Consider the following 144,179-nt stretch of genomic DNA (forward strand, 5'->3'; position numbering starts at 1 on the left):
CTGACTCTGTTCTTTTGTTCCTGGGGCTGGCGCCATCATTTCTGGGGACTTGAAACTGGCCTGGGTCTATCTATATTGAGTTATCTTTGTTTAAGGCCCCCTTTTTGAGACAATAGAGTGAGGGTCTTGTTGTGCCTAGATCATGTCCCCAAAGCCATCACTGGAGACTTTAGGTACAGAATGTAAAAGTAAGGTGTTTTCTAAGTTTACAAGCCTCCAGGGAGGCTCTTCCAAATCTCTCACTCACAGCAGGGAGGTTGGTAGGAGTGCTCCCCTTTCTTTGTGAGGCTAGTTCTTAAAGGCACAGACCATATAATTTATTTTAACCTGCCTCCCTTTTTAGTCTTTTGGTCGAATATCCTGACTGTGTTTTCCAAAGTCCCTGTAGCAGATACAGCCACCTGGGGAAAAGGGGTCTAAGTTCTTATCTACACTTAGGAATCCTGGTTTAAGCTTCTCTTTGTCTGTAGGGGATAGAGTGGGGGGTTTTACTGAGGTATCACACCCTCCATCTCTCCCCCCCCCCTTCCTGCCACCTCTCTCCATTCTCCACTACAGACTTTTAGTGTGAAGAAAAACTTCGAGGCAGCAGATTGGGAGGTGGGTGTCTGCCAACGGCAGATTTCATCTGCGAGGAAGAGGTCTGAACACTCCCCGGTTAATCATTCCTATCCTTTCCCATCCTTCCTTAATTAAGTGCTAACTGAATAGCAGAAGAGTAGGTGCCATGGGAATCCTGAGAGGAAATATCAGTGGAACTGAAAATGCTTGGTGACCTGTGTTAGCTCTACTTCAATCAAAAATTTTCCCAGCTAGTAAAACTAAGGGCCGCTTTAGGGGTCCTATGGAAACCTAGTACTGTAGGAGCTTCCTAAAATACACACATATATGAAGGTGATCTGAAGGAAATCACCAAAGGACAGAGGAGAAAGAGTACCAACTGGACAACTCTCAACAAATGAAGCTTCCAGTACCAGGAATGAGTTACATCTCTCTGAGTTGCTGCTGGCCAAAAAGGCCTCACAGGAGCCCCCAAACAACCCAGGCTACTGCCAAGGCTATTGGTTGCTTTCCACAAACCTGATGGTAAGCCCCAATTGCTGAAGAAAACACATATACAACTCAGTGAATATGGAGACGTCAACACCTGCAGACTGATGTTCATAGGACTGGAAGGTACTCTGTAGGCTACCAAAGACCAAAGATAAACAACAGCCTGTGGTGAGCCACAAGACTATGTCATAAGGAGTCCAGCTGTGTATGAAAGCTATACCTTGACCAGGCCAAGGGTCAGTCAACTGGGAAGCCATCTAGCATGGACTAATTGGTGTTACACAGCTTAATATTCACCTGTGCCTTGTTGTGAATTTCTTGTGCTCACAATTCCCATAGAATGTGTATGTGAACTTCCTGCTCTGGCCAGTACTTGGATAAGGTCATGTAGGCAAAGCCAAGCAAGTGGTAGATGTATATAACTTAGTTTCTTGTGCAAATGAAGCTCGGACCATGCCCTTGCCTTGAGGCCTAGTGGCTCTCCAGAGCAATTGACTGAGAACAAAAGAGGTTTTTACATATCAAGGTGGAAGGTAGGGTGGAGCAACATTCCTGAGGAGGCAGTGGAGGGGAAGAAAGAACAGGCATTTTCTGTAGAGGAGACAGAACCACATGACCAGGGAGAAGGGAAGAACACAGAGGCTTTGTAGATGGTAAGGCAGAACTCTTGTGGAGTTCATCAGAGCCAAGAGTAGAGAGCAAGTAGAAATGGAGGGCGAAGAAACAGAGGACAGGGATGAGGCTGGAAGCAGAAGAGCTTAGTTGTTAGCAGGACTACGAGAAGGCAGTAAATGAGGGGACAAAGAGGAACTGAGTGTCAGGATGGAACTGAAGCTGTGGAAACAGGATTTCATTCCAGAAAAGTGAAGTAGATGGATAAAGAGCTTGGTGTATCTAGATTTATTCCTGCCCTGAAAGCCTGATGGAGCTGTAGCTGTAAAGATAGAATTTTGTCTTAGAGGAATAAAGTTAACAGACATAAGAGCATACTGTACGTAGTTTTTTTGTTTGTTTGTTTGTTTGTTTGTTTTCCCTCAGATATCCCATGCCAGACGGACATAGTGTCTTCCCCGGACTCTGGGCAATCCATACCAACACAACTATAAACACTTCAGTCCACAGTGGTGACCTACCTGCCTGCAAGATATGCAATATCTTGTGCCTGTGCCATAGTGGCACAAAGTTTGAGTCACCAACCAATACCTGATTTTACTTAAGGCCTACTCCAGGAGATGGAACCCATACCTATCAGGTGTCCAAGATAGGTGTCTGTCTAGTCTCAGATAGGCCATGGACTTGAGAAAAAAAACCAAATACTATTGCTCTGCTAAAGGAACATGGCAAAAATAGTCTTCTAATGACATTCTGCTATACTCACAGATCAGTGTCTTGCTCAGCCATCATCAGAGACACTTCCTGTTAGTTATTTAGCTGCATTGTGTTCTTACCCTGAAAGGAAGTGTCACGAAACACGACAGAATCCGCTTATAAGAGTTTATTAGAGATAAAGGGATAGAGAGTGCGCAGGCCTGTGGGAGAGACACGTGCGTGGAGAAGAGGAAGAAGAGAAGAGAGAACCGGGAACATGGTGCTCTGCTTGAAAACCGGCTGGGGGCGTGGCCAGGTCACGTCACTACTCCACAAGTGTGCGTAGATCACATGGTCATGTTGCACGCTTACGTGGCCATGTAATGTCACAGATCCTGGTTACGCAAGACGCCTTGGCCTGGAAATGGCTATCTTGACCTGGAACTGGCTAGGCGGAGGTGTCCGGGTCCGCTGGGTATCCTGGTTACGAGAGACGCCCTGACCCGGAAATGCCTATCCTGACTGGAATTGGCTAGGCGGAAGTGTCCACCTGGTATATGTGACCGTGGGGGCGTGTTGTGAACCCTTCACTTCCTCCTGCAGCAGATTGGGAACAAACAAAACAAATAAACAAGAAAAGGAGCCAAAGAGACAGCACAAGACACATATATAGATGTAGAGACACACAGTGTCGCATACACAGGAATCCCATAAAAACACAAAACCAGAAGCCATAATATATTCACAAAAAAACCAAAAGCCCTGACAAAGCATTATGGAGAACCTCCAAAGAAGACATTGAATTTGTTTTGTGTCAACCATCTACTACTGGTTTGTATCCCCATTAGACTTCATTGGAGAAAGCTACTTTTTTTTTTTTTTTTTTTTTTTTTTTTTTTTTTTTTTTTATTTAAGAATGGCTATCAAGTGGAAACAGTTTTTAGGTAAGGAGTAGGGGCTTGTGTCCACATCTCCTCTCAGCTCTGGGACCCCATCTGGTCTGGTGCAGACCCATGCAGGCCCTGTGCATGCTGCCACAGTCTGTGAATTCCTGTGTGTGTTGGCCTGCTGTGTTTAGAAGGCCTTGTTTCTTTGGTGTCTTCCATTCCCTCTGGTTCTTACACTCTTTCTGCCTCCTCTTCCACAGAGCTCCCTAATCCCTGAGGGGAGGGATCTGACAAAGACCCATCCAGGACTGAATGTTCCAAGTTGTCTCACTCTCTATACATTGTCTGGCTGTATTAGTTCCCATCTACTAGACAGACATCTGTCTTGGATGCCCGAACAGTGTCAGGTGTTAGGATCCTGCTCTCACTCTGGCACATGTGCAGCTTGGGGGTCCTGGTTCTTGCATCTTACATCATCAACAGGAGCTGGCGACTAGTACCTGCCTTAAAATACCGGATGCGGATCCTTACCCTCTCTCTCTGCTCTCTTTCTGTTCCCTCTCAGCTCCCTGCTCTCTGCTCTGCTCCCTGCTTCCTTCCCCTGCCAGGTCTGGCTCCCCTCCCTCTCCCCTATGCCTTTTCCCTCTTAATGAAGATATAAAAACTACCACTGGGTTCTGTCATGACTGTGACCTTTTCTGTCAGTAACCAGCGCCATTTACCTATCATCATCAGGTATGGGTTCCATCTCCTGGAGTAGGCCTTAAGTAAAACCAGATATCGGTTGGCTACTTCCTGTCTGGGTCAGGGTCAAAGAACTAGCAAAATGACAGAGCTAGAGCAGCCTAGTCTTCTGAGCCCTTACCTCCAATGTCCTAGTTGGGGTTTCTATTAAAACACCATGACCATAATAAGCAAATTAGGAAGGAAAGGATTTATTTGGCTTACACATCCACATCACAGTCTATTATCAAAGGAAGTCAAGAACTCAAGTGAGGAACTGAATCAGAAAGCCATGCTTTCTGGCTTACTCAGCTTACTTTCTTATACCATCTAGGCCTACCTGCCCCAAAGTGACACCTTCTCCAATGAGCTGGGCCCACGCACATCCATCTCCAGTCAAGAAAATGCACATCAGATTTGCCTAAAGGCAAATCTTATAGAGGCAGTTTCTCAATTAAGAGTCTCTCTTCCCAAGCCAGGCAGTGGTAGCACATGCCTTTAATCCCAGCACCCGGGAGGCAGAGGCAGGCGGATCTCTGTGAGTTCGAGGCCAGCCTGGGCAACAGAGTGAGTTGCAGGGAAGGCGCAAAGCTACAAATGACTCTAGCTTGTGTCAAGTTGACATAAAATTAACCAATACATTCAGCTCTGAGGACTCATTGCTTTTAGATATGGCTTCCTCTATACCACCAACCTAGTTTTGATTCATGCACTAGAAAAAATGTTCATTAAGCACCAACCCCGTGACTTCAGCAGCAGTAAAGGGTGTCAAGGATGTCTTTCCTCAAAGGGACCAGATACTAGGAAACTGGCTTTCAATCACTTATATACTGGTGCCCTCAAGTCACCCATTTGGCTTCTGTCTCAATGATACTAAGGGTCTTTGTAAATAGATTCTTTTTTTTTTTTTAACCAAAAGCAAGAAAAGCTAAGTTGTGGGTGTAGAGATGACTCAGCTGGCAAAGTAGTTGGTACATATGCTTGAGGACCCGAATTCACCCCGCAGCACCTACCTAAAGAGCCACAGCATCATGATGTGAACTTGTAACCCCTGTGCTGGAGAAGAGAGATGGATCCCTAAGGCTCTCTAGCCAGCCAACACAGCCTAAATAGCAAGTGCTAGGTCCCAGCTGTGGCAAGCCAAAAGCAAATGATGTAGGAAGTCCAGCTGTACATAATAAGCTATACTTCAACCCACCAAGGGGCCGTCAAATGGGAAGCCATTTATCATGGAATATTTAGAGTTACACGGCTTTAATACTAAGCTGCTTTTCACTATGAATTTCTTGTGCTCGTAATTCCCATAGAATGTATATGTGTGAGCATCCTGCTTGGACCAGTACTTGGATAAGGTCACTAGGCAGGATCTTCTGCCTCTGAGCTCACTGCTCCCTTTCAGTATTTGAATTGGATTGTAAATCTGCCTTTTGCAAATATTCCCTTTTAGCTACATCCAAAGATAGGACCAGCTCCTGACAAAGCATTGAAGGACAAGTGAGGATCAGAATAGCTACCAGAACACCTGCTAGGCCCTAGAAGTCCCTGAACTAAGGTAAAATGTCCTGTCCTGTCCTGTCCTTTTGGAGGCAACTTGGCTCCTAGATGCATAGCTTTGTTTTTTGTGCAGATGAAGCTCAGACCATCCCCTTCCTTCAGGCCTAGGGGGCATGGCAGAGAGATTGACTAAGAACAAAGGAAGTTTTTGCATATCCAGGTGGTATGAAAGGTGGACTGGGGTTCCTGAGACACTGTGACTGTGGGAGAGAAGAGAGGAAGACAGAGATTCTGTAGAGGGTAAGGTAAATTTCTGAGAGTCAGGGGTAAGGAGCCAGGAAGGAGAAATAGAGGACGACAGAACAGAGGATGAAGATGAGGTCAAAAACTATAACTATGAGGACAGGAAAAGTGGGCACAGAGAGGAGCTAAATGTGAGGATGGAGCTGAAGCTGTATAGACAGAATTTTGTCATAGAGGAATAAAGTAAACAGACAAAAGAACTTGGTGTATCTAGATTCATTCCCATGCCAATGGTAGCATCTCTCCTGGGCCGCCTGGGAAAGAAATTAAGAGGCTGGACCTCAAAATTTCTGTAACCCAGCAAGAAACCCCATCTTAAGAAACAAGATGGACAACTCCAGGAGAATGGCACTCAAGCTTGAGCTCCTGCCTCCATGTGCACACATGTGCACACCTCTACACATGAACATACACATTGTAAACACACACACACACACACACATACACAAAAAGCAGGAAATGGGGCCTTGTAGAACTTTACACAATAACTCTGGTGCAGAAGCATCCAATGAGCAATGCTCATACTGGCTGCTCTCCTAAAGACTTACAGGAAAAAATAATCCTAGTGGCTCCAACAGCCAGCTGCAGCCCAGACTTATGAATACCTATTCTTTTATTGAGCCACTTAGAAAGCTCAGGGAGTTTTAATAGAGAGAGCAAGACATTTCTGCACGGAGAAGCTCACTCCAGGGCATCTAATGAAGAGTGGACCGCTTTAAATATTTAGAGCTGAGCTAAGACACAAAACCCACAACAAGGGGTCTGTCAGATGCATCTTCATTTGTCTGTGGTGAGAAACAGCAGAGAACAGGAAGTAGTTTTCAATTAGCCAATGGCATAAGACATGCCTGAGCCCTCGGCAACCATCACACAGAAGTAAATAAGATTTGCATTAATGGCAAGATATCCATAAAGCCTGTTTGGAACCAAAGCTACTAGATATTGATGAAGCCACGTTCGCGTGGGTGAAGCATGAAAGTGTCTGCATTGATTTGAATGAGAATACACCCCCTTTAGGCTCATATATTTGCATGCAGGATTAGGAGGTACAGCCTTGGTGGTGGAGGTATGCCACTGGGAGTTGGCTTTGAGGTTTCAAAAACCCATACCAGGTCCAGTCTCTGCCTCTGTCTCTCTCTGTCTTTGTCTCTCTCTGCCTCTGTCTCTCTCTGTGTGTGTTTCTGGTTCTCTCTGTCTCTCTCTCTCTGCCTGCAGACCTGGATTTAAGGTGTAAGACTGTATGAGCACCATGCCTGCCTGCATGCCACCGTGCTCCTCACTGTGATGATAAAGGACTAACCCTCTGAAACTGTAAGCAAGCCCCCAATGAAATGCATTCTTTTATGTATTGCTCTGGTCATGGTGCTTCCTCACAGCAACTGAATACTGACTAAGACAGTGTCCTTCTCCCACCCTGGGCTGGTGATACCAGGACCCACAGAGTCTGAGTTGCAAAGAACAGCGACTGTGAGCACTTGTTGGAAGCAAACACCATGCTGGGGTGGAGAAGGGGCAAATGCTGTGGGATGTTCTGTATGTCCTTTGGGAGCCCGTTCTTGGGTTCCTCGTGGCTTTACCCAGCAGGACTGCATAGAGGATGATTAGGACCACAAGCCTGAGTGCAGGTGTCTGAGATAGTCAGCACTTGGCTGTGCTGGGGGATGGTCTGTATGTCAAGTTGCTCTGATTGGTCAATAAATAAAACCTGATTGGCCATGGCTAGGCAGAAAGTATAGGCAGGACTAACAGAGAGGAGAAATAAAAGAACAGGAAGGCAGAAGGAGTCACTGCCAGCCACCACCATGACAAGCCACATGTGAAGATGCCGGTAAGCCATGAGCCACATGGCAAGGTATAGATTTGTGGAAATGGATTAATTTAAGCTATGGGAACAGTTAGCAAGAAGCCTGCTACGGCCATACAGTTTGTAAGCAATATAAGTCTCTGTGTTTACTTGGTTGGGTTTGAGCAGCTGTGGGACTGGCAGGTGACAGAGATTTGTCCTGACTGTGGGCTAGGCAGGAAAACTCTAGCTACAGGCAAAGGGGAGTCAGAGAGAGTTAGACAAAGAATCCAATGACCCCACGGAAGCCTTCCTCATTCCACAGGTAACATTCACTAGTGGGTTAACAGAGACAGAGAAGTAATGCAGAATACCAAATATCAACACCACACTGCCGCTGAGCCCTCCTGGCTTCAATCCCCCGAGCAGGGAAAGCCTTCCAATCCGTTCTCCATCTACCTTTACTCGCTGAGCTAACAGGAGTGTGTCCAATCATGATTCTCTTTCTAAAAGCATAGAGACACATAAACTTCTTCAAGTGTTGTCATAACACAACCGGCTTTTTTCCATAATAAACATGGCCCCATCGCCTCTGCAGATTTTCCATGGGCAGGTCACTTTGCACCAAGGACTACCCTGTGGCCAGTTAATGGCTCCTTTCGGGATCTTCTGTTCACAACTGATTTCTGATTTTTGCTGGAGAGAGAGAGAGAGAGAGCATGGACCCCCCTAGAAGAAATGACTCTCTAGAAGCCTAGTAAGAATAACTGAGGGAGAAGTCACTCATTTTTGGTGGCAGCGTCACAGAGCTAGTGACGGTCTTTTCATCTCAGGCCTTCACAATAAAATCCTGGGGCAGGGGTTCTCAGTTTTGGAATGTTTAGAGGTACAATAAGAAAATTAAAGCAAATGAAGAAACTCAGTCCTCTGCCTGCCAGAGACCTCCACTTTCTGTTCTGAGCCATCTAGTGTATTCTAGTCATGCTCACTATATCCTGATTATTGTGCTATTTAGATGTTATCTGCTAGTTTATCCCCAATAAAAATAGAGAGACCAGCACCAGGTGTGTGTACACACATTGTCCAGTTTTTTTCAAATACACATTGTCACATTTCCAATTAAGTCATCCTTCAGTGTTCACATTCTAAGAAATATAAGGATGCTATTCACAAATGAGATAAGGAGGGCACTATGACCCCCGACTCCTTTTCCTGAGAAATCTACAGAATTCCTGAAACAGAATAATTACTTTAGGTTTTCTAAATGTGTCTATCTTGGTTTTCCCCATATGCCTCAACCATGAGGAAATATTCTTCTCAATATCAGATGCACTAAGTAATCTATATTTTCTTTTCATGTATGCTGTACAGTAGTTTAAACAGAAAGCAGGCCCCCCAAAAAGGTACTAGGTGTTTAAAACTTGGTTCCCAGGCTGAGTTACTATTGGGAGGTCATCATCATAAAGGTGATGATCTTATCAATGTCTTAATCTGTTGGTGAGTTTATAGTTGAATGGGCTACTGGGGTGGGACCTAGTTAGAGGAAGCAGGTCACCTGGATGCTTGCCATTGACAGCAATCCCTCGGACCCTTTCTAGCCTTTCTTGTTCTTGATCTGCTACCCTGCCACCATGAAGTAAGCAGCTAGCTTCCTCACCCTCCCAGCCATGATGCTCTGTTTCACCACAGGCCTAACGGCTGCAGAGGTAACCATTACGGACTAAAACTTCTAAACCAAAGAGCTAAACAAACCTTGCTTTATGTTGATTTTCTTAGGTATGTTGGCAGAGTGCTAAAGATGCTGGCAAATACACATGTGAATATTTGCACATTCCTTGCACACTCCTTGGCGTCACCTCTGAGGTGCCTGTTTCTTGCTCCATCCTGGCTTGGCTACCCTCTTGCCCACTACCTGAGTCGCATGCTCAGCTTTCCCTAGCAAACCATTACTGGAACCACCCTCCATGCTCCTCCTGTACAATTCTGGTTCCTGTATCTCACTTATTTCTCTCTTCCTTGTGATTTATGCGTTCATCTTTATGGGGTCTATCTTTTCAAAGTTCCCCACGAAAAGGATACACTAAAAATAGAATTTATTTTGGACTTTAAATTTGCCTTTATTGTATGTTTGTGATTTACTGACATTTTGGCTGGTTGTACAATTGTGGAATAGAAATCACTTTTTCTCAAAAACGTTCAAGTTACCCAACATCACCTTCTGATTTCCCACTAATACTGAAAAAGTAAGTTTTAGGCTTAGGAAGATGGCTTGGTCTGCAAAATGATTGTCCTTGAAAGTGTGAAGACCTGAGTTTGGGTCTCAGTGTGTGTGTAAATGCTGGATGAGTGTAATTCCCACCGTCAAGAAGCAAAGAAAGGAAGCTTAAACCAACCAGATCAGCAAGCTCTGGGTTCAAGTGGGAGACCCCCTCTCAATACGGTGTGGAGGGACCCAGAAAACACCTGATGCCAAGCTCTGTCTTGCACACAGGTATACATACACACGTAAAAAATGCTTTAATTCTTGTTCCTTTTTTACGTAAACTGCTCTTCTCTTTGGGGAGAAATTCACAATTCCCTGAGATAGTGTTTCACCTCTGAAAATGTATGTCTTTAAAATTCATCAGACTGAGCTAGAGCTCTTTAAATATTTGGTTCTTCATTTCTAATGAGTTTTCCTGAATTTTCTTTTCTTTCTTTTTTCTTTTTTTTTTTTTTTTTTTTTTTTTTCTTTTTTGCTTGGTTGGTTGGTTCGGGGGTTTTTTGTTGTTGTTTGTTTGTTTGTTTATTTTAGCATGTTGTGATTTCTCCTCTCTTCTTTCCTTGTGCCTGATGTCAGAGGTCTTACACTGTCTCATACCTTTTATTTTTTTAACTGTTTCCAACCTTCTGATCCAGTTCCCAAGGCATTTAATTCAGTTAATCTTCTAAACCTTCAAGTGAATAAAACTATGGTGGGCAAATTCTTATTTCTTCATCAGGAGATGGTAAATTAAAAGGAAATAAAAGAAGAGAGGGGAAATAGGAGAAGCGGGGGAGAGGAGGAAGAGGAACTTCACAACCTTCTGTCCCACTTCCCAAGGCTCCTACTGCCTGCAGTGATGGAGAGTGACATCTTAGGATAAGACACTTAGTTGGGCCAAGCCCCATAGTATAAGCCATAAAGCATTGGAAATGTCCATGTCATCATGTGATTTTCTTTAGTGGTTTGGGAGATGCCTCAGTGAGTAAAATACTACCACACAAAAGGGATGTCTGAACGTAATACATCATAGCAATAACACAACATAATGGGAGCATGGGGAGAGGAATAAAGGGAGGGATGGAAAAAGAGAGGGAGAGGAGGTAGGGAGAGATAGAGGAAAGACTGTACGAAGCAAGAAGCCAGAATTGGGGGGAAGGGCGAGTATTGCTCTATTGACTTCTAAAAACTAATTTAGAGTCTCATGAGAACTACCTTCCCCTCTACCAAGGGCATGCTCACAATGATCTAAATACCATATATTCATTATACATGGTGATGGATTTTCTGGAGATATTTTCATACTTGAATAGGTAATTTGACCATGTTCCCATGCGCACTCCCTTTACTCAGTCATTCCCCCAGATTCCTGCTTCTACGTTCATGTTCTCCATATCGTGTACGATTGCATGTATCTATATATTTTAAAAAACTCAGATCCCAAGACAGACCATGTCATATTTGTCTTTCTGAGTCTCAATTTTCTTAATATAATCATCTCTAGCTGTACCTATTTTCCTGCAGACAACATAATTTCATTCTTTATCATAGCTAAATAAAATTCCATTATGGAGTGAAGCCAAATTTTTTTCTCCATTCATTCATTAATGTACACCTAGGCTGATTCCATAACTTGGTTATTGTGAACAGAATAGCAATAAACACAAGTGGACAAGCAACTCTGCTCTACATTAGTTAAGAGCCTTTTGGGTACACACCTACTGTGCTGGCTACTTTATCTATCTATCTATCTATCTATCTATCTATTTATTGAAACAAGGTTTCTCTGTGTAGCCTTGGTGCCTTTCCTGGAACTCACTCTGTAGCCCAGGCTGCCCTCAAACTCACAGAGATCCACCTGGCTCTGCCTCCTGAGTGCTGGGATTAAAAGCCTGCGCCATCACTGCCTGCTGCTGGCTATTTTTATGTCAACACAAGCTAGAGTCACCAGAGAGGAGGGATGCTCCATTGAGAAAATGCCTCCACAAGACTGGGCTGTAGGCAAGCCTATAGGGGATTTTGTTAGTAATTGATATGGAAGGGTCCAGCCCATTGTGGGTGGGGCCATCCTTGGGCTGGTGGTCCTGCAGTCATATAAGGAAGCAGACTGAGCAACCCTTGGAGAGCAAGCTAATAAACAGCATTCCTCCATAGTCTCTACATCAGCTCTCGCTGCCAGGCTCCAGCCCTGATTGAGGTCCTACCCTGACTTCCTGCAGTGATGGACTATGATGTAGAAGTGTAAGCCAAATAAACCCCTTCCTCCCCAACTTGCTTTAGTCCTGGTGTTTCATCATAGCTATAGTAGTATCCCTAACTATGACACCCAGGAACAGTATCACTAGTTCATATCATAATTCTAGCTTCAGATTTTTGCAAGCCTTTCATACTAATTGACATTCCTCACTAACATCAGTGTATAAGGTTTCCTTTGCCCTCGTATCCTTGCCAACATATATTGATACCTCTCAACATTGCCACCTGGAAGATCAAGCTTTCAAGCATGAGTCCTTGGGACACCCACTATCCTATAGTGATAGATAAGAAACAAGATCAGGAAGTGAGACAAGGCCCTGAAGCTCAGGGTCCCCTCAAGCCAGACTTGAACCATCCCACCCTCTTCAGTACCAGCAGCTGGTATTGCTGACTGGCAGTATAGGTCATCTGCATGTCTGTGTGGATCAGGATGACTCGGGGAAGTTGAAATGTTTTTAAATGCACATCCCTCTCCACATCCAATCTGGAGTGGCCACTGCATCCTTTTATTGTCTCAGTGTGGAGCATGCGAGGAATGGCAATTATGAGATTTTGAAAGATCCATTGGCACCATTAGAATGAAATTCATCTTCCGAACAAAGAAGACTCGCTTGCTTTTGCATACAAATAAAACCCGCACAAAAGCCTGGGCTAGCTCCCATTTTTCTTCTTGGTAGAGTTTCTGTCTTCTAGAAGTGAAATTTATTTCAAGAGATAGCATGCCTGGAAACTTTGTTCTTTGTTGGAAATACCCTGAGCTCTGTGAAGGAGCAGATAGGGTGATGTGAGGTTGAGAATTAGTCATGCCTGTCAGAATAATTACAACCATTTACTCGGTGCCTACTGTGTGCTGGGTGCATTTTCTACATGATATCTTTCAATCCTCCTATAATTCTCTGAGATAGGTATTGCCATCCCCACTTCATTAAAAAAAAATCACAGAAGCATGAAGAGGTGAATTCATTTGCTCAAGGAATACGATGATGACGAAGAACTCCTAGGCTGCTCTGATCCCAAGCTGTGCTTCCTCACCTCCCCCACCAAACACACGGGACCTTCTCCTAGCAAGAAAGGGGAGAAGCCTTGGTGACATGCCCCACTCTAGTGTGCTAGGCCATGGGTGTCTAAAGTTCACAGATGGTAAAGCCGGACTTGCTTTGGGGCTCCCTGTATGGACCAACTGATAAAAGCTAGCAAACGAGGCATCTTTCAGAATGACTTCCTTACAAAGGAAAGCGATCCCAGCAGACTTCAGCTAAGTGGCAACGTTGAACACGTTCTTCTTTCTCTGGTAAGTGGTAAGCTTAGGAAAAATGTCCCCAGACTTGAAGGCAGGCAGACAGACCCCCAGCTCCACTGTCCATTGGCCATTCGACCTTGGGCAAGGCATGTAGCTTTCTCCAGTCTTAGTGGGGTTGTGGGAACAATCAACTAATCAACCCAGCTAACATATTGTCTGGCTCCAAAAGGGGTCGAGGAAAAAGAGAGCTTGTGGGAGTATACCCACGCCACAGGGAAGAACGTCTTAACCGAGCCCACCCATGTCTTAGCTGACTCTCAGAAGCTAGCAGCAAGGGCACAGCATGAACATAAGGACTCTCCCCAGTTAAAAGAGTCCCCAGACACTCATTAATTCATTCTGTCACCACAGGATAAGGGATTTAATATTTTGGTGAGTTATCACTGAAATCCAAAGCCCAGCACTGGCAAAATAATTCAGGATGGCAAATAAAAGGCAACTCATCTGTCTTTTCCATTAAAGTCGAAATTAGGAAGGATAAAAATGTGAGGAAACACCTAAGTCACCCTGACTAAGGACACTCTGACCCATCTATCAACCACACACATTTAAAACTAGGAGCATTGCATTTTGAGCAAATCATTTGGGAGGAAGAAAAAAAAACATTCTTCAACTTAAGTATTTCCTAGTTTTTTTCCTATTAGCTGTAGGACTGCAAATACCACATCCGAGAGGGGTTGCATATTGTTTTTGATGGTTCAGGGCATATGAATATATGACACAAATAACAAAGGACAGGAACTCTTTCATGCACCCCAGATGAGAGTTTAGGGCAACAGAGCTGCTTCCAAGCACATCCATCATAGATGTCATTGTGAACCTTAGACAGCAGCTATCTGGGCAGGTTTGGGCTGCAATACGCTATAGCCGCTTAAAGCTTCATCGACGCTGTGGCTAATACCTGCCTGCCTCTCCACTCTCCCATTGAGGAGATGCCCTGTCTTAGTGTTTCCACTACTGCAGTGAAACACCATGACCAAAAAGCAAGTTGGGGAGGGAAGGGTTTATTTGGCTTACACTTCAACATTGCTGTTCATCACCAAAGGAAGTCAGAACAGGAGCTCAAACATGGCAAGATCCCAGAGGCAGGAGCTAAAGCAGAGGCCATGGAGGGGTGCTGCTTACTGGTTTGTTTCCCCTGGCTTGTTCAGCCCACCTTCTTATAGAACCCAGGAACAATCGCCCAGGTTGGCACCATCGACCATGGACTGGGTCCTCCCCCACTGATCACTAAATGAGAAAATGCCTTACAGCTGGATCTCAAGGAGGCATCTCCTCAGCTGAGGCTCCTTCCTCTGATGACTCTAGCTTGTGTCGAGCTGACACACAAAACCAGCCAGTACACTTCCCAAACTCCAGTCCCTGGTCAGCTTCTCCCCTCCCTCCAAGATGCGCTGGACCCAACTAAATGGAATTGGGGTGGCAGTTCCATTCATGGTTGTCCCAGCACTGACCATGATCATATCGCACATCAGATGAGGGCAAATATGCTTTGCTTTTATTATTGAACTTTTTACTTTGAGCATAACTTGAAATTTCCAGAAGCATTATACAGTAAGTAAAGTAGCCTTCACCCAGCTTGCCTGAATGATAGCTTCTTACTAAAACATGCGCATGCGCATACACACACACACACACACACACACACAATTATACTATGTATGTGGGAAGTTAACGTTGGTAAAATATTAACTAAACCTGAGGTCGGTGTCTTACAGCGGGAAACCACATTGCAATGAAAACCTCATTGCACAAATGCCGCCATCCTTTCAAGCTGCATCTGCAAGTGAGTCTGTGTGATCCGAAGACACGGGTGCAAAGGCTGGGAAGACAGCTCTATGGGAAATGCGCTTGCTGTGCAGACAAGAGGAGACGCCCTGTCTTAGGGTTTCCATCGCTGCAGTGAAACACCACGACCAGAAAGCAAGTTGGGGAGGAAAGGGTTTATTTGGCTTACACTTCAGCATTGCTGTTCATCACTGAAGGAAGTCAGGACAGGAACTCATACAGAGCAAGATCCTGGAGGCAGGAGGGGATCCCCAAAACCTAGGTAAAATCTGGGGACCACAGGGTATGCCTGTAATCCTGGAACAGGGAGGTGAGGGACACAGGCAGATCCCTGAAGGTCAGTGGCAGTCAGTCTACGCAAGATAGGGAACTCTAGGTTCAGTAAGAGCGCCTCCCTTAAATATTAAAGTGGAAAGTGATGGAGTAAGACACTGAACGTTTATCTTTGGCCTCTGTACAGGCATACAGTGACAATCAGACACATGTGCACACATCTCACATACACACACACACACACACACACACACACACACACACACACGCATGCACACAGTAAATGTACAGATAGTTCTGTGTGGCGTTGCCAACTTCTTGCCCAGTGACCATCCCAGCTGCTTCCCAGCAGCAGCACATGCACACCCTGTCCTTCTCGCTAATGGGATATGTTGTTACACTTCTTAATCTTCGTTCATCTGATCCATGGGAAGAAGTATTGTGGGATTTCATTTCCGTTTCTCTAATCACGAATGAGTTTGTACATTTTTCATCGTTTGAGAACCATCTGTCTCGCTTTAATTAACATCCTAAGGAACGGCACAGAAGAGAAACTTGGTCAAAATATCCACTCACCCCAGCTGCATGTAGGCAGAAAGTAAGGATCACAGGCTCTCTAGTCCAAAGGCAGCCCTTGTCCTTCTTCTGGCCCTCTGCCTCAGAATCCTGGAGTGCACCCTGCAACCAGATACCGGGCCCCATCCTCTCCCTCAAGAAACTCTAATCACGGACTTAGAATCAAATTAACCTGGAGTCTCTAATGCAAATCACCTTTAAGGCTCTCTGTTTCTTTATTTCTAAAATGAGGAAAAAGTGAAATCTCTCTGTTTCATACAAGAATGACTGACATACAGGCACATGAAACTTCTCCTCAGTACCCAACAAGCAAGAGGCCCTCCTAAATTGTTAGCTCTCCCGGACTGCCTTCCCCACTCACACAGGCTACCCAACAGCCCATCATGAACTCTGACACCTTCCTGTGCAAACTCCCACGGAAGAAGCTTGAATACAGACATTTCTTGGCTATGGAGCAAGTAGACAGGATGGATTTTTTGAGAACCAAAATGTAGGCACCATGTCATCTGGAGCAAGCAAATAATTGGGGTGGGTGGTGGATAAGGTAGCCAGATTCAACCAATATAAATCTAAAATACCTTGTTAAGTTCGAAAGACACTGGGATATAATGATTCCCTAACCTTAGAAAACTCAAATATTACCTTAAGCACTAAACTAGTTAACTTTACATGTTGCCTCACAGCTCCAAGAAGATACGGTCCATCACAGTGAGAAAAGCATAACGTCAGGGGCAGGTGGCTGGTTATATTCTGTATCGAGCCCAGAAGCATAAAAAGCAGGAAGTAAAGCCTGGCGACAAAACATCAAGGCCCACCCCAAGTGACCTACTTCCGCTAGCAAGACTCCACCTCCTAAAGGTTCCACAAACTTCCCAAATAGTGCCAGCAGTTGGAGAGTCCATGTTCAAGCACATTAGCCTCTAAGGGAACATTTCACACCAAAACCACAACAAGGACACTCACAAAATGCAGTCATTCAATGAGACTACGTTTTCCAGGAAAATATGACACTTGAATTTTTCAGTGAACGATTAACTTGGGCTCATAAACGTGTCCCACACATTCAGCTACCCGAAACTCAAATGTAACTGACTTACATTTTATCTGGAAACTCAAGTAGCAGGCCTCCCCATCTTTCTGAACATCACCTGCCTGTTTCCCTACATAGAAGGTAAATGGCCCAAACTGTGTCCACTCTGCATAGACTACTAGAATAGCTGATACCGAAGGCAAGAGAGACGTGAATTATATAGGTAATTGCATCAAATAAAGAAATGCTTCCATGATGAAGTGCTTAGCAGCTATACAGGGTAGGACTCTTTCAGATTCTAACAGTAAAACGTAATTCAAAGGGAAGAGTCCATAAGCATGGTCTATTTTATCCAACATAGCTGATAGGTTGTATAGGAGCTAGAGTTGGCTTAGATATGCCAGAACAAAGGGACTTGATGATGTCATTAAGAGCCACTGGTGTGCTAGTATGCATCTATAATGTCAGCACTTGGGAGGTGGATACAGGAGGATTAGGAGTTCAAGGCTAGCCTTGGCTACATTGGAGGCCTGAGGCCAGCCTGGGGACGACCCCAAAATTTGTCTCTAGAAACCAACAGCAAACAAAATTTGCTTTCTCTCCATCTCCTAGCTGTGCTTTTCTCTGTCTTATTTAATCAAAGTTTGTTACTCAGTCAATCCTCCGGGAACAAGAGAGATTCTCATTGTTAATGATCCAAGAATAACAGACGGAAAGAATCAACACAGAGATAGGATGACTCAGTCAGGATTGAACTACAGTCTTCGAAATAAAGCATCGAGTTGGAGAAATAATAAGATAAAGTCTAATAATCCCCTTATCCTGTCTTCCCAAAACAGCGATGAAACTACATAGGAAAATATCTTTATAAATTGCAGGGCGTTAACAGAAAACGAAGTAATCTTAAGATCCTATTAGTGCTACTAACCAAAACTCCAAAGGTATCAAATCAAAGGAGGTGACTTGAGGGAGACCAGCTCCCTCTTATTCCCCCAGAGTACTCTGGAGCAGGGAGAAATGAGGAATATGTAGATAGAAGTATAGAGGAGAGAGACAGAAACACAGGATAGCCTCGAGAAGGCCTGGGTCAAAACCCACCAGCCCCTTCTGTCTCTACTAAAGGGCTTTTAAAGGAATGCCAAGGGATGGAGCAAAAGACCTCCCCCCAGCACAGCCAAGTGCAGACCATCACAGACACCTGATGACCATGCACGTGGTCCAGCCATCCCCTAATGCAGCCCTGCTGTGTAAAGCAAGCTCAGCTCTCACTAGAAAAGCTTTGTGGGCTCTCACAGTGACTGAAGTCCGTAAAGCTCCAAGAAAGCAAGCATGTGTGTGTGTAAACTCTTCAAGACACCCCTCGCTTTCCCAAACACATTCTCTACAGATGTCAGGTTTTTCTAAAGTGGCCTCCTAACCTAGCAGTCATATCCTACGGAGCTTTTTCTGGTCTGAATGGAAGAATTCTATAATTAATAAATGCTGTAAGCTTGAAATGACTTGCTTTAATGGGGGAAGAATAAAAGCATTTCCGGAGACCAGTCAGCCCTGAAAGCAAACAACTAGCTTAAAATGATGGCTGGAGATAGACGCTAGGATGAAGTCAGGGGAGTCATGCCTCTCACAGGAAAGATTGATGGGAACTGGCAGTAGAATCCAGGCAAGTGATTAGGCAAGTTTGATGCAGAGACATCCCTCTAGAAGAAGCAAGAAAAGTACCCCGAGGGTCTTCAATAGAGAACACTGCACAGAGCAAAGCCATGGTGCACAGAGCAAGCACAGAACTCCTGAATTCACCCTAGGTCTAGATACTTAGATCTCCTCTGCATCTCTACTGCTGAGAACCCTTTCTCTGTATTAGTGTTCAGGATATATGAAATCAAACAGCAGGCAAGAGTTGGCCCAAGTTCCTGACACTGACTGCTTGGAAAGATAGAACGTAGGACATGTGCTCTTTCGCTAGAAGCATAGTAATAGGCTTTTGAAGTTTAAGAAAGAAAAAACTGGGTGAAATCAGACCTCCTCAGCAAAGCAGTTAGTAAGTTCTGAGGAGCCCCACATGGGCCAGTCTCTGCATGGAGTTGGGCTCAAAGGAAATGGAAACGGAATCGCGGTAGCTTCAAAGAAAGATGCAAGTCTTTAAAGTGAACGATGAGTACAGGCGTCCTGTAGAGATTCATCACCCCCAAACCTTCCCTCAACCATTTGTACTGCCCTGGCCCTCTCAGCATCAATGCCAACCAAGCCAACCAAAGTAAGAATAGAAAGCTAACCACTCCCTACCTGCAAAGCGGCTCTACTGAGTGACCAGGAATGACCAGAGCTCGGGTCTCAGTGTTGGCAAGTCCCTCGGGCGGGCATATATGCTGTGGCACCCTAGCATCCTTGTCTTTGGCACCTAGCATCCTTGTCTTTGGCACCTAGCATCCTTGTCTTCGGCACCTAGCATCCTTGTCTTCGGCACCCTAGCATCCTTGTCTTTGGCACCTAGCATCCTTGTCTTCGGCACCTAGCATCCTTGTCTTCAGCACCCTAGCATCCTTGTCTTTGGCACCCTAGCATCCTTGTCTTTGGTACCCTAGCATCCTTGTCTTTGGCACCCTAGCATCCTTGTCTTCCGCACCTATCATCCTTGTCTTTGGCACCCTAGCATCCTTGTCTTCGGCACCTAGCATCCTTGTCTTCGGTGGGTTTGCAAATCAACCAGTCATGAAAACGGCAAGTGACCCTTTCGTGTGGTTCATTTCGAACATTATCCATCGTGGTTATATGGAGTGGTCCAAGATCAAGGTGTTGGTAGAATCTTTCCTTACAGAGACACTACTTCTATCATGAAGATCCTACTTCCCTGATCTCCACAAGCCCTGGCAGCCTCTAACAGGCCCTGCCAACAGTGACCACAGCATTGTGAGTCAGGGTTCCAACACAATGTGTGTGTGTGTGTGTGTGTGTGTGTGTGTGTGTGTGTGTGTGTGTGTGTGTGTGTTTCAAGACAAGAGTTTCTCTGTGTACCCTTGGCTGTCCTGGAACTCACTCTGTAGACCAGGCTGGCTGCCTGCCTCTCCCTCCTGAGTGCTGGGATTAAAGGCAGGTGCCACCACCACCACTGCCCCCCTCTATAAACAATCATTTTAATCCACAGGGTGGCAAAAGTACTTGTTATCCATGAAAGTCTTGACTTATTTTTTAATAAATAAGATTCATTGTAATGATTTTTCGCATTTTGTGTGTGTTTACATGTACATGTGCATGTATATGCCTGTGTGTGTGTGTGTGTGTGTGTGTGTGTGTGTGTGTGTGTGTGTGTTGTCTTTACAATCCCAAACCTGCACATCCATGTGGAGTTCAGAAGACAGCCTCAGGTGTCTTTCACCTTGTTTGGGATAGGATCTTTTTTTGTTTGCTGCTGTTGCATGGGACAAGCTAGGTGACCTGTGAGTTTCTGGAGATTGTCCTTTCTCTGCTTCCCAGCTTCCTGCAGGAGCACTGGAGTGGCTGACCCATGCTACTGCTCCCAGTTGCTGGGGATTCGAACTCAGGTCCCAATCGGTCTTAGCGAGAACTTTATCTACTGACTCATGTCCCCAACCACAGTATAGTGTCTTAGATTCTTTAGCATGCTGATCATTGAAGATTTTTAGTAAGAGCAAGAATATTTTTAAAGAACTCCATGAATAATATGGATCCCCAAACCCCAACAGCTGGAGGCGCTCAGCACCAAGGCCTCTCAGACCATAACATCTTCCTGTTCACCCACAGCTCAGGGCTCGGCACCTTCACCTGTGTGCTGCCCATCACCCTTTCCTAGTGAATTCCTCTTGAAAGCTGTTGTCAGCTGGAATCTTGTTGTTGTTGTTGTTGCTTAGAACCAAAAGAATCTCAATGGATACAGGGTGTTTCTTATTCATATCCACTAAGGCTCCTAGACCTAAGAATGTGAGCAGAACTTGGGAGAAGTATAAAAAAAAAAAAAAAAAAAAAAAAAAAAAAAAAAAAAAGGAAGAGCCCTTTGTGCTAGGAATTAAGAATATCTAGTTCTTGCTTTTTTTTTTTTTTTTCTGAGAAATGGTGTGACGCCATATGAGACCTCCTCAGCACATCTCAGGGTCCTCATCTGTGAAATGCTAAATGAGTCTGTGAGCCTTTCCACTTCTGACGGCTTATAATTTTATTTCGAGCTCAGAAAGGGCTGATGGATGTGTTTATTTAAAACTGCTCGGCCGATGTTCCGCCCGTACCCTGCAGTCCTCCAAAGCCCCGTGCCAACCCTGAGATCGGGCCAGCAACGGAGCAAAGAAACAATCCAGACATCGGCATAGGTTTGGAAAGCAGGGTGTCTGGGCTTCCTCGAGCCGCGCTTCTGCCTCTCCACCCGTATAATACGTGGAGTAACCTAACCGCAAAGACGGGACCGTGCACAACAAGGCAGAACTTCAGCAAACTCAAAACAGAATTACTCCACAGGACATAGGGGAAGATGGGAAAGAGTGCCCTGAAATCTTTTTTATTGAACCTCTCTCTCTCTGTCCCCATATTTGCATGCAAAGGTGTCTATCCGTTTCCCATTTGTCCCTGCAAACAATCTCCTGATGTCCTGATGTCATCCCTTCCCTGTGTCTCACACCGAAGCAGCGCCCACCAAGGCTTCCTTAGATTTAAGATTTTCCCAGTGTGCTCTGAGTCTATTTGCCCTCTACTTGCTGGTTCTGTGGATTTTTTTTTGCAAGGTCTCCTGAAATAAGTTACATATTAATTCAACCAAAATGTACCAAGGGCAATGGTTCACTTTGTCAGCTTGACACAGTCTAGAACATTGGAAGACTCTCGATGAGAAATTGCTGAGATCAAGTTGGGCTGTGGGTATGTGTGGCTCCGGGGTGAGGTACACATTTTGATTAAGCTACCTGCTGTGGGAGGACACAGCCATGAGTGGGCAGGACCTTTCTTGGGGATTGCAATCCTGAACTGTGTACAAATAGAGAAGGCAAAACTGAGCAGCACGCCGCACTGCATGTGTTCATTTCTCTCTCTGCTCGGGGCTCTGGATATGAACGGAAGAGCTGCTTTCAATTCCTGTAGCTTTGACTTCCCTGCTGGGTTGGGCCATCGCCTAGAATAGTGAGGTTAAAAAACAAACCTCTTTCTCTCCTGACTTGCTTTGTGTCAGGGTATTTTATCACAGCAGCAGAAGCGAAATTAAGACACTGAGCTCTTCTCTTGTCCTTATAACCAGGGAGGAGAAGGTACCACTGGGAAAATGAGAGATATAGTTCACAACCAGATACTAACTCCATTACCTATTTCAGTTACGGAGTTTAATGATTATAAATGCATGCTACTCATCATGCCTGTGCTAATCCCTAGGCTTGAAGTTAAAAGTGATCTCATATAACCCAGACTGCCTGTGACTCTCCAGCTGGGCCAGTGGTATGGTAGTCTGAATGCAGAAGGGACAGCTACTGATCTTGCAAAGGTCAAAGAGGGTTGGAGGAGGTTCAGCATTCTCCAAGACCTGGTGCTATTCGGGGTACGCTTCTTGGAGGGGGGCTCTTCCGATCCCCTCTGGACACAGATGTGAGGCAGGTTAGTGCCTCGCTTGAGCCACTGGTTCATGCAGTCTGACTTGTGCGTCATTGCTGATAGAGGAATGACAAGAGAAACAGCCTTATATCCTCGGGGATTCCATGAAGTCCCTTGCTCTGAGGAGCAAAGCTTTTCCATAGCTGAAGCTTGAGTTTCAGAAGACAGAGCACTTCCGGACAGACAGACAGACAGACGCTCAGGTGACTTTCAGGCTCTTTTCTTGGTGACTGTTCTGCCAAAGCACCATCCCATCTACGTGTCCAACTGATCCGCACCTTTCTCTGCTCTCCACACTTGAAGGTGAAATTAACATTTCGTCCTGTGGCTTCCCAAATGCTCACAGGATAAAGACCAGAACTATTTGCTAACCCACCAGGCTGGGCTGCCTGGCTACCTCTCAGCTTCACTCCCTCCTGTTCCCAGGCAGCCACCCCAGTCTGACTCAGCAATGCACCGGCTTCTCCTGCCCAAGACCTCTGCATTTGCTGCTTACCTCTGCCAAGAACATTCCCCTCTAACAGCCTTTAACTACCCCTTAACTCATATTCTTCCTTCAATCTCGGTTTGCACCTCCGTCCTTGTGGGAAGCATTGTTCCTGTGTGTCCTCACGCCAACATTGGTCATAAATGAACTGCTTCATTTCTATTTACCGTTCCTTGATTATAGTCCGTCCTGCCCATGAAAGAGCTCACAGGAGCAAAGGTTGGGACGTTGTTTTGTTGCTTAACTCTGTTATTCGCACAAGATGGGATAAATACAGAAAGAAGGGAAGGAAGGACGGGAGTGTCAATGGCTGCTACAGTGACCTGAGAGGATGCAATTGTATAGGGGGAAAGGAGCACGGAAGCCAGGTGGTGGTAGCGCACATCTTTAATCCAAGCACTCGGAAGGTTGGGGCAGTCAGATCTCTGTGAGTTCGAGGCCAGCCTGAGCTACAGAGTGAGTTCCAGGAAAGGTGCAAAGCTACACAGAGAAACCCTGGCTGGAAAAAACAAACAAACAACAACAACAACAAAAAAAAAAAAGCCAGGAAACAAGAGCAGCCAGCAGATGGGAGCTGGATGAGACCACAGTGAAGCATCATGTAGAACATGAATGGCCATCAAGGCACAGGAAGAACAGTTGGGGCTGGGAGGATGAGTCAGCCATTAAGTATTTTCTGTGCAAACATGAGGACCTGACTGTGAGCCCGAGGACCTACGTCAAAAGCTGGGCCAGGGACTATGTACTATAATCCCAATACTGGGAGATGGAGACAGGTGGCTTCCGGGGACTGGCTAGCCAGCCAGCCTAGCTGAATCAGGCTACTAAGAGATCCTGTCTGCAGGGTGAGGAGCTACCTACCTCAACTTGAGGTGCCATGCTTTGTTCAAGCCCATGGGAGGCCTGCCCCTTTCTGAAGGGAGATGGAGGAGGAGTGGATGGGGAGTGGGGGTAGACGGCAGCCAGGGAGAGGGAACAGAAGGAGAGGAGGGAGGGGAGACTGTGGTAAGTATGTAAAATAAACAGGAAAACTGTTAATTAAATTAAAAAAAAGAGAGAGATCCTGTCTCAAAAAAATAAAGAAGATTGTAACAGAATAATGACACCGGAAACTGTCTCCTACTATCCACAAGCATATGCATGAATGAATGAATGAGATAAATATGGACAGACATAGATGAGGGATCTATCTCTGAGAAATACAGAGTGCTATAGTTTGGCTTGAGACCACCGCTCCCCATCCCAGGCCCACATTAAAGGTTTGGTTTCTTGTATAATATATTGGGAGACAATGATACCTTAAGGAAGCGAGATGTCTGTAGAGATGGCTCTGAAGTTAAGAGCACCAGGTACCTAAACACACGTGCAAGCTCATATACACATGTGCAAGAGAATGGCCAGACAATTATAAGGAAGGAATATGGTTATTGTCCAGGGTTTCTGAGAGTATGAGGACAGATGTGTTCGGTGGTGAGACTTCAGAAAGGGCAGTTCCAGGAGAGGCTCAACCAGGAGGACTAGAAGGGAGCAAGCAGAAAGGGAGGGAAGGATATCATTGTGCACCGTCCTTAGGAAGCTTGGGTTAGCGCAGGAAAGCAAGAGTGATAGGGGTAGACAAGATGGACATTTCTATCTGAATATACCAGCAGTAGAAAGAGGGGGCCTCAGTGGCAGGAAAAGGGATAAGTCAACGTGTGATGGAAGTGCTGAAGGGGATACACACAGCTGGTACCAAACAACATGCAACTACTACTCAAGGCCTGGAAGACCATCCGATCACCAAACACATGGTCAGTACAGAATGAATGAATGAGATCAATATGGACAGACATAGATGAGGGATCTATCTCTGAGAAATACTGAGTGCTGTAGTTTGGATTGAGTCCACCGCTCCCCACCCCGGGCCCATATTAAAGGTTTGGCTTCCTGTATAATACTATTGGGAGACAATGATACCTTAAGGAAGCGAGATGTCTGTAGAGATGGCTCTGAAGTTAAGAGCACCTGCAAAGGACCCAGGGTTAGTTCCCAGCCCCCACATGACAGCTCATAACCCGCCCTGCCTCCAGGTTCAGCTAGTCTTTATGGGCTGTTAAATATAGGATCGTGTCACCTGCAAGCAGGAATAATTTAATGTCTTTCTGTCCTCTTTGGATCCTTCTTATTTCTTTTCCTTGGCTTATTACTCTAGCTCAGACTTTAAGGACTATATGACTAAGAGTGGGCATCCTTATGTTAATTTAATTAAAGTACTTAAAGTCAAATATGCATATAACAGTATTTTTGTAGTACAGCTGCCATTCCATATGTGGCACACTGCAAAAGATCAAAAGTCCCGAAAGACCCCGTAAAATAGTCAGATTCACCATCGGACGTCAAGGATTTAAGCTCAGCTGATGGAATGAAACCTTAGCTGCAAGCATATTAGTAATTAATAAAATCAGAAAGGAAGTGGCATGTGTTTAACACTATCAGTTGTAGTGGGTAGGTGTTCTAGCTTTGACCTGGAGGTACCACCCCCATTGAGGCTTCCGGTAACTGTCACACCTACAAGGTGGCGCCAAGACAAGAGCCTTTAAGACCTGAGATCTGGATGGGCCGGCTCTTTTGGTTCCTGGATCCTGGACACTGGAGGTAGACAGAGCACACCAGAGAACACCGCTGGACTGCACCTCACCTTTCCTGGACCCTGTAACCTATCCCTTTACTTATAAGTTACCCCACAAAATAAACCTCCCTTTTAACTACATGGAGTGGCCTTAGTACTTCGACCAACAGTCAGTCAGCTTTCTCTCACCTTGACAAATGGAGGGAAGACTATTTCAGCTGAATTTCAGAGACTTTAGAAGACAGTCTCTTGGTGCTATCACTTCTGACCTTGGTGAGGCAGAGCAGCATACCAGGGACCATTTGGTGAAACTGAGCCACTCACCTTCTAACAGGAAGGTAAGAGAGAGCCAGTAGGGGGTGGGCATGCACTCTGTGATCTACATCCTCCAAGTGACTCCTACCCCTGACAGTTTCCATGACCTCCCAAGAATCTATTCAATTATGAACGTATCAATGGACCAGTGCATGAATACCATCAGGGAATCTCATCTGCCAGTCATCCCAATCAAGCCTTGAGCTGTCAGGAGTCATTTCATGTTCAAACATAAGACGTGCCTATTACGTACTTGGGATATGAATTAGCTAAACGTTGTGAGCTGGACCTTGACAGCCCCTTTTGGAAGGTTGAGAAAAGGGAGGCTTCAGGGAAATTAGGTAACCTAATCTTAGCGATCCATCAAGAGGGTGGGAAAATCCGTCCCGGAACCACCAGACTTCCGAGGCCTGTGCTGTTTTTCTGCTTGACGCATACACATCAACCCGGCAACCACTCTGTCATATCATAACTTTCTCATCCACAGGAGCACTTTCCTTTCCACTGTCATCAGAGCATGGTCACACAGCAGCGTTGAGCATGTAGTAGCCTGTATCATATATCTATTGAATGAAGGGGATGTTCAGGCCCCTTTCTACAGGGCTGGAGCAGATTGAGCTCAACCCCTGCCAGGTGGGGGGCTGAGGTGGACACAAGAGACTCCTTAGGGTAGACTCCCATAGACAGTGATCTAGAATGGGGTCACACATAGACTGTAGACTGAGGTAATGATTGGGAACTGGAGTGAGATGATTTGCCACAACCCAAGGGTGAATGGTGGACAAGAGTCAAAGCTGAAAGTCAGACTCCAGATCATACCCAGATGAACTGGACACAGTAAGGGGCCTAAGACCTTGTTTTTATTCTTTGAACCTTGTGGGGAGCTTGCAATTCTCTTCTATGGGCTGCAGAACTAGGAAGCTGGCCCAGACACAAAGGCTATAGGCAAGCATGAGCCCATTCCTATCAAAACCAGCACCCTCAAGAACCTGAGAAGGATTCATAAATCCTACAAACCTCCAGCCATGAGGTGACATTGTGCCTGGACCGTCTCTCTAGGATCTGGGTACTAGGCAGTAGAAAGGATAAAGATGCAGATTCTGAGTACTCTGATTCTCATGGGTCCCTTCCTCTGTGACAGCATGCTTCTTGAACCAGGATCCTTTGCCTCTAGAATGAGCCAAGTCGGCCCAAAGAAGGATGGAGCAATCATCCAACCCAGGGCCTTGCATTCTGCCTAGCCCAGGATTAAAATTTCATTTGCTGAAATCGCCATCTATAGAGAGACTCCCCAGGCACAATAGAGTTGCTGACAGAACTTATGAATCCATCATTAGCTCTTCAGAAACAAGGAGGCTATTTCTTACCAACTCTCAGCGATGAATGTGTGCGCCACACATGCTGACAAACATCTTTCTCGGTTTATAAATACCAGAGCACATGTTCCCACTCCAATGGGAATCAAGCCCGTTTGCCCGCTGCAGACGAGGCACAATTTCATCAGCTAATTGCTGCTGGAGAAACAGCTCCGTGTGTGCTTTTGTACATCTGGCTTTACAGTGCCATGAACTTTTCAATACAATGCCCATTCATGGTGGTGGCTGGCAGGACGCACTTGAAAGGAAAGCTGTGTTCAAATGCTACGCATGTTTCAGGAACCAAATGTTCTATTGATTGACAATTTTTTTTGTTTATTTGTTTTTAGTGATGTACTAAAGTCCACTGGGAACCCAATGTATAGCTGTGTCTCTTCTTTGTCTTTCTTATGAGCAAAAAAAAAGTCTCTGATGGAAGAATATTAAGTGTTTGTAGGAATACACTGAAAGCATGCTCCTATCTTCACAACTGTGATTCCTTTCATATATTAAGACACTGAAGCTTGAAGAGGAGAAGGGGCTGCACTGAGCCTCCTCAGGGAAAAATAAATCTAGAACAGAAGCAAAAGATCAAAAGATGTTCTGACCCTTAATTAAGTGATCTTGCCCATCTTTGAGTCCATTGCATTTCTAACTTCTTTTTTTTTTTTTTTTTTTTTTTTTTTTTTTTTTGGTTCTTGTTGTTGTTTTAATCTCTGCAATTCTCTCTACACTTTATATTTCTCTAATAGTATTTATAATTCTGCTCTTTGGGGTTTTACATTTTCTAATTTAAAATCTGAATCAGTGGTTTTCCACACAATTAAACCTCTTAAATTATCTTTGTTTTGATACCTGCGATAGTTTCAACAGTTCCTGAGCTAGCATGAGTGCCACCTAAGATAAGCTAACTGAAGCCATGGTAGTATTGTAACACAAACTGTTAAAAGGTCTTATTAATAAAAACAAACCCAGATGGATCTCAGCTGAACTGCTACTCAAAAGCCTAAAAGCTTAACCAGCTCTAGTTCCTGGTCCTCACACTTTATATACCTTTCTGCTTCCTTCTACCACTTCCTGGGAATTAAGGCATGTGTCACCATGCCTGGCTGTTGCCAGTGTGGCTTTGAACTCACAGAGATCCAGACGGATCTCTGCCTCTGGAATGCTAGGATTAAAGGTGTGTGTGCCACCATTTCCTGGCCTCTATATCTAGTGGTTGTTCTGTTCTCTGACCCCACATAAGTTTATTAAGGTATACAATATATTGGGGAACACAATATCACCATATAGTATAACATGGAAAGCCATTTATGGGTATATACTGTGTGCCAAACACTACACTGGGTACTATAAGCAGGCCATCCCTATGGTGATATTTTATTTGTACTAAAATGTTATTTCTATGTTAATAAATAAAGTTGCCTGGAGGTCAGAGCTATTAGGAAGCCATACGAAAGCTGGGTGGTGGTGGTGCACACTTTTAATCCCAGCACTTGGTAGGCAGAGCTAGGTAATGTGTTCAAGAATACAGCCAACATTGGAGACACACGGCTTTAATCTCAATACCAACCATAGAAGACCTGGAGGTCTGTACAGACAGGCAGTGATGAGGCAGTCATGTGGTTGGGTTTACAACCAATGAGAAGGCAGAACAGAAAGTCTTTATAAAGACAAAAACACAGGAAGAAGCTCTCTTTTGGAGAGGTAGGATCACCGCAAGAGGAAGGGTAAGGTTTTTAGCTCTTGGCTTTCTTCTTTGCATTGGTTCTGTGTTTCTTATTGAATAAGACAGTTACTTCTATACATCCCATTTAATTTTTTCCTCATTTCTATGAGATGATTGGTATTATCTCCATACACAAACCAAAACTATAGGCCCATAGAGGTTAAAGAACTTGACCATCCCCTGTGCCCACTGGTGCCACAGCGGCATGACTATTATGGAGTTAACCAATTGCTTTCTGACTGAATTTGAGTTGTGATTGACAGGAGTGAACACACACCTGGTGCTATAAGCCTGGTAAAAAGCCTGTGGCTAGCTGGGCGACAGTGGCACATGCCTTTAATCCCAGCACTCGGGAGGCAGAGCCAGGCAGATTTCTGTGAGTTCAAGGCCAGCCTGGTCTATAGAGCAAGATCCAGGACGGGCACCAAAACTGCACATGGAGAAACCCTGTCTCAAAAAAACAAAAACAAAAACAAAAAAAAAAAAGCCTATGGCTGAGGATTAGAAAGTACAGCTCATGTTTTCCTAATACACAAGTATCCTAACTGCCTCCTTAACATTTACACTATACGCACCTACTAGTGCTGCTGTCCACCTGGATCAGAGAAACTTCTTTCTGCAGAGAGCAAGCACCGATACAAGGACTCACAACTGGTCAAATGCTGAGGATAGGTGATGAATGAGTGGTCATCCCTAAACAAGGCAACTGTATTACCTACTATAAGGCCCAGAGAGCATCTCAGAAAATGGGTTAGAAAGACTTTGAGAGCCAGAGGATGGATGGGAGCCCTATAACATGCTGCCTTCTGGACATGAAATGACCAGTACGATCATGAACACATGGAGGTACTTGACTGCACAAAACCTGCTCACGTGTGTGCGAGTGTGCGTGCATACACACACACACACACACACACACACACACACACACACACACACACACATAAGGAAAGAGGAGAACTTGGGGGGAAGACAGGAGTCAGCAAAAAAGAGTGGAGGGGGTAAGGGTAATGGGAGTGAGTATGATCATAATCAATGCTACGCATGCATGTAGCTGTCTAAATAAATAATAGTAAAGTTTTAAAAGGAAGTTGCCCATGATCAAAGACAAAGCAAATATTCAAATTCGGATTGTCCGATGCAAAAACCTGTGTTATTATTCACTGTTCCCGCTGTTTGTCATTTCTAATCCGTAAGATGCATTGATGTTAGCACATCATTGAAATGAAAGCTGCTTAGTGGTTGTGTGACTACCTGGGGTTGTCCTCAGCTCTGGATGCAGGAGCCCTTAAAGATACCCAGGTCCCAGTCCCTGGGACCTGTGACTGTCACCTTATATCACAGAAAGACTGCAGATGGGGTTAAGATTTTTATGTAGGGAGAGTAGCCAAGTGGGTGTGACACAGATGTGGAGGCAAGGTGGCCGTGGGGACACAGACTAGTGTGACATGGCAGCAAGCCAAAGGTGCCCGCAGCTCTTGGAGGCTGGAAGAGGCAAGCAGCAAATTGTCCCCCTAAAGCCTCCAGCGGAACCAACTCCGTTGCCACCTTAATTTTAGCTCCTACATCCCAAGTTCAGAATTGGAAAACAAATTTCCATTGCTTCAAATCACCAAGTACATGGTAACTTGTTACAGCTGTAATAGAAAACACAAAGCCTTGTGAGGCTCTCAACTGAAATACCGACGTCACTTGGATATTGCTGAAACTGGGGGAACTTAATACTTTCTCCTTCCTGTTAGAAAAAATAACCAAGATCCTGGACATCAACTTCAAGGCACCACACACGTGCAAATATGTGCACACACACAGAAGAACATGCACACATCCATGTGCCGTGTGTGTGTGTGTGTGTAAGTGTGCAAATAAGAAAGAAAAGGGAGGAAAGACAGAAACCAGAGCTGTTTCTATGAAATAACTAGAAAGTAAGAGTCAGGCAATAGCACCTAGGATTAGTATTCACAATACTAAGGAATTATCACAAATTTTTGTTTTATTGATAGCATTGTAATTTTGCTATCAATAAAAGACCCCCCCCCAAAAAAAGAGTTCTTTTAAAGATGTTCACTGAAGTGGTTATGGATCAAATGATTCTTACTTCAAAATAAACATGGGAAGGAAGAGGTGTGCCATGGAAGGTATGAAGCAAGTTTCCAATGAGTTCACATAATTGCTGAAGTTGGACAATAGGTATGAGAAGGTATGTTACACCATTCTTGATACTTGGCAGTATAGGAAATTTTTGTAATGGAGGAAGGTGGGGTGGGGAGACAGCTCGGTGGAAAAGGGCACTTGCTGTATAATCGTGAGGGCTGGAGTTCAGATCCCTACAATCCAGGTGAAATGGTAAGTATGGTAGGAACCTATAATCTTAGACTCAGGAAGCAAAGGCGAGGGTCCCTGGGGAAATCTGGCTAGCTAGACTAGCCAGAACTGGTGAGTTCTGGGTTCAGTGAGAGACCCTGCCTCAATAAACAGAGAATAATTGAGGAAGATACTGGAAGTCCATTTGCTCACGCACATGCGCACACACCACACACACACACACACACACACACACACACAAAGTGCACACATATATTTACACCATATTCATATATATATGAATGTTAACTTAAGATGTGTTACATTTATTTATGCTGTTGAATATTTGTCTAATGATGCAAAGATGTGTTGCATTCTTGTATGTTGCATTTGTCTAACTCAGTAAAGCTGTGTTACTTAGCCTGTGATTTGGTCTAATAATGAGCTGAATGGCCAATAGCTAGGCAGGAGAGAGAAATAGGCAGGGCTGGCAGGCAGAGAGGATACATAGGAGAAGAAAGAAGGGGGGAGAGCAAAAGAAGAAGGAGAGGAGGATGCCAGGAGCCAGCCACCCAGCCACACAACCAGCCATGGAGTAAGAAGGAAAGAAAGGTAGAAAGGTAAAAAATCAACTAGTGTGTGTGTGTGTGTGTGTGTGTGTGTGTGTGTGTTAACTAGGAAAGAGAGGGAACAGACAGGCGGGAGCGAGAGCTGTGACTATGTTCCTGTATGGATTTGGTCTTTATATTGTCACATGACCTTGAGCAATTCCTTTCTCTTCCTCACTGTAAAATTCAGAGTGATATGACCTCTGAAGGCCCCTCCATGCTGCCCCAGGTTGTCAAGTCGCATGACCTTAAGCAGCGCTTACCCATCTAAGACCTTTTCCCCCTCCAGCTCACCCCTCCTCTCTCCTACTCCCCGAAATGCTCTGGCATCCTGCCTGGGAAGGACAAAGTTAACAGATGCTGCAAATGACCAAGGTTAAGCCACCCGTGATATAAGAACAAATCAAAGTCACGCACCCACGACTTCTCAAGAAACCTTTCACCCAGCCTAGCGACCAGAACCGCAGAAGCCTTCACTCCTGACACGAGACACAGAGAGATGGACAGCCTTGTGTAAATGCACTCAACAACTGGAGCTTTAAGGCAGCCAACTCCCAGGGCCCCAATGGCAGAAGTCAGACCTCAATGGCTATGACTCCACTGGCCGAGAACAAAAGAAAAACCAGTTGGCAGATTAAAACTGGTTCTTATTATGCAAATCCATAATGTAAACAAAGTTGGAAAGAACCTAGCCAGCTTGGAGGGAACATAAATTATCAAGTGGGAGGGACACAAAGCATCCTAGCAATCACCCACTCGCCCCCGGCTCTGAGTGTTTCTCACTTCCTCACAGTACAGCTATGAACGAACCATGGAGTTGACAGGAAACCTCAGGCTCCCCATGTCTGCTTCTCACCATGCTAGCACACACTCGTTTGTCTGAGAACTTAAGGAACACTTTTCTCCTAACAGAAGGCAAGCTCACTACCCTAAATGGAACCATGTTGAAGCTGCGGTTATCCTATATCAGAAATAATAGATATTGACAATTCCATATGGTACAAACCACCCTTTTATGGATGTTGGCAAACTCATCTAGACAGCGCTGTGTATCCTCCCTCACAAAATACAGCAGAGGTCTCCAAGCCCCAAGGCAATGAATAGCTTACTATGACCCTCCAGATGGGGACAACAGCAAGTGTTCCCCCAAAACTGTTGAGTTAAATATGAAATTAACACAAGATGGAGTATGGGACTTGTCCATAAGCGTCTGAGAGACCAAATAGTTACAGTGAAACAAACACAATCAGAAGGAGAAGACGGAGCCGTCAAAGGTCTACCTGTAACGGAACAGCTGATCCTCCACCAGATCAAAAAGGGTAGGAGGTGGGAACGCCTCACAGTGAAAGGTACTGCCATTACAATTGGGTGTTGAGCGAAAGGGGAAAAAAAAACAGAGGTAGAGATTAGCAAGCAATGTATGAGTGGGAGGCAGCCTCTGAGGGAACGGGGACCTTTGGCGGCACCTGTGAGGGTTTTATCCCCAGTTGGGCTCAGCCAGGCTCAGAACAGAGACCCTCAAACAGCTCTGGTGTATCACCTCCTCCAGGAAGCTAAGCTGTTCCCTCTCCTTTTCCTCCTCCTCCTCCTCCTCTCTCTCTCTCTCTCTCTCTCTCTCTCTCTCTCTCTCTCTCTCTCTCCTCCTGATCCTTTTTTCTCTGCCCCCAGGGTGAAGGACTGGGAAGGAGATCGTCCTTTAGCAGAGTTCATGGCCGTCCAAAGCTCTAGTGCTGATGATAAAACAAGGCAAACGAAGCAGAAAGAGTTCCCAGAATAGGAACAAAAATTAAATTAAAATTTAAAAAAAATTGAGTGAGTTGTAAGGTAACAAACAATCCCTGAAGCAGTCGGCTCAAATGAACCCCAGGGTCATCAGCACAGAAACATCATGGAGTTTGTCTGGTTTCCTTTTGCTGCCGGTTCAAGCCCTCGGTCATCCTGTGAAATGGGTGTTTAGCCCCCAAGTCCATCCTTCCAGACAGAATGAGCCTGTGTCTTTCCCGACAGGAACAGAGAGATCTGTGAGGAGTGTGGGAACAGGCAATGGGGTGAGGAGGTACTGGGGAGCTATAGGAAAGACCAGAGAGGAGGCACAACGGACAGTGAGGTCACGGGGTGACCACCGCAGGACTGGCCCGATGCCAGTACTGATTCAGAACGTTCCCTCTGCTCCCCGCCAGTTGAAACCTACTCAGACTCCTGGAGAACTAGTTGTTTTCACTGCGTCTCCTCCACAGTGTCCCTCGGGGCCTGTTCTAGCTTCACGGTTATTCTAGAAATGCCTCTAAGTGACTATGTCTGGTTTCTGGATCGGGAAAGGAAAGGTGCCCGGTCCAGGAGGTCCCTTTGACTCGGGCACCAATTCTGACTGCACTTGCGGCTCTTCTTCTCTTCGGGAGCACCTGTTCTGTGTGTGTGTACCTCAAACCCAGTCCCCTGGGTGGCAGTTCAGAGGCCAGCTTTGGAGTCCGCCTCCCTGGGCTCAAAGCGCAGCTGTGTGACCCACCGTGCGAACTTACCAAGCTTACCTCGGCTTCTGCATCTTCAAATGAAGATGGAAATCAACTCTAGGTGCTGGGGACGTTGCGGGAAGATAAATGAGATGATGTCAGCAAAATACTCACTTAGGTCTGTCTCGTGCTACCGCTGCTGCTGCTGCTGCAATTCCTACTGTTAAAATCCAGCAATGGCCATTCAAGTAGGCTTCAGTTGCTTCACTGTTAGTTAGAAAATTGTTAATAAGCACCCCAACTCCTACTTTTATGTTATAACACCGGCAATTACAACATCAAAAAGGCATTTTTGGTTGCAAAAGCTTTTCCCAAACGAGTAGAATTCTGATGGCATATTCATGTAAAAAAAAAAAAAACCAAACCCAGCAAGTTTAGAAGCAAACTCTTTCTTCGTGTCTATCTCAGATGTCACAGACATAGTAAGAAGAATGAGGAGCTCTACAGGTACCAACAACCTCTATATAGTTTTTCAATGAGATGCATCTTCACACATAGAACGTGGCACAATGAATCCCTGTGGCTTCCCCCTTCAAAAGAGCTCAGGGACTAAACCGGCAACCAGCCTGACAGCACCAGTTAGCTTCTTGCTACGTCTCCAAAATGGGGTCTGAGGCTACGTTCCCTCCATGTGGGATGGATCTGTGATGTTGGCTCTGGCAATGATTAGTGTGTCTCCTTTTGCGGTGTGGAGTTTCTGTGCGAAAGCAGCCATCCCTCTGTCTATGGCAGTTTGAAAATGCTGGCTCATTTTGTGGCCTTCGAGATTCAGTGCTCACTGCTCTGCATAATGATCCACATCTGTGTGTTTGTGTATGTCTCCTTTCCTCCACTCACCAAGTGGCCCTGTGCTGGTGAGTGGGTGGGCTTACCCAGGTCCATTCAATGTTCATGTTTTTTATCCTGGAAGCACAAATTATTATAAAATTCAAAACGCACTGGAAACACATCCAGATAAGGCATACTATTCATTTATAGATCTCAACACCTACATGTTTAATCATTTTAATTATTTTACATGAGGCAGAACGATTTAATCACTGATGTGTTCTCCTACCTGCCAACCACAAGCATATGGAACAAAAAACTAGCATATCATTGGGTATATTCAAAACAAAACACACACGTGCATGTGCAGATACACATGTGTCGGGGAGTGTGCTCATGGGTGCATATGTATGTAAAAGTCAGAGGACAATCTGGAGTATCATTCTTCAACGATAAGCTAGGCTGGCTAGCCAATGAACCCATCTCTGCAATTACACACTTGTAATACCACACCTGACTACTTTTTTTTTTTAACTGTAGGTTCTGAGGATAGAACTCAGGTCCCCACGAGATCACATTACTGAGATATCACCTCAGTTGCCATAAAAATAAAAAATCTTGACATTGTGACAGGAGTACTTCCCTTCTGTGGTGGTTTGATTGCAAATGGCCAGCCGAACTGGGGTGGCGCACACCTTTAATCCCAGCACTCAGGAGGCAGAGGCAGGTAGATCTCTGAGTTTGATGCCAGCCTGCTCTACAGAGCAAGATCCAGGACAGTCTCCAGAGCTATGCGGAGAAACCCTGCCTTGAAAAACCAAAGGGGAAAAAAAAAGAAATGAAAAGAAAAGAAGGAAAAATGGCCCACAGGCTCATAGGGAGTGGCACTACTAGGAGGTGTGGCCTTGATGGAGTACATGTAGCTTTGTTGGAGGAAGTGGGCTACACGCTTTGAGGCCAAAGAAGCTGAAGTCTTGCCAGTGTGTCTCAGTCTCCTTCTGCTTCCTGCAGACCAAGGTGAAGAACTCTCACCTCCTTCTCCATCACCATGTCTGCCTGCACGCTGCCACGCTTCTCATCATGGTGTTAATAATGGACTAAACCTCTGAACTATAAGCCAGCCCCAGTTAACTGTTTTCCTTTATGGCTGTCTCTTCTCAGCAACAGAAACCCTAAGATACCTTCCAAGCCAGTGATGGGATAGTAGGATATACTTACTTAACATAAAAAACATACAAACAAGGCATTCTCCATACTGAATTAGAAGTTTATTGGGCTCCTAATTCCCATGTCTGGAACATGAACATGGATTTACATGCATTGTCTCATGTTGTAGCTCTCACATGCATGTCGTCTTCGGTCAGCTGGACTTCTGCTCTACCGCCAGTAGTTGATAGTTAGCTCAATGTGAGTGAATATGACAAACACAGAATGATGCGTAAGCCGTAGCAATAAATCCTTCCCAGTATCATTTACTTTGTTCCCCTCAAAAACCCATATTACAACTCTCTCTTGTAAAAAATAAATTTCAGAACAAGGCATTTAGTTTTAACCTCACTGAGAAAAATAAAGATAATTCTATCATCTCGGAATTCAGCAATGAATGTCCAACTATGGCTAAAAGGTACACCCTGAGAATTAAATGATTTATTTGAACAAACCCATTCAGGTTTATAAAGCTGTGTTAACCTAACGTCAGGAAGGGACACAAGAGACCGGTGTGAATGCCCCTACTCATTTTGTGGTACAGTTCTCCAGGGATGCGGTATTGTAAACATCCTCATTGTCTTCAATGCTAGAAGCGTCTGTGGAATCAGGATCGCTGACCACGATGCCAATGGAAGACAGACTGGTAATGAAGGCATGGACTTGCTGTGCGTAGACATCCCTAATGTTAAAGTAAGGTAGCTCAGGGCACTTCTCCGGTGGGTCCTCGCTGCACGGGTCCACATCCATGTCCTTCTGCTTCTGGTAGTACTTGGAAAACTTGTTGAAGATGATGGTGATGGGAAGGGCTACCACCAAGATGCCACAGATAATACATGTGCTTGCAATGATCTTCCCGGCTAAGGTGACCGGATGGGTGTCTCCATAGCCCACAGTGGTCATACTGATAGTGGCCCACCACCAGCAGATGGGGATGCTGGTGAGACTGGATGCAAGTTCATCTTTCTCCACAGAGTAGATAAGCACGGAGAAGATGGAGATACCCACCGAAAGGAAGAGAAGCAGTAACCCCACTTCATGGTAACTGTGCCTCAGCGTGGCCCCCAGAGACCGAAGCCCTACAGAGTGCCGGGCAAGCTTCAGAATTCGGAATATCCTCATGAGCCGAAGGATTTGGACCACCTTGCCCATATTCTCAATGTCCTCGCTCTCTTCTTCCTTGGTGTCCACAGCCAACGTGGCATAGAAGGGAATGATGGAGACGAAGTCGATGATGTTCAGAGGGTTTTTCCAGAACTTCTTTTGAGAAGGGGCGGCCACCAGCCGGATGGCCAGCTCGCCGGTGAACCACGCAATGCACGCGATCTCTACTCCTTCCAGCACAGGGTCATCCACTTCTCCATCCTCGTTCTGGAATTCCGACATGCTGTGCACACACATGGCCACGATGGAGGCCAGCACCACACTCAGGGACGAGATGGCAATGAGCTTGGCTGACAGGCAGTAAGCTGGGTTCTCCATCCGAATCCAGATTTTCTTTCGGAGCTGACCAAACCTCAGCTCGTCAAACTTTTCCAGCTCTTTCTCAAACAGAGAGGATTCTTCAAAGGAGGAGTCCGTGCTCACATCATTGCTCTTCTGGTCCCAGTCCCTCTCGTGACTCTCTTCCTTGCGCTCCTGGTATCGGCTGCTGCAGCAGGAGTCGATGAAGAGCTCGTTGATACCCCAGTACTCGATCTCCTGGCAGAAGGAGAACACGCACAGCTCCTCCATGACGTGCAGCTTCCCCGTGTAGTAAAAGTTCAAAACGTATCTAAACAGGGAGGGGTTCCGGTCGAAATAGTACTCTTTATCCGCCACGCTATAGTCATCACACAGCTCTAGAATGGCCTCTTCAGAATGGCAGGTCAGCAGCTTCCCCAGTCTTGTGTGAGGGAACCGTAGGAGCGTGCTCTGGTCCACAGACTGCTTAAAGCCCCCTACGTTCAAGTTGACAAGTTCCTCGTCTTGTCCAGGGCGATGGAAAAACTCACCAAACACCATGATGGATAGAGGAGGCAGAGTGCTGGCCGGGAAGGGAGATGCCCAAGATCACATTGCACCTAGAAGGAGCACAAGACAATATTAGCCTGTGCTCAGTCCTGCCTCATCAGGACTTATTTTTAATCTGCCCTTTCCAGAACGATGGGCTGCACCGAAGGCAAAACAGGAACTGCATTGACAAGAAGACAAGCACATTTCAGGGGTGTCTGGAGCGGGTTCAAAAGCTTGAGCTCAAAAATCTAGTTTTGCAAAAGAAAACCTACAATATCATTTGATGACACCTAATTCCCATTTCTCTATTAAGCACTCAAATTTCATCTTTTGCCTCTCTCTCTCTCTCTCTCTCTCTCTCTCTCTCTCTCTCTCTCTCTCTCTCTCTCTCACACACACACACACACACACACACACACACAGAGAGAGAGAGAGAGAGAGAGACAGACAGAGAGACAGAGACAGAGAGAGACAGAGAGACTAAAAAGCAATGCAATTCTGATCACTTACTTGCACAATATGAACACACCTACAGTCTCAACCACGATGCTCAACTAGTCAGCTGCTGTAGGGCTTGTAGCCTACATCTGTCCATCCCAAACTCAGTCACCCACCCAGGAAGAAAGTGCTCTCCTCTTCTCCACATTTGATCCATGGGAGACAGAGATCAGCTCTTATGGTGACCGTGGGTTTCACTTTATGCTCCAGTTATATGCTCTTTTAGAAGAGCCCATTATTTATGTTTGGACACCGACACTCAAGAGGATATAATTATCTCCCCGTAATTAAGCACCTTATATCTTGCAGATATCATTACACTTCCCAGGATGGGGTTTCAGGACTATCCACATGGAAAGAAACTGGATGGGGAAGACCCTTTCAAGTTAAACATGCTGGTTCTTGACACGAATAGTCTTCTCTCACAGTCTTCAAAACAGAATCATCGAGAATTATCATTCCATTGATGGTCTACTCTGTTTGGGCACATGACCTCCTTTTAGCTCTAACACTAACCAGGGTATATTAGATCTATTCATCAGAGAGAAAACATGGGGGGGGGGGGCTGAGGAAGTAAAGTTCTGTTTTTAATGAACTTTATGAATATGTATATGTGCCACATGTGTACAGGTGCCCTTGGAAGCCAGGAGAAGGCACGGATGCCCTGGAGCTAGAATGAATACTGTGAACTGAACCCAGATCCTCACTCAGCAAAAGCAGCTGACTAAACATAATGGCAAAGGGAGCTCTCAGCAGAGGGTTTCAGAGGTGGGCAGCAGGAGGGCTGTGAAGGACCCAGTACATCAGTCTGAAGAAACTGGACTGTGTTCTGTTGGCAAGACTATAATGAACTGGGCTCCCATTTCAACAGGACACCGTCATCTACAAAGCTCATGCTCAAGAACCATGCAACTGAGTTAAAAGGAAAAAAAAATCTATCTCAGTGTTGGTATTGGACCCATTCACAGCTGTCTTGAGCTGCGTGCAGCCAGTGGATGGCAGGTTGGACATGCGTACAAGTAAAGAGCCTTTGTAAAGTGTATTTGTGACCATGACTTAGACCCAGTCAGACTCAGCCTTCCATGCTTCAGTCTATGACACTCTACAAGGCCCTTACCATGCTTTTTAGCCACCGGAACCATAAATAAAAACAGTTTTCTTTAAACTTGAAAAGCAATAATAAAGTATCAGTTCCACTGAGGGAAAACTGGAAGACCTCTACAGGGAAAGAAGGAACACAAGAGAAAAGGGTACACAGCACCGGGGTGAAGCAGGGACCCAAAATGGATGTGTTGGGAAGGGAACACTTATAGAGAGGAAGCGTCAAGTTCAGGAGTTTACAGAGCACAATTGACAGGACATGGCACTTGGTTCAAGAGAAAAGAGAAATACATAGACAGGGTAAAGGAGAATATAATTTCTAACCTGCTTACAGTTGTGAACAGTAACACCAGGAAAGGATACAAAGTCAGGAAGGAATCTCTCTTGTGGCCAGCAAAAGCTACCAGCAAGAGAAAAGATTACTTCTCTGAGAGACAGAGATACACCGCAGGTCATGTCACAACCTTAAAACAGCCTCTGTCATCCACTCCAGGAGAAAGTCTACAATCATTAAAAAAAAAAAAAAAAAAAAAAATACTCGCGTGTTTGCCTCCAAGACACCAACGCTTCATCAAGCCAAAGACCAGAGCTTGGCTGATGTATCTTCAGTAAATTTGCTGACCTCTTCCAAAACTTCAATTTGCCTCCCTCCGCTTTCTGTTTTTAATTAGGCATCTTCTTTGAAAGGCCTAAGTCAGAGCTGTTGCCTTGGTCCAAATATTTATGTAACATCAGGTCTCTGATGGCCAGCGCAGGCTAATGGCACATCGGGTTGGAAAATGTTCCTAGGAGCTAGTTCAGCTAAGCTGCCACTAAGACTTTAATGGAAGCTGTGTCTTCTGGGGGATTGTTTTTCATCTTGGCTGTCCTGGAATCCCACGGTGACAGAACCGTTTCTTGACACTACAGGCATATAAGGGTGTCATAATCGGGGCCTGTAATCCACCTCCCCGATCTCTCCCTAGTGACCTTTCTAAAGCACACAATCACCCACGATGTCCATAGTCCCACCACATCCTTCTGCTTTGTCCTTTCTGCATTTTCTCTAGTCCACACTGGTGAAGGAAAGGTCCATCATAAAGTCCATCCGTCTGCTCCACAGAGTCTCATCATAAAAGCAACACACATCATAAAGCCAAAGATCTCATTAGGGGACTTTTGAAAAAAAAGAGACAAAAGAAAGCATTTCTGGATGAGATCCAACACTGCAGCTCTAAAGACAAGTTTGGATGTGCAGAGTCGGGACTGGATTCCTTGATGGCAATCGGACCCACAGCACCCCACTTGGAGCAGGGGAGACGAGGTTTCTACCTTTACAAAATGCATTAAGAGTCCCTATATGCAGACAATCTTTTTTACAATTATGGTATATCCTTATATGTTTGTCTGTTTTTTCTCATCCTGGGAATTGACAGATAGAGGAACAAACAATCTGAGACAAGGAATGGAGGCAGAGGTCTAAACTGGGAGCTTGGTACTCTGCATGCTTCCGCATTCCAGCTCACATGCTCAAGATCACATGGATGAAGCATGCTACTGTACATCATCACTTCCAAGGATGCTGCATTCAGGCCAGCATTTTTTTTCCTTTTTTTAAATTAACTTTTTTTTTCCTTTATTTTACATACCAACCACAGTTTCCCCTCCCACCACCTCCCATTCCTTCCCACGACTGCCATCTACCACCCCCCCATCCACCCACTCCTCCTCCATCTCCATTCAGAAAGGGCCGGCCTCCCATGGGCTTGAACATAGCATGGCACATCAAGTTAAGGTATGACCGAGCTCGTCCCCCTGTATTAAGGCTGGGCAAGAAAATCCAGCATGGGGAACAGGTTCCCAAAAGTCAGCCAAGCGCCAGGGACAGGTCCTGGTCTCACTGCTAGGAGCCTGCCAAACAGACCAAGCTAAACATTTGTCACACACATGCAGAGGGCCTAGGTCGGTCTCATACAGGCTCCCTAATTGTTAGTCAAGAGTCCATGTGCTTCCATAAGCTCAGGTTCTGTGGGTTCCGCTGTCATGACCTTGACCCCCCCCCCCCTGGCTCGCACAATCCCTCCTCCCTTTCTTCAGGAGGACTCCCAGAGCTTGGCCCAGTGCTTGGCTGTGGATCTCTGCATCTGCTTCCATCAGTTACTGGATAAAGGCTCTGTGATGACAATTAGGGTAGTCACCAATCTGGTTATAATGGAAGGCCAGTTCAGGCACCCTCTCCACCACAGCTAGGGGTCTTAGCTGGGGTCATCCTTGTGGATTCCTGGGACGTGGGAGTTTCCCTGGCATCAGGTTTCTCCCTAGCCCCCCATCTACCCCCAAACCATCTCCTTCACCCAGCCCACCGAACCTGCTCCCTCAAGTTCCCATACCTGCACTCCACCCCCACCCCCAGTTTACCTAGGAGATCTCTTCTATTTCCCCTTCCCAGGGAAATCCACGCCATCCCTCTTGGGCCATCTTTGTTATCTCAGGCTATCGTGTATTAAAATCCATTCATTTGTTCCTTTCAGGGACATTTAGTGAGTCAAAGGTACACATCTGTACTACGTGATATAGCCCGTGTTTATATACACAGGCAGTTACATGCACTTGGCTCTCCATGTCTATGCAGGTCCACACTGGAGGATTCTAGCAACTACAAACCAGTGGGTACAAGTACTTGATGCTGTGACTGACAATGTAATTTAATCCTGGGGACCCACAAGATGAAGAGAATCAGCTCCCACAAAGTTGTCTTCTGACCTCCACCCACAAACAATGGCATGTTTGTGTATACACACTAAATAAATAAGCCTTTGCAATTCAGAAAAAATGCATGTATTGCAGTGATATACACACTGAAAGATGATTTAACTTTAAGATCAATATAAATTACATAAATACAAAAATGAATTCAAATATATCGACTTGAACACATTTGCATTTTCTTTAATATTGGCACAGTAAAATGTCAAGAAATACGTTCGATCATGTAAGAGTTGTACTTTATGCCCCACTAGCAACATCTGTTTTCTTAACAGATGACATGACCATGTCATCAAGAGGATGGATTTTAAGACTGAGGAGACGGTAATGCACCTGGCTCAAAAACATGAGTCCTCAAGTTCAGATCCCAGCACCCACACAAAAGCCATGTGGGTGTGGCAGCCCATCTGTAACCCCAACTGCATGGAAAGTAGACATGGGGGATTCCCCAGAGCAAGATGGCTAGCCGGACTGTGTAAAACAGTGGTCTGAGAGGTCAGCAGGAGATCCTGACTCCATATATAACGGTGAGACTCCACAGAGGAAGACACTTGGCATCATCCTTGGGCCTCCATGCACACACAAGGGCACATGCACCTGCCAATATGTACCACACACATGAACATGTATATACACGTGCATACACACCCACACATACATAAAAATACATGTGAAAGAAAGAAGGAAGGCAGAAAGAAAAGAGGGAGGGAGGGAAAGAGGGAAGAAGGAACAAAGGGATGAAGGAATTCAGGAAGGAAGCAAGCAAGCAAGCAGCTGGCTTTTTGGTTGGTTTGGTTTGGATTTTGAGACAAGGTCTCACTATGTGGCCTTGGCTGACTTGAACTTGCTCTGTAGACCAAGCTGGCCTTGAACTCATAGAGATCCACCTGCCTCTACCTCTTGAGTGCTCAGATTAAAGGCCTGGCCTAGAAGGTAAATTTTATCCATTGCAGAGTAGTCATATCTTAGAACTAAGAAAGTGTGAATGTTGACGTATGGTTGGGGGAAAAAACACAGACTAAGAAACTTGAAAAATGCATGTACTGAACATGTGCACAGCTTCCCTTGTCATTGTTCTCTGAACAATAGGGCATCACACCTACTGGCACAGCAACTGCACTATAGGAGGTGCCACCCATTACCTCAAGACCATTCAAAGCCTGCAGGAGAGCATGCCTGGGCTTTATGCAAATGTTACACCATTGTTGAGCACCTGAGGGTTTGGGTATCTGGCAGGGTCCTAGAAACCAAGGGATGACTGTCATTATACAGCATGTATGTGCACGTGTAGATATACAGTGAATCATACATCTACTAAATCCAAATGCAGATCCACTAACTTATGAGCCATAAATGGGTAAGTTTTTCTGACTCAAGAAATTCTGGTTATGAGAAAGTAATCTTGTATGGGGAAACCATAGCAACATAAAAATGAATTATAGAAAAGACTGCCACATATATCACTCGGAGGAGATTTAGTGCACTTAATACATGAAGAGGGTTAATTTTAAGAAGAAAATGAACTAGGGCATTGTGGGAAATGGACAAGAGATGGGAACCGACAGCTCATAAGAGGAAACCACAACAGGGAACAAAGTCAGGGGAAAACATGTTCAACCTTCCTCAAGAGCACATGTGAAAACCACACTGTCGTATTACATCTAATGCACCAAATCGGAGCAAGAGCCAGAAGAACGTCTGCATGGAGTGCTGGCCAGTCTGTGGAGAAGCAGGCCTCGCCTCTCCACGTGGTGCTGGAAATACAAAATGAAGGGAAGCCCTCAGGGAGGGGAACTTGGCAATGTTTGATGGACTGGCATAGGCTTTTACCCTCTGACCCGGTAATCTCTCTTCTAGAACTCTTTTCCCAAAGTTAGACAAGCAAAGCCCTCTTGTGTGTAGCTGGAAACAATCCAAATGTCCATCAATAGAGGAGTGACTGGAAATAAATTACAGTCTACTTCTACATGCATACAGAGAGAGAGAGAGAGAGAGAGAGAGAGAGAGAGAGAGAGAGAGAGTAATGGAATGGTTTCCAGAATGTTTGTCTTAGGTGAGAGGGGTGAAAGCAAAGCATAAAAAAGTGTCAGTAATATGCAACAGTTTTTCTAAGAAAGAAAGTGAAACTGGCCTGAGAGATGGCTCAGCCAGGGAAGCCACCTGTCACCAAGCCTTACAACCTGACTTTGATCCCTGGGATACACATTGTAGAAACAAAGATACAGCTCCCTCAAGTTGTCCTCTGACTACACACACACACACACACACACACACACACACACACACACATCATGCACATACAATTAAACAAATAAATGGCCAGATAGACATACAGTCAACAGACAGATAGATGATAAATATTTTAATAAAGAAATCAAGGGAAATTATGAATGTAATTATATACATACATGCATGTGTGTATTTACATATGTGTGCTTATAAAAAGGAAACAGTAGTAATATAAGCAAAAGAAAACCATAAAATATCTATAGGGCACAATATCAGAAAGTGAACTCGGGACCATGCTAATGTTTGCCTAATTATGGGACAAAATTAAATTAAATTAAAACAGACATTTCTTAAAAACCATTACTCTATATCAAGTTGGTAGCTCAACCTCACATGGATGAATGATGTCAACAAACTGACTATACATCCTACCAGTGTATAGCCTAGGACCAAAATAAATAGCAATATTAAAATATTTTTAGTAATTACAGTTATGTACTTATTCTTTTAAAAATATTATATATACTTATATAAAATATATTTAAATATATATTTATATAGGTATGTTGCTTCCATGTATGTCTGTGTACCCAGTGCATGCCTGGTGCTTCCAGAAACCAGAAGTTTCTTGGAACTGGAGTTTTGTGAGTTCTGGGAATTGAACCCAGGTCCTCTGGAAGAGTAGCTAAAGCTCTTAACCATTGAGCCATCTCTCCAGCCCTATCTACTTATTCTCAAATGTTTGTATACACATAGGATCAAGCACAGGGAGTGTTATGTTAATGTCCCTAAGCACCCCAAGATTTTAGGTACAAAATAAAAATAAACATGAATATAAGAATCAAAGAAATTCAATAAAAGCTCTCTGATCCTGAGTTTGAATTGGAAATGACAGCATAAACATACAATTTACTTTTTGCACGTGAAGAGTCTTATTTCCTAGCTCTGTCTACCAAAATAAAAACAAAAACAAAAAACAAGAAAACATCCTGAAACAGATGATCATATTACAGATGCTACTTGGCCACTCATCTCTCTCCTTAAAAGTGAGGTACTGGTTCCCACCTCTGCTAGGAGTGCTAACAGCTAGGAGTTCTCAGCTAAGTCAGTCTCCACTTGGGGATCACCTTTATCCAAAAGAGAGCCGCTTCCCAAGGTCAGAAACACGGCCAGTGACTTGTCTGTAAGAGGCTTGTAATAACCCAGCATCTTATTATATAAAGGTGGGCCACCCAGCTCCAGAGCTCTGTGACAGCCAAGTGAGGTCCATGTTTAAATCCCATCAAAGTTCAACACCTCGCTTTACTGAAGCCTCCTCTCCTCGATCTTCACAGGCACCAACCCCAAGGACACCCAACACGTTCTTGTACATATCTGCCTCTGTCTATTTTAGAGAGCCCATCCAGAAACAACTTAGAAGTATCCTAATTTAGTGAGACGGAACCAAGTCAATATACAATTTCTCCCTAAAAGAGCAAGGGTTCCTTTGGATGAACAGCCAATTCCCAGTCTGGGAACAGAAATGCACAAGAGGAGCCTGGGATTTCCTTCTCTACCAGAACCCAAGGGAGGCTGTCAAAGACAAGGGATAGTCAGAAAGATTCAAAGAAAGCTAAGGCGACTTCCACCTGCTGAAGAGAAGAAGCATGTGTCTCACAGGAAAAACGCAGAGATCTGCAACAGATTGTAACATATCAAATATGATAAAATTCCTAAGGTCATGGCAATAATTTCCCTGCCAATGCATGTGTGCATGTTTTGTATGTACACAGCTGCATGTGTGCCCAAGAGTGTGAAAGCCAGAAGGCGACCTTACTGTCATTACTCAGTACCATCCACCTTGTCTTCTGAGACAGGGTCTGGCACCTGGGCCTAGAACTCGCAGACATAGCCCGGCTGGCTGGCCAGAGCCCCAAGGATCTGTCTGTGTCTGCGTTCCCAACACTGGGATTACAAACACACACCACCACGTCTGACCTTTTAAAATAGGTTCTCGGGATTGAAGCTGGCTCCTCCTACTTGTACAGTATGCCCATCATTGATCACCTCCTCAGCCCCCACAGTAACCATTTTTCAAAAGGAAAGCAGGTCTTAGGTCACTTTTGGAGACTACTCAAGCACCAACTCATAATCCTGTGAAAGCAAAGAGGAAAAATCTAATACTTTATCCTGCTTTCCTGTGAGAATTATACTTTAGAAAAAAATAATACAAGAGTTAATGAGGAAAATTTTTCTTTATAAAAATATCCCAATAATTTGAAAACGCAGCAGTGGAAATAATCAAATGGCCTAATAGAAAGTAATTATTTACATTTAAAAACAAGTTGAGATGTTAAAAGTTGAAAATAATAACTGAAAAGGTTTTGGTGTGACTATACTGAATGTCACAAAAATAAAATGTAAGATAGAAATTGTTACCAGAATCAAAGAACATTTCAGTAATAAAAAAAAATGCCAATCTATCAAAGGAAGACACAAGCTCTATAAACATACTTAGCAATGGAGCCAAAAAAAAAAAAATTACATGTTTTAAAAATAATGGCAGAACTAGAGGGGGAAGTCATTGGAATTTCTATATCCCACTTTCGATAACATATGGAACAATTATACAAATATCTACAGGGAAATAAAGAAGATTCAAACATCATGATAAACCACAAGATCTGACAGAGACAGAGCACTCCAGCTAGCAAGAGCTCTCTCTCTCTCTCTCTCTCTCTCTCTCTCTCTCTCTCTCTCTCTCTCTCTAATGGACACAGAACACTCTCTAGTACAGACCAAAGCTAAGTCATCGAACAGCCTGGATAGATGCTAAAGTGAGCTAGCCATCTCTCGTCACTTTGACAAATGGCTTGAAGTAATCAACTTAAAAAGAGAACAGGGCCGGGCGTGGTGGCGCACGCCTTTAATCCCAGCACTCGGGAGGCAGAGCCAGGCGGATCTTTGTGAGTTCGAGGCCAGCCTGGGCTACCAAGTGAGCTCCAGGAAAGGCGCAAAGCTACACAGAGAAACCCTGTCTCGAAAAAACCAAAAAAAAAAAAAAAAAAAAAAAAAAAAAAAAAAAAAAAAAAAAAGAGAACAGGTTTGCCTGGCTCACTGTGCCAGACGTTTCAGTACATCATCACTTGGCCCTGATGTCTTGGGCCTATGGAGAGATAGAGAGCACAGCATTGTGGGATTACATGGGTCAACCTCAAGGCAACCAGGAAGCAAAGCCAGTAAAAATGGAGGGCAGGTAATATCATATCCTCATCAATGGCACATCCCCAGTGAACTAACCTCCTACTACCATATCACTTCTTAACAATTACATCACCTCTCAATGATGCCATAACCAAGGACCCAGCCTCTGTCTAACATACCCGGGCATTTGGAGATATTTGAGATTTAAATTACAGCCAAAAAAAAAAAAAAAGCAAACAAACAACACAAGAACAACAAAATGAAAAGGATTTAAATTGCAAAGTACACCAACCACAACTGAATGAAATATACATCAATAACACAAGAAAATCTGGGAGTAATTTTTCAGTGTGGAAGCTAAACAACACTTCTCAAGGATCCAGAGTCAAAGGGAAATTTTTTTAAAATGCAATAAACAAAGACAAAAATTTAACAAACTTTACAGGGTTCTATAAAACAGTGACTCGGAAAAACATATAGATTTATATACCTATATTTAAAGAAAGAAGGTCTTCAAAATTAAGAACTCTCTTCCTTAAAACCAGGAAAAGAGGAAAGTCAGGGCCAAATTTAGCTTAAGTAAGAAAAAATGATGGTTACACTTAAAATGAATGAAACAGAAAATAAGAATATGAACACAGAAAATTCAGAAGGCCGAAAACTGGACATTTTTTTTTTTAAAAAATCAATGAAACTGATCAATCTTTAGCCACATTAACCAAGAAGGAATGGAAGAAAATCCCAATTAGCAAAATCAGCAGCGGAAGGGGGTATGTCACTACTGACCTCACAGAAGTGGGAAGAACCGGAAGAGCGTTCTGTGAACAAACTTGTATGCCCACATTAGATAGCCTATAACCTAGATAAAGCAGTTAAATTGCTAGAAATACACAACTTACAGAATATAACTCAAGATGGGAAAGAGAATCTAAATGAACTTGCAAGACACTTAATTGGCAGGGAAAGTCAGGCATCCACAGCTAGTCTCACCACTCCTTAGCACAGATCCTTCACAGATCACAAACCTTTCCAAAACCATGAAGAGGAAGACGCCCCTCCCAATTCTATGAAGCCAGTATTCCCTTCATACCAAACCTACAAACAGACACGAGAAGGAAAGTCAAGACCATTGTCCCTACGAGTACAGATGCACACATAATGAGCAAATCACTAGCAGACCAACTCCATTAACATGTCCTAGTTAGGGTTATACTGTTGTGATGAAACACTATGACCCAAAGCAACTTGCAGCAGAAAGGGTTAATTTCACTCACAGGTCTTATGACAGTTCATGTCAAATGCAGTATGAGGGCAGGAACTTGGAGGCAGGAATTGATGATGCAGAGGCCATGAAGGCATGCTGCTTACTGCCTTGCTCCTTGTGGCTTGCTCAGCCTGCTTTCTTAGAGAACCCAGGACCACCAGCCCAGGGATGGCACCACCCACAATGGGCTGGGCCCTCCCATGTCAATCACTAATGCCTTACAGGCTTGCTTACAGCCCAATCTTATGGAGGTATTTTCTCAACTGAGGCTCCTTTCTCTCTGATGACTCTAGCTTATATCAAGTTAACATAAAACTAGCCAGGACAAAATATAAAAAGGATTCTATACTTTGACTATTCAGGCTTACCTCAAGAACGGAGGACTGGTTTATATATGTAAATCAGTCAGGACATTAAATCATACTGCCATGTATATAGGCCATTGTCCACAGAAATACCATGATACATTGCATCATCATACATGAAATATCCCCCACCAAATAAACATATACAAACAGAAAATGCATTGGTGGTCACTTGGGGCTGAAAGGAGGGAAGAGAACTGGCATTGCTAATGGGTATGGATTTCTTTTAGGAGTGGTAAGAATATTCTAGAATAAAAGAGCTATACAACCTTATGAATATAGTAAAAACAGAACTATACATTTTTAAAGAGCAAATTTTGTTATATGAAATATATCTCAGTAAAACTGCTTTTAATAAGTTTCACCTAATGAATGAAGAATTGATAGGTCTTATTGGTCGGTACCTTATAATGAAAGACCTGGGCAAAATTTAAAATGTAGTAAGGAATTCTGTTGGTCCAATAATCTTATCTTTATCCTTAGACCCAAAGGTAAATGTGGCTGCTACCCCTCATCAAGGGAGCCTTTCTTTACAGGAACTGGAGACCATCACAGGAAACCACTGCTAGAGACAATGAAAAGATCCACATCATGGGGAACCCAGCCCTAATACATCACACTCCTGCATCTATGGCTGGGGGAACATTGTGGAAGATGGGGTGGAAAGATTGTAAGAGCCAGAACACAGGAGGGCTGCTGTGGAACAGTCTCTCCTAGAAATGGCTGCATAAGCAGGACTGGAACAAGGGCAATATCAGTGGACTTGTTAACATGGGCAAGGGGAATTTTATGGGATCCTTCCCCTAGACAAAGAACTACAGGCAACTACTGTCTGCTGGGAAGAGGAGAATTAATCTCTCCCAGAGATGAGCCCCTTGTTTGTTGTACAATACAGAGCGGTTAGCTTGCAACCATATACACATCAACAATGAAAGTGGACTCAGCAGGTTATGTGTGTGTGTATGTGTGTGTGTGTGCACATCTGAGCTCATACACATACGCGCATGCACGCACACACATATATGTATATGTGTATAATAATAATCAAAGAGAAAGAAGCTATCAACTCGAGGGTGGCGGGGGAACATGGGAGGGATACAAGGGAGGATAGTTGGGAAGGGCTAGAGGGTGGAAAGGAAGGCGCAAAATGATATAATGATATAATTCTATTTCTACTGAAATTTTTTTAAAGACCCGGACAGTGGTCATCAATGACTGCCAGATAACTCATCAATGAGATATTTCCTAACATAGATCAGAGTTACATCATCTGTCCCCTTAGCAATGCCCAATCTAACAAAAGAGACACAAGGTAAAACATCTCCTGATGGACGTCTATAAACAGTCCCACAGACCTAGATTCAATTGAGCCTGGTCTAGATAGAACTCCTAATTAAAATAAAATAAGAGATTTCAGAATCACATGTTCAGTGACATCAAAAGGGATGCTAGTAGCAAAATTGAGATTATCGGAGCCCACGCAGAAAAAAATGACATAGTCCACTAAGAAACAGAAAACAGAATCAATCTACACATTTTGTATGGATCTTGGTTCTAACAAATCAAATGCATATATGCATATTGTTTCATTATAGATTTATCTGCATTGTATTTGCATATGTATTATATCTGCATTACACATATATGTAAACAGGCACGTCAAGTAGCAATCAGATGTGTGATATTATAAAAGACAGCTAACTCTCCAATGTCCTAATGGTATTCCAAATACACACTAACATACTTATAGATAATCTCATACAGCATTTAGGATTGATTTCTAAAAATGGATATGGAAGACAATAACGTTATAATCATCCCCACCACCAGGAAACAGAAACTCCACAATGGAATCAGAACTAGAAAAACAATTAGCTTACCATACTCTTTCATAACTTGTACCCATTACCCTAATATTTAGCCTTTCTTCTTTTCTTTCCTTCATGTTTCCTCGTACCCACTTGCATACTTGTTTACGTATACACATACACTAGTACCTAGAATCTGCTCATGAAAATCACTTCTCCGCCTGAGTTGTCTTGCATGGACGGACACTCATACAGATGTCTGTAACAGTAGAGTTCTGACATGTCAGGGAAGGAGTTCTGGAGAATTTGAATGTACTGGGTCAAGCTCACAGTTACCTCCTCCTGGACTCTTGCTCTGTTCCACTTCAACAGCCCTTTGTGTCCACTTTATGTCAGCATTTGTCACGCGGTAGTATCAAGCTTTCTGTACTTGATCCTTACTCTGCACAAATACGGAATGTCTAGCCTGTCCGTAGCATTCATCTGTCCTCTCTACACTATAGTCTCTTTTGTTAATGACTTGTCCTTGTCTGGTAAAAGACACTCATTTTTATTTGAAAGAATTAGCAAATGCTATTGCTGTTCTCAGGAAAAAGAAAAAAAAAAGTGAAAGCAGATCTAGACCAGGCATGGCAAAATTCAGTGGCTCTGATGGCCAAATGGTGAAGTCAAGCAAGTAAAGGGGCAGGGTTGGAGAGATGGTTCAGCTGTTAAGAGCACTGACTGTTCTTCCAGAGGTCCTGAGTTCAATTCCCAGCAACCACATGGTGGCTCACAACCATCTGTAATGAGATACAGTGCCCTCTTCTGGCCTGCAGGAATATATGCAGACAGAACACTGTGTATATATAATAAATCTTTTAAAAAAATAACAAAGGGACAATTGGGGGACTGCAATGACTTCTCCACAGTTAAACAGGGAGAGACTCCACAGCACTTCAGTACTTTGGGGGATAAAGGATAGACTTATCAGTGTTCATGGAGAAACAACACTGATTTATATGTAGGAGATCTGAGCTGAAGCACTGGGCATTAAACATTATACGGCTCCAAAGAAATGTGCTTCTGGGCACACTGTGTCCTGAGCCAGACTGCTGACAATTCCAGTTCTGTGGCATCCATGTCAAGCTAAACATAAAAGGACTCTTACTGCAAGAGCAGCGGTGACCTTTCTTCAAGTCTGAACTGCAAATGTTCAAAGAAAAAAGAAAGAGAGGAGAGAGAGAGAGAGAGAGAGAGAGAGAGAGAGAGAGAGAGAACGAACAAAAGAAAGAAAGAAAGAAAGAAAGAAAGAAAGAAAGAAAGAAAGAAAGAAAGAAAGGAAGGAAGGAAGGAAGGAAGGAAGGAAGGAAGGAAGGAAGGAAGGAAGAAAGAAAAGCGGAGAGAAGAGGGAAGGAATGTGTATAAGTCACTAATTTGCGCCTTTTATTTTTTTCTGATGTAAGACACTGAGGCAGGGCCTCATATAGGCCACCCTGACTTCTGACTCACTAAACACCCAGGGATAACTCAACTTCTCACCTTCTTGCCTCTGTTCTCAGGCACTGGGAGCACAGGAATGTGCCACCATGCCCGATGTTTATGCTGTGCTGGGGATCAAACCCAGGGCTCCCACGAATGCTAGGCAAGCACCTTAAGCTATCTCCAAAACTTTTAAAGCTGGCTTGTGGTATGATCACAAGCTGATCTAACCTTCCCAGGCCTATACCCTGTTTATTTCAACTGCCCATCAGATTTTACCATGAGAAGAACGCTCCCATCTGTTGATGTCCTCTTTTTCACTATACCGTAAAATACTTTCCTCTTTCTCTGAGGATAACAGCTGTCAGAGAGACTGATACGGAAAGACAACTCACCCTTGTGGTGGCGATGTCACACACTCTGCCCTCATCCTGCACCGTGGAACATCCATCGTCATCCAAGAAGCTTCTCCCATCTTCCCTGGCTGGAGTATGGGGTGCGCACAGGCATTTAGCGACTCAAGGGAGAAGAATGTGGTCCTCTGGTCGTACAAGCCAAAGCAGATGCTGGGAAGTCAAGCCCACCTGCAGAGGAAAGCACCAGGAAGCTGTCACTCCAAGGTGGAGACAAAACCAAGGCATTCTGTCATCAACTCAGTGCTCGAGCACGTTTTCCTGATGAGACACAAACCTTCAAGCCCCATGGAACTTTGGTGGAGGAACTGGTCTTTTCCCACGATAGAACCATTGCTCCACCTGAACTCATAGATAGAACTAAGGACTCCTAGAACTTGACTACAGCGGAACATCTGGAGCATCACATCTGTCACAGGCCATGAAACATCCAAGATAAACTGGGCATTGGAGTTTGGACCTCACTCACTTCCTACATAGTTGCTTATAAGAGAATTACTGTTCTCCTAGCCGATCCATTGAGGATATATTGTAAAGTTCAAAATGAATATACTTCAATCCATTTCGGAGGCAAATTTATAGGGGTTACTGCTCTAATAGAGTTAATCCCACTGCTACAGTTTGAAATCAATAGATTTCAAGGGCCGGCCAAATTCAATTCCTCTTTATTGCCACAATGCTATATGTGACAGATCAAAGATGATTTTGGATCCTAGTGCAGAGTTCTCCACAAACATGAGGATGTTCCTGCATGGACTGGGGGGTTAAGTTTACTTCAAAACAAACAAAAGATAACACTGCGCTCTCTCTCTATCTATCTATCTATCTATCTATCTATCTATCTATCTCTCTCTCTCTCTCAAGTTAAAAAAGGCAAAAACAAAAAAATCCCAACCAAGTAAGTCTTGCCTGATGTTGACATATTCCCATAGGTCTATGCCAGCATTCAAACATCTCTCCCTTTATTTTTATTTTTATTTTTTTCATGTTTTCCAGTCAACACCAGCCAAAAGGAGGAGGGGGTAGTCATGGAGAAGAAGAAAATATCGATGTTGAGCAGAAGACAGGCAGGAAGTGCCTGTGGCGGCTACACCAGCCATTAAGCAAACACTCAGTGTGGTTGAAGACCTTCTAAGGCCCTGGGACCTCACATAGCACACAGCAGCTGCTCTAACACCCCAAGAGCTCACAAGCCCTAACCCAAGCAAACATGTGAAAACAAACATGTCTGAACAATGTTCTGGGAACAGTGCAGGCAGAGCCCGGGAAGAACATGGTGTACAAGTTGGCCCAAACAGGGACGGAGCACATCCTGACACTCCATGGGGGCAAATTTCCATTCCTAACAGACGGTCATGAGAATGATCCAGAAGGGAAATGAGGCTCCATGCAAGCTCAACGTCTCAGGTGAGTGGAACTCTTGATAGAAAAGCAGAGAAGTCTCTTTATAAGGATGGAGAACAGGATTTCAGACATTAAAGGCTCCTGTGTCCTCCTCCGGCCCCTCAGTCTCCGATTTTTCCTCTCCCTCCTCCTCTTCAGTGCCTCCCGGCTGTACCTTAGACATTCGCCTCCCAAGCACAGGCAGAAATGCTACAGTGCCTCTCATCTTTCCGCTCAGATACCTTTCAAACTGCAACATCCTTTAAGAGACAGTGAACCTGGAGATAATTAACCCTGAACAGCTTTGATATCACTGTGCTCATTACTGAAGGAAGAACATAAAGAGTACTGAGGCTCTTGAAGTTCACTGCTTTGGCTCAGCACAGAATGGTCAGGGCTGACCCAGGGACACAGGGTGAGGCTACACCAAAGTGTCCTCTGAACACAAAACTGTACCCAGGGAGGCCTGCAGTCGATGTGTCATGAATAAATGACATCCCAAACAGCCACTTCCTCCCTGCCACCTAAACTCAAAATTCCTGGGCCTTACTAGATTTTCCATCACCTTGATGACTGCCGAATGATGGAAACTAGGGAGATGGCCCGGTGGGTAAAGTCACTTCCGTCAAAAGCCTGAGGACCCGAGTCTGATCTCCAGAGACCACATAAAAATGCAGGCTGTGGCATCACGTCTTTGTAATCCCAGCAGGCTGAGACGGAAAGATCCCTGGGGACCAACGGCCAGCCAGCCAATAAGAGACTCTGCCTCGAAGGAAGTAGACTACATTTCTCTAGATGATACCCCAAGTGGTCGGAGAAGGAAGTGTGGACCTCCAAAGTGCTCTCCTCTTCCTGTTTCGCAGCCCCATCCGACGTTTGTTTCTACAGGTGCCTACCAAGGTCGTCAGGGTTGATCAGTTCAAACAGAGGGGTCGTCAGCAGTGGCTTAGCACTGAACAGGTTTCTGACTTTGTGATCCAGCTTAATCCTGGCAGAAACCTACCACGCTCCCTCGAGGCCTCCGTCTCTCTGCAGAATTCCTCTTTTTGCAATAACTGAATTATCTTCGCCAGTTCCTCCAGCCTGGCTGTCTTTCCCGGTGAGTTCACCACGGCATTCAAAAAACGTACACAATGACAGCCTCCATGACTGAGGGAAAAGGTGAAGGGTAAGTGAGGTAGCAGATGCTTCCCTCATCCAGACACACCTGACGTTCAATCTTGGAACCGAGGCCAGGGGAAAGGAAATGGATTGCAAACAGTACACAGGAATGGCTATGGCTTCCCTGGCCCTGGCCATCGGTATGGGGTGACCTTTAAAACTGTAAAATTGTGCCAGGTAAATCAAAGAAGATTCTCCTGACGGCATTACAGTCCTGGCCCGTGTCCTCTGTACCCACACACGATTCTGTATGTCCCCATCACTGTCACACCACATTCTTCTGAAGTGTTACCTAGACGGAGGACACTGCCACTTAGGTGCAGGGCCCCCGCCAGCCATCTTCGTATTAATCATCGCTGTCTGAGCCGGGCGGTGGTGGCGCACACCTTTAATCCCAGCACTCGGGAGGCAGAGCCAGGCGGATCTCTGTGAGTTCAAGGCCAGCCTGGGCTACCAAGTGAGCTCCAGGAAAGGCACAAAGCTACCTGGCAGAGAACACTGGGAGGGACCAAGCAGCTGCCAAGACCTATCCAGGCCCAGGAAACGCAAATGAAATCGTCTTATCCTGGGCAGTCCCCAACAGTGGAGCATCTTAAGGCCAGATCAAAGGTCAAAGGTCAAACCCTCAGAGGTTCTGTATTTTTAGACACTCCCAAAACCTCCCTTGCACTGACTCCAGGCTCCAAGGGGGCACTTCCTCGTGACTAGAGACCCGGGTACCTTGCCAACAGGTAACACACAAGGTACGCCGCCAATAGCATCTCTACCCTTGTGATTCATCAATGCATAGAACTTAGTAAAGTGGAAAGAGGCTTATTCACAGTTTCCTGTGAGTTTTGATGTAAGTCTGTGTCTTAGTTAGGGTTTCTGTTGGTGTGATTAAACATCATGACCGTGAGCAATTCAGAGAGGAAAGGGTTTATTTGGCTTACAGTTCCACATCATAATCTATCCACTGCGGGAAGTCATGACAGGAACTCAAACAGGGCAGGAACTTGGAGACAGGAGCTGATGCAGAGGCCAAGGAGGGGTGTTGCTTACTGGCTTGTTCAACATGACTTGTTCAGCCTGCTTTCCTTCTTTCTTTCTTTTTTTCATTTGTTTTGTTTTTTGAGATAGGGTTTCCCCTTGTAGTTTTTGGTGCCTGTTCTGGATCTCGCTCTGTAGACCAGGCTGGCCTCGAACTCACAGAGATCTGCCTGGCTCTGCCTCCCGAGTGCTGTGATTAAAGGTGTGCGCCACCGCCGTCAGGCTTTCAACCAGCTTTCTTTCTTTTTTTTTTTTTTTTAAAGATTTTATTTATTTATTATGTATACAGAAGAGGGCCCCAGATCACATTACAGGTGGTTGTGAGCCACCATGTGGTTGCTGGGAATTGAACTCAGGACTCCTGGAAGAGCAGTCAGTGCTCTTAACCTCTGAGCCATCTCTCCAGCCCTCAACCAGCTTTCTTAAAGAACCCAGGACCACCTGCTCAGGGATGGCACTACCCATAATGGACTGGGCCCTCCCCCATCAATCACTAATTAAGAAAATGCCCTGCAGCTGGATCTTAAGGAGGCATTTTCATTTTTCCTCATTTCAGAGGACTCTAGCTTATTTCAAGTTAACATAAAACTAGCCAGCAGAGTTTGATCAGTTTTTTGATACCAGGAAATGAGTTTCTGAAATTACACAGCTCACCTTAATCTGTGATGAGGACCTGGGAAATGGTACCTACTCCTGGTCCCAACAACTTCCCTGGAGACATCTTGATCTTACAAACTTCCACAGTAGACGTCTCCACCTTGGAACTGCTGCTACTACAGGGCAGGGTGATTGCTTCTTTGGGAGTGCCCCACAGATTTGGGGTATTTAGTGGTATCAAGAGGCCCTAGCAACTACGTACCAAGGTTATGACAATCAGAAATCTCTCCAGAGCTGGCAAGATATTCGTAGCAGCAAAAGGCATTTGTCATCAAGGCCAAAGGCCTGAGTTCAATTCCTGGCGACCACACAAGGAGAGAACCAATTCCCACGAGTTGTCCTCTGACCACAAGCACACCATGGCATATGCATGTACACACACACACACACACACACACAAATAAATAAGCAAACAAACAAACAAACAAATAAATAAATTAGTTTTTAAAAACCCATTAAGAAGCCGGGCGGTGGTGGCGCACACCTTTAATCCCAGCACTCGGGAGGCAGAGACAGGCAGATCTCTGTGAGTTCGAGGCCAGCCTGGGCTACCAAGTGAGTTCCAGGAAAGGTGCAAAGCTACACAGAGAAACCCTGTCTCAAAAAACCAAAATAAATAAATAAATAAATAAAAACCCATTAAGAGATTCTTTTAAATGTCTCCAGCCCCTGTCAAGTGGTCAGGTTAGGAAGCAAAAATTATCTCCAGTTGAGACCAGAGCTCTACAAATGAATACAGGTTCAGACTCCTGTTTGCAGCTGAGCACGCAGTGATGCTTCCCTGAGGACATGATCCATGGATTGTCCTCCAATACTTATTCCTTTAGAATCAGTCACATCATTTCATACCATGATGCCACTCAACAAAAACCTTAAAAATAAGGAAAGATTAGGGGCTGGGAAGATGGCTTAGTAGGTAAAGTACTTACCACACAAGCATGAGGGCCTAAGTTTGGATCCCAAACCTGCACATAAGAGCCAGTCATGAATGACATATACCTATAATCCCAGTCATGGAGAGGCAGAGACAGGCAGATTCCTGGACGTCACAGGCCAGTCAGCCTAGCCAAATAGGTGAGTTCCAGGTTCCATGAGAGACCCAATCTCAAAAAACTAAGGTGATAACACAACCAGGATCTGAATTGATGTCCATGGCTCCTGCTACCACTGAGGGCTGTGTGGATACCCTGGTCTGGTCAGCCACCTGAGACCAAGTTGGTGTCATGGCGTCATGCTGCTGCTGCTGCTGCTGGAGCCATACTGATCTGGGTGGCCAGCACTGCCACCAGGGCCATGGTGACATCCTGGCTTGAGCTGCAGCCGAGGGCTCTGTGTGTTCCTGAGGTCCTGCTGCAGCTGGGGTCTGTGTTGACCTCCATTGCCCATGTTACTACGGAGGACCATAGGAACCATGCATGTTGAAATCCGAGGGTCGTGATGAGCTGGCACTGCCCTTCAATGGCCCTGGAAACGAAGCCCTGCCCCTCACTGGCCAATACAGCTGAAGAGCTGGCCCCACCCCTCACCACAGGAACAGGAGAGCTGGCTCTGATGGATGCCACATGTGTAGAAGAGCTGGCTCCGCCTCTCGCTTTGGTGGGGGGGGTGCAGTCCCAGTAGCCTGGAATGACCCAATCAGCTATCACCCAGACCCACATCCAGGACTTTGACCTTCGGGAGCACATGAAGAAACTGGCCCTGTGGAACTACAGCTACAGGATCTCCACAACTCAGGGCAACAGCAGGCTGTCTGAGAAGAGTTCGGTGAGGATCTGGTATTGATGGTGTACCAGAAGCCAGAGGCCTGGAACCTGATCAAGAGTACCTTACACAATGAACGTTTGCAAGTGAAGCTGAATGGACAGGGGGATATACTGCACGACACACTGCAACTCCCAGTGCCGCTAAGACAGTGAAGAGGTGTAGGAAAGGTAGTAAAGATGGAGTAAAGTGTTTTTTGTCTGTCTGGTTGGTTGGTTTGCTTTTAATTAAATGTTTTATTTTCTTTGCGGGGGATGCTATGGGGGTAAAGGGAGGATATGGAGGGACTGGGAAATGAGGAGGATTGGAGTGCACGAAGTGAAATTCCCCAATAAAGAAATTATGTTTAAAAAAATAATAAGGTGGTGAAAGGTTAAGAAAAACATCTAACATTGGCTTCCGCCCTCTATCATGTATTCATACAAGTGCTTGTGCTCCCACAAACAAGCATATATGTATACATGAGTGTGCGTGCACGAATGCACATATACACATACCAAGCATACACATGCACAAAGCAAATCTAACCTTCTCTTAACTCTCAAAGTATGTGTCATGTGACTTGAGTATAAGGATAGAGGTTCTTCACTATGATAATCTGTCTTGTGTTTCCTAGGATGATATACCATGCACATATATTTGTGTGGCTTCATGTATATAATCTGCTTTCTGCAATAATACTGCTCCTGCTGAATACATCCACACCTGACCAAAGCTCTCACCCTGTAGAAACTCAATGAATATCTTGGAGGAGAAAAAAAATGCAAATGCATGTCAGTTTTGTGGCCTTGCCACTACCCATCAATCTCACATACCAATTTTTAATAAAATCTGAGGGTAATAAAATTATAGGAATAATAATGGAAGATGAAATTCCATCCTGCCTGTGTCTTGCTTAACTAATGAGAATTTTCATCCAGTGTTTTGCTCCAATAATATTAAAATATCACAATCAGGCTTCCATAATTGGATTTACTGTGCTAGGAGAATTGTACTGATATTTAAATCCTATAATCCAAAGCCATCAGAAGAATACACCTTCCAGTCGATGCTGACAGTGGATTGCCATTAATAACCCTGAACTACATACTTCCTGCAAATTATCAAATTTCAACAAGTACTTTAATACAAAAAAAAAATCCTTGAATTCACATGATTTTTTTTAAAACTTCAATCGGCCCCAGAAGGAAAATGAAAGCTTCTCAGGTTCTAATATATGCAAGGATTAAAAATAAATTTATAGACGTTCCGGTTCTCAGTGAGTAGCCTGGTTAGTGCTTCCTAAAGCGAAGTCTCTAAATTGTACTTGAGAGATCAGTCAAAGTTCTGTTTCTCTCTCGAGTATCTGGAAAGCGTGGATGTGAGAGCATCTCCATCAGTCCCCAAGGCCTGGAGCATGCGTAACTAAACACCGCCTTCCCCTCCTCGGGTTCTGTTTCCAGACAACCTCCCCTGTGGGATAGAAGAGCAGCAGGCACACAGCTGAGTCACCTTCCCAAGACAACCTGTGACAGAAAAGCAGAGACAAGCAGGCCAGAAGCTGCCTGGGGAGGTATGCCCACATAGATAAGAGCATCACACAGTCACTGACCCCAGTCAGTCACCGCTGAGTATTAACAGGGCTCTCAAGTCACTCGGAGTGGTCCACGTGACTGCCACCCTTCCACCAGCCCCAGGAAGGAACTCTCCTAGCTTGATGTAATCAACCTTGCCCAGGGTGACTGATAAAAAAAAAAAGGTTCCCACTGCAGGCAGGAAGGTAAAACGGCCCATTTGGGGAGCTGAGATCTTGCATAGTCTTATCTCTCTCCCTTTCCGTGATATGAATGACAAGCAACTGAGCTGAAGCTCCAATGAACAGAGGAAGCGGCTTTGCAGGATGCAGAGGAACGGTTTCACACAAAGGTGATAGCAGTGTGTGAACCGGTCCTAGGAAAACTTCCTGAGGGCACTGTAGCTAGAAGGCCCACCGTTCACATTTCCACAGTATCCTAAGGAAATAAATTATAAAAGTGTTAAAGACGCATGCAAGAAGATGTCCAATGCATCATTAATTATTCATAAGTTTGTACCAAGAGCCACCAAACGGGGAGACCCTATACATCCTAGAGGTAGCCACAGAGTGGAGCTCTCTGCACCAGTTAAACTCACGGAAGGAAGCAAAGCAGCAGCCTGCTGTGGGATGGTCTGTATGTCAAGTTGCTCTGATTGGTCAATAAATAAAACACTGATTGGCCAGTGGCCAGGCAGGAAGTATAGGAGGCACTAACAGAGAGGAGAAAAGAGAGAACAGGAAGGTGGGAGGAGTCACTGCCAGCCACCGCCATGACAAGCAGCATGTGAAGACGCCAGTAAGCCACGAGCCACGTGGCAAGGTATAGATTTATGGAAATGGATTAATTTAAGATGTAAGAACAGTTAGCAAGAAGCCTGCCACAGCCATACAGTTTATAAGCAATATAAGTCTCTGTGTTTACTTGATTGGGTCTGAGCGGCTGTGGGACTGGCGGGTGACAGAGATTTGTCCTGACTGTGGGCCAGGCAGGAAAACTCTAGCTACAGCAGCCTCTGGGATCAGGTGGGCCCTGCTATCTGGCCTTCCATTCTGGGCTCATTTACTCTCTATCATGTTCCTATCTTGTTTTTGAGTTTCAGTTTCTTAGTTTCCTAAGACAGGATCTCAATATCTAACCCTGGCTGGTCTTCAGCCCACTCTGAATTCCAGTCTGGCCTTGAACTTGTAATGTTCCTACCTCAACCTCCCAAATACTCTATAAGTATATGTGCACCAAGACACTCTATGAACGTGGGGTTTCTGCATTCATTTTACAGGTGGGGAAACGGTGAACAAAGAAACAACTGAGTCAGTGACTACTTAAGGGGAAAAAAGTGGGGGAGCGAGTGGTGATGGCGCACGCCTTTAATCCCAGCACTCAGGAGGCAGATGGCTCTCTGTGAGTTCGAGGCCAGCCTGGTCTACAGAGCAAGATCCAAGACAGGAACCAAAACTACACAGAGAAACCCATCTCAAAAAACCAAGAAGGAAGGAAGGAAGGAAGGAAGGAAGGAAGGAAGGAAGGAAGGAAGGAAGGAAGGAAGGAAGGAAGGAAGGAAGGAAGGAAGAAAGAAAGAAAAAGAAAAAAGGTCTCATGAAGGTTGAGGCTGGCCTTTAAACTCACTCTCTAGCTTCCAACTTCTGATCCTCCTGGCCTGCACTCGAGTGTCGATGTTCCAGACATGCACCACCATACCCCAGCTTATCACACGCTCAGCACTGAACCCAGGGCCGGTGCTGGCTGGGAAGTCACTCTACCAATGAAGCTACAAACCCAGCCCACGAGTCAACAACTACTCCGTCACGTCTCTGCGGTTTGAACTCAAGCAATGCTCTGAAGCCATTCTCCTACCCACTAATACAATAGGCCTGGTCAGAAACGTCAGGCAATGATGCATTGCATGGCAATGGTCCTGCTTTGTAAAAATATGCCTGAGTTGATAATAGAGTGGGGAAAAAAAAAGATCTGTAATAACATACACCAACATGACATGTGCATTTTTTCTGCATGATAGAATTACGCGTGACTCTCACTTTCGACTCTGCATTTGTCAATGTTGTGTAAATTTCTTGAAGTGTGTTAAGTCTTAGAAAATACTTAGGAGACAGTTCTATCAACATGGAAAGATAAAAGCGCACAAGCAGCCTGGGTCGGCAGTTGAGCAGGAGGGGAAAGAGACCCAGACATGAGAGGGATTTACAGCAGGAGGGGAACTTAGAGGCTCGCCTGTGGTGGAATCATCAGCTCGGGGTGTCCCTGTGTCCTGAGGTAGAATCTCTCGAGCTGCTTTAATTCACTGAAAGCTGCTTGACCCCAGGGGCTACCTGGGAGGACAGAGAGCAAAAGGCAATGTGGTGAGCTTGCCCTCGGAGCTCATTGGAGAAAATTACGAAGAAAACAGGTAAATAGGAACTGCCATAGAAGGTAGGTGCCTGTCTGTTCAGAAGGGGGATAGTCCCTGCTGGAGGAGGGTGAGAGCGTTGGAGCCAAACCTTGAGGGGCACAGCAGGTGTGATCACAGGACACAGGATGGAAGGCAGTTCCAAATAGCAGCGGAAGCTTATGCCAAATAGGGGCAGAGGAAAGCCTGGGGTGGGGATGAAGAGCAGGAAAGCATGGGGTTGAACCACAGTGGAGCCATGAACTAGAGACATTGACATAGTTTTTCTTCTTAAAATGTCGAAAGATCTCCACCTGTGTGGGTCACCCCTTTCCTGAGCTAGGGTAAGGGATGACCCAGGAAGAAGGAACTGGGTTACCTGTAGCCATACAGACTCCCTTGAAACAAGGAGTCCACAGTGCGGACCTCCAGAAATTTCTATAAGAAACTTGTTTCCATAAGAAACTTGTTTCCATAAGAAACTTGTTTCCATAAGAAACAAGTCAGAAATGGCAACAACAACAACAAAAAAAAATCTCCAGGCATAAGTGCTGTTCCTTAGATGTCTAGAACGGAAAGTGCCCTTGGGCACCTCAGTCCACAGGAATTCCTGGGAGCTGAGATGGCCAATATCGAATTCTAGGAGAGTCATCAAAAATGCATGCAGGAATAAAAACAGGAACTAGTTTCAGTAATTCATTCCTCTTTTCGAGTCTCCTCTCTCCACAAGAGGCAGCACGCGGGGCGGGGGGGGGGGGGACCTGCAGAGGAATCTTCAAAGGGGTGTACCCTGACTTTTACTAATACCAACTGCAACTGAGCAATTCCTTCCATTAAAACAGGGTTGGGGTAGCATCAACAGTATGGCGCTTGCATCAGTAGACACTCTGGATAATCCCCAGTCCCGCGAGAGTTGCTGCGAATTTCACGAAATACCACTTAGGCTCATAATTACTTTGAATCCGCAGTCATTACATACCGGCTCCTACGTCTTCTATAATGATTTCATAAAGAAGCACATATGTGACTTAATCATAAACTGGTTTTAGTATTTTGATAATAAACACATTTCAGTAGGGCCGTGAGTCCTTTACGCCCTGTGGACTTTCTATTTCGCATTTTAAAACACTGTTCCAGAAAATGGTCCGTGGCTTCTCTGGTGGCCACAAGGGCTTGTTCATGGCACAAAGAAGGGTTTGTGAGTTCCTTGACTCTGATGAGTAAGTCACATCTTGCTCTTGTGTCAACCTCCATTGGCTCCCATCTTAGAATTAAAGCCAAAGTTCCCTCTGCTGTTCTCTTTGTTTGCTTAGCTCCACCAGCTTTTACCCACAAGCCTCTTCCCCATCATCCTTAGTCACACCAGTGAGGTGTATGCCTGCCTCGGGGCCTTTGCACTAGCTGGTCTCTTCCCAGAATGCTCTAGTCACAGGTGCAATCTAGGCTTGCTTCCTTACTTCCTTCAGGTTGGTAGTTCAATGATGTGACCTTGGTGAGACTTCTTCAGCTTATCCTATCTAAAAATCTCACTACCTAAGGCTGGAGAGGTGGCCAAGAGTTAAGGGCACTGGCTACTCTTCCAGAGGACCCAGGTTTCATTCCTAACACCCACACGGCAGCTCACAACCGTCTGTAACTCCAGCTCCAGGGGATCCAATGCCCTGTTCTGGTATCCTTGGGCACCAGGCACATACCTGGTTGACAGGCGCACATGCAGGCAAAACACCCATACACACACACAACAACAACAACAACAAAAAAAAATTAAGTGAAAAAAAAATAGATAAATAAATAAAAATAAAATAAAACATCATTATCTCCTCAAAATCCTATTTCTCTTCCTGACTTATTTTTAATCATTAACATTTGTCAGTCCCTAAAATATACTTAGAAATCAGGCTGGCTCGAAGGCTCCATAGGTAAAGGTGCCTGCCGCCAAACATAAAAACCTGAATTCCATCCCTGGAGCCCATGTTGTAGGAAAAAGAACCAATTCCCACAAGTTGTCCTCTGATCTCCACACACAAGCCATGGCACACATGTGTGGGTATGTGTCAAATGCATGCATGCACACACACATGCATACACACACACTAAATAACTAAAAATGTAATGAAACAAAAATTATAATATATATACATACACTTAGAAATACGTGTTTTCTACTTCTTTATCTTGCTTATTAGAAGTCTTAGTCTCCTGTACACACCAGAGTACAAGTGCCTACACCCTTGACTGACACACAATAGGTTCTTACATTTTACTTGCTGAATCAATTGACAAAAAATATTGGTCAACCGGCACTTTTCACACAGCTTGGCCATAAGCTGCTGCCATTCCGTGTTAAAATTTTAAAGTTCTCTTGCCCATTCAGTTAAATGAGAGAAAAGAAGAAGAAAAAAAATCACCACCAATGTGCTTTTGAAATTATGGCCCCAACTTCAAGCAGAAAAACAGCTTACTTATCAGGTACTGCAAATGGGAAACACATTTTCCTTTCATCAAAGACAGGTCAACTGTAATACACACACACACATACACACACACACACACACACACACACACACACACACACACACACGCATATACGCACACATCATTGAATCAAGTGTGTTACAAAACAAATACAAACAAGTAAATGAAAAATCAATAATAGGGAATAAAACCAATGAAAACACACTGGGCATTTTGTAGTCAGGGAGAAACTGGTTGATAAAATCATCACACAGACTCTACCTGGCACGTGATAAATGGAAATAAGCAGTGCTTAGATTCGTGGCACTGGTGATAAATCACCACATGGTCACGGCTTCCCATAACCTGCAGATGATGAAAATGAAAGACAGTATTTTGAAGCGCACCACAGTGAACTGGCAGATCAGACACAGCGGAGCTGGCATCACAGGAACACAAAAGCACCACGTCCCACCCTGTCTCTGGAAGGGCTTTGTTTTAAGAGCAACCACGGCTCCTCTTCCACTGAAACCTCGCTAAGCCTGGACTCCTCCTTAGAAAACGCAGTCAAGGGCTGGAGGTGTGGATCAGTGGTGGAGTGCTAGCCTAGCACTCATCAGGGCCTGGACTCAGTCCTCTGGACTACCGCACTCCCAAAGAATTGTTACTCAAGGACAAATAACGTCCTAAGTGACACTAATCACATAGCTCCTGATGATGTTCTCAAGTCCTTCAGATATGAAACACTCATTCACTAAAACCTCCCTGAGTGACTCATGGCAACACAGCTATGTAGCTGTGTGTCTCCATGTGTGTGTATATATGTGGTCCGCGGTCAACCTTGGGTATCTTCTTCAGTGACTGTCTATCTTATGTTTTGTGACAGGGTCCCTTATTAAACAAGGAGCTCAACAATTCAGCTAGGCCTGCTAGCTAGTGAGCCCCCAAATCTGCCTGTTTCCCCCACACCACCCCACCCCCAATGCTGGGATTACAAGCGTGCACCACCAATGCCCACCTTTTTTAATGCACAGGTCGTGGAGTCGGAACTCATGTTCTCATGCCTGCTCAGCAAACACTTGACCAACTACACCATGCCCTTAGCTCTGCAGCACAGCTCTCTGAGGTTACTGTCTCTACTCTTCTCCTGCCTCTCCATACGTGTTTTTGTTGAGGGCGTCTCTAAGCAGCCAGACCCCAAAGATGCTTCCCAGTCTGCATGGTTTACAGGACAGTGGCATTGGTCACTCGGGAACTCCCTAGGCCCTGCCGTTCCCTACCGCTGACAACATTCTTAACTGTTCCTCCCACGTCTCTAATGGCATTTCTAAGTCCCTAGGGAATCCTCTGCTCAAATTTTAAATTTAAGGCCGCCAATGAAATACCTTCAGAGACCACAAGCAGCGTGCCCAAGATAAGAGGAGGAGGCTCCCTGGCCACTATGAAAAGCATGCTTGTGCTAGCTCGTCCAAAAGGCTGAGCTCACTCCAGCTCACCACTGTCTCTCACCCATGGGTCTCAGGAGGCCACATCATCCAATTTGTCAGGAACACTCACAAATCTTATTTTTACAAATTTTTTAAACATTGGAAACTCTTGATGTTCATGCTTTAAGATTGTGAGCCAAACCAAAAATATTCATGGCCTGAGACAACCTCCAGACCACTGCATTGTCTTCTCTACACCCTACTCATGCCCAATGACCCTGTTCTTCTCCCTGTCCAGTTTTATCTAACCCGCATCTAAAGACAAAGTGTAGATTTGTAACTTCTGTGTTCTCTCTCTCTCTCTCTCTCTCTCTCTCTCTCTCTCTCTTTCTGTTTCTCTCTCCTTTCTTCCCTCCCCCTCTTCCTTTCTCCTCCCTACTCCCTCTCATACAACACACATACACACACACACACACACACACACACACACACACACACATATTCTGGGCCTCTAAAATTGCCCCTACTGGACTTCTCTATTTAATATTTTATAGCCTACCAGAGCTTTAAACACATCCAAACCTTCTTCCATTCATTTTCTGAGCCCACCACTCAAGTTAGACATTCAGAAATCATGCCGGCCAGACGAAGACCTTCCCCTCACCACCCACACCACTGATACCAAGCCAATGCCGAGGATAAGCACAGCCATGTTCCTGGACTCTCTCTTCCTGCCTCTGCTCTCCTTCAGATAGTCTGTGTCTTTCTACCAGTTGGCCACAGTACAGTCTAACTGTGCCCCTTGTCCTCTGCCCATCTTCATTCCTCGCCCCCAGATTGAAACCAGGGTTGGATTTTGTTAGATCCATAAACAGTAGGCTCTTCAACCTTCAGGTTAGACACTAGATCCAGAATATTTCAGGGGAAATGCAGCTTCCCCACTCAGTGGATAAGTGGTATTGGGAAAGCTGGTTAAGCTGTCTCGGACTCAGTTTCCTGATTCTTTAAATACAGGTACTCAACACCAACCATAGCTCATGTGAAAGTTAGGAAGATGAAAGAGGGGGTGATAACTGTAGAGTCCTCTGTGCTTATGACATAATAAATGATCAACACAACGCTAGACATTTTCATCATTCCTCATCCATCATCCTTGCCTGCCACAACCCAACTCATACTCCAGGACTAATGAAGAATTGCTTGAAATTCGCCAGAACTTTCCTGGCTTCTAGTGACTCCAGATCTCCACACTTGCTTTGCCTGTTCAGAGTGCCCTCCAAGACTCAGCTCCATCCTGTTCTCCCTGACCTCAGGTTCCTCTACCTACCCCTACCATGCCTGCTTCACCCCTGCAGCTACCAGCCCCTGTCTCCTTCTGGTCAGAGTATTTAATTTACTCTCTGTAACAGAATAATCTGTTTACTGTTGCCACCCTGCATTGGAAGCTCCACAAAGGCGAGGGGGTCTCATTTTCCTCAATCTTTGTGTCCTTAATGCCCAACAAGAAATAATGAATGTATGAATAAAGTAATGGCCCATTTGAATTCCCAGATCATGCCGAAGAGGGCAGTACACTCACTGTTCACCGCTGATAGGTAAGGAAACTGAGGTTCAAAATGATTGAGTCCAGGGACTAGAGAATGCTTCACTCTGTGTGAAGCGTTTACCAAATAAACATGAGGATCTGAATCTGGTTTGTAGAACCCATGTAAAAATGGTGGCGGTGTGATGTGCTTGTAATCCCATCACTGGGAGGTGGAAACAAGAGGATGGGGGGAGGGTCTTGTCAGTCACAGTTGGTGAATCCCAGGCCAGTAAGAGACTCTATGTCAAAAACCAAGGAAGGCAGTGCCTGAGGAATGACACCCAAGGGTGACCTCTAACCTCCACACATGCACCCACATACAACTGTGCACCCATGCAAATGTTCATGCACACATACATACACACACAGGGCAGAGTGAGTGGGCCCAGAACCACTGAAGCCTTCTACTCAGGGAAATGAGTAGAAGGAGACATCATTCTGCCTCTCTAGCTGATGACTTACTTGTCTGTCCTTATAAACCAGGCTCTTGTCCCTAACAGGCTTTATCCCCCTAAACAAGCATGGGAATAATATGCAGGACTTTTTATCACCACACACTGTGTGAGAAGCTACAGAATGTCTACAAAGTACCAGAGGTCACCAAAGAGAACTAGTGCAGATAGCCTTCTAACAGGGCCTTTCTCTGAAAAGATTTTCTTAAAGGCCTATGTGTACATTGCTTACTTTTTGCCAAGCACTGCATGAATTACTTTACAGATGCTGCATTGTGCAAGATAAATGTTATTATTGTTATTCCCATTCTTTGAATGAGGAAACCAGGACTACAGAGGTTAAAAAGCATCCTCAACCAGAAGAGGTGGGGATTTGATTCAAAGCCACGGGAGCAAGGTGCTGTAACCAGTCTGCTGCCATGTGAACACCACGCTGCTGCTTCCTAGCAGTGTGACTTGAGCTTTTCATAGATAAACAGACAGACAGACAGATAGAGTCTTAGTTAGGGCTTCTATTGCTGAAATGGAACGCCAAGACTAAAAAGCAAATTGGGAGTAAAAGGCTTATTTAGCTAACACTTCCATAGCCCTGTTCATCACTGAAGGAAGTCAGGACAGTGCTGTGGATATCACTCTATGTAAATAAAACACTGATGGCCAATGACCAGGCAGGAGGTAGGTGGGACAAGGAGAGAGGAGAATTCTGGGAAGCGGAAGGCTGAGGAGAGGGACACTGCAGCCACCACCAGGAGAGGAGCATGTAGAGACGCCGGTAAGCCACCAGCCACGTGGCAAGCTATAGATTTATAGAAATGGGTTAATTTAAGATAAAAGAGCAGTTAGCAAGAAGCCTGCCACGGCCATACAGTTTATAAGTGATATAAGCGTCTGAGTGATTATTTTATACGTGGATTGTGGGACTGCGGGGCTTGGGGAACCTGGAGAGAAGCCCTCCAGCTACAAATGGCGCCCAACGGCTCGAGTTTCCACCTTAAACCTGAAAATATTTAATAACCAATTCTAAACAGAGCCAAAACCAGGTTCCTGCTTCTTGTCTCATATGAGCAGCTAGACGCCGCAAAACGCAGGTTTAAACACTGGCGGGTTCCTAGCGTGTGCGTTTGACCGGCAGTATGGCGGGAATGAGGGGTCTGCCAGAGGCACATTATGCTGTGTAGTAGATTTAGTCTTTACTAGTATTTTTTTTTTTAAAAAAAGGTTTCTGGGCTACATGCTGCTTTGATAAAAGCTTAGACCCACTATTTCTGAGACTTGATGACTCCCAGAGCTGGCGGAAAACGTACCACTGCCATGTTGGGAAGCTGAAGTGGGCGGAGCCAGCAGCCACAGCGCTGTTTCAGGCTTAGAAGGATGCAGTTTAAAGCAATAGGCTCACAAAAAGACTGATTCAGATAACATCGTTTACAATGTGTGTAAAATATACGTAGGCTTGAAAGAGACAAAAAATTAATGTAAAAAGACACGTAAAGATGAATATTACACAGACAATCTGGATTGTGTTGTCTTTGGTATTTTTAACTGCAAAAAAACATTTGATCAAAAAAGAAGTTGAATTAAACCAATATGTATATTTTAAAGGTACCTTGACTTCAAAATTTGGATATAAGGATATGTTACTTTCGAAAAGAGGTTCTGCTTTTGTTTCCACAGAAAGCCAGAGGCTATGGATTTGTTCCAGATTAAGATACATCAGGTTTCACCAGCCAAGACCCCCTGAAAGGTCTCCGATGACACCATGGCCCAGATGATCCAACATCCAGAGCGGTTTCAAGGCAACTGGTTCAAACAATACAGCCTCACGGACTACCCCATAGGTCTAAAATTTTCTTTGCATCCCCATAAGATACAGCGCCCCCCTCCAGCAGGAAGTAGTAAGACATGCTACGCCCAAATTCCCAAATATACCAAGCTGGCTTTAGAGGTGGAATTGGCTCACTCCCCCTCTAAACCCAGACATATTGCTTTAAAAAAAAAAAAATGGTTAAGAGATTCTTGTGTCCCAAATCAGAAGAGCCCTCTGGTGTGGGACAGAGAGAAACCAATATTTTTATTTAAAACAGGTTGATTATAAATGTGATCTCTTTCTAAAAAAGAAAAGGGGATATGATAGATAGGAGGAAATGGAGATGATAAGATAAAAGGGTAGATTAATGAACCTACTTTTAAAGAACAACTTGTTTAAAATGTTTTACATTGGTATAGATTTTAGTTTATGTTTAAAAGGTTTTACGTTGGTATAAATTTTAGTTCGTTGATACAAACTTGAAGTTAATTTTGTTATACTCTCTCTCTATATATATATATTTCTATTCTTGTTTGAGGTATTATGTTTATGTAACTCATTTAAAATTGTAATGGATAATTAAAAATAGATTGATAATTAGTCATCTATGATAATCATATCTGTAGCCATGTTAGTTAAGTCTTCTAGGTATACATAGATATATTTCAGATAGATAGGTAATCTTCAAACACTTCATAGACCTGGAGAATATGGCATTTAAATAACTTAGAATTCTGTTGACGTGAGACACAATTGCTCCTGGCTGCACCAATTTGATCCCGAGAGAATGTTGGGCTTCTAAGACATTTCCATTTGGAAGTTTGTCTTTTTGGCACAAAATGGCCTACTGGGCAAAGAACTGCCCTTGCCTTGATGGCTGACAGTACAAATGCAATGCTGTCCTTTCTGGACAAGCGGGACACAAGGAAAGCGACCACTGTACTCTGCCAAGACAGGGTAAGATGGTCTCTTAAAATTCCTGCTTCTAAAAATGGTCTGTCAGATACTCTAGGCCTGTAGCCAATTTGAATGCACCAACAATGTTGAGAAACATTAGGTGACTGTCCAGGCTGCCAGCTGTCTTGGTCTACTCTTACAAGATTCCCGAAAGTTGCTTGCATCCATCTACCATTTCTCAGGTACCATTATGTTCCTTCTCAGGTCTTTGATGTGGTTGAAAACTAGATAGTTGTAATTTCCTCAGTTATGATAAAAGATAAGTTAGATATAAAACCTTAAACTCACAAATATAAGATAGATAGGACATCTTCTTTAATATTGTAACTATAATTCTTGCTCGGTAATTGTTTTGTTATATGTAATTTTACCATGTTAAAGTTAAAACCTTCCTTTTTAAAAAAAGAAGAAAGGGGAAGTGCTGTGGATATTGTTCTATATAAATAAAACACTGATGGCCAATGACCAGGCAGGAGGTAGGTGGGACAAGGAGAGAGGAGAATTCTGGGAAGCGGAAGGCTGAGGAGAGGGACACTGCAGCCACCACCAGGAGAGGAGCATGTAGAGACGCCGGTAAGCCACCAGCCACGTGGCAAGCTATAGATTTATAGAAATGGGTTAATTTAAGATAAAAGAGCAGTTAGCAAGAAGCCTGCCACGGCCATACAGTTTATAAGTGATATAAGCGTCTGAGTGATTATTTTATACGTGGATTGTGGGACTGCGGGGCTTGGGGAACCTGGAGAGAAGCCCTCCAGCTACAGGACAGGAACTCAAAACTCTGGACACAAGAGCTGATACAGAAGCCACGGAGTGTTACTGCTTACGGGCTTGCTTTCCCTGGCTTGCTCAGCCTGCTTTCTTGTAGAATGCCAGCCCAGGGATGGCACCACCCACAATGGGTTGGGCTCTCCCCCATCGATCACTAATTAAGAAAATGTCTTACAGCTAGATCTCATGGACACATTTCCTCAACTCAGGCTCCTTTTTCTCTAATGATTCTAGCTTGTGCCAAATTACCATAAGACTAGTCAGCACATATGGATACATAGCAAATAGACAGATGATAGATAGATAGATAGATAGATAGATAGATAGATAGATAGATAGATAGATAGATAGACAGCCAACCCTAGTTACTTCTCTCATTGCTGCAATGAATTTCCTGTACAAAGCTACTTAAGGAAAGAAGAGATGGTTTGCATTACAGTTTAAAGAGAAGTCCTTCATGATGGAGAAGGCACAGGGGCGGGTGTGAAAGGCAGCAAGCTAAGTCCACAGGCAGAAAGCAGAGGGTGATGAATACTAGTGCTCAGCTCCCTTTCTCCTTGTTTTTTCCAGTTCAGGACCCCAGCCCACTGAACAGTGCCACTCAAAGTTACAATGGGTCTTGTCACCTCAATTAACCTCCTCTAGGTCATCCATCATAGGCTTTTCTCCTAGATCAGCATCACAGATAGTAGATACATAGGTACACAGATAATTAACAGATCGATAATAAAAAACATTCTAATACAGACACACAGATACCTGATGGGTGATAGACAACAGTGACTAATAGTACCTACCATCAAGCATGTCTCAATAGGCTAAAATGAACATCATATTGATATCAGCGTCTGGTGTGCTGTAAGTTCTTTATCAACGTTTATTATTTTTTATCACTGAGTACTATAAGAACCCTAAGAGTCGTCTAAATAAGAACTGGAGTTCTAACAACATAAGAGTTTCCCCCACGTATCTGATGCAAATCCTTTCAGCTCTGGGCACACACAGGAGAACTCCCTGAGGACTAGGCCTGGGGAATAGCAGTGTTGGTCCTTAGGGACCTTGTTTTCTCAGTACATATCAGGCATCCCTGGCTCCACTTCTGCAAATAATCATCTCGAGTTTCATCCCATTCCCTTTTAACTCAGTGGGAAAGACTAAAGTGAGCCTTTAGAACGGTGTGATATAGGCCTTGGGCATCTCTTACATCCTTTGAGGATCCTTGGACAGATACATTAGGAACTGGTTGTGATGAGCCAACACAAACATGATTTTCTGTTTTTCAAATGCTTCCAGGATGCTCCTAGAATCAAAGAAGAAGGTACAGTGCCCCACCTGGAATAAGCAGAAGCCAGGACCCTCCTGAAAAAGCTGGAAGTCACTTAGTTGATGGAGCATGTAACTAGCTAAGCCCATTCCACCTGCCCACCCAGTGGCTTCACTGTAGGAAAGAACTGGAAGACACTCCATTGACAGAGCATGTAACTAGCTAAGCCCATTCCACCTGCCCACCCAATGGCTTCACTGTAAGAAAGAACTGGAAGACACTCCATTGACAGAGCATGTAACTAGCTAAGCCCATTCCACCTGCCCACACTATGGCACAAACAAGAAACTGGCAGCAGGAACTTCCAGGGACACCCCAGGCTTCATCATCCACCCAGATAACATCCAAATGAGGACAAATAACTACCCCCGAGAAAATGTGTCTAAAGGAAGCAGATATGCAGCAAAAAAAATTCCACTCAACCCTCTCCAAGAATCTTCCATTCCTTTCCTTAGAGAAAAAGCTGTATAAGGAGGAGGAGGGTGTGTGTGTGTGTGTGTGTGTGTGTGTGTGTGTGTGTGTGTCTGTGATTTTGTTATTTCAGACATCAAAGAACAGAGGCCCCTCTCCAATGCCTCTCAAATCACGCAGTAGGTAAGTGAATGATGTCATCATGTTCTCACTAATGCCCATACCCTGCGGCCAGAGGGACTTCCCTATACATAAGTCAAGATGTAGCCATTACCTATGTACACCTTCAGGGAAGAGCATGAACTCACTGAACATCAGGCAAGAGCTGCTTCCTACTTAGCTGGCCTCAGCATCCAACAGTCTACTTCAAGGCCACCCCCTGTTGCAGCCTTAGTAGACCACTTACCATCCCCAGTGATACAAATATTCTCCCATTGGTTCCAAATCATTGAACCAATTCCCTCTAAGGGAATCTTCTTTGTAGGTAAAGTTCTGTCTTCAGGAAATCAGCTGAAGGGGCTGGGGAGATGGCTCAGCAGCTTAAAAAAAAAGCACTGGCTGCTTTTCCAGAGGACTTGGATCTGATTCTCAGCACCCACAAGGTGACTCACAAACATCTATAACCGCAGTTCCAGGGGATCTGACACTCTCCTCTGGCACACAAGTGCACACAGACATGCAGACAGACAAAATAGACATCACACTTCCATGTACGTCCTGCTCCCTTCCCCCAACACACACAGATCCAGTATTAAACAGGTACCCCTACAAACCTGTGCCTGTAGAATTCATTTCCCAGCAACATGCCTGACATTTCATGATATCAGTGTCTGATTCACAGCAGACAAGTGGGAGAAGTCTGGTGGAAATATGACTAAAATGAATGTTGTACTTTAAAAGAAAAAAAAAAGGCAATGGAGGCAGGAGGCACGGCTCAGTCTGCAAAGCGCAGCTCTCACAAGCATAAGGACCAGCGTTCAGATCCTAACGCACACATAAAGAGCTGAGCCTGGCAGCGAGCACCTGTAATTACCACCCTGGGGAGGTAATGGTGAGAGAATTCCTGGAACTCAGAAGCCAGCTAGTCCTAGCAGAATCAGTGAGCTCCAGGTTCGCGAGAGACCCTGCCTCAAAAGACAAGGTGGAGAGTGATGGAGGAAGACATTGTCTTCAATATCTAGGTAGACACACACACACACACACACACACACACACACTCACACACACAAATTAGGATTTAAAAATGAGCTTCCCTGATCAAAATGGAGAGGAGTAGACAAGGCTACTAAATAAGTGTCTTCTTACCAAACTACCTTTCCTGGGACTCCGGTGAGCGTGTTAGGAAGCCATAATTAAGTGCGGTTCGCTTTCTGCTGCTATCGAAACACCTGAGACGAAGTAATTTATGAAGAATGGAGGATCTTTAGCTCAGAGTCCTTGAGGCTGGGAAGTCCAAGAGCATGGTGCAAAGTCTGACGAAGGCTTCTGTCTGCAGGACAGCCCGCAGGAGCTGCACGGAGTGAGCCACAGGAAGTGTGCAAGGTTGTGTATCTCCCTCCCTCCTTGCAAACACACCAATGCCGTGGCATGGGTTCCATCCACATGACTTCCTCGAATCCTAATGACCTTCCAAAGATGCCCCACACCCCCAAATACCCTCCACACTGGGAATTCCAGTCAGCTCCTCCGCACTCTTGATAGTGTCACAACTACAGCTGCAAGATGTGGATTTTGAGGGTCCTACGCAAGCCACCATGTAAGCTGCTGTCTCTCTGTACCCAGTCTGAGCCCCTGACATGTTATGGCATTTCCAGAGAGTTTCAGGAAGAAAAAAAAATGTTTATGGCTGCTAAACGAAAACAGAGCATGTTTGCCAAACCATAAATCCTCAGTATATTTACAATGAAATTCTCAGAGGGCCCAAGTGTCTTTTGCTGTAGCAAGTTGCCACGGTGACTACTCCGTGCAGTGAAAAACAAGTTTTACTTAACTTCTTAAGAGATACAATAAAGTTAATACGACGGCTTGTGTAAGTAGCCGCACCACTATTGAAAAAGAAAAGGGGAGGGAATGAGTTCACCCTTCAAAACATCCACATCCAGGTAGGTGCTGCAAGCCATCCTGGAAGGATGTTTTTGATGCTCTGCCCAGTCAGCTGCAACGAACTCTACACTTTATGAATATGGAAACAATTATAAAATAATGAGATCCCAGGCAATGCAAGTTGTAAAAAAAATCTTTTAATTTGGCTTATTAAAATTAATACTCATACTTCCTCTCTGCTAACTCATTCCCGATATGCAGCTACCTCTCTCTGGGTTTCCCCGAACAAGATATAAGGGAGCTAGAAGGCAAAACCAATCTGAAGAGTGCTGTGTTCGCCAGCCAGCGGGGGCATTGGTGGCTCAAGGGCTAAGCTTCAGAAGCCAGCTTTTACCCAGTACATCTGGTCAGGTGCCCACTTCCCTCCTGGGCCACCATATTGCAAGAAAATCTTCACCACACAGGAAACTGAATGCATCCTGAACAAACAAAACGCGGGTGCCCCAGAGTAAAATGGGGGCGGCTTTCTTAACCCGATTTGCACAAAGGTTCACGTCTGTCTGCCTCCTACTTAAAATAAGTAGGGAAATTCACAACCAATCTACACTCGCCCTTTAGAGAAGTTCCTAAAGAAATTCCTGCAGGCAGGGTGGTAAAGGAATGTTCATGAGGTAAATTTGGATAACAGGGCAGTACTCTCTAAGGTCATCTATTTGTGTCAAATCAGCTAAACAGTTGACACCCATGAGCACTGTTTAAAAATCTCTGCGTGGGGGGGGGGTCTGCAGCATGAGGTCATCCCTCTTATGGTGGTTCCAATGAGAACTGTCCCCCATCAGCTCAGGTATATGAACACTTGTAAACGGTTGGTGGCACTCTTTGGAGAAGCTGTACAGCCTTGCTAATAAATAAATAAATAAATAAATAAATAAATAAATAAATAAAATACATTACTGAAAGTGGGCTTTAAGATTTCATAGTCTCTAGGGGCTGGAGAGATGGCTCAGAGGTTAAGAGCACTGACTACTCTTCCAGAGGTCCCGAGTTCAATTCCCAGCAACCACATGGTGGCTCACAACCATCTGCAATGAAACCTGATGCCCTCTTCTGGCCTGCAGTCATACATGCTGTATACAAAATAAATAAATAAATCTTAAAAAAAAAAAAAAAAAAAAGATTTCATAGTCTCACCCACTTCTAATTCACTCTCTTTACAACACATTTATGGTTGAAAGTGTGATCTGTTAGCTTCACACTCCATCTACCTACATCTATGGCTCCCCTACTCTTATGGACTCCCCCTCTGAAACCATAGGCCAAATAAACTCTTCTTTATGTAAGTTGCTCTTGGTTATAGTGTTATACCACAGCAAAAAAAAAAAAAAAAAAAAAAAAAAAAAAAAAAAAAAAAAAAAAAAAACCATAACTGATGCTTTGTCTTACAAGAAAAAGTTCTTTCCTCCTTTCTATACCACAGAGTACCCAAGTCCCAGAACGGATGATCGTATGCTAAACAGCCTAAAGCTGGGCCCCCATGATCTAATGCCTGCATGAAAATGGATTCTGAGCTGTTCCCACTGAGGGACAGGTAAAGGCTAAATATGCGCTCCAGGGCTCTTAACTCTATTGATAAAAATGACTGATTAAAAAGCAATGGCCCCATTAACATTTAGGGCCATATAGCGAAACTGTACATACCATGCTTTTCATTTTTACCATCCCATATGAAAGGTCCTAGCTGATGAGGCAACATATGTAACACCTTCCAGAACGTAAGTCTAGAAGAGCTGGGGAAAACTCAGTGTTCATCACCAAAAAGACACAGCACACTGACATTCACTCTCAACAAGCATAAGACATCCATGTGTCTGCTTAAAGGGCAAAGTTCTCAAAGCATAGAAAGGAAGTTCCATGGGGCCTTCCCAACAAAGAAAAACACTGTCATCTAGTCCAGGAACTATCCTTAGAGTATTAAAGATTGTTTACCTTTGTATTTATTATACATACTCCACAAGTTTCAGAAGGTGGTGACAAAGGATAATGGGATTTGAGGAGATGGTAAAAGGATACGGGGGATATTGGTGGCTTTTTATGTTTGGGCAAAGACAGGGGTAAGCTAATAGACATGGATGGGTGGATGGATGGATGGATGGATGGATGGATGGATGGATGGATGGATGGATATGGAGATAGATAACTGACAGATGATAAAAATAAATACATTATTGATTGATAGAGATAGAAGATCGATAAGAGATGATAGATAGAGCCATAAATACATAGATAGGTAGATTGGTATATATATGCTAGATATATGTCAGATATATAGATGAATGGATGGATGCTAGGTAGATGCCAGAAAGATGATATATGACAGCTAGACAGACAGACAAGCAGACAGATGGACAGATAAATATGAGACAGAAAATAGATGATAAATTGACACTATCTTATGTGACATGTTCCTTTATACTTCTGTCGCAGAAGAAATCAATTTTAAAAAACAAAGTGGCTCAACCCCAGAACACAATCTCATAGCTGTTGATTAGTCAGGTAAAATCTAATCATCAAGGTGATCAGAAGTAACTGTTGTTCATACACATAGGCTAGCAGCATGTCCCTACTACAAACTCATTCACATCTTCCCCCTGCTCACTGACTAAGCCATGATACCTTGACCTTAGCTTAAAAGCCACAGTATGATCCAACTGCCAAGGCCCCAGGCTTCTCCCAAACATTCTTCTACAGCCTTCTCCCAAGGCTTAGCCCTCAATCCTCAACATGGGATTCTTTTGCCCAACCCTTCCTAAATGAATTCCTATTCATCCCTAAGAGTGAAATGTCTTCTCTTCAGTGGTCTCATGAAGTCCCTACACTTATAAAACTGGCATCATAAAAACCCACAAGACAACCACTGCCTGCTGTGTGTTATTTATTGACCTCAGAGACCAGAATGTAGAAACATCCTTGCCAAAACCCAGGCAGTTTCTCAATCCGATACACAAACCACAGCCTTTAACCACAAAGTCTGCCATCTCTTTGGCCAGTTATAACCTTTACCTCAAATAAATCATAGGGAATACTTTTATGTTTACCTTGGCACATGAATCAGAGTTTAAGAAAGCCTGACTTCTCCATAGCAGAAGTAAAAAAAAAAAAAAAAAAAAAAAAGAGGCAAGTGTATCCAAGCTCCCAGCTCCAGTCGGCTGGCTACTTACTAGGGAGACAGAGATGGGTACATCTCCGAGTTTGAAGCCAGCATGGTTTACATACCAGTTTCCAGGACAGCCAGGGCTACATAGAGAGACCCTGTTGAAGAAACAGAAGAAAAAAGATGAGGAACAGGAGGGAGAGCAAGAGGAGGAAGAGGGAGGAGGAGGAAGACCATTAGGAGGAAGAGATCTTAACACAGCAAATGGATTAAATGATTCTTTGTATCTATTTCAGTTCTATGGTCCTAGCTCATTCTTTTTTTTTTTTTTTTTTTTTTTTTTTTTTTTTTTTGGTTTTTCGAGACAGGGTTTCTCTTGTGTAGCTTTGCGCCTTTCCTGGGATCCTAGCTCATTCTTACTACCTATAACTTTAAAGGGAACACTGGGAGCTCTTTCTTTAAGGAACGGTGGGATAATGGTGACTTTCATGATGGACCTTCAGGTCAGTATACTTTGCTAACCCTGATGGGATGGTTAGTTTAGTCTTACATGTCAACTTGACTGGGTTACTGGGTACCCAGCAATTTAGTCAAACAGTATTTCCAGTGTTTCCATTGGAGATTTTGAATAAGATTAACATTCAAACTGATAACAAATTGCCATCCATTGTGTGTTGGCCTCATCAAATTACCTTAATGTCTGTCTCTCCCTATGCAGGTGCATGCACACACACACACACACACACACACACACACACACAAGCACACGCACACCTGCCTTCTCTCTTCCATATCTGTCACCTTTACTACAGTATACCCAGCTCCTAGCATAGTATACATCACCAGGCAGGTACTCAAATTCTTGTAGGTCAGATATCTGACCACATACATTAATCATTAGTTTTAATGAGCATCTAAGAGGTGCTCTGCTAACAGTAAACAGGACATTGCATTCATTTGGAAGGTCCCCAAGCTCACTGAAGCCAGCTGCTATAAACACTGATTGCTTAATTGTAGCGCTGTTGGCTAAAAGCAAGCAGACCATAAGCCTTTATCATTCAACACTTGTGCAATTAAAGACAATATTTACACAGTATGTCCTCCAAGAAAACCGTGATCTAAGGCTATGCAGGATTCCAAAGAAAGCGAGACAACCCTCACCCCAAACAAAGAAGAAAAACACTACAATCAAGATTAGTAACTATTTTTAAGTTATTAAAGATTACTTTTATAACGCGCTCATCCTGAGAAGTTTCAAAAGATGGTGAAGCTGGTGGAATATTCCACCTAACATACACAAAATCTGGCTTTGATTCCCCAGCTCTTCATAAATGGGGCACAATGGTGCATGCCTCTCATCCTAGCACTCAGGAGGTGGAGGCAGGAAGTTCAAGAGTTTAAAATTATGGCCAACTACATAATAAGTCTGAGGTCAACCTGGGATCCTTAAGACCCTGTCTTTAAAACGAAAGGAGAGGAAATGGAAAAAAAAAAAAGTTGGCTTCAGAATAAAATTCAAATTCAGCCACCTCTAAGGACTCTCCTTAGAGAGAAAGGACGAGAAAGAAGTGAGGCGGAAAGATACTGGGTTTGGAATGCAGAGAGACCAGGCTATGTCCACTGTAAGGCTTGTCCCCACCATCCCACCATCTCTATCCTGCTGTGACTTATCACAATCAAGATGCCGTGAGGACTTTGATGAGACAAGCCTGAGGAAGTTCATCTGAACCCTAGGGTAGGGAATGTGGCTGTCACAGTGACTCCCACCAGGTAGTACAGTTAGCATCCTGAGTTGTCCTACTTGTGGGCATATTTACCTTGAGTCTCCAGATCCACAGATATCACATCTCAGATGCCACCTGCCCTCAGTGCCCGAGGCTCTGAACTTAATGAATTTGACTCAGGGATGTCTATGATTTTTCTCGATGTCTCATATGTTATCTGGAAACAACCATGATGTGTGCCTAGCTGGTGATTTTTTAGGTCCTGCTTCCCTTCCGTCCAAGTCAGCCGGTCAGAAGTCCATTGAGAAGCTGACTCAGACAGACAAGAGCTTTTAAATTCTAAGCTTCAAGGTGCCTCTTAAGGTTGAGACACAGAACGTGAAGTCACTTGATAACTCCCGGCCTCCTCTACCAGTCACTTCGCCAAACTCAGTCTGAGATCCCACTACAGAGGAAGTACAGCGTGGAAGCCTGGGGACTAGATACAGGGTGCTGAACCTCACCGGTGGCTCCTCAGGCAGACTGCTGTGGACAGACCTGGGCTTTACATTTTCCTAGCTGGGTGGCGTGTCTCGTCCTTCTCATGTAAAACAGGGCAATGATTAAAGCCTACCTCCTGTGGTTGTCCTCAGAAGGAAAGGAGTTAATACATGTAAAAAAGCCTTTTAGCCTTTAGCGCTTAGTACGCTTAGTACGAGGTAACAATATTAGCAATCTAAATCTTTGGAGCTAAATAGAAAGGATGTGGACAAGTGACCTCTGTCAAGGAAGCCGCCAAAGAAGCATTTACCGGGGTCGGTAGTCTGTTCTCTTTGATTGATGTCTCCTTATACATATTTCACACAGAGGCCTGGGGATGTAGCCCAGTTGGTAGAGTGCCTGCCCAGCAGACAAGAAGCCCTGGGTAGATAGATCCCCAGCACCACATAAACCAGGCATGGTAGCAAGCATCTGAAATTCCAGTACTCAGAGCTCAGTCATAAATTCAAGGTCATCTTTGACTATATAATGAGTTTGAGACTAGCCTGGACTACATGAGATCCTGCCTCAAAATTTTAAAAGGGTTTTAGAAAAGATAGGTCTCACTCGTGACAGACATTCTAAGGACCCACTATGCTGGTGCCTGAGAAGCAGGAACAATAATACAACCCATCTTCCTCTCTGCCTGAACCTACCCTAGACAGCTATCCTTCCCTCCTAGTGAAACCTCAGGACACCATCTGGCTGGCCTCCATCAGACTTAGGAAGCACCTAGAGAAGCCCCCACCCCCTGCACTGCAAGGTCCCCCATCAAAACTGCAGGGAAATAAAGAACGCAAGCCTTGCATCTTCGCAGGAGACAATCCCCAGGAGAGCACCTAGCAGAGGATCCAGCCAATCTCTGTAGGCAGCCAATAAAGGTTATCTATTTAAAATGTTCTCTATTTGAAAAGGAAGAGGAAGAGAGCCCTATGGTACCTGCGTTTCCCCCAGGCGAACACACATCCCAATGCCACACGCCACGAGAGAGCAGAGGGAAATCTGTGGAAGAACAGAGAGATGCCACGCCATTTCTGTAAAGGGCTACAGTGCAGGGAAGACTTCATCAGACAGAAGGACAGGAATCTCTTTCTCTCCCCTTCCCAAGAAGAAAAGGGGGAGGAGAGAGAAGACCCTTTGGTGGGGCTTTGCTGGCAAACCTAAATGTGATACTCTCTTAACTATCAATTTGTCACAGTCTAAAATCACGTAGGAGACGGGCCTCTGAGAAGGTCTGTGAAAGGTCATCTCAGTTATATTCACTGATGTGGGATGACCTGTCCACAGTGGGCAGTGCCATTCCTTGGCCTTGGGGTCCTGAACTCAATGAAAAACCAAAAAGCTAGCCAAACACTGGTATACATGTACTGACCCATCTCTCTTTGCTCTTGACTGTGACTATAATGTGACTAGTTCTCTCAGTCTCAGGCTGCTGTGACTTCTCTGTCACAATGGACTAGAACTATAAGCCACAGACACGTTCAAGTTGTTTTTGTGGGAGTAATTAATCACAGTATCAGAAAAGAGCTAAGATAACCAATTCTGCACCTGGGTTTTTTTTTAGCATTTTAACATTGCTGAGCATATCCAAGACAGCTTTGGACTTCCCAACTCGCTCTCCTAGGCAAACCACACATCTAGGCTGCCTTCACTCGTGGCTGTGTTTAGTAGTGCGGGCTTCCACCCAAAATCCCATTAGCTTCCTTAGCATGTTCACAGTATGCTTTCGACTCAAGAGATCTTATCGCCTCAATATAACTTCGTCCTGCTCCTCCCAACACTGGCGACCTCTAGTCCTGAAACCACAGTGTAAGAGAAGGAAGGCAATACTGTGAGGAAGGAGAGAAGCAAGACTAACTCGGGCATCCATCCCTGCGGCTGGCCACGTGCACACTGAATGAATAGGCCTCCTCAAAGAGCTCAGGGCCCAGGGAAACAGTTCAAGTACACCATCAGCAGATATTCTGGCAAACCAGGACCTTTAGAGGGAGGCAAGGTGCAGGGGGGAAATGTTTGCTTCCTGTTTTACCTGGGCAGGTATTTGCAAGGAGTCCAGAGGAGTAACACACAGCCCCCCGAACCGGCGGTTATGCAAATAGGATATGCAAACACATGCAAAGCGTGCGAAGGTTCCTATCTCATTTCCCTCTTCACCTGTCTCGCTCCCTTCAACAAAGTGAAAGAGAAAACTCAACAGCTTGGAAGAACCACAGAGCCACTCTCCCAGTAGGACCAGAAGGAACACCCCCGCCCCTCTCCTTAAGCACCAGGGCTCCTCAAGTCACTCATGGGTGAAGGGAGTTCTTGGAGGAATTCTGTCCTTGCCAAAGGCCTCCCAAATCAATCTATCACCTTGGTCTCTCCAGACGAGACGGGTGTAAGGAAGGAGAAACCGAGGATGCAAAGGGTGCTCCTCTCCTAAATCGGACAGGAAAGGACGGGGTGGGGAAGAGAGGGGCACAAGGGGACATAAGCTCTGCAATGCGAAAGGCGCCCCAGCCAGGCTCGCCGCGGCCCCTGCCGGCGGGTCTGGCTAGTTCCAGGCACCTCCTGAGGAGGTGATGGGAGCCACCAGCAAGGATGAAAGAAATTAAGAGTTCCTGACCCTGCCGGCCCACCTCGCGCCACTACGGCAGATTCAATTGCGGAAACTCTGGAGACAACTCCACATGGGCCCAGTGACCCCCAAGCCGCCCCACCTAGAGCGAGCGCACTGACTGTCTCCCGGCGCAGCGCTGCACCAGGGCAAGAGCCCTGGGTACGCTTTTGCCTGCAACTGTCGTGGGGCGCCTTGCAACACTGCAGGGCAGAGGGGAGGGGGAGAAAAGGCAGAGAAGGCGGAGCAGGAGGCCCGGGAAACACTAACATTTGCCAGGAAAGCGCCTCCTCCCGAGAAAGGAAAGGAAGGGCTTCCCGGCTTAGGAAACGCCCCGGGGATGCCCCCTACGCGAGGTGCCGCCTTTCCCTGGCTCACCCATTCTCTAACCTCCAGTCGGTCCTCCACTTCACCTCTTACCCCAAAAGCTGGTCCTAGCTCCCTTCCGCGGGCGTCCAAAGAGACCCACACTGGGTTTGGGCAGTCTGCAGCTTGCGCAACAGGCAGAGCCCGGGCTCCAGCGACGGCGGGCTCCCAGCTCCGGGACTGGAGGATGGGGAGGAAGCCGCAAGCCAGGCGCCCAGCAGGATGCAAAGTCCCTAGTCAACACAGACCTGTGAGGTCATGCACCCCGCGACCTGAGCCACCAGGGACTGGAACAGCAAAAGGTGGGGGAAGGTGCAATAAAGTTGAGGGGTCGCATGGAGAAGTGTCACGGGCGCACGGGGGAGGTGGGAACCCGAGCAGGTACCTGCAGGAGTCTGGAGTCCTGGCGCGTCTGGCTGGCTGGGCTCTGCAACGTCGCCGGCCCGCGCTGCAGGGATCCGGCCTCGCCGCGCGGCCCCGCGCCCGCCGCCGCGGCGGCAGGAGAGCGGGTTAGCCCGCGCGGGTCGCTGAGTCCACGGATCCCGCCCGGCCGGAGCTGGGTGCCTAGAGAGGCGGGCGGGACCGGGCGGGGCCAGTGTCTCAGTCAACGCCCCGCTGCTCTGCGCTCCTCCCGCCGCCTGGCGTCCGGCTCTCCGCCAGGGTTCCCCCGGCCCAGGGCGCGGCGCGGCGCTCGCGGGCGGACAGATGTGGACTGGTGGAGTCCCACCACCAGCCCCATGCACCGATGGTTGGACCCAGACACAGCAGTGCAGGACTTGTATCGCGATTCAGGCCCAAGTGCAGAGTCACCTCGGGAGTGTCCCGCCCTGCCCCAAAGGGAGGTCAAGGTCACGTCCCACGCCTCCCACCTTGCGCGCGTCTGGGAAAGATCCGCAGTCCGGCCAAAGAAAAATGACCTCTCCCGTGGCCCGAGCAAAATGCCTCTCGAAAGTCGTGGCCAGAGCAACACTTTGCAAAATTTGCCGGGATTTTCTTGGGCTCTCACGAGGCCCCAACTTGTTTTACAACAAAGTGTGAAGGAGGAAACGACCCCGTTTCTGCCACTGTTTGCCACCACCCGCTCTCCCTGAAGACTCACACACAGTGTGGAACAAGATGATTTGTTCCTTTCCTCGACTTACCAAGTCAGAAGAGATGGCTGGACACATGCCCTAAGCATATGCACATCATATGGAGAAAGGAAAGAAGGGAACTGAGTGGAAAAGGGAGAATGGGAGACGGAGTCACCGGGAGATGGCTCCGGTCGGGGTTGAAATAACAACCAAGGACCTCAGCAAGGGCAGCGTGTGGTCCAGAAGACATGCCTGGCCTCCCCGCACTGGCACTGAGCGAAAACACAACCAACAGCCCGGAAGAGAAATGGGACGCGTGGGGACCCACCCCCGCGCTCCCCCTCCCGCCCCCAAACTGCAGATTTTTTAAGTTGTGCAGACATGCAGCCGTTCCTCAAAGCCAGCTGCTCAGAGTTGTAGGCGCCCAGTGTTCTCAGGGTTCCCACCAGACATCACAGGCTCTGCTTGCTGGCTGCTCACAGCCCAGTGCCCCTAACCCAGGCTTGGTGACAATCGCCTCAGACAGGCGCCTAGCAAAACCAGGCATCTTTACAGTGGAAATGAAGGATTCACACAAAAGAAGAAAGGTGCTTTTCTGACCTCATGTGGTGTCTGTGGGCTTTCTGTTAGTTCCTTGTTCATCAAAACCCACATTGAGAGTCAGAGGGTTTCCTGACTAGGAGAGAGAACTAGGTTTCCAAGAGGGGAAGCCTACATCTTATTTTTTTTTATTACATTGTATTTATCTTTATGCATATGCGTGGGTGCCTTCTCACCTTAGCATGTGGAAGGGGGACTCAGAGGACAGCTTTCAGGGATTGGTCCCTGCTCCCTGTGGATTGAATTCAGGCGTGGTGGCAAGTGCCTTTACCCACTGATCCACCACACTAGCCTCTAACACCGGTATCTTCAAAAGAGGTCTGGCCCAGAGGAGAGGGTCCTAAGAAGCCAGCCGAAGACACTGAAGATCCTGGAGACCTTGCTCAGAGAAGGCAAAATGAGGATACTGGCCACAATAGAGCCTATTTGGACCTCTGTCCCTAAGATCTTCGTTATTTGGTCCCCTCAAGCCTGCCCCTCTGGAGTCACAGAAAAACCCAAGGCAATTGTCTACTCTGCTCTTTGCATGTATCTGTGGAAGGTAATTTTCATAAACATTCATCATCTTTAATCTAAGATCTAAATTATTCTAAATGTTTGCAGTATATCAGCATTATAGAGTCAATGCTCCTGGATCTCCCCCCAGCAGTTAGCTACTTGAGCATTTTGAAAGCAGGAAGTTTATCCCCCAAGCCCAGCCTTGCTTGCCTCGGAAGGACAAGGGCAAATCATCAGTCTGCGGCCTGCAGAAGGCATCTGCAGGGCAGAGTAGGCAGTGAGTCCTTCTCCTGAGGTCTGGGTGGCACCCATGAATAGAAGAGGGGGTACAATCAGACATGGTCAGGGAAGGTCCCTTCGGGAGCCAGTCACAGAAATGGTGAGCATGCTAGAGCAGGGTGTGTGGAGCCACTGGTCTGAGTCAGTGGGTCTGCCACTGAATCCCACGGGGAGCCACGAGGTTCTTCAGTTCTCATTTGTCACCTATACGGGAAATTCCTTCCCCACCTGCTGCCCAAGTAAAGTACATGAAGCAGGAAAGCAGAAGGCAAATTTGCTTCAGAAAGTCTCTCTCTCTCTCTCTCTCTCTCTCTCTCTCTCTCTCTCTCTCTCTCTCTCTCTCTCTCTCTCTTTCTCCATACCATGAACTCATATACTCATATCCTTCCTCCACTCACCCAAACGTGTCCTTGATTTTTTTTCATTCTCCAAGTCCAAGTGGCAGAAAGCCAACTTGACCCCACTCCTGAAGGTAAGATAGTACCAGCTCATCTCTTGAATGGGGACGGGTCTACCCGTGAGAATGAAGATCTCAGGCATCGGGATAGGGAGTGAGTGTACATTGATAACAATGGCCAACATTTGTTGAGTTGGTGCCTCTGACAGATCCCCGCTCTTGACCCAGCAACATGAACTCACTATAGCCAACGTGAGTGCATAAAACACCTCCCCCAAACCACCAGGCTATTGGGGTCTGCCCAATTGCCCAGTCCTTCCCTCCACAGACAGCTGGTTGGACTCCATTAACCATTAAGATCCTCCAGGAGGTTGCTTCTCCTTCATGGGTTAAGACTCTCATCTCCACCAGACCTCAGCACCCTGTGCTTCCCCGTTGCACAACCCCTAACTTGCTGGCTTTTAACTGTTTATCTGCCACTAGGGAAGGAGCTCCTTGGTAACCACATCTCAGGGACCTTCTGCAGGCTCTTCATGTGTGTGCAGTGAATGACTGAAGGCTCTGTCACGGGGCCCGCAAGTCCCATCTGCTCCTCGTGGGTACTTAAATCTTTTGTTTCTATGCTGCCTTTTGCCAGGTAGAAAGAAAACACCAGCCATCACAACTCTCCTTTTGCTTCGTTGCTGGGAAGCTCGGAACTAAATTTATATAAATTAAATTTAGCTCTTAATTAGCTGAAGTGTTCTTGCTCCAGATTATTTCAATGATGATCATGCCTCTTTCACAAAACAATGGTACACTTACCTATTGCCTTATGATGTAGTATTTTGTTGTTGTTGTTGTTGTTTTAACAGACCTTAAAGTGTTATGTTCTTAAAGGTCCAAAGATTCAAATTCCAGTTCTCCTCTGCCTCTGATAAGCTCGGCAGTATTTCTTCCTTGGCTAGCTGTTTGGGTTTGGACCATATGATATTCATGGTCTTTGCCAGCTCTAAAAGCTTTATACTTCTGTAGATAAAAGAAGACAGTTTATAAATTGTTAATGAAAGAACCCTATGACAGAATATGGCTCAAGTCTCTAGGCACAAAGGAATGTACCCCTCAGGTACCTGGAGACACCCTCCCAGGGCCCCAGAGAGCCAGCCAAGGTGAGTCCTCCGGAGTATACAGAAAGCCTTGGTTAATATACTACACTGCATTCCCTGGGAGTATCCTTTGCTCACTTGGCCAAAACGAAGACTTTGACAAGTTAGGCCATGAGATGCCCTAAGGGAATGGCCTTTCAGATGGCTACCACTTGACTTCTCCCTACCTCTCCAGCTTTTCACATCTTTCTGTCTGCATTACTCAGCCCCTCATCAGACTTCCTGCTTCAGCCATCCTGACCTCTGAGTCTTGGCCTTGCCTCTGCCCTGATCCTTAATGCTTCCCTTCTGCGCTTAAAAAATAAAAATAATAATAATAATAAAAAAGCATACTTCCCCTGCAAAGTAAAGCCTAATGTCACTTCTCCGAAATGGCTTTCTCTCACTCACTCTTGGGGTGCAGATGCCAACTGTCCCCCACCGTTTTGAATGTTGAATGTTGTTGCTCAAGACCCTGCTGAGAGTTAAAGAACCTTATGGGATGGGTTCTAGGTCTTGGGGTAGGAAGGTGCCCCCCCAGTCCTTTCCTTTCTCTCTCCCTGTTTCCTGCTCCCATGTACACTCCAACCACCACGTTGTTCTACCTTGCCACAAACCCGGAAGCAATGTGGCCCAGAACACTGAATGTGAGCTAAAACCATCAGTCCCTTTAAAGTCATTTGTGCCAAAGTTTTGGTTGGTTGGTTGTTTGGTTGTTTGGTTGGTTGGTTTGTTTGTTTTCACAGAAATTAGAAAAGTAAGTGCTACTGAAAAATTAGTTCCAGGAGCAAGGTCACGGCTGCCACTAAACCGTGTAAATGGTCTGGGGGAGGGGATCATTTGGAAGAGTTTGGAGATAGGGGCTTAAAAATGTTCGAGACCATTGTAAACATAGCTTAACGTGACCTTGTGTGGAGGTTTGAGAATATCGGGACTCGGACAAAATGTGGATGGAGGGACCGGGGCTCTCCTGGAGCAGCTTTTGTAAACATCCACAATGCCACCGTCGTCAGGACATAGAGGTATCCACCCATATTTCAAGGATCCGTTAGGAGGCCAAACAATGTAGGGCAACGTCAGAGTCCCCAAAGGCAATCTGTTGAGAGGACAGTGTATAAGCTGCAATAGGGACGTCAGGATGTTAGAGATGCCGAGCACACGGAACAACTGTCAAGGAAAGGCAGAGGCAAGAATGGAGTGGGCCAAACATAAAGGTCTTGTGGGCTATAGCCATCAAGGCCATAGAAGGGGCTTTCTAGAAAATCCTCAGGGGCTCCTATCGTGACGCCATATACCCTGGATGCTAGACATGGAGCTGCAGGATTTAGTGTTTGCCTTGTTGGCTTTCGTTCTCACTTGGGTCTCACCCCTTGGTATTTTTATTCCTCCGTTTTACAATGAGCATGTCTACTCTGTGCTTGTGTGTCTGGGAATGAAAACTTTCTCTTTTACTCTACAGGGAGCCACAGCCAAAGGGTTTCTGTAGGTCTCAGCAAACACTTTGGACTTGGCCTTTTGAATAAATGCTGGAACTCTAGGAGGTGGACTAGATATATTTTGCATGATGAAAAGCAAATAATCCTTTGGGGGCCAGTGGTGGAATGTTACAGTTTGAATATGAGATTGTCTCCTGGGGGCCGTGTTTTGACCAGGTGGTCTCCAGCTTAGGGTGCTATTTTGGGAAGTGGTGGAAACATCAAAAATGGTTCCTGCATGGATAAAGAAAGTCACTGTGAGCATTGCATTGAAGGTTATATCTGATCCCTGATACCTTCTTTGCTCTGTGTATCCTATTCTCCATGAGATAAACAACCTGCTCCTTCATGGGCTGCAGCCACCATGATATTCCTCCTCACTGTGGGCCCAGAATCAAAGACCCCAAAGGCTATGGACTGAAGCCTTTGAAACCATGACCGCCTTGGTTAGGGTTTCTATTGCTGTGAAGAGACACCATGACCATGGCAACTTTTATAAAGGAAAACATTCAATGGGGGTGGCCTACATTTTCAGAAGTTTAGTCCATTGTCATCATGGTGTGACATGGTGGGATACAGGCAGACATGGTGCTGGAGAAGTAGCTGAGAGTCCTACATCTTGACTTGCAGGCAACCGGAAGTGGTCTCCAATACAGAGTGTGGTTTGAGCATGTATAAGATCTCAAAGTCCATATCCACAGTGACATTTCCTCCAACAAGGCCATATTTACTCCAACAAAGCCACACCTCCTAATAGTGCCACTCCTTTTGGGGGCCATTTTCCTTCAAACCGCCACAATGAGCTAAAATCAATCTTCCCGGGGCTGGATAAATGACTCAGCAATAAAGAGCACTTAGTGCTCTTGCAGAGGGCCCAGATTTGTTTGGTTGGTTTTCCAGCACCTTCTGTTGAACACACAACCATCTATAACTTCAGTTCCAGAAGATTCAACACCCATGCAGTGCACATTAACTAACATAGGCACACACACACACACACACACACACACACACACACACATCAATAAAGATAAACACTTTTAAAGACAAATCTTCCCCCCCCATATCATTTATGTTAGCATTCTGTCCCATCAATGAGAAAACTGATATCCTCATGGAACAAATGTCGTTGTTTTCTCTACTCCTCCCCATTATACTTCATGCAAAACTCATTAAAATTACCCTCTTGTATTACTATTCCAATTCATTGGGATTGAGTCTCTTGTGTTGAGTTATGAACTCCTTGAAGGTAGGGATGATGTGATGCCGTTCATGTCAGCACCTTCAGAATCTATTACAGATGCTCAGCAGACTACAAATGAAGCAGATGCAAATGATGGATGGTTGGTGGATAGATGGATCTTCCTGAACCTGCATAGAAAGATTCAGAAAATTGCATATACATTAAGGCTGTTAACTGGGTGTTTTTGTGGGACTCCGAGCAGTAGGGAGTTGGGGGTATCTCTGACTCTTTTGCCTGCTCTTGGAACCCTTTTACTCCTACTAGGTTGCCTCACCCAGCCTTAATATGAAGGTTTGTGCCTAGTCTTAGTGTATCTTGTTATGCTATGTTTGGTTGATATCCCTGAGCAACCTGCTCTTTTCTGAAGGGAAATGGAAAGGGAGTGGATCTGGAGGAGAGGAGAGAGGGGAAACTACAGTCTGGATGTATTATATGAGAAAAGAATAAATTTTAAAAAGAAAAAAAAATGATGCAAAAAATCAAGCCGGGGCTATCAAGGACCACTGATGTTAACTTCATAATCCCCCCCTCCCCCGCCCCCGTGAGTTCTGCATCTTTAATAACCTTCATTTGTGGGCTGGGACTTAAGGTCTAGCTCCTACTTCCAACTAGAAGTGTGAAGGGTATCTCCAGGGCAGAGAATGCTGCATGCATCCAATAGGGATTTCTGCTTTCTCAGTGGCAATATCTACAGTCAGCGCCTAAGTGACTGATTCTTCCCTCTTATCTGGAAAGATTCCAGTTTTAAACTGAAAGTCCAGCATCCCAGGAACACCACCGTCAGTCCAGGGCAAACCGGGACAGTTGGCCATCATCCTAGGTATCTTTCTGTGGAAGCTAAAATGTTCATATCCTGGCGTTTCCGTGAGCTGCAGGAAAGCATATAACTGAAGCCTTCACAGTGGGACATCAGTGGAAATGGTGCGTTCAGTTTCTTGAACATATATCCTCAGAGAAAGTGGGGGAAGTACCACCCCCCTTTTGACCTTCAGCCTCTCTGAAATGCAGAAAAGACGACAGCTGGACACAGACTTGCTATCTAGAGTCACAAGTAAAAGCCACATAATAAGGGAGGCAGAGCAAGGACACAGGCAGGAACTGGGTCACCTGAGCCCTGAACTTTTTCCGCTTGATCAAGGGGAATCAACTGGCATCTTATTTAAATTATTGCTACTTGAAGTTTTACGTTACCCGTGGATGAATTCCGTATGCTCGTGTATGTGTACGTGTTCACGTATGCATGCAGGTGTATGTGCATGTGTGCTCACGTTTATGTGGAGGTCAGAGGTCAACATCATGTGTCTTCTTATATTGCTCTCTGCCTCATTTTTTTTTTTTTTTAGGCAGATTCTATCATTGAGCCTAAAACCCACTGATTCAGCTAGACTAGCTGGCCTGCAAGCTGCATGGGTCCTCCTGTCTCTGGACTGGTTTTGGGGGTTTTTTTGGGGGAGGGGGGCTTGTGGTTTTTTTTTTTTTTTTTTGGTGCTTTTTTGTTTTTGTTTTGTTTTGTTTTGTTTTTGTTTGCTTGTTTTAGTTTTTCGAGACAGGGTTTCTCTGTGTAGTTTTTTGGTGGCTGTCCTGGATCTCACTCTGTAGACCAGGCTGGCCTCAAACTCACAGAGATCCGCCTGGCTCTGCCTCCCGAGTGCTGAGATTAAAGGCGTGCACTGGATTTGTTATACATAAGTGTTGGCATTTGAACTCAGCCCCTCATACTCACATGACAAGCACGGTACCTGCTGAGCCCGCTCCCCACTGCCCGAGAATACATAGATCTTAACTGATCAAAGTGGTAATCTGTCCTTCATCCGACTCTCCTCTTGGGTTCTATTCAACGTGCTGGGATGTTTCAGTTCTATCCCTCGTGCTCTGTGTACAATTACTCAGGCTCATTATTATCATGTGCATCCTCCACACGTAGCGTCTATTCTCTAGGGATGGATATAGAAAATTCCCTAAATTCTCCACCACAAGCAACCCTGGAACAGCCTTGGACACATTACCTTGTAGACCTATGGAGAATTTGGGAGAAATGCATCTGCAGAAAGGAGATTGTTGGTCACAGGGTAAGAGTGTGGCTGAGGTGGACAGTAAACCTGGCTGACCAATAGCCATGTGCTTCAACCTCTCAAGGATCCTCCTGAGTCTTCTACCATGCAGACACCATGAGGCTCATAGCTACACCAGCTAATGCTGAAGGTACCGTACTTAATATCGTGATATTTCACCCATGGGTATACGCCTTCTTAGTGTGGCCCTCTCAGGCTTTAGTTTGACCTACAACAACAGCCCAAAGTGAAAACCTCCCTGAAGACTTCAGTCTGGTTGCCTGCCTTGTATTTAAGAAATTCTCAGAAACAGAGACCCCCCCACACACACTGGTATTTCTATCTATATTACTAAGTTGTATTTTGCTCCATCTTACCCTGCGGTCAATCAACACGAGAGACAGGTGTCCTGGCATGTGAAGAGCTCTGAGATAAGCACCTTGGGGTTCAGCTTAGTTCTGTCCCCGACTAGTTCTGTGAGGATCTTTCTTTCTCTCTCTCTCTCTCTCTCTCTCTCTCTCTCTCTCTCTCTCTCTCTCTCTCTGCCATCACTAGCCTCATCTACAGACATTCTTCCATGGAGTAAAAATGGGATTCAAATCAGATAACAATGCTTTGCAGAGAAATTTAGAGCCACGAAAATGTCTTTTGACATCGAACTCCACACCACACCCATGTTGCCTTGGTGCTTTCATTGTCCCCTTCCTTCCAATATAAAATGAAGATGGCTGCGTTCTACTATAACATCTGACATTCTACATGCTGCACTGAGCGCTACAGGGACCCAGAGGCTTAGCTGCAGGTCCTTTGCCTACACCCAGGGGGAAAGGCAGTCCCCTGCTAGTTCTCCTGAAAGCTGGGGAAACTGTATTTCACTTTGTCTTAAACCTAATGGGTTTGACCTCCCTGCCAGACAACAGAACTACTTGACCAGTCCATCACATCTTCACCAAAGATGAGAGAAAGTAGCCTACTTACTCATCACTATAAAGCCTGTTTCCCAAGTCCCTGTCGGGTCCAGTCTGCTCCTGAGTACCACCCTATGCAGACTCCTGCAATACGTAGCATCCTCTTCTCCAGGACTGTGAGAATAAGTGACTAGCAGATTGCCATCAGTATCATATGTCCAAAGTCCAGTGTTCTGTGCTCATCTCCACTTCATACTGTTAAGGCAGAGGAGCACTAACTGGTGGAGTGGGTGGGAAGTGATCAGAACACATGCTTCAATAGTTGGTCTTGGTTGTCAACTTAACTGAATTAAGAGATGTTTAGAACTGCCCGAATGTACCTGTAAGTATCTATCAGGTGTTTCCAGAAAGGATTAGCATGTGAGACAGTGAGTGGAGGAGAAGGGATATAGACAGCACCCTCCAAAGGTTGGGAGCCCAGATGGAAGGAAATTGGAGAAGGAAGAAGCTGCCATGCACAAGGCAACCTCGCTTTACTTCCTAAAGGTGTGATGATATCCCTGCCAACGTCCTCCTCAGACTTCGACTCTCAGACCCCTGCTTCTTTAGCCTTTCCAGGGTGAACTCAACACCAGTGATGCCCCAAAGAACTCCTAGGTCTTCACCACTAGATTGGGACTTTAGAGGTGACCAGCTTCTTGGATTGGAGCATCTGCCATGTGCTCTGCCTCTCTGGCAGGTAGGTGGTTACTATTGACTATCTAGCTGCCTGACACCAGCTCTGTTCCTCTTGAGATCTCTAAAGCAGATGCCTATCTCTGATGTATTGTGAAGTTAAAGGGGGTGATAAGGATGGAGAACTGAGCCCTAGCTGGAGCTCTTGCAAACCAAAGGAAACATAAATAACTGGGTCACAGGCAGAATGTGGGTGTTAGCCAGAGGGTGAGGGTGTGCTGGACTCTGGCTGGGAATCTTCCAGGCGCTTTCTTAATAGGAAAAAAAAAAACTACTTCCAGTGTTGGTACATACCTATTAATATCAGCACCCAAAAAGTGGAGGTGGGAAGATCAGGAGTTCAAGGTCATCCTCGGCTATATAGTGAGCGTGAAGCAGCCTGGACTAGATAAGATCCTGTCTAAAACAAACAAAATAGCTGAATAACTTTCTTGCCATGTTAAAAATATGATTTCTCTTTTTCTTGGCACAATGAGAAATGTTGTTCATCACTGAAACGGCAACAATTCAGACAGACTACATTGTTGCACTCCCAGAACCTGAAAGATGTCAATATAATATAATGACTGCTTCCCATCCCTACAGTCCTCACAATCTGAGGAAGATGCTGGGTCTCTGGAAGTCAGGGCAGCTTCAGAAGATAAATGGTCAGGTGCCGGGTGGTGATGAAGTGGCCGCCTTTCGGTACTAGCATTAATCTTCACCGTAAGTCACCTCATCTCCCTTTGCTCCCCTTGACTTACAAAATGTGAGTTTGGAATTTACTAACATACCACATGCCAAGCTGAAGATGGGAGCTCAAGACTCGGGAAGGAAGAGCCCTTCCTATAAAGAGCTCAGGGTTCAATGGGCTGATACCACGAGCCACCGCCCTGAGCCACAGGGCTCAGATGGCCTTCAGGGCTTCAGTGTTGAGAGATAAGAACACTGTGTAATATGACAGGGAGTGCACACGCCACTCAATTTCCATTCTCCTCAGCTGTCTTAGTAAGAGAACACTGCTGTTCATGGGTAATCACATGTCCAACTAAACACATTATGTTTCCTAACCTCTCCTGCAACCAGTGTGGCCACATCAGCTCTTACAGTCATATGTAATCTCTTATACTTTGTGATGCTTCTAAGAAGCCCCTTTTGAAGGAGAAGGTATAATCTTTCCTCCAACCAGCTAGCATTTAACAGCCGTTGGGGTCCATGAGAACAAAGGGCACTCCCTGAAGGTGACATGGTATGAACCACAGGAATCTGGGGACCTTCCCAATCACAAGGCTATTACATCAATGCTGCCTGCTTCTTTAAATAGGGACCACACTCATGATGTAGTTATGACTCTCTCTCTCTCTCTCTCTCTCTCTCTCTCTCTCTCTCTCTCTCTCTCTCTCTCTCTCTCTGTGTGTGTGTGTGTGTGTGTGTGTGTGCGCGTGCGCGCGCGCGCGTGCATGTGCGCACATAAATGCAGTAGGTCCCAATCTCAATTAATACAGACAATATTTAGCACTAGCATTACAAAAAGCCACTATTTTAGCTTCTAATGTTAAGACTTTTTAAATGAAAAACACTTTTAAGATTTGTATGATTTGTATTTATGTGGCTGTATGTGCATCTCTGTGTGGACATATGCAAATGAGCACAAGTGCCTGAAGAGGTCAAAAGAAGAGTTTAGATCCCCTGAAGCTGGAGTTACAGGCTGCCATGAGCCCCCAACATGGGTGTTAGGAACATGGGAACTGAACTAGAGTCCTCTTCAAGACCAGTACTCATTCTTAACTGCTAAACAAGCTCTCCGATCCCAAGTTTGTTTGTGTTTGTTTGTTTGTTTGCTTGTTTGTTTGTTTGTTTGTTTTTAAGCTAAGACTCCAAGGATGTTTTGAACTTCTAAGATGTCTGGTGCTGTGGTGATGTTGAGCAATGAAGGTATTTCCAAAACTGCCTTTGGTGGATCCAATCAATAGATAGGTTCAGGTCATTTTATGACAGAGAAATCTGAAGAATTCGACCTTCTTCTGAAATAGCAGGTAAATTTCTAGAACAGTAAATCAGTCATATGAGACTTAGGCCCGTATATAGCCTTGTGGATACACACATCATGTGCTCCTCAACTTATAATGGGTCGTAATCCTAATACAGACACCATATATTGAAAATAGCATGTCCAAACTGCACTTGCAAGCCAGTGAGATGGCTCCGTGAATAAAAGCCCTTACTGCAGAAGCCTAATGGCCTGATCAGTCCATCAGTCACAAGAGCCATTTAACACTGCATCCTGACTCAGGCTATGTGTTAGACCAGTGGTTCTCAAGGAGTCTCGATAGGTTCCAGAACCCATGAGAAGGAGCGAACCAACCCCTGAAAGTTCTTGTCTGACCTCCACACATGTGCTTGGAATGCATGTGCCTGCACACATGATAATAAAAATAAAATTAAATAGATTAAGCCGGGTGGCAGTGGCGCACGCCTTTAATCCCAGCACTCGGGAAGCAGAGCCAGCCTGGCCTACAGAGCAAGATCCAGGACAGGCACCAAAAGTACACGGAGAAACCCTGTCTCAAAAAACCAAAATAAATAAATAAATAAATAATTTTAAATTCATTCAATGCTACTAACCCACTAAATGTCAAAACTTCACCTAGTTTAACTAAACTTAGAGCATTTCCACTGCCTATAGTTGGGCAGAAATCATCCAACACAGCAATTCTCAACCTGTGGGTCAATACTCCTTTTACAGGGGTCACCTAAGAACATTGGAAAATACAGATATTTACATGAGGATTCATTACAGTAGCAAAAATTACAGTTATGAAGTAACAATGAAAATAATTTTATGGTTGTGGGTCGCCACAACATGAAGAACTATATTAAATGGTCACAGCATTCGGAAAGTTGAGAATCACTGGTGTAACACATAGCCTAAGTCATAACGCAGTGTTGAAAAGCTCTTGTAACTCATTGACTACAATAGAAATGGAAAAGAAAACAGGTTCATATAAATTCGCTCTGCATCATCATAAAGCTAAAAAGAAGCCATAAGTTGAGTGCTCTCAGGTAGCTACACATATACACCACCACATCCTTATATCCATACCCAGGAGGTTCTGGTAGATTTCCCACAATGGCAACCACATCCTAGTATCCATACTCAGGAGAAGGCTCTGGTAGATTTCCCACAATGGCAAAGGCCCCAGATTGTTCTTTGATCAGAACTCTAAACTCCACTGAGTTATTGTTTTCAATAACCTTGTATATAAGTCTGCAATCATTAAAAGCAAGAGCAAGAAAGCTTGCTGGCTGATTTTGACTGTAGAGGTGGATATATAGAGAGGGACCAACAGAAAAACAGGAGAATGATGACACCCTCCCACACATGAATTCCAAAGATTTGGACATCATGAGGACCCATCTTTAGGGTGAATACTTCCTTAAGAGTAAATTAAGTTCCTACTTGAGTCCATCTTCTTACCAGGTCTCCTCCTTCAGAGAGCTCATGGATGGGTTCAGTTCTGAGGACACCATGGTCTCTGCTCTCAAGAAAGCATTCTCACCAATAATCTATGGAGGAATAAATATTGAGAGATAACTTTCTAAAAATGTTAAGGATGATTACCAGAGCTGATGCAAATCTAAAGTGCCACTTAGTGCCTATTAGAACTGTGGAGGAAATCTCAGATTTCTCACCCACTATTTGGAAATAACACTTTCTATCCTCAGAACTTACAGGCAGACAATTCTTAATACTATCTTGATAGTATTAAAGGGATATTAAAGGTATGCTAAGTAAGAATTTGTATCATGAATAGAATCAAACCCCTTTAAAAAGAACTTAAAGGGATAGACTCTTTCTCTTCTGCTCCACCATGAAGATACTATATAGAAGATACCATCTTGGAAGCAGAAACAGGACCCAGTGGGATTTGGCCTTTACAACCTCCAGAACCACAAAAACAAATTCATGTTATTTATAAATTGATCAGAGCTATATACTTTGTTATATCCAAAGAATGAAACAGTTACCAAGCAACTAGTTTACAATTGTAGCTTGCTATTCATAGAAGAGCAGAAACCCATAGTCTTCAGGATCATTTCCCAGCTCAACCATATACAGCCTGAGGAGTCATGAGCGTATGACCCGGCTTTCACTCATTAATTCACTCTACCAATATTGGAGGGCTTATTATTGAGTAGTGAGTATACTGATTAACACCACAATTTAGCCATGACAAAATGGAGAGATGCTAATTCTAACTTACAAGATTTTTTTGTGACTTCCATGTCCAGCTAAGCACAACAGAGAGTAATAAACATGGGTTATCCTCCACTTTCCTTCGGAGCCCTTCATAATCAAACTCCTTTTCTGTATATAAGGAGTAATTCCCCATAAACAAAACAAATTCCTACTTGGAAAATGAAAATCATCAATATAAGTCCTAAATAAACTTCAAGGCATACCCATCCGCTTCTGTAATGAAGCCCTGAGATCTGAGCGGCCTTGCTCAACTACATTTTCATTATGTATAAACCATTCCGGAACACACTTGGCAAGTACTGTCATATGATGACAAACCGGACCAGCTGTGAGGTTTCCAAACAGGCTTCCCACCCAGACAGAGGAGCTACATTTTCATTGACGTTTTCCTCCAGTCAACAAATGTTTTCTGATGTTAACATAGCATCGGGCTGGGTGCAAAAACCTGGGACTGTTGAATGTGAATTTCAAGGTACAAATTTGTGATTGTTTTTTCTCCTACCAATGGCCTTAGAGCAACAGATAACAGCCTTAACAATTCCAGCAAATGTAGCAATTATATTATAGAGTTCAGTTCCGTGAACTTACAACCTTCCTCTCCTCCCCACATTCTGTTGCTTCTCCTTTGAACTCTGTACGACCCACAGAGGGATGTATGTCACTGACAGTAGAGGAGAACGGAGCGAAGTCTCCACCATGGGCCTTTCTGTGTCCACTGTGGCTTGGGCTCAGAAGGGCTTCCTGCTGCTTGACCCTCCTCCGGCACCATGGCCCAATAGTGATGACATCTACAAGCCCTCTGGACCCTCAGAAGGAATTTTCTGGTCCTTCCCAGCTCTGACTTCTCTGCTTTTGGCCCTATCAACTCACATACAGCACTGAAGTGCCATTGCAGGATTCAGAAACTCTCAGCTCCTTCCTTGCTGCTGCATGGGGTGCAAAGCACGCCGTGAGGGAAATACATTCATCACCAGGTCTAGTACTGGACTCCCCTCCACTTTGCAGACCATGTGATCTCCTTGAAAAGAATTAAGACAAGGTGCGTGGAACGCCGTACACAGACAGGCTAAGTCTATTGTGCAGACAAGGAGGGCACAATCTCAAGGGGTAAGAGTCAACCACAGTCCAAGAGACAGTCACATCAATCTACATTTCAGATCCATCCCATATTATTTCTAAGCTTTTACTGAAAGTGTTTTCTTTCACCAGTGATTGGCAGCCCCAGTTGAAGTGGTTTTCATTGGAAGGGGACACTGGTAGATACTAATTCTTTGCCAGCCTCCAACTGGACTTCAATCTCATGGCCTTCCAGACAATTCAGACTATCGGAGACAGATACTGTCAATGGGTGGGTCTGAGCCTCAAAGCACCTGTGGAGGTTTTCCAGGTTCTCACGTCTCTTGATGGACTGTACAGATGGGCACAGTGACTGCACAGGAGGCAGGGGATTAAGAAAGGGGAAGAACTGAGTCCGGCAGTGGGCCAGTGAGCCTAGGGAACGGCAAGCCCCCCAAAGCCATTGCTTATACTGGAAAGAGACCCGTGGCATTTATTCCGCACCTATCTCCTCCAAGTTTGTGTGTCCTGGGCTTTTTGCAAGCATGCCCTATTTGTTATACAAAGTTCAGGTGAAGAAGGGTTTCCAGTCTGTCTCTAGAACCTGGCTTCTTTTGTATGTTAATTTTATTTATTTATCAGTTTGGGGTTTTTTTTTTAATTAACCTTTTTTTTAAAGATTTATTTATTTATTATGTATATAATGTTCTGTTTTCATGTATCCCCGCAGGCCAGAAGGAGGAGTCAGATCTCATTTACAGATGATTGAGAACCACCATGTGGGTGCTGGGAATTGAACTCAGGACCTCTGGAAGAACAGCCAGTGTTCTTAACCTCTGAGCCATCTCTCCAGCCCGTCAGTTTGTTTTTTGAGACAGGATTTCTCTGTACACCCGGCTGTTCTGGAACTCGCTCTATAGTCCAGGCTGACCTTGAACCCAGAGATCTACCTGCCTGTCTCCTGAGTGCTAGGATAAAAGGTGTATGCTAATGTTGGTAGGTTTTATCCAGTCACAACTCTCCTGCCATAATAAGACTCAGGTCCCAATTCTTCTAAGCATTAGTCAGTCTTGAAGGTTTCACTTCCTGATCATTTTTTTAATATTTTTAATTTTTATATGGATAGATGCTTGCCTGCATTTACGCCTGCGCACCCTTTGCATGTCTGGTGCTTCCAGAGGCCAGAAGAGGATGTCAGTGAGATCCCCTAGAACGTGAGTCACAGAAGTTGTGAGCCATCCTATGAGTTCTGGGAATTGAACCCAGCTCCTCTGGAAAAATGCTCTTCACAGAACCATCTCTCCAATCCCTATCCTTGGTTTTAACTTGGTTGATACTGAGGGAGGAGTCCATCCCCAACGACCTCCAAGCCTGTTCTTATCTGACTAGCTAACACTCTCAGTCTCTCATTGAGGAAAACTCACTCAGCCACTCCTCAGCTCAAAGGCTATGCTAGACACAGATGTCTCCACATGGAGATGGAATCTTTCCCATGTAACCTGTGATTTCCATCTTCCTAGTGTTTGAGATTATGTGTTGACTTAGAAGTTCTATGGACTAGAAGGCTGTATAAATATAAACACCCCATCATGAAAATAGGACAAAATTATCCTATCAGAATACAAACTAAAATATTGTCCTGGCATTTGGGGTAAAGGCCCTGGCTCCAGGAGTCCCAGCAGATGAGCTTTGACAACTCAGGTCAATATACCAGCTACAAAGGCAATTGTTGGGGAGAGGCAGAGAAAGAAAATCTAGTCAACGTGGCCACACTGAGAAAAGGAACCCGTAAAGGGCTTCGGTAGTCCCAAGTCCAAGCTTTAGGATTAAGAAGACTCAACTCAGAGAGTGAGGAGTGTATGTCACTCGGCAGTCACGGTCGAATCGTGCTCTGATTGATCTCTACCTTCGTCTCAGTGCTGCAAAGGGATTCAAGAAGCCCTGACTGCTTGAGGAGACACTGTTTAGGAGATAGTGGTTCCCAGGAGATGATTGCTCTTTCGGGGGGGGGGGGCATGGGGCGGGCTGATCTGATCATGGGGTGATCTGTCTATGAAGCTCTGCTATTCCTGGAGTGTTGTGGAAGGGGAAATAGATGAGATCTCCATGAATAAACAGGGAACGAGGCAGGGCAATAGAGGGGAGGGGATGGGAGAATGAGAACATGAGGGAACAGGATAGTCAAGTTGGGGGAGGGACGGTGTAGGAGAGCAATGAAAGAGGTATCTTGATAGAGAGGGACATGGGGATGCGGAGAAATCGGGTACTAGGGAAATTCCCAGGAATCCACAAGGAAGACCCCAGATTAGATTACTAGCAACAGTGAAGAGGGTGCTTGAACTGGCCTACCCCGCTAATCAGATTGGTGAATACCCTGTCATCATAGAGCCTTTCTCCAGTAACTGATGGAAGCAGATGCAGAGATCCAGAGCCAAGCACCAGGTGGAGCTCCAGGAGTCCAGTCGAAGAGAGGGAAGAGGGAATATATGACCAAGGTGGGAGTCAAGATCATGATGGGGAAATCTACAGAGACAACTGATCCAAGCTCATAGGAAGTCATGAACTTTAGACCGACAGCTGTGGAACCTGCATGGGACCAGAATAGGCCCTCTGCATACGGGAAACAGTTGTGTAGCTTGGTCTGTTTGAGGGGCCCCAGGCATTGGAATCAGAGTCTACCCCTGGTGCATGAGCTGGCTTTTTGGAGCCCATTACCTATGGTGGGATGCCTTGCTCAGCCTAGATGCAGGGGGGGAGGGGCTTGGTCCTGCCTCAACTAAATGTACCAGACTTTGCTGACTCCCCATGGAAGCCCTTTCCCTTTTGGAGGAGGGGATGTGAGGTGGGGAGGGGGGAGAGAAGCCTGGAGGGGAGCAGGAGGAGGGATGAGTGGGGGAACTGTGGTTGGTATGTAAAAATGAATTTGAAAAAATTCTTAATTAAAAAAGAAAAGAAAAGCTGGTTAGAAACAAGCCAAGCTAAGGCAGGGAATTTATAAGATAATAAGCCTCTGTGTGTGTTTATTTGGGAGTTGGGTGGCGGGCCTCCAAAAGACCATAGAGTAAAAAAAACAACCAACAACACTAGAGTTCAAGGTAACCACTGGTTTAGGACAGTGACTGGACTCTCATGTGCCTTTGGAGGAAGTCTGCAAGAAAACTGTGTAAGGCTGACAAGTGAGACATCTCAGTTATCCTTTCTTTGTTCCTTCTGCCTTGAAGGGGGGCGTGAGTTGGGTTAGGAATCGCTCGTGTTTAGGTAGACGCTCCTTGAATGGTTAATATAGTTACCCGCAGAATAAAGCAGGTGGCTGACCCAAAGTAAATGATACAGGTTGAAAACGAAGGCAGAGATGTCAGCCTTTTATCCTGGTTTTAGCTGCCACCTGGCCCTGAAGGAGAAGTCAGAACTGCCCAGCAAAAGCAGTTTCTAGCTGCCTCTTATAATATAAAATAACAGGACAAGGGTTTGTTTTGTCTTGACAGCTCTTTTTTTTTTTTTTAACTATTTAGTACAAGCTTCCAACAATAACGGTAACTGGACTGGTGGGATGACTTGACGGGTGATAGAATTGCCTCCAAGCCTGCGGACTTGAGTTCCATCCTTGGGATCAACATTATGAAGTGAGAGAACCACCCCTTCCTGTAAGTTACCCTCTGTCATGCACATGCACGATGTGGCACATAAACACATACTCAAGTAAATAAATGGGGGGGGGAGGTAATTACTTCCCTAGTCATTAAGTCTATAAGGTTGGCCAGAGCAAAGCAGAGGCAGCAGGAGGAGGAGGAGGAGGAAGAGGAGGAGGAGAAGGAGAAGGAGAAGGAAGGAGAAGAAGGAGAAGGAGAAGGAGAAGGAGAAGGAGAAGGAGAAGGAGAAGGAGAAGGAGAAGGAGAAGGAGAAGGAGAAGGAGAAGGAGAAGGAGAAGGAGAAGGAGAAGGAGAAGAAGAAGAAGAAGAAGAAGAAGAAGAAGAAGAAGAAGAAGAAGAAGAAGAAGAAGAAGAAGAAGAAGAAGAAGAAGAAGAAGAAGAAAGGAAAGGCTGGAGAATTAAAAGGAAGCAATTTAGCCTCTAAGGATGGAGGCACAGATTTGGACCATAAGCCATTTTCTCCCAGCCCTTTGTGTTACTAATGAGAAGCAGACATGGGCATATGATGGTCACTGTTGTTGAGAAGGACAGTGGTGACATCTGGGGACAGATTCTATACAGTCACTCTTTGTGATCTTTACTTCGTAACCATCCAGACTGATTTTTGATTCTCGTGAACTCTGTCAGCTCCCAAGAAATGATCCTCTGATTGAATTAAGCAGTCATTTCTTCAATTACTTGCAACCAGGAAATTGATCAAATTGGACACCAGAGAGACCTATTTCTCTCTTTGTACAGCTAACCACACCCCAGAGTCTGGAAGACCCTTTGGCAAGCTTTATTTCCTTTCTGCCTTGGCAGGTTGGAACAAAAAGTGAGGATTATAAATCTAACCTCCTTGCCTGCCATTCCTGAGGTTCCATCCTCTTTGTTTTCTGAGACAGTGTCTCCCACTGGCCTGGAACTCACCTAGTAGGCTACCCTAGCTGGCCCATAAACCCCAAGTGTCTGCCTGCCTCTGCATCCCAGTGATGAGATTACAAATGCATGCTACCGTGCCCAGATTATTTTCATATAGGTTGTGAGGATCAAAATCAGGTCCTCACGTTTTCAAGCCAAGGGTTTTTCCGGTGGATCTATTTGCCCACCCCCACCTCTATACTAGTTTGCTTTCTGTTGCAGTGAGAAACACCATGGAAAAGGCAGCCTGGGGAGGAAAGGGTTGATGGTGTATTACAGGTTAAAGTCCATCATGAAGGGAAGTCAGGGCAGGAACCTGGAGGCAGGAACCTCAGAGGAATACTTGCTAGATCACTTCTCTGGCTTACTCTGGTACTTTCCCTTATATGTAATCCTGACCCAAATACCTAGGGATCATACTACCTATGCTGGGTTGAGCTTTGCTATATCAATTAGTAATTAAGAACATGCCCCCATTGACCAATGTAAAGGAGGCAATTCCTCCATTGAGGTGCCCTCTACCCAGGTGGCTCTGGTGTGTGTCAAGTTGAAAAAAAACTAGTCAGCACACCACTACCCCCTAAATACTTTTTCATATCTTTGGATAGAATGCCATGCCCAAGCCTTTAAAATCGGTGCTAATATATCATACGAAAGGCTTTTTAAAGCCACCTAACACTGCGGTAGAATCCTTCCCTAGCCGTTCTGTCAAAGTTCATACTGCTGGAGTTGGAGAGCCGGCTCTGCTGGTACAGGCGCTCGCTGCTCTTGCAGAGGAACTAGACTCGGCTCCCAGCACCCACATGGCACCTCACCACCATCTGTAACTCCAGTTCTAGGAGATGTCATGCCCTATTCTGGCTTCTACAAACAGTAGGCACCCCACATAGTGCATGTGGATGCATGCAAGCATACACACAAACACATAAAATAAAAATAGATTTAAAAAAATAAAAATAATTGAGCATGGTAGGTTATTTTTAATGACAATAGAGAAGCAGAGGCAGGAAATTTTCTGAATTTGAGACTAGCCTACTCTACATAATGAGTACCAGGCCGGACAGGACTACACAGTGAGACCCTGTCTCAAAATAAGTAAATCCAGACTACTTCCTACAGGTCTAAGTTAATCTCTCTCCAAAGTGAGTCCAAAGGCTCATGCCTCCACCCACCCAACCCATCCACCCACCCACCATCCCTCTCAACATCTGACCTGGGTGAGATAGAGATAAATCTGTAAATGCAAGTTCATTTAGATCTTCATCCAGATTTGATTCCTGTGCACTGCTGAGGGAGAAAACCTTTCAGATGAAGACTCCCTCCTACCCTAAAGGCATCTGCCATTGATTTGTTGGGAGGCTGTTGAATTCTCACTTGTCAGAGGAGTGCCAGCCCTGCCTCCTGGGAAGATGAACACACAGAAAATGACTTCTAATAGCCCTCCAACTTCTTATCCATAAAATGCACAAATACTTCGTATTCTCAAGCTTTCCCTCAGCCAGATGTTTGAACGAGGCTGGCTCTCTGAAGGAGACCAAAATAACCGTGCCTGGAAGAAACTACAGTGTCCCGTTTTTTTTTTTTCCTTCAGCCACAGATTTATCTAGTAATGTGCCTAAAAACCAAGCCTGAGAACCAGTGAGTCACCACTCAGCAGATCAACTAGTGTCCATTTGCTAATTGACAAGTATTTTAATTTTTCACACCTTTTATATGGGGATGTGAATTCATATAAATACAGAACATACATACATACCGCCCTTTATTTGTTACCACCCTCCTTCTAAGCATTTTCTTAATCGTGTTTATACTCATGTATCTGTATTGTGGGTTTGGGCATAAGCATGCAGTCACCCATGGAGGCCAGGGCTTCAGATCCCCCGGAGCTAGAGTCACAGGAGATTGTGAGCCCCCTGACATGGGTGCTGGGAACTGAACTAGGGTCCTCTGGAGAAGCAGACTGTGCTGAGCCACCTGTCTTAGGGTCAAGCTATCTGTCCAGCTCCTTTGTCTTCCCTTTCATCATTGCTCTGACAGAGAGAGACTTTCAAAGGATTCTCCACACTTTGCACTGTATATACTTACACTAAAAATTGTGACTGTGCATCACATATCCAGACCCATAAGTACATACATACATGTATCATATATTATATATATATACATATATATATATATTATATATATATATATTTGGCAACTTATCTCCTGCCTTTGCATATACTTATGCCCTGCCCTCCATCATCACCATAGGCATATAAATACCTAGCCTTAAATAACTACAGTGCTGCTTGGTGTCACTCTAGCCAAGGAATCTCAGGGCAGCTCATACATATCCTTCCACCAATTCTGCCACATTGCAAAAGGTCTCTCATCTCTCCTCAACAAATCTAACTCTCTCTAAAGACCCCATATGGAAGGATGCCCACTTCTAAAGGCATCTATATGAGTCACTCCCCCCACAGGAGATCACATGCACATAGCTGCCAGATAATTCACACAGGAAAACCCAAGTCCAGGCTCCTAATAGAAACACCCATTCTCAACAAGGCTCTGATGCTGACGTGTGAGCCTTGCTCAGGGTGAGGTCCTTGATTTTCAGACTCCCGGGCTGCTAGAAGTTATCATAGTAAGCCTCTCCATACTCCTGTTGTACGGTACCGGTACCCTTAGATTCGGGGATCTGGGGACACTGCCAGCCTTCCTGCGGTCACCTGTAAGCTCCTATAATGCAGGCTTTTAGCTTTAGACAGGCATTTTACGGTTCAGCATAAAGAGAAAAATACCTTCAATAAATCAAAGAGGCAGGCTACTGAGGAAAGCAAGAAGAAACAGGGATACACAGATAGGTAAGACAGTTTCTACCCTTGGTGTGCTCCCGGTGACGCAGGGAAGCAAATGTCTTTTAGATATGCAACATGAGTCACTTCTCACTTCCCAAGTCCCCTTCTTGAGATGTGTTATAGGACCCTTTCCTCCTGGGGAAAGGCCAGACACACTTAGGGTTGGGATAGCTGAAAGAGGGCATTGGAATAATAATAGTAACTAACCTTAGGGAGCACTTACTAAGCTACATTCTATTCTTTCAGCATCTGATAACTGTTAGGTACCATCATAGCCTCGGACAACACAGGGCAGAATTCCAGGGACAAAGACACGCTTGAGACTGTTCCTAGGATGAAAAAACAAGTATTTCTCCATGGGGAAAACTCTGGCCCTCCAACCACCGCTCCCCATTTTGGAATTCTAAGACAAGCTGGTATCTAGCTTACACGAAGAGGTATGTAGCCTAAGCTGACCTTGAATTTGATATGTAGGAGAGAATGGCCATGATCCTCCTGCCTCCGTCTCTCAAGTGCTGGGACTACAGACTCGTACCACCATCCTAATACTGGGGACAGAACCCAGGGCTTCCTGTGGGCTAAGCAGACACTCTGCTGAATGAGCTCCCTCTCCAGCAACACTCCCCTAGCCCCTGCTCCCTCATTCCCCACCCCCACCCACATCCTCCCTTACTCGGGAGCATCTCCAAGAGACAGAATAGTAGCTTATTCCCTGGCTTGGCTTCCCCCGACATGCTAGATTTATTGACCTGTTCTGGGCTTATCTAAAGAGAACGAAGAATACAGGGGAGAGGAGAAGGCTTGTCTTGTCCAGCAGCTGCTATGACAAACTACCACGAACCGGATAGTTCATAAACAAGAGAAACTCATTTCTCATGGCTCCAGAGGCTGGGAAGTCCAAAATGAAGGTCCTGGTAGACTCAATGCTGCGGGAGGTCCCACTTCTTGACTCACAGATGACCCTCTCCCTTTTCCCATGGGGCAGAAGGGGCAAAGCAGCTCCCTGGGTCCCTTCCTAAGACACTAATGCCATCCGCGACCTGACCACTCCCCACCGCTTCACTCTCGAACGTCCCATCGGTTGGGATTTCAACTAATGAGTTTGGGGAAGACACAAGCACTTTTAGCTGAACCAGGTACACTTGTGTTGTTGACCATTTACCAGTATACCTTTATTGTTGTGCCCTGGGAACGAGACACCGCCCCCCCCAAGAGACCACAGAGACACGAACTCACCAAAATGCAAAAGCAAGGTTTATTGAAGCAGTTCAAGCCATCCGACACAGTAGAGGCTGGAGGAGGTGCCCGCCCCTCTGCAAGCTCTTGTTTTAAAGACAAAAACCATAAGGTTACATCATTTAGGGGTGCTAGTACGGGTACAATTCTGATTGGCTCAAGTTTTAGGGACTTTTCAGAATTTCTGTGTTATCTTTGTAGTTTTAACCAGTTGTTTGTCAAACTTTATAGACTACCTCCGGCATTGGGGCATTCAGTGGTTAATCAATTGTTACCAGATAGTCCTTCAGACATCCTGACTTTGTACTTTTGACCATCTCCGGCATTGGGGCATTCTATGGTTAATCAGTTGCTACCAGATGGCTCTTCAAACATCCTGACTTTGTCCTGGGACCTATGTCAGCAGCTCTGAGAGTTCTGAAACTCGAGTCTGTTTCAAGCTGGGGTGAGGGACTTACTTGAAATGGGGGCGCTTTGGTTCTTCACTACCCCACCCCGTACCAGAGGAAAAGCTGTACTCAAGAAAGCAAGCAGAGGAGGAGACAGAGACAGGGTGCACGGAGTGTTGGTGACTGAGGAGAGCGGTTCTGGACCCCGTAAGAGGTTGGCATTATACACAGCCTAGTTGAGCTGATTTGAATAAATGAATGAAATCTGCATGGGCACAGAACTGGAATTGACGGTGCCCTGGCTAAGGACAATGACTGTAAAGAATATCCCTTGTTACACGCGATGAATAGGAGGAGCCTTGGGATGCTTCCTCTGTCTTCCAGTAGGGCCTGGCAGGACGCCAAGCCAGGGGCTCAGGAAGGCATGCTCGTTTCCATCCTAGCCCGGCCTTTGCCTTGGCTTGGCTAATGATTCCCTTCACACACACACACACACACACACACACACACACACACACACAGCTGTCTTACCTTGCTGTGGCAAGGTGACTGGTTCAGATGAGTTCTTCTCACTCCAGCGTGTGAAACCTGTGGGGGTCTCACAGCACGTCCCTTCAGGACACCACTGTAGCAGAAGTTGCTCTGGTCCCACCCGGTCCTGTAGCTGCTTATGAAATAATCACTCAGAGGCTTATATTAATTACCAACTGTATGGCCTATGGCAGACTTCTTGCTAGCTAGCTCTTTCATCTTAAATTAACCCATTTCTGGCGCCTTATCTCAGCTGGTCTGCCCGAGACCTCCTGAGCACGAACCCTAGTCCCCCGCGGGGCCCCATTTCCACTCCGACAAGATGAAAGAAACGATCATGAACCAGGAGAACCTGGCCAAACTTCAGGCCCAAGTGTGCATTGGTGGAAAAGGAACCGCTCGCAGAAAGAAGGTGGTTCACAGAACAGCCACAGCAGATGATAAAAAAAACTGCAGTTCTCCTTAAAGAAGTCAGGAGTGAACAATATCTCTGGTATTGAAGAGCTGAACATGTTTACAAACCAAGGAACAGTGATCCGTTTTAACAACCCTAAAGTTCAGGCGTCTCTGGCAGCAAACACCTTCACCCTTACAGGCCACGCTGAGACAAAGCAGCTGACGGAAATGCTTCCCAGCATCCTCAACCAGCTCGGAGCGGACAGTCTGACTAGTTTAAGGAGACTGGCTGAAGCTCTGGCCAAACAATCTGCGGATGGAAAAGCACCACTTGCTACTGGAGAGGAGGATGATGATGATGAAGTCCCAGATCTGGTGGAGAATATTGATGAGGCTTCTAAGAACGAGGCAAACTAAACTGAAGCGACTTCTGAAGACGGTGACACCTGCAGAAGTTACAGGAGCTGCTATTTTATATCATGGCTGCTTATTAAAATTCTTTTGTTTATGGATCTGATAAAATCTAGATCACAAATATGTTTAAGCCCGAGCCCCTTGGACACCGCAGCTCTTTCAGTTTTTGCTTAAAACACAATTCATTCTTTGCAGCAAATTAAGCTGAATACGCCTGGGAATAAAGTTTGGAAAAGGGTTAATAAAATTCTTTGCCTAGTAAAAAAATAAATAAATAAATAAATAAATAAATAAATATATAAATAAATAAAAATAAATTAGCCCATTTCTATTTTTCTATGTTATCACCACATGTCCTGTGTCCTATTAAAATGTTGCTCCTTGGACAGCAGTTTGGTGTCTTCCCTAACTCTCCTTTCTTCTCTCATTGTCTCTCTTGGATTTTCCCGCCTGGCTCCATCCTACCCTGCCATAGGCCAATGCAGCTTTATTTACTAACCAGTGGGAACAGCATATATTCACAGCACGCAGAAAGACATCCCACCGCACACCTCTGTAGTCCTCACCGAGGCTCCCAGCCACTACACTATGAGAATTTCACAACCAGGAGGAACACCACCACTGAGAGCAAATGCCTGGGGGGCGGGGGGAGGATATTTACACCCATCTCCGCCCTGCAGCATTTGACTTTACCCAGTCAAATGATTCCTTTCTGCCCTTTGGGGTGTGCTGGGAAAACTTTGCAAGCTCTCAGGTACACTGCTTTGTTGGGCTGCTAACGAAGTTTCATAGTTCAAGTTTCATAGTTCATATATGGCTTCTCTCAGCTTCTCCTTGTGGGAGAGGCCCTCAAGCTGGGAGATGGGTGTGGAGCTGACCTGTGGACCTCCTTGGTAGCAGCCTGAGGTATCTAAGGTGGCTTGTGTTTTTCCTGCTCTCAGCCTCCCACCCCCAGGACCCAGACCTCCAGCACACTGTGGCTGGGAGAAGGGTCAGAAAACACAAGTATTTGTGGTGAGGGTAGGGGGTCCTTTACCTGACGACTTTTCTTCGTTTTTATAGAATTGGTCACTCTTCCCTGGGCGTCCCCAGCAGGTCATGGTTGCTTCTGTGTGACAAGTATCTTCTCCAGAGATTAAAGGACAGGAAAGATGCTGGCTTCCAGCTGTTGCAAACTTCAGGGAAGCCAGCTGTCGCTACCCTTCTCTTCTGACTGTGGCGGGACCTTCAGGTCTAGATTCTTTACTCCTCTCCCCCCATTTCCCCTTGCCTCTTATTATCTTCCTGCCTTCCCATGACACACACACCCAAAGTCCCCTTGGGGGAAACCCACCTGCCAAGAGTGTCCGGTGGTTCCCAGCATGCCCTGGAGAAGTCATCTTTCTCCTCACACCAAAGGTCTAGGTGGAGCATGGCTCCCTGCCTCTTCCCCTTTGGCAGACCCCACCAGACCTTTGGCGCTTTCTCTAGTAATTGGGCTCCCGGAAGGATCTACAAAGTCACAGACTAGCAGCTGCATACTCTAGCCACCAGGTGCCAGGGTCTCCTTCCTCTCACCTCCTGGCTTAGAGCCTATAAAAGTGCTTTCCTTCTGATGTATTATTTCCCCCTCACTCTCCTTCTTTTTTCTTTTCCTTTTTCCCTTTTTTTTTTTGAGACAGGATTTCACTGTGTAGTCCTGGCTGTCCTGGAATTCACTCTACAGACCAGGCTGGTCTCCAACTCACAGAGATCCCTCCCAAGTATGGGATTAAAGGTGTACATCACCACCACTCAGCTGCATTATATATATATAATTTAGTTTTATATATTATATATAGTTTATTTATTCTCATGTGCATTGGTGTTTGGCCTGCATGTACGTCTGTCCGAGAGAATCAGATTCCCCTGGAACTGGAGTTACAGACAGCTGTGAGCTGCCATGTGGGTGTTGGGAATTACGGCCAGTGCTCTTAACTGCTGAGCCATCTCTCCAGCCCCCTCAGCAAAGGAAAAAACCCCGATCACTCAAGAAGGTAAGCCAGAAGCCTGGTGGCTTGCCACCGGACCACACCACAAGGTGGAGGAGATTCACGTACAACCCTGGATGAGCCATATCGTACTATAAAGATGGGCGTGAGCTTGAGGCCTTTTCAGATCTGAAGTCCACCCACTCAGGTAGCATGAGCATAGCGGTTGTGCTCCAGCCTCTGCGTGGAGCCTGGTAAATGCCATTAGAGAGCCACATGCGCCACCTGGTGGCCAGATTCTGCCATTGTATCTGCGCCGGATTGCAGTATTTGGTTAAAGGACTCGTGATACTACTAGAAGTCACACTGTCACTCCGTCATATTTACTTCCAGGAGCCTTCCCGTGAGCATCAGCTCAGTCAAAACGCAGAAAATGCCAGCATATTTTTTTTGTTTTTCGAGACTGGGTTTCTCTGTGTAGCCCTGGCTGTCCTGGAACTTGCTCTGTAGACCAGGCCTACACATCAGCCTGCCTCTGCCTCCTAAATGCTGGCATTAAAGGCTGCTACAGTCATAGACACATAAGACTGAGATACCATATCGGTTCGTATCAACTCTAGCACTAAGTATTCTGAAACATTTGGTTTTCTTTTCTGGTTTACAAGGCAGCAACTCGCATGAAATGAGATGCTCCTTCTCAAGACCAGTCCCAACAGATTCACTTTCTTTACATAATGAAATTATTCTCTAAGATTTCACTATTTTTTTAAGGTTTATTTATTTTACTTTATGTGTATGGGTGTCTTGCCTGCATATATGTACATGTATCATGTGTGTGCCTCCTGTCCATGGAGGCCAGAAGAGGGAGTCGCACCCTCTGGAACTGGTGTTGTAGATGGTTATGAACTACCATAGCAGTGCTAGGAACCAAACCCAGACCCTCCGCAAGAGCAATAAGTACTCTGAACCACTGAACCATCTCTTTAGCCCCAAGACTTGACTATTTTTAAAAATTATGTCCAGTCAGGCTGTGGTGACACACACCTTTAATCCCAGCACTGGGGAGGCAGAGGCAGGTAGGTCTCTGTGAGATTAAGGCCAGCCTGGTCTACAGAGTGAGATCCAGGACAACCAGAGCTGTTACACAGGGAAACCCTGTATCGAGAAATCAGTGTGTGTGTGTGTGTGTGTGTGTGTGTGTGTGTGTGTGTGTGTGTGTGTGAAGGTGCCCACAGAGGCCAGCAGAGGATCTTGAATGCCCTGGAACTGGAGTTAAAAATGACTATGAGTCACCGCAGCATGAAAGCAGGGAACTGAACTCAGGTTCTCTGCAAGAATAGCATCCACTCTTAACCACCGAGCTGTCTGTCTCTCCAGCCCCAAAGGTCATGAAAATAGAACGTATCTGTCTTAGCTAGGGTTTCTATTGCAGTGAAGAGACACTATGGCCGCAACTCTTATAAAGGAAAACATTTAACTGGGGCTGGCTTACAGTTCAGGAGATTCAGTCTATTATCGTCACGGCAAGAAGTATGATAGCATGAAGTCAGACATGGTGGTGGAGAAGGAGCTGAGAGTTCTACATCTTGATCCACAGGCAGCAGAAGGAGACTGTGTGCCACACTAGGCCTAGCATAAACATATGAGACCTCAAAGCCCACCTCCACAGTGACACACTTCCTCCAACAAGGCTGCACCTACTCCAATAAAGTCACACCTAATAGTGTCACTCCCTATGGGTCAAACATTCACACATGTGAGTCTATGGGGGCCGTTTCTATTCAAACCACCACAATATCTTAGAGATAAGAATCCACTCATTCCCACACATTGAACCCAGTATACCAAGTACCAGGAAGAAAGCTATGACCAAAACGAAGTTTCTGCCCTCAATGCCTACTTTTATTTAGAGAAGTGATTTTCAACCTTCCTAATGCTGCAACCCTTTAATACAGTTCCTCATGTTATGGTGACCCCCCCCATCATAAAATTATTTTCATCACTACTTCACAACTGTAATTTTGCTGTTATGAATCATAATGTAAATATATGATATGCCGGATATCTGTTTGTTTGTTTGGTGGTGGTGATGGTGATGGTGGTGGTGGTGGTGGTGGTGTGTGTGTGCGCGCGTGCGTGCGTGTGCGTGCGTGCGTGCGTGCGTGCGTGTGTGTGTGTGTGTGTGTGTGTGTGTGTGTTTCAAGGTTTCAAGACAGGGTTTCTCTGTGTAGCCCTGGCTGTCCTGGAACTCACTCTGTGAACAGGCTGGCCTCGAACTCACAGAGATCCACTTGCCTCTGCCCCCCAAGTGCTGGGATTAAAGGCGTGCGCCACCACTGTCTGGCACATGCCAGATGTCTGATATGCAACCACTGTGAAAGGATCCTTCTACCTCCAAAGGGGTCACAACCCACAAGTTGAGAACTGCTAAGTTAGAGACAGCCAGCAGAAGTAATGTTCGTCTGTGAAAAACAGGATGCTCGGGAAAGGGTTGCCGCCATGGGCAAGACCTGAAAAGAGAAGCTTATCACAACATTGTCTGTATTGACTTTCTCAAAGAGGCAAGATTTTTTAAATTGCGATGTTAAAACTTTTGATTTCAGCTTCAGTAGAAAACTTAACCAACTGAACCGAGTTGCCGTACCTATGCATTTCCGTGGGGTAAATTACCTTGTGTCATTGACTGGCATTGAGAATCAGTGTGAAACATCACATCTCTGCATCTTCTGGGACCCTAATCTTGAAGATGGCGGAATATGACGACTGACCTTTGAAAGACCAGTTCTGTTTAGTAGCGAAGGCCATAGTATTCCCTCTGTATTTCCTCTTCATTGATTCCTCCTCTGCTGTGAGGACACTTCAAAGTGAACATTAGATCTGCCTGAGATTTAATCTGTGCTCTCCCTTCACTTTTACTTTTCCATTTTTATTTCAATCTTTTTTTATTTGTCTTGGTTCATAAATATTTATAAGTATTTTTTAATTCCACAGTTACCCTTGATAGTCATTTCCACAGAAGAACTAATGTTTTCAGGCTATTCTATCCCTGTAGTGCACGAAGGACCCACTGTCTGGATAATAAGAAAGCCAGCCAAAGAGAGACCCTAAGGCTGTGCACTTTGGATTGACATCTAGACTTCTTTGGGGGCAGATGGTCATGGATGATCTCTAACACTGAGGTCTGAAGATCTCCACTTTTCCCACCAACTTTTTTTTTTTTTTTTTTTTTTTTTGGTGCTTTAAACAAGTATTTTAATTGACCCAAAAGGCTTGAGTATGAAGAACGTCCTCTACCTTGCTTCTTAAAGCATTTATCAAACCTTGTGCTAAAAGCATTAGATCTTTATTTACAAGAATGTGACAAACCAATATAATCATGTGTAAAGCAGAATTTAATTTCAATACTCCAACAAAAATGATAGTTCTAATTTCTCTGTTTCCCGGGGGGGGGGGGGGGGGGGACGGACAACGACAAAGTAACCTGACCTGCAGAAATGCCTGCTATGAAAAGCCAGGTTTGTGGAATTATTGTTCCCAGGCTGCAATGTGTCTTTGTTTTTTTTTTAAAAAAATATGGAAACTATGAAGCTGCTGGCAATCAGAACTTACTAGTGGTATATCCCGGTGATCTGTTTTGATGAAAATCTAGAACCCAGATCTTCTATTCCTAGGCCGATTTATTCATTTATGTCCCTTTAGGCATAACTATTGGTGAAATTATTAAGGCCACTCCACGTAGTTAAAAGGATATTTATTTTTGGTTGTGAGCTTAGCCTTTAACGGCTGAGCCATCTCACCTTTAATCCCAGCACTCGGGAGGCAGAGGCAGGCGGATCTCTGTGAATTCGAGGCCAGCCTGGGCTACCAAGTGAGTTCCAGGAAAGGCGCAAAGCTACACAGAGAAACCCTGTCTTGAAAAACAAAAAAACAAAAAAAACAAAAAACAAAAAAAAAAAAGGATATTTATTTAATGGCGTAACTCACAAATGAAGGGATAGGTAGGTAGCAGGGTCTGGGGAATGTGTATCACAGTCCAGCGGTGTTCTCTGGAGCTCTGCTCGGTCCATCTCCACCGTCCAGGGTCTAGGAACAGAGAGAGAGCCAGCCCATCCGGATCTCGGTCTCCAGGGTCCTCCCTTGGCCCCGCCTTGTAGGCGTGACAGTTACCAAAGCCTCAATGGGGGTTGGAACTTCCAGATCAAAGCTGGAATGGCTACCCACTACACATAACTTTGGGGTTTGGAGCGGTGAATACATGAGATGAAGGTCCTGTTTCTTATTACTTGTGTTTCAGTGGCCGGGGGTGGGGTGGGATGGGGGTGGGGGGAATACACAACACTGCATCTGATAAAGCCACAAAAAGGAGAGAAGTTATGTAGGTCAGGAGGACAAGGCCCTGTGGAGCCACATGTGAGCAGGGATCTGAGGAGAGGGAGGCATGCTGGTGCCTTGGAGAACACTGAAGCATGATGGGTATGTTCCTGAGGCAGCAAGATGCTGTTCGAGCTGGAGGAGGATGGGGTGAAAGATGAGACCTGCAGCAACCTGTCCCTCGTTCTTCGTCATGGCTGTCCTGCTTCTTGGAGGATCTGGGCTGTTTCTTTGTGTATGACTAGAACTCATTCGAACTGTCTGTCCCCACAGCTCAGATTCTTCAACTGCGTCTTCAGTCAGGACTGCTGCTGTTACCGGAATTGGGGACCCCACTGTGGTGGCCACCTGCCGTTTCTGTCTAGAATCATACAAGCATTTCTCTAAGTGGCATGGCATATAACACAGTGTCCTAGACGTTACCTGCCAATTGACATCCTATTTTAATCACACAGCCACATGTTATGAGTATCCATACTTGGTGCATAAAAACATGGAGTTTCAATATTAGGTGCTGCCTTGGTTACTTTTCCCGTGGCTGTGGTGAAATACCCTTCATAGTTTGATGGTACAGCCCATCATGGCAGGGGACCCAGGTGACAAGAACTTGAAGTGGCTGGTCACATTCTATCTGTAGTCATGAAGAAAGAGATGCATGCTGCTACCTAACCGGCTTTCTCCTTTTATTGTCTAGGGCTCCATCCCATGGAATGGTGCCACCCACATTGAGAGCGGATCTTCCGGCCTCTGTCAATCAAATCAGCATAGTCCCTCATAGACACACCCAGAGGCTCACTTCTTCAGTGATACGAGATCCTGTCAAGCTGATGATCACTTAACCATCACAGACACTGTCTAACCACCATCTATCAGTTTGGAAATTGGTGATCAGCCTGCCCAAAATGCAGCTGCCTGTTTTGCAATAAACAATAAACAGCTTTGCTCAGGTCTGCCATTCACTCTGGTTCCTGGGCTTCAGGCACATAATAGCATATTACACTTTTCAGCAAGCTTAGGTGACCTGGAAGAGCCAACTTTCCGATTTGCATCTTCTCTCAGTGTTTGGATTTCCTGCTCTACTGGAGGAGACCTAAAGCAAATTACAAGAAATGGAATTCAGAGCAAAACATCCTTCACTCATTTTTACAAACTCATGTGGTACAGTTTGCAAGTAATGCTTTGCGGTGCATATATCAGAACAATCATTGTTGTCTGAGCTAATCTTGTGACTGGTGGTTTTCTTGTTTTATTAAAACCAAGGAACAAATTCTTCCGCTGAACACATCCGAGAGATACATCGTTCAATCCATCGCTCTTCCATCCTGCCATTTATGAGTAAGCTTCGTCAGTGTGCTGATAGTAATGACGCGAAGCATGGAGTCCACGGTCCTCCTTCAAACACATCACTGTCTATTGTCACCAGGAAGCTAAGGCTTGGAGGCACCGCGTGGCTGCCTGGCTCCTTCAGAACTGTAACCATCAGAAAGCAATACTGTCTGCTTTGAAACTTCGGTCCCATTTATTCCCGGCAGCTTCTATCTACCACCCCATTTATCTCTCCTCCTGAAAGAAAATTCCCATTTTGAGTCTTCTGTGGCAGTCGAGGAGGCTACCATCCCTACCCCACCCCCACCCCCAAACAAGGGTGCTAAGAACTGAACTCCGAGTCCTCCGGAAGATCAGCAAGTGCTCTTAGCCTCTGAGCCCTCTCTGCAGCTACATTTATTATCTTTTTACTTCCAAGATTTCACAATAGTTTATGAGCAGCACATGAAGTCTTTTCTCTATAACCATATATGTGTGCTTGCACATCAAACTATGTAATCTCTTCTAAATGGTTACCATCTTCCAAAACTTTAGAACCACCGGACCTTGTCAATTGCATCTTTAACCTCACACGCTTTTGTTTCAGACTTTTGACTAACTCTAGTGTGCCTAGCCGATATTATACAAGGAGGGCGCTTAAGTGAGCAAGCATGTTAAAACGGCAGAAGTACGAGCTGAGGACCTAGCCCCGTGGTAAAACCTCTGCCTAGAATATGTGAGGCTCTGGGTAAAACTCAGTGAATAAAAATAAACAAGTAAGTAAATAAATGCAGTGGTCTGTACTTGATATTGTAAAAACAACCAATGGGAAGTACAATAAGTATAAACAATAAGGCATGGTGGCACATACCTGTGGTCTCAACATTCAGGATGGGAAGGCAGGGGATTGGGAGTATTGCAAGTTTGAGATCATCCCGTGCAAGGCCCTATTTTTTTATTTTAATTTTTATAGGAATTATCTATAGGGTGAGACAGAGCGTTTATAAAGGTATAAATGTAAAGTTATGTTCTAAATCATTTAAAACTCAAAAGTGACTGGGGTTGCTGCTCTAGAGGTCATGGGCTGTCCTGAGCTATTTCAGCCTCACAAACAAGGCCATTCTTGCCTCACAACAGGCTGAGCCCTGTCTGGCGGGGGAGGAGGGGGTGCACACACCATGGACGGACGGACACAGGCTGAGCTCAGAGCAAGGCCACTGTTGCCTCACAACAGGACCATTGCCTAGAAGGAAAGTTAAGCGTGACAAGCCCCAGCTGCGATTGCTCCAGGGCACAGTGACACCAGAACTCTCTGCTCCAGAAGAAACCCTCATTAAAGCTGCCTCCAGGATGCCTCTGCAGTGACGTCTTCCCTCCAACCATCTCCCCCACCCCCAAGGCACTATATCCTATACCACAGGGTATCTAATAAACTCTCAACTAATGCCCTTTTCTCTCTTAGTGAAGAATTCACCAGGCTAGTAACTGGCCTTCTAGCCCCCTGCCATCTCCCAAATCGGCAACCTCGAGAAGTAAAGTATGGTTGCTGTCTGGGTGAAGATGCAGAGGAAAGTTTGGTTTTGTTTTCCATTTTTCCGAACAGTTTGAAACTTTTATTTTTGATATCTACTCCATTGAATAGATTTTTTTTATGATGTCACGATCTCTAGACTGGAGAAAGGATGACAGCTTTTTATTGGCATCGATCCTGGGCCTCTCTTCCTCCGTTGTGACTCTTACAGGGACCCATCTCTGAAATCTTAGCATTTCCCTACACATCCCATTGGGCAAGAAATCATACGCCACCCACTAACCTCCGCTAAGCATGCTGATGAAACTTTTGGAGGAAAAACTAAAGTAAGACAATTTCTGAGAGCCCCTAAATGTGAACGGAAGAAAATTGCATTTAGTCTATCAGTCACTGAGCAAGGGGCTTAATGCTCACACCCCGCCCGTGGGAAGACAATCTTGGTTTCTCTGTTTTGCAGAAACTTACCTGGACTTTATAAACAGTGTGGGTTTGGGAGACTCGCTAAGTAGCTCCATCTTTTCTCTGAATCCTGCGAGTTTTCATTGTTTCTGTTTCTCAGTAAGGGCCTTAAAACTGATGCTTTAATTTGATACACATCTTTTTCCCCCGGGGGACAGGCTGGATGCAGCCCACCTGTCCCTCCAAAACCTCAATTGAGCCCAGGAGCGCCAGGCACGAGAGGCTCATGCTGGTTGCACTATACGCATTCCTCCACTCTCTGCTCTTTGCGTTCTGTAGTCCTGAGCCGGGCCTGAATAATGCAACCTGACCCCCCACCCCACCCCACCCCCCACCCCGGAAATCAACTGCTGAGCAAGTTCTTGCCTCTTTATTGCCCTGGCAGCTCACTCTCTGCCGCTGGAACCTGCAGTTCCGGTGATGTTCAGGAGGGGGCGCTCAAGCCGCGCAAGCCTAGACGGCTACTGATGCGAAGTCAATGAACCCAGGCTTCCCAAAGTGGGGTTAAGGCTTACTGCCTCCAGGAGCTCTGCAGCCGGAAGAAAAACACAAAAGGAGGGCAAGGAGAGACAGAGCAGACACCTCCCACTCCCACTGGTAAGGCGTCCTCGGTGTTGTCAAATCAACCTGGGGCTGAAAAGTGGGGGCCTCAGTTATTCCTCCCCTCCTTTTAATGCACACAACAAAGAAACAAAAACACACCTCTACCCTTGATTCCCTAGCACCCGGTGTGTTGTGTTTTGTTTTTTAAAGTAGAGCCCGCCCAGTCCCTCTTGCCCCCAAGGGCGCCCTTTGGCTCCTCCAGCCTCTTTAATAGGGAGAAAAAGCTGGCCCTGGGGACCTCAAACTCTCACTTGTGACAGAGAACGGTGGGCAAGGTAGGATAGACTCCAAGGGCCTGCTTGGTGAGGGTGGGCATTTTATTAGATCGAGTGAACGGCTGTGGCATCCATATGTAAATCTTTGGAGAGGGTCACCAATGCAGATAAGGAGGTGTGGGCACCGTCTTGTGAGAGCTGGACATAGAGACGGGTTCCTCCCCCCACTCCCACGCTCCCCTCTCCGCCACACTCCCACACGCCCCGCTCCCCCACCCATCCCCATCTGCGCCCGGGTGCAGGACTAACACCGGGCAATACCTGAGCTTGCAAGCCCTCCCTCCCACGAAGCCATCAGCCTGCGGTTCTGCTCTAAAGAGTTCATCTAAGTTAGGGGCAATGCTTCTGATAAAGTAACCCGTTTTTGCTTTGTGAGAATGTGTGTTTTACTTAAAAAAAAAAAAAAAAAAAAAAAAAAAACTTTTTAATTAAGGTTTGAAAACTTCATATATTCATATAATGTATCTTGATAGTATCTATTCACTGCTACTTCCCTCCAACTCCTCCTAACGCCCCTTACCCCATCTCCCTCCTTACTTCACACACACACACACACACACACACACACGCACACACGCACGCACGCACGCACGCACGCACACACGCACAGCCACCCACTGGAAAATGGGTGACCTATGGCCACATCCCCAGGGTCATCAACTGCCAGTAGCTTTGCAGATAAGGGTGGAATGGGGAAGGGGTTACCCATTCTTGCTGACAATTTGACAGGCTTAATCTTATACAGGCCTCTTAACTAGCCAAGGCCTCCCCTCCCCCCGCCAGGAAGCTTTCTTCTCCCTCAGACAGGGTTTGCTCCTCTGTGAAGTGGGGGTAACTGTGGCTACCTCTCAGCTTTGGTGGAAGCGTGAAACTAGAGCAGGAGGCACACTGTTGTTGCCTCTCCATGCCCCACAGGAACAGCTTTCTGTTTCTAGCTAAGAATAACTTTCTGTTTCCTAAACCTGAGGGATCCTGCCCAACGTGTTTTGAACCCGCCCTGAACTTGTGACCCTGTGATGTATTGACTACCCTTTGCCTTGCTGAACTCATGACCCCATGATGTACGATTTGCCCCTGGCCTTGCAAAATACGTTTTCGGGATACCTTGATCTATACCCGCAACCACCCACCCTGTAATATATGACTCCCTGTCCACATGACGTATTCTCCTGCTTTGACTCTTACCTTTCATGGCATTCTTTTTTTTTCTAGCAACCAATTATCCCGCCTCTCTAAACACACTTACAGCTGTTTTCCATTAACTTTAGCTCTTCCCCGACAAAAGGGTCCTCAAAAAGCCACTGGGGATTTAAAAAAAAAAAAAAAAAAAGCTCTCTAAAATTCCTGCCTGCCTCTGCAGTGGGCATCTGCTCTTCTGATGCTCATCACAATTTTCTTGTTTCTGCTATGGGCATTCACTCCTCCAGTGGCCCAACCGTCTACAATAGGCACATTGGTTTCTTTGTAGTGGGATTTCTCTTGAGAGCAGCTAGATTATACAGTGCCGCCGCCACCATGGCTTGTCCCACTTTTTTGCTCTTTGGTCTTCTTTACCGTCTGGATTGTCAAATACCTTCTGGGCTATTTCTAACAGCTCTGACCTATTCATTCCTGAGAATCCATCTAGCCTTTGAATTTTCTTACCTAGGTCCGGGGCCGACTGGGTTGCAAAGGCCAACTTTAATCGCCTTGAGATTTGCTGTGTTCTTCCAGACCTATGGGTGTGTGCAGGAGAGAAGCCTCCAGGAGGCGCTCTAGGAAAGCTGAAAGTGACCCTTGCTTCACTTCAGCTGCTTTAGACACATTATTAGGCAAGCATACATCATGGGGTCACGAGTTCCGCCAGGCAAAGAGCAGCCATACATCACTGGAGGTAATGGTGCCCACCTCCCAGCCTCGGTGGAAAAGTCAAAACTCCAGGTCAAGAGAATAGGCTCTGGTCTGGGGAAGAGCTCACGTTCCGGTCAGGTTGACACAGTCACTTTAGCTAAGATACCCCCCTCTAGGAAGGTGGGCTCACCTTAAGTCACATTTTTATTATTATTATTTTATTAGCGTTTTGCCTGAATGTATGTCTGCATGCGGGTGCTGGATCCCGAAGTTACAGACAGTTGTGAGCTGCCATGTGGGTGCTGGGAATTGAACCCCGGGTCCTCGGGAAGAGCAGTCGGTGCCCTTAATTGCAGAGCCATCTCTCCAGCCCTGATCATTCATTCTTTCATGAGACACTGTACTTTTCCTTCCTAGAATCCTTTCCCCTGGTGCAGAAGGAAACTGGCCACCGCCACAAAAGGGCCCCACGTCTGCCCGCTTTTCCAAATTATTCAGAGAAGCAGAGCTTGCTCTTTTCTTCTAGTTTCTTTTCTAAGCATGCTTTCCTTAACACTTTGGGCCCACCCCCGGCCCCAACCCCACGCAACAGTTTGGGTTTCCTTACTCTCTCTCTAAGGCCTCCCTGCCTGCCGTATGGCTGCTTGTTAAAATGCCACATGCCACGGATGGTCCCTTCTCTCCCCCACTCTCCTCTTCTGGGTGAAAGCTAACATTTCAGTTTGCCCACCCTGGGGTTTTTTCTTTCAAACGCTAATAAAATTATCTCTGCACTCCCACTGGTGCCCATTCTTACGTTATTTTGTTAATGAGACTAGGGACCCCAAAAGTTGGCCCCCATGTCCCCAGGGTCACTGAAAATGTTCGGTGTGTTGCTGCCACCCCTCCTCAGCCCAGCCCTCTCTTTCTGTCTCCGGAAACCACTATTGTGCTTCTGATCCCAAGGATGTCCCTCTGCCTCCCCAAGTGTGGGATTAAAGGCGTGCACTACCAAACCCAGCTTGAGGATGTAGTTTTCAAACCACCATCTTGGAGCAGAGATGTTCCTTCGCCAGAGGCTTGCCCGGCTGTGTGGGATCTGGAAATGGCAGCCTCCACAATTGTGAGCAATCAGTTTATGATTCTTCCAAATTGCTCAGTCTGTGGTATTTCTGTAGCAGCTGGAACAGGCTAAGACAGAGAGGGGACAGTTCTGTTTGATGGGTCACATGCTTCCTGAATGAAGTGTGCTTGAACCTAGAGGCGGGTGTGGCCTTTGTGCTGGGGAAGAGGAGCATTCAGGCCAGATAGTAAGGACAAAGGTGCAGCTTCAGGAATCAGAAGGAGGCCTGTTGTGGTGTAGATAAGAGCTGCAGCGGAAGGCAGGTACAGATTACAAAAGACTGAGATTCAAGCTATGGGAGTCACCGTCACTTTGAAGGTGTGCAAAGAGGACATATGTACTAACTGAAGACACATTCATAAACTGTTACTGTGTCTCAGCCTGCTTAAGTTCTCAGGAGAGATACAGAGTCCCCGACCTTGGGACACTGATGCCTTAGCCATGAGGAGCTGGATTCTATAACTGAAGAGTGTCTCTCTGAGAGTGAGGCTGCTAAGAGCTTGCACCAGAGGGACATCTGGCTGTCCTGGAACTCACTGCAAGTTCAAAGCCAGTCTGGTCTACATAGTGAGTTCCAGGACAGCCAGAGCTACATAGTGAGACTGTCTCAAAAACAAACAAATGTAGAGGTATAAGCTAAACCTTCAGTGTAGACACATAGAAGATAAAGCCTTTAGAAGAACACTAAGCCAAAGGGACGCTGTCCTAGTGGGGGGGGGGGTGTTAGTAACTGGCGGAAGAGACCACACACAGCTTCCGCCCCTTTTTGCTCTTTCCCCTGTCTTGATCTCGGCCTTCTCGGCATTCAGAATTGTGAGAAGTGAACTGCTGAGAGCCGGGCGGTGGTGGCGCACGTCTTTAACCCCAGCACTGGGGAGGCAGAGCCAGGCAGATCTCTGTGAGTCCGAGGCCAGTCTGGTCTACAGAGCGAGATCCAGGACAGGCACCAAAACTACACAGAGAAACCCTGTCTCGAAAAACCAAAGCAAACAAACAAACAAACAAAAAACCATAAAGGATGCAAAAAGTGAAACTAGAAAATCAGCACTTCGTGGACCGCAGCGTCAGTACTCAAGACTCGTGTACTGTCACATCCTGAGCCAAGTGTTTTGATAGTGACATCAATCAATAACCACCTAAGTCAGCCAGTGGGTGAGGCTTCTCTGAGGCCAAAGGTCAGCTTGCCCCCCCCCCCCCCCCCCCCCGCCGCAGCTTGATGGTTGCTCAAGCCTCACCCCGTCCATTCTTGCTTGCTCATACATTCTCTGTCCTCCACCCCTCCAATCTCTGCTCCAGCTGAACCAGTCCAGGTGATTCCTCCTGAGTGCTGGAGTTTTTCCAGACCTTTAAGCATTTTGAGACATGGTTTACCCTGAGGAAGATGCCCTTGGCGCCATCAAGTGCCCAGACACAACCTCAAGAGCCTCTTCCTATGTGAAGCCTTCCAGGTGTCCTACAAGGAGCACTGGCCTGGTAGCATCTTGTCAAGTCTCTCTCTCTCTCTCTCTCTCTCTCTCTCTCTCTCTCTCTCTCTCTCTCTGTCCCTTCATGCCCTTTATCAAGCACATGTAGGGCATGGTGGCAGCTCTTACCATCATTAGCATCCTCCCCTCTCTGACCTCTGATTGGATCCTCAACCCTCCCTCTAAACACAGGCCTTTTGGTACCTACCAGTATCCTTGGAACCTCATCTCCTTTTGTGTTTGCTTGCCCGGGTAGGAAGCAAGTAAGGCATACAGTAAAAGGAGAGGTAGCAGTCTTCGGAGAGCATAAATTCTTAAATTGTGGGAAAGAGTAAATCCTGTTCAAGAGTTTAAAAGTGAGCCCTTCCACGGAGTGGCTGATGGACCTATCTGTCCGTGTGTATTGGTTAACTTAAAAATTCAGAAAGGGTGAACGAATACAAAGCTCAGCTCGAATTAACGCACCATGGGACACATTCTGAGGGTGCCTTTGAGGACAGTTTCAGCCTCATTGGATGTCTAACTTAGGGTTTCTATTGCTGTGATGAAACACCACAACCAAAAAGCAAGTTGGGGAGGGAAGGGTTTATTTGGCTTACGCTTCCACATCACTTTTCACCCTCAAAGAAAGTCAGGATAGGAACTCAAACAGGACGAGAACCTGGAGACAGGAGCTGATGCAGAGGCCATGGAGGGGTGCTGCTTACTGGCTTGCTCAGACTGCTTTCTTCTAGAGCCCAGGACCACCAGCCAAGGGATGGCACCACCCACAATGGACTGGGTCCTCCCCCACAGATCACTAATTGGGATAGTGCCTTACAGCTGGATCTGATGGAGGCATTTTTCTCAATTGAGGTTCCCTCCTTTCAGTTAACTCTAGCTTTGTGTCAAGTTGACCTAACACTAGCCAGGACACGTGCTTGTAACCCCAGCACTGTGGGAAGAGAAGACAGGACACTTAATTGGTCAGAAGCCTATCTCCAGGTTCAGTGAGAGAGCCTGTCTCAAAGGAATAAGGTGGAGGATGATAGAGCAGGACACATGACATCCTCCTCTGACCTCACACCAACATATAGATATGTATGCATCCTACACACACACACAGAGAGAGAGAGAGAGAGAGAGAGAGAGAGAGAGAGAGAGAGAGAGAGAGAAAACTAATAACACAATAAAATATTCTCTAATAAGTTTGGGTGCCAACTCAGAAGCTTCACCAAGTGAAGGCATCGCCTGGAAAACATGAAGGCTGAGATCTTTCTACGCTCTTTCTGTACACCGCTACACAGTTTGGCCGTATATACTCGGTACTGGTGAGAAAATGGGTCACACAGGCCTGGGTGGAACTTGGCTCTGCACCAGCGGTGTGACTTTTGGCAAGGTGGCTTGGGTTGCGGGTAACCACTTCCTGATGCTGGCCACGGAGATGAAAGGGAAAGATCCAGTAAAGGATCTTGTGAACAGTGAGCCCGACACCTCCTCGGAGAATGGTGCTACACTGCTCTCACAGGCTAGAAGAGACTAACCCATTCAGTGCTTTCAAAGACTCTTCTTGTGCAAAGCCCCTGGCCCCGCCCCTATCAGTTCTGTCCAATCACCTCAATGGAAAGAAACAGTTGTCTGAAGACAATAATTGACAGTGGAGAAGGTCAGGAGCCTTCATACCCAGGGTTAGAGGCACAGATCTGAGTCCTGGGGCACCTGCTGGAGCGCACAGGTTCGCCTGTTCCACAGCAAAGAATTAGACCAGGGACACATGCTTACAGATAGAAATAGAGACAGTTTATTAAGAATGGGAGAACAGCTGGGTGGTGGCGGTGCACACCTTTAATAACAGCACTTAGGAAGGATGGGCAGGTGGATCTCTGTGAGTTCAAGGCCAGCCTGGTCTACAGAGGGAGTTCCAGGAAGAAAAAACAAAAGCAAAAACAAACAAACAAAAAAGGTGGTGGTGGGGGAACACCCCTGAGAATGGAAGCCCCCAAAGCCCTGGGCCATAAAGTCCTATAAAGGTCATTAAAATGGCATCCTCCAAAACCCAGAGAGGGAAGGGCTTCTAATCTCTTTCTCCTTCCACACCAGAAGACAACTAATTGTCCATCTGCTGCTGCCTCTGCCCTAGCCATCTGAGAAGTCTCTGTGCTTTTCTCTTCCTTGGAGTTCAAGGTTCTATCTGGGACCAAAATATCAAGACCAAGTCCTTCCTAGTAGGGCTACAGGGGCTGCATTTCATTGGCCCAGCAGGCATCTTCTCAAATTCCCAGCAGCAGTGGGGGAGGGAAAAGAGAAAGGGAGGGTGGTATAGAGGGGAGAGGAAGAGAAGGGAGTGGGAGGGGAGTGGAGCTAGCCAGACTTTGGTTCTTTTCAAGCCATCAGGAGCTGCGCTCAAAGGGGTCACAGCCCAAGCCTAGCAGGGAATCCCCATCCCCACCTCCAGGGACTGGGAGAGTGTATGAAAAGCCCTTGCAGGAGCGTTTCAGGGGCACAGGCATTTTTGCATGGGTCTCCTTTTGCTATCTTGGTGGTGTCGGTTTGTTCCAATATCCAGGATCGAACTCAGCAAGCATCCCATCATTAAGTTACATGTGCAGCTCTCACTACTATTTTTTTTTAAGGTACTTTAAGAGAGGGGTAATTCTGCCAACTTGTCAATTGGCTAGCTTCCCCCTCCCCATCCCATCCCACCCCACCCAACCCTCACACACACACACACACACACACACACACACACACACACACACACACACACACACGTACACCCTGCTTTGTTCAGCTCCAGCAGCAGCAGGACAAGCAGAACAAAAGACCTCAGGCTCTTGTGGACAGTGAACCACTTTATTGAACACCAGCGAGCAGATGGCAGATTTCAGCTTTCGATTAAGCCTCTTAGCGGAAATTCTGTGGAAACGTTGAAGGAGAGGGGTGGGAAGTTCAAAGGGAGAGGATGAGAGGAAGTGCTTTGTGTGGGGAGAGAGATGAGGGCCCCAGAGGAGGGAAGCAAAGGGACCTGAGCCTTTGCTGATAACCCTCTCAAAGCCAAGCCCAGCTCACACCGCAATCTGGGAAGGAGGGCCAAGAGCTCGGAGCTCTGCAGACCTGAGCCACAAGCTAAGCGTGAAGTGTGCTGCTCGCTCACCATGGGGCCTTGCGTCACTTATCCATCCTAAACATCGGTTTCTGTGCTCTCCAAGTCGGAAACTAGTGTCCACCTCCAGGGCTCTTATGGAGAATCGTGTCCAAGAGCCGGTGTGGAAATATGGACCATAGCCAGACACAGACACATGGATAGTGTTTCCATAGTCCTTTCCCTCTCCAAGCACCAGAAATAGCTGACTGCTGTTCTGACGCTTGGCCTGAGCCAAGGGCTGTTAGCCACTCCCCAGAGGGATCAGGAACCTTCTCCAGTTCTGCTCCCTACAAGGGAGGCCCCTGCTCCGGGAAGGTCTGCTGCAGGATCAAATGCCCCCTGACCTTTGCCTCTTCAGAATGGAGTTGTGTTGCAAGCCAGCCAGCCAGCCGTCTGGGGTGAGCGAGGGCAAAACTAAAGGCCACAGGCAACCTTCCAGAAAGCCCGACTTCCCCCAGCTTTTCAGAGGCCTCTTCCCTTAGTTCTTGAGCTCAAGCCCAGCTAACAGATGACGGTGGGGCTTTTAAGGGTCTCTCCCCCCCCCTCTCTTTCTCTCTCTCTCTCTCTCTCTCTTTCTCTCTCTCTCTCTCTGTGGGGGGTGGATTATGCATCTGTGTAAGACGTGTACATGTACAGATGTGTGCACGTGTGTGTGTGTGTGTGTGTGTGTGTGTGTGTGCAAATGAACATCAAGTGTCTTCTTCGGTTGCTTCTCTGTCTTATTTTTAAGACAAATTCTCTCACAAAACCCAGAGCTCACCTATTCAGCCATGCTGCTTTGCTGGCAGACAGCAGGATCTTTCTGTCTTTATCTCCCCGACACTGGGATTACAGACTTGAACCATCACACCGGTTTTTGTTTGCTTGTTTGTTTTGTTGTATGTGGGTGCTGAGGATCCAAACTCAGGTCCTTCAGTCTGCACAGTCAGTACTTCACTGACCAGGCCACGCCCCCTGGCCCCTTGGGGGAACTTTTGAAAGTAAAAGCTGGGACCTTGTAACTCATTTGCATCCCCTGGTCTCCAGGACAAGCAGAATCTCCCAAATTATCGAATCATTCTTAATATTGAACTCACAAACTCAAAAGCCCCAGGGCGCTTGGTTCATACTTGTTTAAATCAGAAAGGAAAGTAGTATTTGATTTCAAAATTGATTTTGAGGCAAACTGGTTCTCTCCAAGACCACATTACTATCCTGCCTGCTTCTCTCTAACATAAGCATGTGCACACATGTGTACAAGCACACACACAAACACATGCATGCACATGCTATCTCTTACATGAACACATGCCATCCCTCAAGAAAAATCTTAATATAGACCAGTCTTTTCTTGTTTCTTTGCCAAACACACACACACAAAATTAATATATAAGAAACTGATAAGTATTCATATAATAGAATGGCATTTTAATCACCAGGCCCCAGCACTCCACTACCCCTTGAAAATAAAACATACCATTCTTCAATTATAAAATCACTAGTCACAAGTGAAGTTAAATTCTTCCTAGACACAATTTGTAGAAAAATTAAATTCAGTTGTATTAAAGATCCACAAGTTAAAATGCATCAATAAAAATATTCAAAAAAGAAACTTAAAACTTTTGGAACTAGGAAAAATGAAACAGGAAAAAAAATAAGATATGCTATAAAAAAAAAAACAGCAGCAGAAAGACTTGATCATGTAAAATGAAAACCTGAGCAAGATACAATCAAAACTATAAATACAAGGCAACATAAAGACAAATGTAAAAAGAATCCCAAACCCACCAAATTATAAGGAAATATTTACTAAAATGTAAAATGTGCACACCTTCTAACCTAGGAATACTCTTCCCGAGGACTTCTAAGGCTAATTTAAAAATTGCCAGTGTACAGAGCTTTTGTCTCTATTTAACAAGGCATTTTTCTTGGTGATGAAATAACCCAGAACAACTTAAATGTCATCCAGAAGGTGCTTCAGTAAAGACATCATTTCAGAACCTGGGTTGGGGAACATTGAGGGACTGAGAAAGCCATGCTTCAGTTTCCTCATCTACAAAATCAAAATCATAGTGGTACTTAGGTCACACACATGGTTATGCAAATTTACAGTGTGAGGTCAAAATCAGAAGTACAGAAATAAAGATCCTCAAGGTATACGTGGGTGCATATTTATTTGCGTATATTCATATCATCAAAGGAAAAAAATAGGAAGAAGTTAAACATGACATTTGAACACAGTCACTGCTTTTGGAATTTATGTAACTAAAACCAAAAAAGAAGACCAAAGGGGAGAGAGGAATCAGCAGGAAACATGAACAGAGTATTCTCACTAAAGACAAACACTGGTGGTTAATAACCACAGCAAGGAAAAGGCGGAGTCAGGGAAGAACCTTCTTAAGTTGAAGCTGCTTCGGCTTTATATGATGCCCTCTGCATTCAGAATAACCAAGCTGGGGCTGCTGCAGATACCCAGCAGAACAGGCACCTGAAAGAGGGTATGTGCCTGTGTATGGAGACACGTGGGGTAGTGGGGGCCATGGGGTAAAGGGAGGATACAGAATACAGGGGTGGGGGGAAGAGGAGCTAGACATTGTAAAGGAAATAAATTCCTTCAGAGGGGTGCCTTAGTGCGGAAACTCTGGTCATAGGATGGTCAATATCTTAACTTAGCCCGGCCCACCTGCTTGTGACTTCCCATTTACTGTGATACAAATTCCTTCTGCACTGAAATGATCTTACCCCTAGCCAAAAGAAAAGTAAAGGCATTCTTTCAAGCCTTCAAACACACACACACACACACACACACACACACACACACACACACACACACGACAGGAGGAAGAGAGAGAGAGAGAGAGAGAGAGAGAGAGAGAGAGAGAGAAAACTAACTTTTTACTCAGCACAATCTTCCTAAATAAGAATCCAAACTTCACATCGGATCTTGTACAAAAGTTCCGTTACAACAGAAAGAAAACTCCCAACACCAAAATGGTAGGAGAATATAAGTGTAGGTATTTAACTTTATCAAAAAGAGTATATTTAAACTATATTGACCCTTTCAAATACCTTTAAAAGACATGGGATGAAATAAAATGTCTCTTGGCAAAAGCTGAGAGTCACTGTAGACATGGCCAGACTATCGGGAAGTATCCTGCTTGCCTGGCAGGTGAATGTCCCAGCAGCTCCAACAGGTCAGATGGAAGTCCCGTTCACCCGTTCAACTCAGCAGATCACCAGATTGCCACACTAAGTGTCCACAGATAACTGTGCTATTGTCCTGGAAGACAAGTTCAGGGTCTTCAGAACTCCTCTAGGTCTGTTCACAGGTCTGGAACCGGTAGGATTCCCCAGTGGGCAGAACTCACACGCTCTGGGGCCTGGGCTCTCTCCCATCGCCGTTGAGGAGGTCTGTTAGCTCCCCGATGTACTTGATGGTGTACTTGAGTGTCTGGATCTTGGTGAGCGGCTGGCCTCTCTGGCTGTAGACAGGGGGCAGGTAATTCCGGAGCGTGTGCAGGGCGTCTGCCAAGGTCCGCATCCGGAGTTTCTCCCTCTCGCTGGCCTTGCGTCTCCGCTGGACAGACATCTTGACTTTGCTGCCCTTCTGGCCTTTGAGACCACCAGCGGCTTGTAGGTAGGCAGGTTGGAAGGCTAACATGCTGTAGTCCAGCTCTACTAGGCCACCAGCTCCGTGGCTGCTGTAGCCATCGCCGCCCCCAGGGCTGGCCCCACTGTGCCCGCAGGGCAGTGCAAGCCCAGGGTAGGATTCCAGAGAAGGAACTGGGGAGAGACTCTGAGTGGGGGATGCCTGGTTCAGCTCCAAGGGCCTGGCTCGGCTCTTCCAGTCCCAGGAAGCCAGCAAGCCAACGGTGTCCGAAGAATCAAGGCCATCCTCCAGGTTGAGGAAAGGCTCTCCCAGGTTGTCCATACCCCCGAGACAGCCGTGGAAGGACTCCTTGGCAAATGTGCAAGAAAGTTCTGCTGCCCTGGCCAGAGACCAGCTCTCTTTTATGATGGTAGGGAATCAGGGACAAAGTGGGAAAGGGGCCCCTGGTGGAGGGAGTTCAAAGGGAGACCCAAGGACCAAGATGGAAGATGAACTCCTCAGGTGTCACTTTCTCCTCGTTGATAATTAGCATCTTCCAGCTAAAATGTCTTTAAACAGACCGGCCTCCAGGAGAAGAAGAAAGGAATTATCTTGTTGTAACTAAACCAATTAAGTCGGCATAACCAGGTTTAGCATCGTCCTGTGGAACTCATTAATGGGGAGCCAAAGAAAACAAACCTGGTCTCTGCAGCAAGGAGGGGCTCTTGGAGAGCCTTTGGGCCAGGAGGGCCGGCCCCCTCCACCCCACCTCGGGGATATTTTAGAGTAGATGGGGTGATAGCTGGAGAAGAAGCATGGGGTTGGGACAAAGCAAGTCCTTTGAGCTTTGATTCTCTCCTGTGTCAAATGCAGGCAATAATGGCTCCTATTCCCCAGGGCTGGCTTAGGCTAGCACACAGAAGGCTCTGTTGGATGTTCACTTCTTTCTATGGCTCCACTTTAGTTAACTGCCCCAGGTTTTGCAAAATACCTACCCACAGAAGAGCAAACCAGCCCATCCAGTAATCTGGGAGCCTTAATGAGCAGGGAATAAAACCCTTGCTTTAAGTGATCACACTGGAATCCCCGTAGCAAGCAGACATCCATCAGATGACAGAACACTCCTGAAAGCCAGGAACTTGCAAGTGTACCTGGCTGGCATTTAGCCTGATGAAGGTCTTTAAAAAAAATAAAATGCAGCTGCCTGGTCACACCTCGTTTTTTGAAATGTATAGAGGAAGTGTGAAATTAACAAGAGAGTCATTTTTCCCCCACCACCTCTCCAAATGCCACCAAATGTGTTAGGTTGGATGGCCTTGCTAGTTAGCTTCATTTCCTACATGCTGCCATAGACACTCACTTTGGAAACGGAGTTCCAGATGCCCCCATTTGTCCCAGGAACGGAACTCATTCCCCACGCAGCCCGGTGTGGGAAGGATTATCAGTGTCAGCATTGCCCCTAGTTTCGAGTCGATTCGTCCTTTAACATGGCTCTTTCAGCCCTCTGCGACGGTTGGAAAGAAATGTCAAGGACCTAATTAGAACACTTGTGGTATTTTTTTTTAATTAGCTAGGCTCAGGAAATAAACATCTGAAGCATGTAATCTGGAGAAAAATGCACTCAGCTTTACCATTTTTGCAGAAGGACACTGTGCCAGGTCCTGGGCAACAGTGGTAATGAAACAGGGTCAATGTATTACATTATTCCTCCTGCTTCTCACTCTCCCTCAGACGCCCAGAGTGCAGTGAGATTTTTCCAAGAACTTTTCCTGTATTATAATTAACCGTCAGATTTAAAAATTCCAACATCGTACCCATAAGAAGGCTGAGGTTCCCAGAGCTTAAGAGACTTGGTTACAACCCTAACAGGAAGTAGCACACTCAATAGAAAGTGGCAAATCCCTATAAAACTCCCAACACCCATCATTAAAAAAAAAAAAAAATGAACACTTCCCTTATGTCAGTCTGTTGTGAGAGAGGCAGGCGACAAGTTTGTAACTTTAGGGCACGGGGTGTTTCAGGTGGCCACCACCGGAGTCATACTACGATACCATTTCTGTTTAAAACTTCCATGTTTCTTTTGCAAACCACTAATTTCTTAAGCTTCTTCTTATTATTATTGTTACAAATTTTCTTTTCTTTTCTTTTGTTGTTGTTTTGTTTTGAGACAAGGTCTCGTTGTGTAGCCCTAACTGTCCTGGAACTCTCTATACACCAGGCTGGCCCTGAACTCAGAGATTCACTTGCCTCTGCCTCCCAGTGCTGAGATGAAAGGCGTGTGCCATCATGCCCAGGCCAAATTTCATCTTCTAAATAAGAAAATGCCCACTAAATCTTTGTTTCACGTGGGCAGGGAATGTAGCTCAATGGGTAGAATGCTTGCCTAGGATTTCTGAGGCCCTGAGGTTGAACCCTCAACATGGCAGACATTATGGTTGCAGACACTTGGCGATCCCAGCACTGAGGAAGTGGAGGCAGGGGGATTAGAAGTCCAAGGTCCTGTTCAACTATACATCAAACTCAAATACAGCTGAAGATACATGAGACCACGTCTCAAACAAAACAAACAGCAGTCTTTGGTGCATTGTAGACCCTTGGAGTTGGTTTAGTTATCACGGTCACTTGTCATAGTCACGCCATCAGTACGAGCAACTCAGTGCCATGACTGTACTGCCTCTGACCCGAGTCTCTAACAATGTTGATCCCAAAAGCGTATTATTAGAATGAGGAAGTGACCTGGCCTCCATGTTCCTAATGTACACTTTTCCCCTCTGATAAGGCAATGCTGGCCCAGATTCACACTGGCCTGGCCTGTCTCCATGGGTCATTCATTGCTCAATTTGAAGAAAAGGAAAAGGTGAAACACAATGTGGAACCCCTAGAATTGGAGGATACTGGTCCCCCCCCCCCTTTTCCATCATGTGTTTTAAAGCAGAAAACACATTCAGTCTAGATGGGACCCAAAAACACTAAGTGGAAAAATGTGCTAGAGAGAGAGAGGGTGAGCCATGACTCTCCTCCTTTAGAGGAAATGTCCTACTCTTTCATGGTGTATGTGATGTAACTTGGAAAATGGAATTAAGACCTGACTTGTCTTCTATGTGAAGAGCTTCTATCGAATTCCTTCCTGGCTCTAAAATATGATGAACGCTGCCTGCCGCTGGAGTGGGAATAGACTTAATTCAAAGAGTACCCTAACAGCAGGAAGGCCCAGGGAGCACCGAGTCCGTAGTTCCATCTGCACCCCAGGGAAGGCCAGCTGTACTCAGTGCCACAGCAAAAGGTTGCGGCAGGGACGGGAACAGGAGACCCAAAATTGCCTGGCTTCAAGATCCATCTTTTTTCTTTTCTTGGAACCGGTGTGGATTACGTGCTAAGTTTTCATCCCAAGTAGACTGCCTGTTTCCCACAGAGTGAGCTCCTGGGATAAAGTGTTAGTATTTAATTTAATGTCCACTACTCATCTAGCACTTATAAGTGACAGTTGACTATGATCATCACCAACTACCTTAATATATCCAAGGTTAATAAAGAGAATAACAGTCTCTCTGTGAAAATTATTCATTTCAAATGCAGTGACATTTCCACGCTAGGTTGCACCAGGCAAATTATCATGAAAGATGCAACACCTGTCCCATGAGAAACAGCACAAAACACAACTTACATGTATTGTCCATATCGTACAGTGTTCCCACCTTAGAATCTGCGTCATGCATGCAACACAGCCACTAGCAATAACTATAAGGTACAAAGCTTGATTCGAAGGCTACCCTCTCCAAGATGCCGTTCCTGCCTGTGCCAGACCTCAAGTCTCTGCCATTCTCCACCGAGCAACCCTTGATTTGGCCTCATCTTCCTGCCTGCCATCCTGAAAGTGTATTCCTATAGATCTGGGTTTCTATTTGGCTCATGCTGTATGTTATTCACTGTGCTGGGTGCTAAGGACAAAAAGTAAGTTAAACGGCTTTCTGTCTTCAGCACACGCAAAGACCAAATGAATAAGCATCTACTTGACTCCTCAAAGCAGGCTAAGATCTAACAAAGTAAACAAGCATACATTCAATGAATGTGATTATGGAAAACTAATCACGTCTGCGAGGAATATTAGTACCACCAGTCCTGCTCTGTAAAGGAGAAATTGAGATGCAGAGTTACTCAGGAGCTTCCCCAACATAAGACACCTGAAGTCAGATATTCCCGGGGTTAAAGCTGACTCACTCAAGCTTGCTAGTAATCCCTAGTGTCGCTGCTTCCTGGGGAGATAGCTGGAGGCATCAGACTGGCAACTCCTGTTGAGGCAGGCATCCAGACTCGAGAGGGAGCTTGGATAATATAAAAAGACTGGCCTGTGTTCCCACAGCAGGTACAGAAGGGACACCGGGGATGAATCAGTGCCTGAACACTGTGAGAACGGGACAGACAAGTAGCGGCTCCCGTCCCGGCCCACAGTTCCATTTCTGAGGGTGCAGTCACCCATCATTAACTATGATTCAAGTGTATTCCAAGGAAAATTCTAGAAATAGACACATCTTAAGTTTCATATAAGTACTATTTACATTAGTATGAAGAAATATGATACCATACCACTGTACTCCACCTAGAACATGTGACATCTTTCACTTCATCTTATTACATTGTATCATCTCACATTATCACAAGAAGAGGGGTAAAATATAGTACAATGTGATATTCTGAAAGAGAAAACACATTCACTTTGAATTACAGTATAATATAATATGTTGCTTATTATACTATATTGTTATACTTTATTTTTTCAGTTAATACTCTTAATCTCTTACTGTGCCTAATTTATACATATAAATATAATCTTTAACATAGACATATAGATGGGATAAAAACATGTATTTATAGAGTTTGTACATACAGAGTTTGGTGATATCTCTAAGGTCTCAGACATCCACTGTGTTATTCAAACACATCTCTAGACAACTGAGGAGACTGTTAGAGTCAATTTGACTGTCCATATTCCTAAATTACATCACGGGATAAGTCATGCACCGGCACAGTTACTAACAGACCTAACTTTTGACAGTCTCATGCAAGTGTTGTATGTATGTGAGCCACACTGTTCCTAGACCATCCTTATGGTAATCCACGGTGTGAGAACGGTAATAACCGAAACAATACATTTCTCTAGTACTGAGTCCTTTATCTGTTTCACTTCATTTAAATGATACAGAAATAACGATTCGTGTCCCTATTTCAAAAAAAAAAAAAACTGAGGCTTAGAAAACTTGTTCTGTGTGATGAGTTTGAAGGACTGTTTAGACCCAGGCAGACTGATTCCAGGGGCTCAAGACTCCAGTGAGACATATGTCCCAAGAGAAGTAAGAAATGGGAGAGGGTTGTGCGAGACTCCTAGCTGCACACTGTAAGGCTCGTGGTTCTACTGCAGAGGGCATCTGTCCGTCTGCCTCCACTCCAGGGCATCTTTCTGTCTGTCTGCACTTCGGGTATTTTCCTTGGTCTTTAACACATCATTACCACAATCCAACAGGGGATAAGGGTGATATTTAAATAGTTTTTATAAAAGAAAATTTTAGGAGGAACATTTTATTCTTTCATAAAACGAACACATTGGGGTCCTAATGCTTGTAACCAAAATTATGCTTCCTGAGTCCCGGCAGCGCTAGGTCTAGGCTAAGAATATAGAGTCTTTCCCACATGTCCTCATGTAATCAATGAGGTCACCTACCTAGGTATGCGGGTCCTTTATCTTACAGGAGAGAAAGCAAAGCACACTGGGTAAAAGTTTTGCACAAGGTCACCGGACTCAGCTTCTTTTCTCCAAGCGGTAACCTCACCCAAGGCTCTCTGCCTGTGTCACACCCAGAACCAGCTGCAATAATGCCAGAAGTTCCAGCCCACACTTCCTCTCCAGGGACACTCACGCTCCTGGTTTCATGTAGATTCATTTCTAGTTTGTTTCTTTGATTTTTGTGATGGAGGCTCTGTGTGCCTGGCTGCTTGACAACTTTTGGTCCTCTTGGGTCAGTCTCCTGATCATGTACCAGCACATGTGTCTTCACTGGGATTTCTGTCTGTTCTGAGAGATACACCCTCTGTCAACATCGCAGCCACAGCTACCCAGAATGCATTAGTCAGTCTATCCCTGGTGGTCTTGCCAGACAAGAAATGAAGCTGGTGTTTATTTATTTAGTTAGGTAGTTATTGACACGGTGTTTCTCTGTGTAGCCCTGGCTGTCCTGGAACTCACTCCGTAGACCAGGCTGGCCTGGAACTCAGAGATGCACCTATCTCTGCCTCCTCAGTGTTGGGATTAAAGGCATGCGCCTCACCTCTGGCTCCTAGTGTTTATTAGTCAGGAATAAATAAGAATTTTGGACTCTTTCATTCCATCACATAGTCTTGGCATCAAATTCAACAAAAGACATAGATAATACTTGTGGAGGAAAGGGAGCAGTGTGTGGGATGGGAGAAAACAGCCAAGTATCCTTGAACTATTAAATAGAATTAAAGTCAGCCATGAGTTGATTAGCTTGGCTAATGTTCTCAGGCCCCCATGTTACCAAGCCTGTGAGAGACCCAGCAAAACCCAAGGGAGAGTCTGCAGAGTCCACCTTTTATGCCACTGTCATCGTTAGAAACAAAGAAACCAACTAAGAAAGGCCAGCCAGGCATTGTGGTGCCGTGCCTATAATCCTAGCACTTTGAACACAAAGACAGGATGTGAGTTCAAGGTCAGCCTGGTCTACAGTTTACATAGTGAGTTCCAGGGCAGCCAAGGTTACACAGTGAGATACTATCTTAAAAAAAAAAAAAAAAAGAAGGAAACAGCTAGGTGGTGGTGGCAGCGCACGCCTTTGATCCCAGCACTCAGCAGGCAGAGGCAGGCGGATCTTTGTGAGTTCGAGGCCAGCCTGGTCTACAGAGTGAGATCTAGAACAGCTAGGGCTACACAGAGAAACCCTGTCTCGAAAAACCAAAAAAAAAAAAAAAAGAAAGAAAAAGAAAAAAGAAAAAAGAAAAGAAAAAGAAAGGAAGAGAAAGAAAGACAGGCAGACAGACAGAAATAAAATAAAAGTATTGTGGCTCATTGTAAAGCCAAAGAGTAAGGCTTGGTTTTGGTCTCCTTAAAAAATCAGCTTCGTGGAGAGCATCAGGTGGTGGGAGAATAAAGGATTTTCACAGGCTGCGGGTTAGTCCTGCCGGCAATAAAAGCAGCAGAAAACGATAGGAAGTAAATAGTTAGGACCTGCTTCATAGGAGACACAAAAGGCGGAGGTGTCCCATCAACATTCTTCATGGATAAGGAAGGGAATCCTAAGGTCCCCATCCCCCGCCCCCCCACAAAGGACTGTGGGCCATTAAGGGATGCCGGGGGAGGGAATGTTGTTTTCTGCAATGGTGTAGCCAATGATAACTCGCCCAGGCTCCTGTGAATACCTGCTCCTTCACCCATGCTCATGTAAGCATCGGTCACACACACACACACACACACACACACACACACACACACACACACTTGCAATGTGAGGTGGGAGGGGCACTTCACTGGGAAGGAGAAAGGTTTCCGAGGGAAGAAGGATATTGAGAGAGGCAGCCGGGGCGCAAGGACTCAAGTGGTTTATAAACATGTATGAAAGTGCCAAAGAATAAGAAATTGCTTTTAAAAGATAGGAAAGACATATGCTACACTTTCACAAACTTTTAGCCAGAGGAAATGCTATCATTTCCGAAGAACTTCCGAGAAGTTGCAGGCCAGAAGTGACGCTCATCAGCAAAGTCCGGAGGCTGGGAAGTCATCGTCCTGGAACTCGAAAGAGACCCCCTTCCTCAAGTACGGAGAACCTCGCCCCAAGTCAAGTGATGTGAGGCTCTTTGCCTAGTGAACACAGACAGAGGAGCTGTGAGATTTCCTCCAAAAAGAATCCATCCCAAAGCAGCCCTGTCCCGAAGTAGCTTTCCCCCTTGAAAATACCACCAGATACGTTCATTTGGGGGAAAAGAAAACACAGTCATCACTTTGGCACAAAATGAGGAGTTGTGAGCAGGCGCAGAATGGAGGGTGGCAGCATGGAAAAAGTACAAGGGACAGGGGCAGCAAAAAGAGGAAGAGGAAGCTGATTTTCCCAAGAGAGCCTGCACACCGGATGCTTTGGCTATCGTTATTTCGTGAACAGCTCGTCTCGGTTCAAAACTTTGAGAGTCGACAAGCAGCCTCAAATGACCAAGGTTTTCTACCACCTGAGACTGAGATGTGTGGGAGGCCTGAGTCCCCCCACCGGTGGTTCCCCGGCAACTGGGCAGCAAGAGTCAAAAAAGAGTTCCCAGTGTTACATTTACACCTCTTTCCCCTTTCAAGTCCCGTTCTTTATCACCACTGGTATTTGGGGTGGCATTTTAATACCCATGTCAAAAAGTTGAAAGCAGTTCGCAAGGATGTTGTTCTTCAAGGAGCACCCTCTGTTTTAACCAGACTGAAGAACAAAAAGAAAAAAAAAACCGCCAAGTTGCTTCTCCATTAGTCTCCAAGAGTGCTCAAGCTCCTGTTACTAAAAATGAAGGCTGAAACTGTTTTTGGGAGGATGTCTGCACAGAGCTCGGCCTCTGCTGTTGCCTGTGTTTAATCTGGATTTCTGCATTTTTCACATGGCCTGACATCTGCAAAGCAAATGACAAGGCCGGGAACAAATGGGAAAACACGTTTCTCAATATTTTGATATGAACTAGTCAAATATGATAGTCAAAAGGTCACTGCTACGAAAATCTCCTACAGATGAGAAAAACACCAGCTCACTGCTGGGGAGATGAACAGCTCACAAGGGAAGTGCAGGTGGTTAATAAACAGAAAAAAAAATGTTTACCTCATTAGTAATCAAAGACACGCAAATGGAATCAATGAGGCGAGGCCTTTTTTCACCTCCCAAATTGGCATGGGGGGGGGGGAGAAAGTGGTCCTTCACACATGCTGCTTATGGGATGATCAGCCATTCCATTTAAGAAAATATTTCAGACTGAAACACAGTTTGGGCACAAAGATATATTCTATAGAACTTAACAAATCTGCAAATGATTGTGAACAAGAATGATCACCAAAGTTATGATTGTAAATTATTCAATCAAACATCTGAGAGCAAAGAGGTGATTATATAAATCATGTACCCTTTATGTGGTAGAATATTATACATTAAAAACCAGGGGAATCATGTTCATGAAGAACATAATATAGGAAATATATTCTAATATTGCAGTGTTTTTAAGAGGGTTATATTAAATTAATGCTTTGACTCAATTGAACATTTAAAAATTTTTTTTTTTTTTTTTTTTTTTTTTTGGTTTTTCCGAGACAGGGTTTTTCTGTGTAGCTTTGCGCCTTTATTGGAACTTGCTTTGGAGACCAGGCTGGCCTCAAACTCACAAAGATCCGCCTGCCTCTGCCTCCCGAGTGCTGGGATTAAAGGCGTGGGCCACCACTGCCCGACTAAAATTTTAATTTTATTATTTTACATGTATGAGCATTTTGTCTGCATGTATATCTGTGCACAAAGTGTGTGTGGTGCCCACGGAGGCCAGAAGAAGGCATGGGGATCCTCTGGAACTAGAGTTTTGAATAGTTGTGAACATTCACATGGGTTCTGGGAACAGGACCCAGGCCCTTGGAAAAGCAGCCAGTGCTATTAAATGCTGAGCCATCTTTTCAGCCCCACATTAATATTTTAATAGAAAAAACAATTCATTGTTGACAGTGCGGTATTCATGGCAACAGGAAGTGAGCAGAGATTCTTTTTCTGAGTCGTTTTATTTTTCTTCTTCAAGATAATCTAGAGAAGACAGCAAACTGATAGAGGAAAAGTTTTTCCCATGGAGACAGAAAAGATTGGCGTCCTTTTCCTCCCAACAGTGTCGTGCTGAGCAGCTGAGGGCTGTCCCCGGACTTCTGTAGGCTGAGCAGCCTTCCTCCACGCCCCGTAGACTCAAAGCGCACAGTGGACCTGCTGCTTACGTGCAGCCTAGAGTTCCATTCCGGCAGCATCCACTTTCTGGAGGACAATGGTTTCTTGGGGAGAGGGAAAACATGTTTCATTGATGACATTTCACTTCCCTCTCTTGGAAATGTGGATCCGTAAACCTGAGCTGGAGCCTGAGAGGCTCTATTTTTATTAAGCAAGGAAGCTGAAAACTGGGCACTCGGTCAAAGGGAGAGTAGCCCGAGGTAGAAGAGCAGCTAAGCCTGGCCAGGAGCATAGAGAGAGAGGCAAAAACCAGCCCAGTACAGACGCCTTGCGCTGGCTGATGAAATCACAGGACACAGGGTACAAGACTAAAAGAACTCAAGACATCAGCAATTTCCTTGCCTTTTCACATTGTTGTAGCCCTGGCTGTCCTGGAACTCCTTTCATAGACCAGACTGGCATTGAACTCTTGCAGATCCCCCTGCCTCTGCCTCCCGAGTGCTGGGACTAAAGGCCCCGCGCCACCACTGTTCAGCATCTTCTCACGTTATTGAAAGATTCCTTGAGGCTGAAGAGATGGCTCAGCGGTTGAGAGTGCGGATTGGCCTCGAGGAAGACAGGAGTTTGGTTCCCAGTACCCCCTCACAACCACCTGTGACTCCGGCTCCAGGGGATCCAGCGTCCTCTTTTGTCCTCTGTGGGTACTGCATGCACACGCACAAACATATATGATTTAAAAGGAAAAATAGGTGCTGGGTGGTGGTGGTGGCAGCGGCGGCGGCGGCAGCAGCAGCAGCAGCAGCAGCAGCAGCAGCAGCAGCAGCAGCAGCAGCAGCGGCCCACGCCTTTAATCCCAGCACCCGGGAGGCAGAGCCAGGTGGATCTCTGTGAGTTTGAGGCCAGCCTGGTCTACAGGGCAAGATCCAGGACAGGCACCGAAACTACATAGAGAAACCCTGTCTCAAAAAACCAAAAAAGAAAAAAGAAAAAAAAAATATGTATACAAGCAACACTAGCCGGGCGGTGGTGGCACACGCCTTTAATCCCAGCACTCGTGAGGCAGAGGCAGGAGGATCTCTGTGAGTTCGAGGCCAGCCTGGACTACAGAGTGAGTTCCAAGAAAGGCGCAAAGCTACACAGAGAAACCCTGTCTCAAAAAACAAAACAAGCAACACTAAATGAACTCAGCAGGTTGCATGCATATATTCATCTGCATATATGTAACAGTGACATTAGAGACTGTGAGGCTATAAATTTGAAAGGGAGCGGGGAGAAGGGAAGGGTTAGAGAGAAGAGAAGAAAGGGATAAAGGATACAATTATATTTAATTTCGAAAAGAAAACCATGTAATACTAGTATCACAGCATTAAAAATATGCTTGATATCTTTCTAGCTGGTACTATGACTCAAATTGACCCATTCTTTTCTAAAAATTGGAGATTTTTTTTTTGTTTTTGTTTGTTTGGTTGGTTTTTCAAGACAGGGTTTCTCTGTGTAACTTTGCGCCTGTCCTGGAAATCACTCTGTAGTCCAGGCTGGCCTCGAACTCACAGAGATCCACCTG

General features: G+C 45.4%; 2 protein-coding genes and 1 pseudogene across 3 annotated transcripts; 1 reads left to right on the forward strand and 2 right to left on the reverse strand.

The window, feature by feature from the left end:
* Positions 1-36,526: 36,526 nt before the first annotated feature.
* Positions 36,527-86,406, reverse strand: Kcns3 (potassium voltage-gated channel modifier subfamily S member 3). 2 transcript variants are annotated; one of them, XM_028867626.2, is made up of 3 exons: positions 86,202-86,406; positions 53,531-53,719; positions 36,527-38,549 (listed from the first exon to the last, which is right to left on the reverse strand). In XM_028867626.2, exon 3 carries the CDS (start codon positions 38,488-38,490, stop codon positions 37,015-37,017), a length of 1,476 nt encoding a protein of 491 aa, XP_028723459.1. In that variant the 5' UTR covers positions 38,491-38,549; positions 53,531-53,719; positions 86,202-86,406; the 3' UTR covers positions 36,527-37,014. The 2 variants fall into 2 exon arrangements, with proteins under 2 accessions (XP_028723459.1, XP_028723458.1); XM_028867625.2 differs by lacking the exon at positions 86,202-86,406 and adding an exon at positions 85,445-85,628.
* Positions 86,407-110,531: 24,125 nt separating this feature from the next.
* LOC114692040 lies at positions 110,532-111,363 on the forward strand (annotated as a pseudogene).
* A 20,545-nt stretch (positions 111,364-131,908) lies between these two features.
* Msgn1 (mesogenin 1) lies at positions 131,909-133,051 on the reverse strand. Its single transcript, XM_028867650.2, has one exon. The coding sequence runs from the start codon at positions 133,017-133,019 to the stop codon at positions 132,453-132,455; it is 567 nt and encodes a 188-aa protein (XP_028723483.1). The 5' UTR covers positions 133,020-133,051; the 3' UTR covers positions 131,909-132,452.
* Positions 133,052-144,179: the final 11,128 nt, after the last annotated feature.

This window comes from Peromyscus leucopus, chromosome 22, assembly GCF_004664715.2.
Source record: "Peromyscus leucopus breed LL Stock chromosome 22, UCI_PerLeu_2.1, whole genome shotgun sequence".
NCBI lineage: Eukaryota > Metazoa > Chordata > Mammalia > Rodentia > Cricetidae > Peromyscus > Peromyscus leucopus.

Excerpts from the sequence above, each read along its gene's own strand:
- Kcns3 (XM_028867626.2), bottom strand. The coding sequence starts at position 38,490 with ATGGTGTTTGGTGAGTTTTTCCATCGCCCTGGACAAGACGAGGAACTT.
- Msgn1 (XM_028867650.2), bottom strand. The coding sequence starts at position 133,019 with ATGGACAACCTGGGAGAGCCTTTCCTCAACCTGGAGGATGGCCTTGAT.